The sequence below is a fragment of the Manacus vitellinus genome, unplaced genomic scaffold, assembly GCF_001715985.3.
Source record: "Manacus vitellinus isolate BGI_N305 unplaced genomic scaffold, ASM171598v3 scaffold_15_pilon, whole genome shotgun sequence".
NCBI classification, from domain to species: Eukaryota; Metazoa; Chordata; class Aves; order Passeriformes; family Pipridae; genus Manacus; species Manacus vitellinus.
This window is the reverse complement of record NW_021939122.1, coordinates 9,321,203-9,465,381: the sequence shown is the minus strand read 5'-3', so window position 1 is coordinate 9,465,381 and position 144,179 is coordinate 9,321,203. Positions and strand designations below refer to the sequence as shown.

General features: G+C 35.5%; 1 protein-coding gene across 1 annotated transcript; it reads right to left on the bottom strand.

The window, feature by feature from the left end:
- Positions 1-44,777: 44,777 nt before the first annotated feature.
- On the bottom strand, positions 44,778-131,328 carry DNTT (DNA nucleotidylexotransferase). Its single transcript, XM_018069200.1, has 11 exons — positions 131,126-131,328; positions 127,693-127,867; positions 120,933-121,055; positions 111,105-111,275; positions 109,752-109,823; positions 106,431-106,554; positions 104,984-105,116; positions 75,712-75,814; positions 67,703-67,966; positions 66,186-66,269; positions 44,778-45,925 (listed from the first exon to the last, which is right to left on the bottom strand). Exons 1-11 carry the CDS (start codon positions 131,326-131,328, stop codon positions 45,839-45,841), a joined length of 1,539 nt encoding a protein of 512 aa, XP_017924689.1. The 3' UTR covers positions 44,778-45,838.
- Positions 131,329-144,179: the final 12,851 nt, after the last annotated feature.

The following is a 144,179-nucleotide window of genomic DNA, read 5'->3' as shown; positions in this document are numbered from 1 at the left end:
CACCATCATGAAAACTGGTTTTCCCCCAAGCAGTCTGTCTCTGGGCCAAATAAAAGGGAAGACGGGAGTCCCTGCTAAAGAAGGAAGGCATTTCTAAAAAAATACACTGCACACCACAACAAACACTTTGACATTGTGGTGGAACAGGAAAGAAAACACTCGGTAACCTCAGCAATAACTAATGCAACCATGAATAGAACAACTGGAAAAAAACAGATGCCAACTTGTCAGCCAAGTTATAACTGTTTGTCTAGAGTAGTCAAGTAAGTATCTTTAAATAAATAAATAAAGCATCAGTAAAGCATCATTGACAGCATTGTCTGAACATTCTGAGTGAGTAAAGGAGTTTCTTCATTAAAAAGAAATAAATAGGAATTTGGCATGGTGCTGGGGAATTGTGAGTTATTCTGATCCTTTGAGATCCCAAGGAAACCTCTAGAAGTTTAGAATTCTCTGCATTAGAAGGAAGAAGTTGCAGAGTATCTCAGGTAAATGCAGTGCTTTAAAAAATATTTTTATTATTTAAATGTACACTACCTTCCCTTGCCCCTTCCCCCTGAATAATTTTCTGTTTTATAGGTTATTTCCGGTATAGATTGAAATTAGGCATATTTAAGGTTATTTTTCTTATTTCCTTCTCGGAGAACAAAAAGGACTTTGCAATATGTGAAGTTATTGTCAACAAAACTGACAAAGAAACCTTTATGAACATAGGCTCATGTTCTCAAAAAATATTGCATTATTAATTCCCAAATTATTAAGAATTAGGCACTTGGATATAAATTCATTAACTACATCTTCAAATATGCTTTTTGCTCCTGAATGTACTACTGAAAATACTACTGATTTAAGAGGCCTGTGAACTGAAATAACCTCACAGAAATTCAACCACTTCTGCAGGTGTTGGCTCCGAACTGGAAACCAATAATGTCAGGCTTTGCAGCAATGTAAAGTGGAAAATCACAAGAGAGAGGTATTATATTCTCTACCCTATAGACCTCAAGGTTGTTAGAGCTATATAGAAATCAGTTTTTCAGAAATAATAGGAGATTTTATGCTAACGTGAAGAGAAACTGTCCATTATTTTAGAAGACATAAAATAGCTTCAGAATATACTCCATACCTCTGCCAGATGAGAAATACATCATTTGCATTCCTAATAATACTGGTTTCTTTTAGTATGTTTCTATTGTGATTTTGTAACTTGTTAACTAATTTAAAGTAATTTCAGGGCAAATATTTTTAGCTTAGAATAATAATATTGTGCAAATATTCTTTAAATTCTTGGTACTAGACATGCAAATGATAATTATGCTATTTGATATGTATGATCTGGCACTTCATGTTTTAAGCAGCTGAATATGTCCTAGCCCCTAAACAGTACACACAGAAGAAATCAAATCAATGCAAATAACTGGGCAATGGGAAACACTATGTAAAGAATGATCCTCACAACCTCACTTTTCTGCCATTCTCTTACTGCTATTCAATATCAGTCAACTAACTGCAATGCTGTTTTATTAAAATCAACTGGGAGAAGATCAAAATAAATTTATAGTTAGATATTCTTGTCTTAGTTCAATCAATTTGAAATTTAATTCAAGTTTAGTCTTCTAGTATTTCTAATTGCCTCAGGAAGTACACTAGGAGAGAGTATAAAAGGCTGTGATTTTTTTTTCTGCTGGTGGTCTTATTTCTTGTAGTTTACCCCAAAAAAGGGGTTATTAGCTGTTCAAAAAAATTACTACATTACCTTCTAAAAGGTACATAGTGCATTATCCATTTTCATTTTAGCTTATTGACCATTCATCTGCTATTTAGTCATTATATTTGTCTTTTGTTGAACTGAATTTAAGTGTCATTTAGTCATTTTGATTTCCACTTGGCACTGGTAGAGAAAATGACAGGTTTCATTACATAAGTAGAACTGTTATCCATATAGTTATCTGAAAATTACTGCAGGAAAAGCTGCTATTTCCATTTGCCTACTTTTCACACATGCTTCAGGAAAAAAATAACCCTCCAAAGACAAAGATTTTTGATGTTGTTAAATTTACACATATTTAATTACATAATTTCTCTCTTGCTTTTTTAAAATAAATTCTAATCAGGAGAGGAGGAAAAATAAGTGGTATTAACTAAATCACACGATAGTGAGAAGGCAATTTATGGAACTGCACAAATCTACCTAAATCTGTTTGCTTCAGCTGGAGAGAACTTGCAAAAATTCCTGCTGAGTAGCAGAATAAATTTCACAAGATAGAAAGTTTGTTGTGTCTGAAAAAAATCATAATATTATTGTCATTTTATAAAAGAATTACCATAAAGTGCTAAAAAAGCAGAAGCAGGTTGTGAAACATTCTTTAGCTGTGGCATTCATTCACACCTTCTTCCAGTTCCTATACATTAATGACTAAAACTAGGGGCTGGGAAATGAGAAGCTATGTCTTTGTTTACAACTAAAAATGAACAGGACTGAGGATTAGAATTACCATCACACACAGTAGAAGAATACCTAAAAAGATACTGATAAGATTTTGTTTAGAAAACCTTAATTCTCCTATAATTCTTACCAGTGAAAAATCCCCCCTTCAAAACCCAGAACCACATCATAAAAGCCCTAAATATCCGAAAAATCAAATAACAACAAGTCAAACAAAACCACCCAAACCAAACAAAAACAAATAAATAAAAACCCAAAACAAAAAAACCCTGAACCCCTGAACTCACTGTGACTGAAACAACATGTTTGTTCAAAAGCAATACTGTAGAAAACTGACATCTTTCATTTTACGAAATCTGTTCAAATCCACTCAAAAAACCCTTACCAATTGTTAGCTCTATTATTTGCTAGATCTTTAACAGAGAATCCTGGCAGGACTTCTGAAGCACTGGCTTGTGGAAAGTCATCTCAGGAGCATAAGGAAACTTATGGAGAAATGGCTAAATTCATAAGAGTTTGAGAAATCTATTTATTTCTGAGAAAATGAAGATTCTCAAAGGAAGATCAAGATGTCTAAATAGAGCTTGCAGCTCACTAAAATGCACATTTTTTCTAGAAGAATATCTACACACATAAACAAAAAAACCACCAACCAGGTATTTGAGGTGGCATCTCTGTGTCTTGCAGACAACCTAAAGTTAAACATGCAAACAATGAAATCATCATGCTACTCATTGAAGAATGCTTATGTGCACAAGTCTGCTGTAAAATGTTATTTATTCATTATTTTTAACCAAAAGAAATGCTTTCGACCCATGAAAATAAACTGTGAAATGTCCTTTAATAATAGGAAAATGATTGCCAAAGCTTTGCATGGTAAGAAGCAGACCATGAAATTAAGAAAAGAGGAATTTTAAAGAGCTGGCTTTGAAGATACAATATCAAATAGTCTGTGGAAGACAGTCTTAGAAGAGAAAGCAGCATTGATCCAGTGAAAGTTCAGTTGTCAGAAGGCAGCATAGGCCTGAAGTTACAGCCCATGATGATGGTCCACTGATGTAGTAGCATGTACATCACACAGGGAGTCCTACAGAGTGGTATGACTAAGAATACAATTGAAAGATTTGAAAAAAAAATGTGCTTAGATTTGTTCAAAACCCATCTATGCATACTGTATAGTTTCTTCATGCACTCTAGTGAGCTTACATTATGAATTCCAAGTGTTCCACAGTGGACATCTAGACAACTTTCACAGCACAAACCTTTGCTAAGAGGCCAGGTTTGTCAGAGAAAGGGGGGCTCACTATTCTCTCAAGCACCATCTGTGTGGTTCAGCCTCACTGTACACACTGATCCACACTGATTCCAGGTATCCTGTGCTCTTCTGGGTACAGTGGATAGACAAGACTTCAGTTCCAGGTGAACACAGTGGTTGCTTGTCTACCGGAAAGACTTGAAATACTTTAAGCGAAACATGCAATGAATATAATTAGTAATATGGGACCTTCAGTCTCTGCCTGCTGTACATCTGCAGGGCATCAAAGGGGAAGCATGGGTGGAAAATGAACACAATTGTGAAGGCACCAAGGACCTCACAGCAATACTACACACAAATGGACAAAGAATCTGCTATACCTGATCTTCATCATTCATAAAAATTGTCAAGGCAAGGCATGGAAACAAAGTCAAGACTGATTTTTGAATATGCTCTGTTCTGATTAGCTCTAGGAGACAATTAAGATGTGGGTGCCTGAATATTTTGTAGGAGCTGTGCATAGGTCAACTTACAGTTTGAGCACTGAAATAAACAAAGTAACACACTAGCACTTGTTAGTAGAGTTCCCCTTGATAATGATAGGTTTCTTCTGATCTACTTTTTACTTTCTGGTTTTTCTTTAAGTTTCACTTTAGGTAAAACCAACTACAGAGTAACAAAGTAAGCACACACTGAGAAGATATTGAAGTATGAATGATGAAATCAGCTCAGAGGTAAATATTTCAAATCAGCATCACCATATGAGCTTACAGGTAACAGTAACCAGTGAAAAAGAACAAAATGTTTTGAATGGTTTATGAATTTTGAGGACAAGATATAAGTTATTCCAAGGATTTATTTTAGTGTTCTTGGCTAGTGTAATTTTACAAGATTAAGGATCACTGCAACATATGGAAAGCAGCAAATAAGCATGACAGGTCATATCAGACTAACATTGGTATGCACTAATAGGTGTAGTGACTAACTATAACTGGAATTTCAAGTTATCAGTTTCCAAGGGTTTACTATGGCAACCTGGCTCCTTTCTTTCCACAACATATTCCATCCTCCATTTCCAACCTTTCACCTCTAGTTGGAATTGTCCTTTCTAGAAAATTCACTTTTCCCATAAAACTCAAGTGTTTAAAAACAGACTTCCTCTTCTAGATCAAGAATAGGTCTTCCATTTCACCACATCCTTTCCATAATACTTGTCAAATGCTCAGCCACTTATGGCTCTGTATCTCTCATTTAGTGCAAGAGAGAGATGGTATGAAAATGAGAACACAGTAGACATGAACAGCCATACCAGCACCAGTTAGCCACAGCATAGCATAGAATGTAGTTGAATTTTAACATTTATTCCACTTCTAACCTGATCTAAACCTTTTTTCAGGAGATATAAATGAGCTGTGTCTTGTACATCATCTCCTGTGCAAGACATCAAGGTTGTTCTCTGTGGTCCTTGCTCTACCCTGGTAGAAAACAGACTCTCAATACTATTATAATTTCATTTGGTAGAAGGTAAATGACACAACAAAATTTCATCTATAAATGTACTTTACATAAGTACCTTTTTTTACCCTCTCCCCACAAAAACATTTATGCTTATTTTGTATATGTCACACTGTCCTTTGTTTTCTTCAAAAAGCAGAAACTTGCTGCTATGGCAACAGTACTTTTGGTAATAATCTGAGAAGAGCAAATTTGCAATCAGGAAAAAGGAAAAAAGGAAAAAGGGCTCTTAAATGTAAAATATTTCACCCAAATTACACTAACAGTTTGTCCATTAACATTAGATTGCCAGTTGTATTTTCTAAGCCTCAAGGTCTGCACAGGTGTACTAATCATGACAGAGTAATCATGCAGTTTTCCTTAGCTGTACATCAGTAACACATTCACAGTGAGCTGTATGAGAGGTAGGCATCTAGTTGAAGTTAACCACTGGACTCCCTCTATAGTCAGTGTCAGACACCTCTAGATGCATTTCATCTGAAAAACAGGTGGGATGAATCACTCTTTGGGATGCCTACCTTTTCCTCTGGGTAAAGAGGCATTCAGATAAAGTATGTGACTTGTAGAAAGAGATAGTTAAGTAATCTGAGAATCCCTCAGAGTCCATCTTCAATAATCACTGTCATTCACACAGGATTTTTGGTGCTGTCAGAAATAACAGATTTTTAAAGTTAAATATTTGTTCTGATCTCTCAGGATGCACAGTAGGTTTCCCTCTCATATTGCTAGTTAATTCTTCCTGAGCTATTGTTACCAAGTGTTCTTAAAACAGTTTTGTTTTTGCTTAGTGGAATGTCAACTAAAAATTTTTTCTATGTATGTCACAAATACAATTTGTGTTACTCCAAGGGAATTGAAGCCTATATTAAACTGCTTATCTTCATGCATTCTGCTGGTAAGAGATTAATATACATTTTAGATGTTATTAAGTTGGGCTCCATTATTAGTGGCAACACAGAAGTATGAATTTCATTGGAATATAATGTTTTCCCCCCAGCATTCACAATTTACAATCTTTCATGATTGTGGTATTTTGAATTTCAAAAAAAACAGACTGCAAGAAATTCCATAAATAAGAGTTAAAACGATGGTCCAACAGAAAACTTTTTGGTGAACAAGCTATAGCCTATACACAAGAATCTGAGGGTAAGTGAGGAAGACAGGGCAAGGTCATCTGAGTTAACATAAAGTAGAATTTTATTTAAAAGTACCCATCCTTTTAGAAGATAGGGAATACTTAGAATGTAGGGCACTTGCTGGGTACATGAAAAAATATATGCAATGACTAAAGAAAAAGTGTAAGTAGATACTTTAACTTAAAGGAGATAATATGACATACATATAATAATGAAAAATTAGTATCAAATTGCTGTCGACTTCAAAGTAAAAAAGAACTTTTAGTACTTAATAAATTTTCTGAGTAATACTGACATATGATATCCATGATGATGCCTTATGTCTTCATAGTTAGGAAACTTCCACTATGTGTCAGTCATGTCAATAGTACTATGAGGCTTTATAAAATGGGTACATCTGAGAAAGAACACCAGAAACTTGAAATGTAAAGCAAAAGTTTATAAGTCTCACACATTTTTCTGTAATCTTATATTGCTGTAATTTTGCAGAATAAGTTGAGTGAAAAACAAAAGGTAATCTAGGGTAATACAAAAAAGTCTGTTTAAGAGTACCTAAATATGTATTACTGGACAGTTAGATGATGACAATATAACTAAAAAAACCACAGTTTATTGCACATTTTTATTAAAATACTTGAATTACTAGAATAAGATTTTTTTGGTTTTTAGAAAACAATAAATCACATTTCATGGCTGTGACTATGCAGTTGTCAAGAATACATGTTAGATGGTATTTTATGCACTATAATGCAGTATTTTAAGATGCTTATAGATACAGAACTAATTAGTTGATCAGTAAACATGAGAAATATATGTGTCTGTTTTGGAGGGATTAGTTTGGTTGGTTTTTTTTTACAAAAAGAGGCACTGAAGGCAAAGTAACTTCCCTGATATCACATACTAGGAGAAAACATAAAACAACTCAGCCTGTAACACAAGCTCACTTCCTTTATTCTTTCAACTCTATTCAGAAAGGATCTGTCTTTCCTTTAAAGAGATCTACAATAATTTCTGACAAAAACTCTGCATCTTTAATATTAAAACTATATTTCGGAGGAACTGTAAACATTAGAGCAAAAATTGTATTAGCATTGAAAAAGTTAAAAGACAGTTCCAAATAATCCAGATTTTTCAACAATAGAAAAGTGTCATAGAGGGCAAAGTCTGGACCTCTAAATTTGTGTGAGGGATTTTAAAAAAATTATTTTAACACTCATAATATGCATTCCAGTAATATGAATTCTAATAAGCTGATTAAAAATGAAAACAGCAGACCCATATCCAAGGGCAGAAAAAAATGATTATTATATCACACAAATTAGGTGCTGAAAAAAAACCAAAGCATAAACAACCTGCAAAGCCTAGGTGAGCTTCTCTAAAAATTATCTGTGACATTCTACACTAACAACATAATATGTATAAAAAAAGCCATTAATGTAATCACTAATTCTTTTTTTTTAGTAGAGTTCCATGAAACAAAACACTGTTTCTTTCTAAATTTTATTCTTTGACAACATAATTTTTTTTAATGGAAAACTAAAAAGCAGATAACACAGACACCCTGTTTAAGCAAAAGTGTACACTGAAGTTTCTAACTTACCCTGAAGGAAAAAAAACCAACAATAAACCCCACAATTGCCTGAGGTATATAATACTACCACATTCATAAGACAAGTCTGATCCATGGATTAAACAAGTTGAGTTGGATTGCTCTTGGATCAGAATTCAGCAGTGCAATTCTCCTAATTCTAGGATAGTCCTGGAGAAAACACTCTGTGTGTATGTAAGAATAAGACACTGTGTGTCTGTGTGTACACTCATGTATGTATGGGAGAATAGGACAGCAAAACATTTTTTGCCTCTAAACTCATGTCTTAACAGCCTTAGAAATTTTAGAAATATTCACTTGTAGGATATTGTTTTCCTTCTACACTGTCTGTACTATGTACACTTAGCTATTACTGGATGACAGAGTGAAAAAAAAAAACATTTTAACCAGTACAAACACAAAGGTTCAAAACTGAAATTAAATTGGTCAAGTACTTTAGTTGAGTGCACAGGTAAAAGTGGAAGCTTGCATGAAAGAATAAGTCTGTAAACAGTGAAATCTTTGAGGCACAAGCCATTGCTTAGTGAAACCACAGTGAAATCAACATAAAGAACAAGAGAGGTCACATCCATCACTGAAATTAAAATCTGATACACGTGAAGCATCCCATCAGTCAAAAAGGGATTATTTTTCAGATTATACCAAGCAAAATGTATAGAAATGAAGAAAAACATTCAGAAAAATGTGAGAAGGAAAGCATCAAGGGAACATACGGTGCCTAATACAATGGTACCTAGGCCCTACGTAATTTTTAGATCCTATGAAAGTCAATGACACACAATTATCATAATTGTGTTCGAGTATAGACAGCACATAATTCAGAAGCTTCCTCAGGACAGAACTGGAGAACCCTGAAAAATAAGACTGAGTCAACAATAGAAAAAGAACTTTCTTAAGATTTGAAGAGCAGTTATGGGAAAGTCCCACAGTTACTCTCTTTTTCTTTTCAACAAATTATGCTCCTTTCTTTAAGGGCAGGAACACAGAGTACTTTGGCTACCCCACAACTAGTGGGGTAGAATATGAGAGGTTTGGAGCTTTGCAGTTCTGAAACTCTTCAGCCCAGTCTAGCTGCTCAATTTTTATGATAAATCCCTGTTGCAAAATCTAAAAAAAGAAAAAAAAAAAAGAAAAAAGAAAAATTTCCACAAGATGGCTAACTTGACATTAAAACTTGGCATTAAAATCTAGACTCATAGCTCATCTGTCAGAAAACTTCAGTCAGTAGTCAGAAGACTAGATTTTATCCCCAGGTAGGTCATGAGTCATTTTAGAGCTCTCTACCTCACATACACTCAAACTCAGAAAAAGATTACAGCAGAGTTGCATAACTATCATACTAGATCAAGCAAATACAGGCTGATTCTATTTCATTTTTCTGACTACACTTGACATAAGTGAATGGAAAGAAGGAATCAAAAGGACCTAGTGAGAAGAGCTCTGGAGAACTGGGGTTTTTTACTCTGAAGAAGAAAAGGCTAAAGAATATAGTTGTTGCCTTCCACTGTGTAAAGGAGAGTCGCAGGTAAGAGTGTAACAAGCTCCTCTAAGAGATGTACGGTAAAAGGACAGGAGGCAACAGCTATATATAATTATATATATTTAAGCACAGGAACAGTTTCCAAGAGAAGCCATAGAATTCCCAGTTCCTGGAGATACTCAAAACTCAACCAGAAAAATGGCTGTGCAATGTAACCTGACTTGTAATTCAGCCCTGCTTTGTTCTGTGGTGGGGCTAGATGACCTTCAGCATATATCAAAACCTAAGTTTTTGTATGATTCTAAGTTGCAGCAGACTTCAATAATTCTATAATCAGGTATGAAAATACCTTCTAGGGGCAGAAGAGGGGAGTGTATGAAAACATTCTCCTGACTGAAAAATATATTTTGAATATTTCTTCAACTTCATTTACACTTACAGCAAATACCTTACGGTGAACTGTGTAATCTGTGGAACAAATTATGTCTCTCTATTAGATGATAAACTCCATTTTAAAGACAATGTCATAACAAATACAGGGAGCATACTGTAGTTGTACTCTTTCCCAAGAGGGACAATGTGATTTCTGGAATCCTCCCAGTTGTGCTGTTTCTGAGAGAAGGTGTGGACTGCTTCTATTTGATATTTATATCAGTGCAGGCTTCAGATCACTGGGTGATAGCACCATTTCTACCTAAAAAACTCCAGTCAGCACTGATCAAATTATTTTTATGTTTTCTTCCCTACTATTTTTGACACAGGCAATGAAAGTACCATACAAGAGGGGAAAGGAAGAATTGTAAAGTGAAGGGGGATTATGAGCCTGCTCCTGTTACCACTAGCCCACAGAGTAGGAAAATAAATAAGCTGATCATAGCCCTGAGGAACGTGGAAAATGGGGTGAACACGTGGCCTCCATAAAATTCTGTAGTAAGTGCAAGACAACACCTACTGCCATAAGCTTGTAGGCCAAATTCAGCAGGTCAGCAGTCAGTAGAATTTTACTACACAACTCTTGGTAGTACCCTTAGATCATTGTACTATTAGTCATCAGGTGAACAGGTAGTAGTTTTAGCTAACTTCAGGAAGTAAGATACAACAAAAATCAACAGTAGATGAAAAAGAAGTAAGAAAGAACAATGGTGAAGATGTATCATGTGGATGAAGCCACTGTATAAAACAAGCTGACTGTAGCTCTTTGGTATTTTGGAGAGTTGGAATAAAGTGCAGATCTATGAAAGAGCTGAGACACAGTTAAACAGAAAATTTAGAGCTAAATACAAAATATTACAAAATCCCGTCTTCTTTTAAAAATAATAATAATAAAAATTAGGTCTGTCAGCTTTAAAAGGACATAGGAAGCTTCAAAGCCCTCATTCACAACAGTGGGAGGCAAGCCTATTTGTCATGGTCCAACCAGCCACTGCATCATATCAAGCAATAAAGGCAATTCTCAAAGACAAGTGAGCTCGTGCTGCTGAGTTAACACAGTATTGTTTAGAAAATGAGTTATCAACCCTGCCCAGTATACCTGCAAATCTCTGTGAAAAAGTTTACTAATATGCAGACAAGCCACATAAACACTTTTCTACAATTTTGGCAAATTAAAAAAAAAAAACAACTGAGTAATAATACTTCATAACTACTCAGGTTGTTTTTTTCTCATGTTATTGAGTACTACTGATGTAAATTTCTATTTGTACATGCCTCTTAAATTATAAATTTGTATACCAAGCAGTACAATCTAAACAGTTTTTAGTATATTATATTCTATTTCTGCTTACAAAGATTCCAACTTTAAAGAGATTAGTAACAGGTTTAAAGAAGTAATTTTTTTTCTCTATTTAAAATTATAGCCAATAATATTTAAATTCTCAATGCTGCAAATGGTTATTTGTGTATTTCAAAATAACTTGGAAGCAGTTCTCACATCTCTTCACAGCTCCTAATTACCTGCACAGAGAAGAAAGAAGTAAGAAAATTCACTCTCTTCACTTGCCAGTCCATGCTATAGGAGCTGCAGAGTGGGTAACATAACTAGAAGATGGAGGTCAAGCAATGACCTTGCAAAAAGTGCAATAGAACACGACTACTGAATGAACATGAATGGCAGATCTCATTACAGCTGAAGTGGAAGTGTCCTGCCATTATCTCAGACGATGGTCTCTGGCCTGTCATCATTGCCTTGATGGAGGTAGCAATAGCTGCTGTTTGAGGAGCACACAAAGCCAAAGAACCAAATGGCTCCAGCTGGTTCACAGATCAGAATTTTGAACAGAGGGGTCTTTCACCTCCTGTTCCTGAACAGTCAGTCACTCAGATGAAAGTGCTACTACATGCACCACACGATGACAGCTCTAAAAATGGTACTCAGCTTCCTTCAGAGAAGAGACTAGATCAGCCTATAGCCCACACTATACTGAGCAAAAGGCAACCAGCAGTGAAGATTCTAAGAGAAGATTTATTCTGCACTCTGGTTTTTGAGCCATCCACCACATTTCGGCATTTAGAGAGATCTGTAAAATTGAAATTAACGTTCTATTGCAGACAATGTGCTCAATGTCCTTCCTAGCCACAAATAAGTTTAAAGATAGCAGTCACACCACGGTCAGTGGGACTAGAAACTCTAGAACTACTGTATCGTAGACCTACTCTAATGATGGGGGCAAGTCATCTTCAGAAAGTTTTGGCTAAGTCTTTGCCCTTTCTGTTTTTTCTCTATTGAGGTAATATTCTCTGTTTTGGATTTCAAAAATAATCACATTTTTAAGGTTAGTAATTTGGTTTTCTTCTCAATTTCAATATCTGAAAATAAATATACTGTATTGTTCTTAGGTTTTGTTTCTCAAGGCTGAATGTGCATTTAGTGTTTTAGGCAAGGGGACAACACAGTTAAATAGGGATGCAAGTTCATTGTTTTCCCAACTATTATTTGAGGACATTCATTATAAAGGTATGTCACATTAATGAACAGTGTGGTTCACGCCACCCACATAGAAACGTTATCAGCAACAGCAGCCCTGCAGGTCTCAAAATTTCTTGTCACTATGGAATGTAGAATCAAATTAGCAAAGCTGTGCTCAAAGGTTGAGATTCTGTAAGTTTTTAAACATCTCAGACAGAAATTCGATTAAGATTAATTCAAGGCAAGCAAGCAATTTTAGAGGCGTTGGAAGCAATTTCCTTTCACATCATGGTTGTGTGCTGCTGACATGAATGCCTGGAGAAAAATGTGCTAAGTTACCAGAGACAAGATCTTACTATGGAGAGGGAACTATTTATGCCCTTGTAAGTTTAGCTTTAAAATAATAATACTAAGGTAACGAATCTTGTAAAGAAACACAGAATATTCTTCATGCATCATAAATAATTGACTGTAGTGACAGGGCATTTCAAATACCACAATCACATTTTCAAGCTGGTTTGTGTCATCAACTTCTAAAGGTGAGACTCTTCAAAAGAATTTGCTGGATGAATAAGATTTAATCTAATGCCATTTTAGAAAAATGATAGCTGTGCTCATCAAATTATTAGTGCACTGGTAAAGCATTTTGAATCTAAATCCTTCACCACTTCCATTTATTTTATGATGTTGAAAAGGTTATCCTTCAAAAATTGTCAACCAATTCATATAAAAGATTTAATGTTTTAACGATAGATAAGACGAAAACATGTCATTATATCTTTGAAAGAAGATTGACTCTAACAATGGGAAAATTATCATTTTCAGAAGATGGAAAAAGAATACATGGCTTTTCACTTCAGCTTCAATTCAACACAGGGAGCCTAAAGCTATATAATTACTTTCAAGACATAAAAAACTTCAAGGAAAAAGAGACATAATTTTTCCAACTGAAATAATCTTATGCATTTAAACCTAGAAATGCTTTTTAGCCACTTTCAATTAGTACTCCCTTCCCCATCTTTTTGGGTTTTACTTGCTTTTGTGTGCTTTTTTTTTTTTTTTCAGCAGAGATGCAGAGTCCCACATAGCTAATTTAAAGGTACTAACAAGTTGTTCCATTTCCTTAGTACCATTCAAAAACTTTTTAAAAGTAGTTGGTAGAACAAAATACAGAATGATGAATACAAAAACAACCTAACAGCCTGACAGTCACTCCCATACAGATATAAGAGACTGACTTCTAATGCAACAGGGAACCTGCTTTAAAGCAAAATAAGTAACCATAAAAAAGAATAACATTGTTAGGAAGTGAATATACAAAAGTGAAAGACTAGAATTAATAACATGTATGCACAAAATTCTGAGAAAATCTTGAAACACATACTAGTGCTATAGCCATACCAATTCGTTCGCATCTGTCCCTGCATAAGGATTAGCAAAGATATGAAACAGGAGTGTTCTCTTTTACCTTCATACTGAAATCATCCTAACAGTGTTTCCCAAGTGGCTAGACAAACAGATAACATAAGCTAAGCACATTCTTCAGGGACAAGGTGGGACTCGCAGATTAATTGCTCCAGTTTGCAATGGTTGAAAAATTATAAAACAATTTCTTATCAGACTCAGAAAACTTACCTTATTTGCCACAGGCAAAATTGAAGTGAGAGATTTCTTCAATCACAGTCTGTCAAACAGTGAGCAGTGGATTCTTTTTGTCCTCAATATTTTTAACTAGGAAAAATCTCTGTAGTGTTAAAATATAATTCAAACTGTTCTGATTTCTTAGGTCTTGCGCTAAGCTTTAGCCCTCACCACTCTTAGCATCAATCCACAAAGCACTTTATTAGAACTACAACAACAAAACCTCACAGTACAAGAACTGTAACTGGACAACATACCTTTTCAGACTTAAGATTCACAATTGTGGAAAAAATACACTGGTCACCGCCTTTCTAATTTACTCTTTTGTCCAATGAAAAGCAAGCTTTTGACACATGCTAAATCTGATAATTCTTATTGTCAGAAGGATGAGCATTCTAGTATGGTTTGATGGAAAAGATACACTGACCTCTGTCAAAGAAGAGTGTTGACCCCTTCATGCCACTAGTTCTGAGTAAGACGGTCATAAGAGTCCAAAACTGAGCTAGCTAGCTCCAAATATACAGAATCATAAAGGCACACAATCATTTTGGTTGGAAAAGACCTCTAAGATCATGTGTCCAACTGTTAACCTAGCAATGCCAACACTAACCATGTCCTAAGTGCCACATCTGCATGTATTTTAAATTTAATCCCTTCCAGGGATGGTGACTCAATCATTCCTTGTGCAGCCTGTTCCAATGTTTGACAACCCTTTTGGTGAAGAAATTTTTCCTCAGATCCAATCCAAACCTCCCCTTGAGGCCATTGAGGTACAACTTCATGCCATTTCCTCTTGTCCTGTTGCTGGTTACTTGGGATGAGGGACTGATTCCCACCTCAATACAACTTTCTTACAGATAGCTGTAGAGATCAATAAGGTCTCTCCTGAGCCTCCTTTTCACCAGGCTAAACACCCCCAGCTCCTTTAGCCACTCCTCATAAGACTTCTGTTCTGGACCCTTCAACATCTTTGTTGTCCCTGATGAACTATGATTAGACAATGGAGATGTATTAGATAATATGAATGACTAATAATGCTGTAATTATGATTTTCTAAAGATTGTCAGCGCTATCTAAAAATCAGCCCCATTCTTTACAACTTAATTTTAGTGATAAATTTTTCCAATTACTATATATGTCATCTATTTTCTACAATCCTTTGTCAGCATCTAGGAAATCAAATGGATTTTGAATTACTGGAATTAGCATACAAATGCTAAAATGGCAGTCTCATTCTTGGTGATGTGTAATTCAGATCCAATATCATTCCTGCAATTAATGCTTTTTTGAACCATGGACATAGAACAATTAAGTTTTCAAAATACAGAAATTGATTGGTTCAGATTATGAGGTTTAAAATAAGAATAAGTGGATAAAATTAAATGGGTTTGTGCTATATGGCACTAAATTATCGAATTAGTCCTTCTGGCTTCTATGGCATTATGACAAGATTGGAGATAAAATGACCCTAAGCAGAAAACAAACAACAGTGTTTAGGCAGAGGCTGGAACATCATAGATTTACACACACACACAAAATTGGACAGGTTCCTTCTATAAGAAGAGCAAGATCAAGAAGATGAGAGTAACAAGCTTTGGATGCAAACATAACTGAAACAAGAGAAGGACACGAGTTATTAATTCATTTAAAGGACAAGTTCAGGCACTGGCTAAGGTGGGCAGTGTTGATCATCATACTGATGATCAACAAATTTACAGGCACAAGGAACAGAAGCAGGAGGATTCAGTACTAGGGAAAATTCAGAACCAAAAAACAACTTGAAAGAGTCTGTTTATTGTTTGTATTCCCTTGAATTCTCCTCCATCTCGATTTGATAAATGCTATTTGCTTGAACCCAATTTTCCCCTAATTTATGGGAGTTCTGTACACTGATTCAACATCCTTCAGTTCTGAAATGTTATCTCTTCTTAAGCAGTGTTACGAGAGGTTGCCAACTCCAGCAGCCCCAGGCTCTCTTAGAAGAGTTTTTTTTCCTTTCATTTCTACAGAGCAAAGTAAGGCAATGAGGAAAACTATAAGCAGCAGAAACAGAGAATGAAAGTAAAACAATTAAGTATAAAGTCTTAACTAAATAAGAGCAAGAATTAATTATATTCTTCCTTAAACACTTAAAGGTTGTGCACACCTAACAACGAAATCCAACAGTGGGAGAAATAGTATTCCTGTGGAAATTCTGATAACCTCTTGTGATGCTACTGATCAACACCATAGGAAATACATTCAGTTTATACTGAGGAGAACAATCAAAGTGTAAGGGAGAGCAAGTAGAGGATTTCCTGGTTCCAAATTTCTAAGTGCACCCTTTTCTAAATTCTCTGCATTTCCTTGTATGGAAGTTATTGCAGCATTTTGATCGTTCTGCCTGTCTCTCTCAGAATCTTTTCCAGCTCTACTACATTGTTTTTGAAATCGGAGCAGAGCTATAGTCCCATAGTTACAGAGATAAAGCATGAATGTAGAGTCTAGTACTTCTATGTTCTTTGTTTCCTACTTCTCTCCATTTAATTCATAACACTTTATGGTCCATATTGGCTTGACATATTCATGGACCTACCATAATCCCAGTTCTCACTCCTGTGTAGTAATGGCCAGCTCAGAGCCCATTATTTTGAATATGATATTTGGACTTTTCACTCTCCTGCACGATTTTGCATTTATCTGGATTGGATTTTATCGTTTCACTCTTCAGTCTCGTGTCTTGCGTCTTGCTGTATCCTTCTGAAACTGCTTAATAATTCACCTTTTTCTTTAACATCCTGGATAATCAGTAAACCAATAAAGCCTTCAAAATATTTTCACCTCGTTGTTTATGCTTTTTCATAAAGCAATTTGTGAATACTTTTGAAGAGCACTGGTGCAAGCACAAACTTCTGAAGGATCCTGCTGGTGTTCTGCCTCTACTGTTAAAACATCTCAAGTGAAATAATGAGTAATTTCTACAATGCAAGTTGCAAGTGAATTTTCAGATGGATACTGATTGAAGCCCAAGCAAAAACTTGAGTGGAAAAAAATAAATTTCGGAGTCACCATGTTTCTGTAACTTGAGTCAGTTTTGTCATCAAATGATGATTCTCGCTAATGATTTCATTCTTATTTTCAACAGAAAACACAGACAAGCTCAGTAAAATGTATATGAATACACAGCTTATAGAACAGGGGAAAGGGCACAATCCTGTACTGACTTGGCATCTTCAGACTACAACAGAGAAAGTGATACTGACACAAGTCCTTGACTAAAATTCATTTACAGAACAGGCCTAGAAGTCTATAAATCTCATCTACTCTACATTATAATGTTTTAATCAAACGTGTTGAGAACTGCATAAAGTGGATTACAAACGGAAGCTGCAGAAAAAAAGAAAAAAAACAGGGAAAGTTTTTATTTATAGCATACCACATTAAACTTTATGAATTGTCTAGAAGTCATGACAGTGCTCTGTAAGAAAGACATCCAAAGATATAAAAATAGATGAACTGCACTGTCTCAACCTATTTCCTTTCAGTAAAAGTGTCTAAGACCAGAAGCAGTCCCATAACCTTAAATGCACTTGGACAATTTGGAAATGAAGGATTTGAAATTAGATAGTCATTCAGTTGGGTCAAATAAATATGTTTATTTCAATATGAAGGTCCTCTCTGAGTCTATGTTTGCATAAATATTAGACTTGATGTAATCCAGAAACTTAAAAACTAAATATTATGCTCTGGTTTCATTTTCCTAAGCTTTTCACATAGACTCAGTGATGTGACAAAGTTAACTAATACATGATTTTGACATGTCTTTGCCTGTCAAAACAACAGAACAGCTCCACTCATGGAGAAGCTGAAACTGTTGATTGAAACTCAGATCTAGAATCATCTATGAGATAAATGATATGTAATATGTGGCAGAAATCTGTTTCTATTTGGAAACATGATGAGAAATCAACATGAACATCACTTTTCTAATCATGCAAAATTGCCAGGTTGATTTTCAAGTCATTATCTCTGTAATCAGATAAAAAGTTTTCAAAATCAAATTGTCCCCATTTGTGGTCTCTTGATCATAGTCCGTCTGGACTATTCTAACAATACATTCTGTTTAGAATAAATGCTTGTACCATCTGCACTGTAAATGAAGGGGAAAAAAAATTATTTTAGACCAGCCTTCATAAGCCTTAACTGACTGGCAGTATTCCTCCAAGAACTCAGCTTCCCTACAAGCACAGGGAAGCATTCCTCAGATGTCAGTTTACTCACTCATTTGTATTTGAGGCACAGACTTTGCTCACCACTGAGATAAGCAGTTTCTACTTTTATACAGGGAAAATATGTTCTCCAGCATAAAATGATTCAAAGTGCACAAAGAGGATTGCTTCAAATATCTTGAACTTGAAAATAAAATCTCCCAATTGCTTGTGTTCCTGAATTCTTTTGTTAAACAATGACACACACCAGTAGATCCTGATCCCAGCTTGGGGGAACCAAATATTTCCTCAGTGGCCTGCATAAATTGTTTGCTTTTTTGTGAAAAATTTTAAATGAGACAGTAAGAATAATTCTTTGAAAGATCAGGTTTCTTTACAAATCCTAGTTGATATTGTCAGTGAATATATTATTAATTATTTGTAAAAAAAAAAAAATAAACCACAAGAAAAACCCCACAAAACTACCATAAAAAACCCCAACACCCATTTTACTATTATTTCAGAAGCAGCATAAATTTTTGTATCTATAGTGGATTTCATTGTAATAACTGCTCTCAGTGAATGATACAGAGAAAAGGGATCATTGAGTAAATGAACAAAAATATAAATTTATCTTACATTTAAATTATAAATATATGTGTTTAAAAGTAGTTTTAAGAAGTCAAATATATTTATATACATTACAGACTTATACTATTGACTGCTTACATCATTAGTTAAAAAAACAAACTAGAGATGGCAGTAGTAGTGGTAACTGGCGATCAAGAAGCAAAGACAGAGATTGTCCTAAGAAGCAAACAGTCTGAAAACTGTTTCAAATACTTTTTCCTGCCTTTGGTCAGCCAGAAGGAGATGGATTTTGGCTAACACTTCATTTTTGGCTCAGCCTCTTTATCTGGGTACAAAAATAGTCTATTTTCCCTGGCCTTTTGAATTTTCCAGGTCTATTTAGTGCTATGAACTTTTTCCTGTAGATATGTTATAGAAACCATACCTGTTAAGGCCTTCTACATACAATATTTCTAAATATCTCTAGTACCTGCTTATATAATTTTTGGGTGCTTTTACTTCTAGAGAAAAATTTCTGTTTTAAATTAAACATTATGGTTGAGTATTCAAAGGCACAGAAAAATACATTATAATATTTAGTACTGCCCAAGCATTTCAAAAGAATGCATGCATAAGTCATGTTGTACAACTTCTAAGAAGCAGTAAGTCTCTCCTAGATCCTCTTCAAAGGAAAAATAGTGTGTGTAAGCCATATTAAATATTCTTTTTACAACAACAATGGATTTCTCCTCCTCTATAAAACAGTACTTTTTACTAATACCAGGATATTCAAGTTGTAACAATGCACTTATTCACTAATTCATCCAACCTCTATAAAGTCCAAATTAATCTCCAAACATGAAAGACAGTTGGACTACAACATTTACAAGAAAGTGTTCAAACATTTCCAGAAGTTAACAAACTATCACTTAAATGAAAGTGTTTTGTGCAAAATTGCCTATCTCATTTTCTTCAAGCTGATAACCAACTTTATAATACTTCCAAATATAGTGGTCTAACACTCAATTTTAATTCTAGTAGTATTTTAATTCTAATATCACATTTACGGTGGTGAGAGAAAGTAACTAAACCAATTGATCGATCAGACCATAAAACTTTGTTGAAACCTTTGTTCAGTTTCTGTATAGACACCTGCAGAACTATTTCCTCAAATAGGTTTTTGATTGCTTAAAGATAGAACATTTTAGACAACTCCATAGAAGTGGCTGAGTGAGCTGATGAGAGGCTTCCTATATAGTAGAGGCACTGAACAAAATTCTCTCAGAGGTTTAATCGGAAAGTTCATCTCCTTATCCATCTGAAGTGATCACAGCTCTGTTATGACTGGAAGCTTCCAATGGAGTTACTCTTTTTTAGCCAAATAGCTGCAGTTTGCCACTGTTACCACTTGCCTTCCCCTCATCTTCAAGACCACCTTGCAGAGCGTCAGCTCTTTGGGAAGCACTCCGTGGTACATTGAACCTGTTTATCTCAGCACACTGGTAATCCCAGATAATGTTATTTTTCTTTCCCCTATTCTGGCCTTAGTAGAATTCCTTCAGCACTAATAGCTGTGGCCTCTCATGTTGTATTATTTTCAAGCATGAATACAAACATCATTGCCACACCAACATAAATCACTTTTGAAATTACTAGTGCTTACAAGCCTTCAACCCACCAGAATTGCATAAGGTTTGTGGTCTTTGTAAGAACATAATGCACTGCTATGTGGCCCAGTTGTACTCATTCGTAATTGTAAATTGCTTCGTTAAGTTGAAAACCTAAACACCCTACCACCTTCTGTTTGTTAAGCAAAATACAGATTAAATAATGAATTCTGCTATGAATAAAGAAAGTTGTATTCTAAAACAAACAGAAATTTCAAATTATCTCTCAGAAGGACTCATCAGCACCTAAAACAGAGAGATTCTGTAAATATTGCTAGTCTTAAATTGAGGAACAGATGAAAACAGAGCCTCCATATTTTTTAAGTTGCAAAAGCTAATCTGAAATGTATCTTAACACAGGTGTGTTTTTACAAAATGACCTTATTTGTGTTAAAGAATCGTAAAAAAAAAACACCACAGAAAAGAAGCAGTGGTCCTAATAACCCTGCATATCTAAAAAAAGCATAATACACAAAAATATAAAATTTCTATCTTAAAATAATCTAAGTCTAAATACAAACTAAGTCTAAAATACAAATTTTGTTAAAAGCTGATAAATCAAATGCAATGAAGAATATTATTATGTCCTCTGTTCTTCTTTATGACATTTTCATTGATGTTTTATTGAATCTGCATTTATAAATTAGTGTTAAAATTTTTTAAATGGTATTATTTGACTAATAGTTTTACATTGTCATGATAATAAATAGTTATTGTTCTTTGTTATAGAAGAATTACAATCATACAATGGAAATTAACCTGTGAAAATATAGAAAAGGAAAAGCTTCAGACTAAACATACACAAAGATTTCTCTAAGTCTAATTCTTTCTTTGAAAAAAAGCAATAATGACTTAATAATAGTAACTGTAAAAAACACAGAACAAAGTAGAATCTAAATGGGTGTACAAAAATCACCCTCTCCAAGCATCCTAATAACTCAAGCCAGAACATTCTAAAAATTTTAAAAGAAAACAGATCTTTCAGATTCATATTTCTGGTCTATTTGGAGTTTTGCGAGCTAAATGTGAAGAAAAGTGCTGAAAGCTTTAATATGCTAGCAATTTATCAAGAAAAAAATAAAAAAACCCTAAATGAAACAAGTATTCTTAATAACGTATTTGCAGATTTCCATAGACCTTTTTCTGCTCAAGTGTTTATCTGAACCTTCTTCCTTTATTTCAATTACAGACATTGCCAAAGTGTGTCTATTTACATGCCAAAAAAATCAAACCACTCATCACATAGTTTTTATTCTACCCTAAAGCTTAGTATTTTTCACACACCAAATTTCAAACAGTGGTACGTGAGCCAACGTAGTACTTCTTCAGTCAGACCTGTCTGCAGAAGACAAGAAAACAACTGTATGCCTGAAAGCATTTGCCAATAAAGGTCAAGTACTTGTGTTTGTGAAACCTGAACACTTCAACAGAAGGCTCTGTAAAAATCTGAATCCAGTCTCAAGTGTAAAAAGAAGGCAGCATCTATTTTGCTATTTGTCTCTTGCATACAACTTTATCTACAAAAGAACTGTAATCATAACTATTCACTGTAACAACTACTTAATTTGCTTTCTATTTACATGGGAACAAAACCAACCCTTTAAAAACTGTCTTCTTTACAGCGTGACTCCAGAGATCTCAACTGAAAAGACTCCAACCTTCATCTCCAGGAATGTGATAAGTATCATTTCCATAAGAAGAGAATATTTCCTAGTTTATTCTGCGAGTTCTAAATGTTCAATATTCATCTCTCCTACAATGATTATGCTTTCCTATATGGTCAGAAACATGTTTCAGAACCTCTAGTACTAAAACTTTCATTTATTGAACTCCATAAAGAAGAAAAAATGTCAGTAACCTACAGGTGTAAAACTTCTTTCAGGTTATGCTTGTATAGATTACAGCCAGATAATCAGACAGCCCATAATCCAGCCTAAAGGTTCTCTTCATTTGATTATCCAAAATCATCTTAATTCTTTTTTTCAAATGCAACTTTCTCCAGAAGATAATACCTTTGTTGCTTCAAACTGGTATGACATGATTCCTTGTTAAATTTTCAATAAATATAACTGGTTTTACAGCCTCTCTCTGCTGCCTCTAATCTAGCAATGATTCATTTTTCCTTTCCAATCATGGAAGAACTGTTTAAAATGTCAGTGTGACTTTTTTTTCCAAATAGAATGCATTGCTCTATACTTCATTCTGTTTATCTACACAGCAGTGATAACAACATCTACTCAACTGTTACTCACTTATTAAGACGTTTTAGAGGCAGTGGAAGCTCTGCTGGTCATTGGTGTTGCTGATTCTACTGCTGTTGGTAAGGGGAGGAGCTGCTGACCTATCCTACAAGGAAATGCCATGTCTGCCAATTTAGAGAACCTGCAGCAGCTGGAAATAGTAATTATGGAGAAAGCAAGAAGGGTTTTCCATTACAAACTGTTTCCTTCTCATGGTCAATCAGCATTAGTAAATAAGTAAATACATATAATCATGAAGTCTGGCCCATCTTTAACGCAAGGAGAGTTTTCTATATTGCCCCACTGAATTCATTGAAGTCGTCATTTCGCCCAGGACATGATAATACACTGATGACCAAGAAATCAAAGCAGTGTTAAATTATGCAAGATAAATGTAAAATGCACCTTAAAATCCACCCAAGGCCCAGGTTTTAACCTACCCAATCATTTCATCTATGCACAGTGAAATCATCAGAATAACTTTTACCACCAAAAGCATTTGTTTTTACTTCTACCTTATTTCCACCATCAGATTTCCCACATGATAACACCCAATTTCCAAAAGATTTTTTTTTTCTGGTCTTTATTATATATCACAGCTTTTTTTAACAGAATTTTTACAGAACAGTATGTGTAAGTATACACAAGAAACAAAACCACACAATTTCCTACAATTCTGGTTTGCAAAAACTTGCCTTTCTCCTCACCTGTGAACTCTTTACACATATAAGACTCATCAAAGCTAACTGATCTCATCTCTGCTTACACAATTAACTCTAGATGCCTGAACAGAGGAGGAAGTAAGTACAAGGCCAAACAGTAGCATGAGGGAGAAGAAAATATGTTACTTGAGCAGAACAAAAGTAACCTGGCTGAAGGATGAAGAAATAATTTCCTGACAAGATCACAGTTACCTCTCTAATTTGAAAAGGGTTTTTACACAATTTTTGAAATAATTTTCATTTTATTTTCAGAATTCTTCACCCATCCCCTCTGCAAATTAATTTCTTCATAAAGGAAGCCAGAAACAAAACAGAAACAAAAGAGACAACATATTATAAATATCTTAAAAATAAATGAAGATGATTCTATAAAGTCTGCATTACAAATCAGATCTAAGTTCTGAAAAACTACATCATTTTGTAGCATCACATGCAGTTCCTTTCGTCATTTGTTGGTTGCAGTTGGTAATTCACATCTCTTCTGGTAATTATATGCTGCATAAATATTTCATGCCAGAATAATTATGCAATCTCTATTTGTCTGATAGTGGTTGCCATGTATATAAGTACAATTTCCTGCTCTCTGTAGGCTAATTTGAACAACCCAGAGTGCCTTGACCAGCTTAGGAAATACATGTATTTTGTATGTATCCGTGATATAATTCCTCTCAAAACTTACAAATTTAAATTATCACATCTGTTGCTAGCCAGGCATCTGAACAAAGCAGAAATCCATGTACATTTTATATAAATGTACACTCTGTCAAACACTGCTCTTGAAAATATGTATTTGAATATTGTGCAAGTTTTGCTGTCAGTACATCACATTTGAAGTAGATGAATTCCCACCGAAAGACTTCATTATTTTCTTAATTTCTACTGGGAGTCACAGAGGTGCCCTTTTCTTTGTCTTTCACAAACAATTAACCTTTTGCCATGTATGCAATTGGCTGAGAGCACTCCTAAGTGGCTCAGAAAATAATTTACAGCAGAAACTGTACAAAGTTAATTAGTATTAGTCTAAGGAGGTTATTCATATATTATCAAACCAAGACAGTGGTCATCATGACCCTCATGGAAATTTAAGCTACAGCTGAGTTTTCTCATCATCAGCTGCAGAGTATAAATGCTAATCAGGCTCAAGTATAGACACAGGTCTTGTAACCATGGCCATTTTAAGTCTGAATGTTAAAACTTCTCAAAGTACAAGTACCTAAGTACAAGCATGTAAAGTAAATAACTCTATGTTATTACTTTCTTCTTACATAGAAAAAACCAAACCCAAAACAACTACCCAACCAAAACCAGAAGTACTTTTCTTTTAACTTTTTTCTTGTTCTCTTTTTTTAAGATCAGTCCATTCAGTTCTTACAGATTCTTTCTGCCTAAAAATAAATACCCTTTAGAATTAATTACAAGCATGATTATTTCCAAAGGCAGAATCAAGGCATGGAGAACACAGTCTCAATTTTAAGTTTGGTGAGCCAGAAAGGGAGCTCTCAGCGTGCTTATTACACCACCTGGAGTACACACTATTCCATCTCCAAATATCTGTACTGCTTGCCATGGAAAGCTAGCAATGTATCCACACTTCCTTTTGGTACCTATTGCAAGCATGACTATCAGCATTCACTGTATTATGTGGTATCCCTTTCTACCACTGCATGCCTTATGTACTCATTTAAATTCAACAGACAATCGCACTTACAAAATAGACTTATATTACCCTTTTGGGGACATACTTGTGTAAGTTAATGACTAATTAAAGGCCACTCAGAAATACAGCTACAATGGCCAACCACCTTCCTGGGCTCCATCCAGCCACAATGTCCCCAAGAGGGGGGGATCTCCCTGTTTAAAAGGGGATCTGTTTTGTTTGCTCCCACACATGGGTACAATTTTGCTGGGAGGATTGAGACAGCAGCTGGTCTCCAAAGAAGAGCCACAGCCGGGCCAGGTCCTGACAGGGATTCAGTCATGGCCATGTCACCTACACCCGTGCTGTGAATGCTGTAAAGGTGCCAGCTCTGCCCTGGCACTGTGGGGCAGACAGGACAATACTAAAATCCTTGTTTCTAAGGGCAGGAGGGGGAAAAAAGAAGAAAAGCATCTTCTGCATAGACTGCTCCTGTCCTGGCACATAGATGTGTGTGGCAGTAGACTGTGAGGCAGCCACTGGAGCACAGTGAGTCATTTCTTCATGGTGCCAAACACCAGAGGCCAGGGTCGGCCTCCCTCACCCTCAGCCAGCAGCACCTGCCATTGCCATTGGTCCTGGCACAGCCCATGGAGACTTGGCCACACCATCAGCCTCAGCAGTGGGAGGCCATGGGCCATTAAGCAGAGGTCTGTCCCAGAGCCTGTGAGCAGAATAAGCTCAGGAGCTGGTTTTAGGTGGTATAAAGCTTTAGGTAAGGAAGGCATTTGAACAGGGTAGCTAGGAGACACTGGGTCAATGGTACTCAAAGGTACAAGTCATCACCAGAGTTTTATAGAAATGGTGAAAAGACTTTTGTTCTTGGAATAGTGATTTATTCAGCAAAGGTCTCCAGCCCATGCTGGAGGTCAGCAGGAATGATCTGATAGCCACTTTTGGTTTTATGATCCATCAGTCTGCAAAGTTCAGTTAAACTTCAGCATGTGATGAAGTGAATTTGGGTAGCTGGTCAAAAAAGCTCTGCTCTGCAGATGATGTACAGTCATCTTGTGGAAAATTTCTCATTGCTGATTAGAGAGCCTCCTAGACTCTTTTTGCAACTCACTTCATATCTCAAAACCATTTATATTACAGCTTAAATAATGCCTACTATAAACATTGTCAAGCTGAGTCAGTATCTCTGTGGTTGTTCATTACTTGAAAATAAAAAAAGACTGATCCCCAGTTACAGGAAAACTCAAAAGATCTGCCATATTAAATCATTGCTTTAGAGAAAGAATTAATCTCTTTTTAAAAGTAGCAAACCCTTGGAGATTTCCTTTCTGACTCTCCTGAGTTTTTAAAGATTAAGTATAATAAGGATTTTTTTTGTACTTTTCCCAGTTTCAAACTTAAGAGGAAAATGTGATTTTGAAAGTTAAACTCTGATTCTAATATAAGAATTACATTCCACTAAAGTTCAAAAACCAAATTAACAAAAAGACAATATAAAGGAATGAAAATCTAATGTAAAATAAATCTTTTAAAAAATGGAGAGAAGCAGAGTAGATCAGTAGAGTACAGAACATGTGAAAGGAGAATAGTGGTTTGGAAAATTGGAAAAAGAAGATAAAATTAGGTCTTGCTTCAACCTAATACAGCTGTAGATTGGAGGTATTTGCATTTGGAATAATTTCTTTTCCTTTTTTTTTTTTTTCCTAGAAGACTTCTCACTTGTTGATGACTTCCAGAAGAATATGAACATTTTAAATGGTTCAACCATTTGATTTAGGTGGTATAATGGACCCCGAAACTAGTAACCTGCTCTGAACTCAGATTAGTTAGTTATTTTTCTGGTTTCAGACAGTAGTTTCCTTTGTAACACTGAATATGTGAAAATGTGCCATTATACTAATGGCAGAGGACCGGCTAGTTGCAAAAGTTACATTCATAAGCAACAGGTTGGATGAACTAAGGAATATCTATTCAGGTTTCAGAATAAACAATTCAGGGGATGGTTAACAGTCCATTGTAAATTAGCATAAGAAATCCCACTGATTAGGGTGGCTTTGGCTCTAGTCCTAAAGCTTTAATCCTACCATTTATGATCTGTGTTTGGACCTCCAATCTCCTTGTGTGTGTTCTAGCTCAGCCCTGTGAAAGAAATAAGACTTTGCATATGTCCATGCATTTTAAGATGAAGTATCACACCTAGTTTATGGGGTTTATTGATTTATATAGGTGTCAAGTTGGATACCTGTCTGTTTTGTCTGTCCTTCTGAGCAATACACCATTGTAGATTATAAGTAACAGTGTTATTACCCATCTAGAACTTCAGCAGGGGTTTAAAGCTTCCCTGATTTTTCATGGTTGTTTTTTAACACTCCATCAAACATTTATTTTGCCTCCAATTTATGTTAAGCGTACATTTCTATTTTATGTAGCAGTACAAGAGAAAAGCATTATTTATTTACTCTTAAGGAAATAACCGCATATTATTTCCTGGCAAAATCATGGTAAATGCTCTGGATTAACAATGCTGGACTACACTGTTAATACTTAGGAAATACTTGTGAAGTCAATACAAATATTTTAAAATGTTTGTTAAAATACTTACACATGCTACAGATCGTTTGGTTCCACTGCATTCCATCTTTCAATCCATTCACGTCCAGTTGAATCAGATGTAAGGAAGATGTGGCAGGCTTTCTAAGTTACCTGTCAGAATGAGGGAAGAAGGCATTAGAGAAAGAGCAGCAGACAGGACATGACTGAGGTGTGTACTATAGTCCTTGGAAGAAGACCGAGGGTAAACTACTGAAGTAATGACCTGGATTAAACATCCAGTATTGTCATGAAGAACTTGCTCTCCTTATTTGCTTAAATCAGGAGATGACGATAACAATAGATAAGAGCTATTTGGGAGGATGTCAGCTAAAACCTATTGGGAATCACAGAATCTACAGCATAAACAGAAAGAGTGCTAAATGGATTGTGGATTGAATGTTAAAAAATGTAAGAATTAAATGTTCTCATGTTTATTTTTAAGCATCTTGCAAAACAGATTTCATCATTAGTATTTTCTTTCATCCAGACAAATGCATTCTTGTGCTACCCATGGGTAGCAAAAGGTACATGAAGTATGTTACCGTAGAAAAGTTAGTGCAGAAACACTGAAAATGAAATGGAAGTGCAGATAGTACTAAGTACATCTTCAGATAGTGAAATCTGAAGGGAATCTATAGTTTTTCTAGTGTCTTTGTAGAAGGTACCTCAAATTTTTCCTTCATCTTGCCTAAGCAAACTTTTGTTAAAATAGACCTTAAGCTGGGATGTCAGTTCCCAACAGGAGTTTTCTGTGGATTCACTAAAATCTGCTAGTTTTAAGGATTTTAAAGTATTAAGTAAATTAAGTATTGTAAAGGCTACACTAATTTCTAGGCTTTACTACTACTTGAAATCCATGTACTCATAAATTTCCTATTTGTGGTAACAAATTACAAGTAATGTTTCTTTCCACTTGTGGCTCTTCCTTTTTTCCTAGCTGCTTTAATATACAGGCACTGTTTTACCCCCTAAAGCCCTAGACATGCCGAAGTTAAACTTAGCATGTAATAGAAACAGAATTCATTGTAGCATTTTTTAAAGTAATATAAGCACCTGAATGACTTAGCAAAACAAAGCTCCAAGATTTCCATTTATAACAACGCACCAATCTGGGAATGTCATGCAAAAGGTTATATGCAGAATGTCAGGAGCCATTTAAGCAAGCGATTTCTTGCCTGCATTTTATTTAATGTAAGACAGTTGCCAAGTAGGTCCTCATGTTCTGAAGTAGTGCGAGAGAGCAGGTTGGTCCAACTCCTTCAAAGCACTGGAGCATGCATACTTGATGTTTGACAGTATTTGTACCTCTCTGGTATTCTCTTTCCATCTTTCATTATCATCAGTTCATTGCCTCCCTTCAAATGTGAGAGAGCACATCTCTTGTCTGTTTGCCAAAAAAAAAGTCGCTATACAATGTATCCAGAGTGATTTATGAGGTACGAACAAAATAAAGGCACTGAATAACCAAACACAGACACATGCAGCAATATCATTTAATCAATTACATTATCCACTTTTATGATACATTTGTGAATTGTGTTCTTTTTGCATGTATAATTAGAAGGCAGAACAGATGGTGAAAGCTTAGTTTAAAGGCCTTAGATAAAGTTTTAAAATAACCATTGCTGCCAAGTGATGTAACAGGATACATTTTTTGTTAAGCTATGTCTTTGGCATGGTCTAATACACTAGATGGCAATGAGGCTGTAAAAACGTTGCTTTCTGGGGTCTTATTCTACCAGGGTTCATTGTAATGGAATGTGAACATGGAGGGGAAGATTAGGGGTGGTTCTAAGGTACATTGACATCTCTCTTTAAGTGTAAGTCTAAGGAATGATGACTGAACAATCAAGAGGATCATCTCTGAGAAGCCAGCACCACTTTCAGAGAATGGAAAATTATATCCTAATATGTAAATATATTAATGTTTTAGGCATGTTCCATGATCACATATGGATGTTTATCAGAATGGAGCAAAGGAAAATACCAAAAAAGGGAGAATTATGTCCAACTCATTAGAGACTAGAATAACTAAGGGTAGAGCACAGCGTCAGCTCATCTTACTATAACCCTGTGCATATTTTCTTCTCTCATCATCATGCAGCATAACCTGCATCTAGTTTGAAACATGAATCCCAAAATATAAAATACATTCTTAAAGCAAAACAATATCCGGGCACCTCTTTATGTGGATTTTTTTTCTGTTTTGTACATTTTCGGTTAAACAGAAGTATCAAATTGATTCATTTCATTTGTTTCCTCTTATCAGTTGTTCTTCACCAGTTTATATTGCATTTATGCTCCCTGAAGGCTTTAGTTTTCGTACTTGCTTGTATCAGAAAGCATTCCTAAAAGAGTTCTGGTGGCAGTTTAAAATATAACAGCCTCTTTCTCACTGGCTTCATTTGAAAGCAAACCTGTGCTTCTGTACGCTTGTCTTTTCATGTTTGTGTGTAGTTCACTTCCAAAGCAGGTTAAAGAAAGATAAATTCTTCCTAAGGAATAAGTAGGTCTAACAAAGAACCCATGTAAAATAGCTGTAAAATAGGTATTTCCTTATGTACAGAATGCCTAGGTCAACTCCTGACTGCTTTACACAGTCTAGCAGCATCACAGAAGAGGCATAGTCTCTGCACAGCTTTTCCATTCCCATAGCACTGCAACATTGATGGACACACATCTGGAGCAGGGAAAAAAAGTAGCAAATGGTGATTTAGTCATTGTGGTATGTGACCTTGGCAAAGATGCAACTGCATCTTGGAAGGTTCAGCCACCATTGCCGATGCTGAGTACTTGATCAATGTGCTGGTTCAACAGAAAGGTGGCTCTGGGTGGAGAAATGAAATGTGTTGATTTTCAGGAAGGATTATTAGCTACCAATCCAAAAAGTGTACAAAAGTTTTTGCATGCTTACTTAAATCCCTGTGATACATCTGCAAAATATGCTAATTTTCCTTTCAAATCTTTTTAAAAGTCTTACAAAACCATGAAAACAAACACAATACACTTGGGTGAATCCTCTTTTAAAATAAAGCCCATTATATCTTTGCACCGATTATAGAACTGTGAAAGCAGAACATTTGGAATTACACTTGCCAGTTTTCACAACTTACTGTACAAAAACTGCGAAGGTTATTTTAATAGTTATTTAAATATTTACAAAGACATGTTGCATATATTTATACAGTTGGCAGTGATTTACCTTTTGCTGTGTTTTGTATGCTAGCAAAGAAAAAACAAACAACAAAACAATCCAAGTAAAAACCAGCAGATGCTGATTCTCTCATTTTGTTATTTTTAGGATTATACTGATGACACATTCATTTAAATGGTCCTCAATATATGTAAGCACTGTTTAGGAAAAGACCAATAAATAAATAGTCCTACTGTTCATTAATTTCACTGAAAATACAGTGTAGTGGTTGTTCATTAACAGCCCAGAAGCTTCATAGCCTATAATAAACCAGGATCTTTCCAGTACATAGCTTTTCCTGTACCTCTTATACAATCTACCTAGTGAACAAAGACTAGCATATATCTTGATGCTATGCCTCCAATATGCTTTTGAGTCATATTTCTCATTTCATAGGATTGTTGAAATTACAGACATACCAGATATTCTTGAAAAATGATGTTATTTTCATAAAGGTTTTTAATACTAACAATTATTAAGTAAAGGAATTCTTATCACCAGTTATTGTCTAATTGAGCATGTTTTATTTCAATGCACTCATTCAGCTGTTCAATATTGTATTACCTAAATATCATGCTAAGAAAGCTGTACACGAATGGAAGAATTTTTAAGGGTGAAAAATAGAATATTTGTCTTACAAAAAACTCCAGTGTAGGTTTTAATTCATGGTAATTGAGATGTCTGGGTTATGAAACTCTGAGACCTGTCAGGCTTCTAGAATAATTTGTTAGCATTCTCCACATGCCATGGTCACAATAAATTCATGGTGGATTTCCATCCTGCCTTCTGTAAGTGGAGACTAGTTACATCTCTGGAGGTGTTTATACAAGCACAACACAGATATTGCAGGATTAAAAAAAGAAAAAAGGCAACTAGATGTCACATCTTTGATCTTTTAACCCAATTAAAATGTTAGGGAACAAATTGTTTAACCTTACAGTAAAAGGATCTTGGAATTTTTTACAAGCGCAATCCTTGGCTTTTTGTTCCTGCAACAGTTATAGAGCACTGTTAGAGAATTCCTTGAAAAAGCAAATATGATAGATTTTAAAATGTGCAACAGAGGTTCCTCTTGGGACAAAATTTTCTACCACTGACCTTAACAGAGTCTGCTTAACAGAAAAACTGGGTCTGTATTCTTTAAGTTTTAATTTATAGTTCTACTACCCATGACCAAGAGTTTCTTTTCCTAAGATGAAAGGCACACTAACAGAACAGCCACCAAAACTTACAGAGAAAATAGATGCTTTTTGCAGACCTTTTGTACCATTCTTTCTTCTTTTTAAGATCTCTCATTCCTCTTTCCAGACCTATGTTTCAGTTGTTTCCAGGTAGCCTCTTTCATCTCATTGGAACTGCCTTGGTTTACCATCACAGCTTCCAACTCTCCTCCTCACATTAGACCCACCCTAGGACCATTGGTGCATATGGAACTAGAAAATAGCAGATTTCTGAGGAAAATCTGGGATTTCCAAGGCAAAGCTGGAAACTATACCCAGCATCTAATCCATGAGCTGGTTTCCACTGAATTCTATTGAAACCAAACAAATGTTTCTTATTACACATTATAAATTCATATTGTATTCACACTTCCTGGTTTCTTTGAGAGTGATAATGTTTACAAAAATTAAATTAGAGTGACCTGAAAATGTCTATAATTGATAGAGCAGTAGAAAAATCAGAATACAAACAGAGACGAAACAAGAGCAGACATGTAAGTTAAAGAAAAGCTAAAACCATATCTTGTGGACACCAACTGAAAATAATAGTTTACTATAGTGCAAGATGTCTGTTAGAAATACAGTCCACTGTTAAAACCAGAAATCATGGTATTTCCTGTGACAACTAGGATGCCAAACAGCTTATAATAATTTAAATTTAACCGCTGGGTATAATAAACATACATTTTGAATACATATGTAATATTCTCACCACGGTATCACAGTTTCTTCAAAAGATCTTGGTAAATAGCAATTGATGTTCTTAGGTAACTGTTGTTCTGTTTCCTCGCCAGTTGAAAATTATATACTTTATTATTTATGTTACATATTGATATCTTGGGCTACATTTAAAAATTGTAAAAACAAAAAATAATCAACCTGTCATCTTTCACATTTTAAATATCCAACAGTTTATTAGAACCATGATGCTCTGAAAAAAAAATGTAAATTTTAAACATACAATTTTAAATTTTAAAAAATAAATTTTAAACATAGAAATCAAGGGAGGTAGCAGTACTCATGACTTTACTGTTTGCTGTTAGTGTGATACCAAGAAACAGAACTTGTTGCCACTTCTTAAATGGAGGGTTCTTGAGAGCCTTAGATCTACTTTGACATTGCAATTTGACATTTTTATCTTGAAACAGATTGAGAGAAGAGAAGGACTTTTGTGATCACAAAAACATGGCAATTTGCATCTCACCCTACACTGGAAGAGAATTCCTACACTGTCCTGCTTGTTGAAGCCTTGCAAAAAAGACAGGTTGACTGCTCAGTGAACTGAGATCTAGAAAGTCATAGCCATTGCTTTTAATTCCTTACAAGTCTAACTTCACACTTTTATTTATAGCAACTAGCTTTATAGCAACTTCCTCTCTTCAGGCCTTATTTACTAAAGCATTATTTAAGAAACTTTTATTTCTCCAGCTCTTCTATATCCACTTTCCACTGTTGTCAAACATATAGACAGCCCTTCAACTTGGCCTGTCAACTGCCAGCACCTCCAATCTCTCCTAGGAAAGAGCAGCTTCTTACAAATTCTATTATTGCCTCCCTCCTCACATCCCCTTTGCTTCTTGAAATTCACTCCCTCGTCTGTTTTCTCAGACTTTCCTCCTTCATTCTAAGGACTGTCAAACAAGATTTCTGACTTCTTCAGATTCCCAGTGATCAAGTTGTATTTTGCATCTCCACAGCAGTCACCAACACCTATGATTCAACATACACTTCTCTGTTTCCTGCCAAGTGTAAAAAACTGCCTAAAAAGGTCCCAGATTTATGGAATGCAACTTGCATTAAACAGTTTTAAAAAAACCTGATCATATAGCTACAGTTTTATTTTTGTTTCCTTGAGATGAAGTACTGCCTTAAAAATTTACAAACTTTATTGCTGATAATTTTATATATCTTTTAAATTTTTGTCAAATGTTTCTGACTGCCATTTTCAAACCAAATTGTTTTGGTTGGTTGCTGTTAAGACAATCGCTCCATAAAATTTCAATCTGTGTAAGATTTCAGCTCAATGTCTTTTGCCTCCAAAACTGTATTTCCTTTATATCTGCCTACAATTACTATTTCAGAATTATGTGACTGAGCAAATATAAACATTTCAAAATACTTCCAATACTTTATGCATTTCTTTGTGTTCTTTCAGTCATCACTGTACTATGGGACTCTAATGAGGAGATTTAAAGTAGTTTTTCTCCTACTGCCTATATTAGCCTTGTCTGTAATATGGAGATCAGTGGTCAGTTGCTGACCCTAAGCTGTTGTGGGATTTTAAATTTCCTACAGACCATAAGACCAGCTCTGATGTCTCTCAGAGCATTCCATTCTTGGCCTAGTACATGCTGGCACATAAAGGACAAAGTAGCTGGCAATGTTTATGTGCCCCTGCATGGATGCTGATACTCCACTTATCTTTCTTTAACACCTTCTTCCCTCAGGCATTTTTATTGTTCTTAGATAATTTGTCTGATCTCCACTATCAGATATGTTGTAACATTTTACATCTAAATTCAACCAAAAAAATAAAAGTAGATTATTCTTACTGGCAAAGGTTGGTAAGATGTTATTTTTCTCGTTAGTACATAACTAATCCTGTATTGAACATTCAGACCAAATACGAAAAAGAGATGAGAGCTGCTAGTCTGGTGATTGATATTTAAAGCTTATCTCCATTCTGTTAACTAATCTTTATTTCGGCCAAGAAAGATAGACTGCATTTTAATTATCTTGATATTGATATCTTGGGCTATGCTTTTATTTGTTACAGCATGATATCTGTGAACCTGTCCATATTTCCAAATCTGCTTTTTGACAAATCGGAGCTTATTAAAAAAAAATGTTGCCTGTGTCTTCTCTGGAACTTTTAAAACTATTCATATTCAACAGTATAGTTCATCTCTAGTTGTACAGAGGAAACCTGAAAAACATATCTGCAACACTATCTTTTAAAACAGAGCAGACCACAAGTTCCAGAAGAGAGTGACAGAAGGAAAACTTGAAACTAGGTCTACTAAGAGAAAACATATGGCTCACTTTTATCACATATGATGGGTTAAAATCAGGTACTCTTGCTAGAGCACTGGTTGTACAGCTGGGGAAACCATATGCAGCAAAGAGTTTAGTTCACACATTGATCCCTTTTAGTGTTTTGACTATAAATATATACGATATTTTTCTTGCAATGTAGCAATAAGAACTGCTACATCTACCCTTTTTAGTGCTTATTTTTGCAAAGATTTTTCATTAAGTGTTGGGTCAGTCGTTTCTGTTGCAGGTGACTAAATGTGCTACCTAACACTAATAAAAAGATTTGTGAGGCTCACTTCAGTTACCCTTCTTCAGGAGAAAAAGCTCTCTGATTATGAATACACGGAGTGAAGAGTACCACAGGTATTAGCAGTACCACAAAGACTGATGAGTTTGATCCAAACAAAGACTTAAAACATGTTTTGTCTACAGCATTCTTCCATTGCTATCTGTGGCCTGAAAATGAATGAGAGCGTGCTGGAAAACTGAAGAAAAGAAACAAAGAGATGCAAGGACAGCACTGGAGCAAAAAGCTAAACAGCTGTTTGAAAGCAATGTGGAGACCAGCAATCAATGTTCTTGCAGAAGAGAATTACAGAAGCCCAAGTCTTCTTGAGCAAGGGTTCCTATTCTTCTGGATTACTCCAAAATGGAGAAACACCAGCATTGTGAATACCACAGAAGAGCTTATATTCTGTTGTGAATAAACATAGCATTTTAAGATGCTTTAACAAACAGAATCTGCCAACTATCACTAGCACAAACACTAGTTTGACTTGTTTAACAACAGATGGTGATAAAATCCTTCTCACAATGTGGAGAGGAGGAAAAAAGGTTTAAACTGAAATAAAAATCCTGGCATTTTGGTAGGTTTTCTGCCTTTTTAGATATATGTTCAAATATGCATTTCTGCATACTTAACAGTTTGTTAAATACATGAAAAGCTCTTTGTGCTTTCCATGAGCTGACAAGAAACAAATAGAGAGTTGTCCAGGAAATTTCCGCAGTACTCTTGGTGCTATCCTTTTCTATGACAGCATATGGATGCAGAACAGTGCCATTCTCAGACTTTTACCTCTGCCTCAGCTATTGCATTCAGTTGTGAACAAAAAAAGAATTTCTTTGTCTAATTGCTTAAAATGTATTGAAAAAATTAATCAGGGAAAAAACCAAAATACATTAGCTTTTACACGGGCTAGATTTTATAAGATTAGATTAGATTTTATAAGGGCTAGCATGGCCCTTAGAATTATAAAAATACTGCCAATTTTCCATTTTTATATCAGTGCAGCACAATAAAAATTATAAATAGCATCAACACAAGAATGTAACTATATTTTCAAAGATACAACAATCTTTTTTATCATTCATACATGTGAATATACATTTTTCATGTTCATGATTTTCATCATAGAAGCCAGAAAATATAGCCAATTCCAACAATGTCACAAATTGCAGTGTCATCACCATCATGATAGTTCAAGCGCAGAAACTTCTACTGTAGAGAAGTATATTCATCTATGTCCATGCTGTTTTAAAGCATCTCATAACTGTTGATGATGATTGCAGCAGCCTGTCAGTGACTGGCTTCAGCAAAAGCCATCTGGATAGGACATGGCACAATAATTTCCTCCATTTCAAAACATACTTGCAGCTGAGCTCTTCCTCTTTTCAATACAAGAAAACAGTTGAATGCTCCTAACATAATATATTGTCAATGACTAATTTATTTATTCCAGACAGTATCTGAACATATTGCATACCACATAAGCTCCACAGTTTACATTTACCAACAGATGTTTTTCTTTCTGGAGCAGATGGTATATTGAGTGTACTGTGATATAATTCACATTTGCATTATCAGTGATGAATGCTAATGCATTCCATAAATTGAGTTTTGTGGTTTGATATTTTTAATAACCATACCATCTTTGTAAAAATCAGTTAGTTTGATAATACAATCAGGGAGGCAAATTTCTTCTCTCAGTTGCACAGAAAGGTAAGATTTTTCTTATATAAAGGTAAGATTTCTTAAAAAAACCCACAAATAAAAAGAAAGTTGCAAGAGAGATTAACAGTTTGTTATTATCCTTGTTTGGTCTGTGCACTCTTACTCTCGGTTTGGTGGCTAAATATTCAACTGCAAAGATGGAACTACTTTTGTAAGAATTCCTAATTTTCTAAGATATGAGCTAATTTTGAGTAATACATTCTCAGCAAGAAAACTAGATAAACTTACTTTATGAAGTCCTCACAGGTATTAATAAAGTGGAATAATTGCAAGTCGAACAATGTTGCCAGATAATATTAGTAACTTCACTATTCTTAGGTATGGTGAGTTTTTTTTAATTTAGTATTCTGCTAAATTTAAAAAAATCCAAATTGTTTTGGATTTTATTCTCAACATAAATTATTTTTCCCATTATTTTAGGATTCTGGAATCTAGAATGTCACTAAGAAGTATCTGGAATACCCTGTTAAGTAACTTCCTGAAAGGGATTGATCAAATAATATGTGCAGGTCCCAACAGTATTCTGTTTTTACAGTATCCAAGGTATCTCAGATTCACATAAATGAACTCCCTCTTTGGTTACTTTCTATGATTGCAGATTTTCCTTGAGTCAAACAAAATTCCTATTGTCAGACTACTTTTTCATCCCACATAGACATTGCAAGCATAAAGCAGTTCTTTTACTGGCATAAACGAGCCCAGTCTCCTTTAAAGGCAATAACTTTTCATCAGTTTAAAATCAGCACAATGTAAGCTGGTCTCCTGATCCAGAAGCCTAAAGTCTGGCTTGTGCTGGGTGAGAGCAAATATCTCTTAATAAATGTAAGTCAAATGTTGCCCAATATATGATGCTGTTAGGTATCTTATATTTGGGTTTACACGGTTTGCTTGGTTTTGTACAGAAATTACTAATATGTCATAAGGGACTAAGGCAGTGTTATACAAATTGTGAAAAAAACCCCACAGATTAAAGAAAGGACACAGCAGTGAAAAGACCACTGGTTGGATGTGGCATGGCAATTCCTAAAAATTACCTTTTTACAATCAGAAATCCATACAACAGCAGGAATATGAATCACACATACAAAAAGCTAAGAATTTTAGGCTTTAAATTCTGTTCCCTTACAGAACCCAGTGGCATACTATGATTGATATATCAGCATAATCATTTGAGATTGCTGTCTCTTTCTGCTTTTAGATAAATTATCTGCAGTGAAATTCAACTAGTACTCAACATCATATGGCTGTTTGTGTGATCTTTTTGAAGAGCTAAAAAGGGAAAATGAACAGTTGTCCTGTTGCAATAAAAATAACTGTCAATCCTATTTGTTGCTTTTAAAAAGAATTGCTGAGATTATAGATTCTGGAAGTTGGATACTTTTGAAGATATTATTCCCCTTTCCTAACAGCAAGAAATCGTTACTTGTAATAATGGGCTTTCACAACTAGCCCATATGATGTTTTTCATACTGCAAATCATTTGTTTTTTTTGAATACTATTCATTCACTGTAATATACTTCAGCACTCAGGTGAGCCTCCATTATTGTTTTACAAATATTACAACCTTATCTTAAAATTTGTAACTCATAAGAGCTCATTATTACTAATTTTTGTTATTCTTTCCCATTTGTCTGTGGTTAATTTGTCCTACCTTGAAGTTTGTTTTTTCAGGGATTTAGTCTGTACTCACCTTATTTGGCATGAAAAATGTTTGCTTCTAGGGGGATTTACTACACCTCATTGAGGTTCTTATTTTGATTTCTCAGGGACTGGAATAATTGTAATATTAAATTCATCATTGATGGCTCTGATAATCTTCATACCTGTTCATCTCTCCCTTGCATTAGAATAATGTTTATTCTCTGTTCAGCCTTTCTCCTTTTTAAAAACCTGCAATTCTTGATTTGCTAGTAATTTTGTATGATCATTAAACTTCAGTTCAAATGTTTCTTGGAGCCATTTTTTGTGTGGTTTGCAAGCTTTAATGAAAAGTCATTTGTCATCCAGTGCAGATTGTCTTAGAAGCCATCTGTCACTAAATTTCATAGTGGAGGGTCCCACTGATCCACAGTTTCTTTCTCACTTGGGTGCTTTTGAAAACCTTTCCCTGTATACACACAGGTACCAGTGAAGCTTGCAGCACATTTTCTAAAATATTTACTATTACTTTATTTGCATCTGACAGAAATTTGCTAAAAGATGTTCAATATCCCCACTTCTGGTCATATGTGGCCAAAGGGAACCACTGGTGAATAGGCAAAGAAAGGGGTTGTGAGTCCTTCAACAGGGAGGAGGAGAGCACTTGTTCTGTGATTTACAGTGGAGTTTTTCAGATATATGTCCTCTTCCCCTCATAAAGTCAGATCTAATGGGGGGCAAGAGGTGAGACCTAATGAGAGAAAAATATACATATTCCTTCTGTAATTATAATGTCTTGCCCAAAAAGATACTGATACTTGTGGTATTTGGCATCTTTTTTAGTGCTAGTATCATGAAGGATTCAAATTAAATCATCCATCATTTGTCAAGAGCCCTGCAACAGCTACAGCCCTGCAACTTGTCTGTAAGGGTTTCCAAAACAACCACTTCCCACTCACATAACGCCAACACAAAATATACTTTCTAGCAGACTTTAACACATTTAAAAGCATACTGTAAAAGGCCAAAAGGCAGAAAATTATGTCTCTGATACCTGAGTTTAGTTTAAAACATGGAACCCAAATTCATATATCATAAAATAATTTAAAGCAGAACCAAAGGACTTCAGGATCACTGGAAGCAGTAGATCCCAGCTATTCTCTCAACATTGTCTCTTTGATCTTTTGAGTGTCAGGGGAGTGCAAAAGCAAAATTTCTGAGCCACTGCATGTTGAAGTATGGGATTCATAGAGTACAGTTATGAAAGCCACAGGCCCAAATGGTCTTTCAGCCCTTCCTTAGGCTACTAAAAATTGAACACTTTCAGACTTGTATCATCAGCAATAGTTTCCAACTGCAGAAACACTCCCACATAGTCACACAGTCAAATAACCTCATCAAGCTCCATATTTGAACTTATATGTACCCAGCTATGAAGACAATTTCAAATCATCTCTCTTTTAATGTTTAGAAATATACAAAGATTACTATTTTATTTTCAAAGTGCTGGGACAAGGTTTTTATTATTTACTCTTTTTTTTTCCCCCAGTGTTGCAACCACCAACTTCTGGAATGTAAACTACACAACCCCAGCAGAAAAATCACTTATTCTTTAAAAATTGAGACCTTCCTTTCTATTTTCTATTATACCTTAATGGACAGCTTTCTGAGGAGAAAAAGACACTGAAGCTAACAGAAAACTTAGGATAATTTGGACATACTATGTTCATGTATATAAACAAATACATGAAACAATGCTAGAAAAGATTTCTTTATTTAATAAAAATGTTTCTGAGTTGGTTTCAATGTAAATGTTGCTACCTTATAATTTCAAATTGTGGCAAAGGATCTGGGAAGTTTTGTCATTTCCAAAAATCCCTGTGAATTAGCATTTTGATTTTGGAGAGAATGAAACACAAAAAGAAATATACCATGTAGCATTATTTTTTGCTGCACAGTCACAAAGGAACTAGAATCAAATGCCTTTAACAATAATAATTTTAAGAAAAAGTAACTTGTTTTTTAAAAAAGTGTGATTTCTTACGAAAACACAGCAAACTAGAAGCCTTGGTACTTACCCTCACATGATCTCTCACCCCATGGTCAGTCACCAGCTGCAGGTATGATTGATTCTCATCAGCCAAGTGATATAACATTTCCCCAAGGCACCTGGGCTTGTGGGATATGTGGTTTGGTATCCCCCACCAATGCAACTCATATGGATTGTCTGTATTATCAATAGTATTTGAGAATGCTATTTGTTTGGAGGCATTAGCTGAAAAATAGTGTTAGATTGTATGGGTTGCCTATAATACACATTTATTGAAGAAGTCATTAAATACATATTTTTAATTAAGTATTCTGAAGGGGTCTGAACAGCATTCATGGAGCCTTTTCCAGTTATCATTTGACATTGTGTGAAGCGATACTTCTGACTGGCTTTAGCAGAGGATCTTAGGTCAGGGTGGCACAACATACAATTCCACTGTATTCCACGTGACCTTCAAACAAGGAAACATGTTGTGGTTTAACCCCAGCCAGCAGCCAAGCCCCACACGGCCACTCACTCATCTCCCCACCAGCAGGAGCAGGGAGAGAATCGGAAGGGTAAAAGCTGGAAAACTCATGGTTTAAGATAAAGAGAGTTTAATAGGAAAGCAAAAGCCAAGCACACAGGCAAAGCAAAACAAGGGGTTAATTTCTCTGCTTCCCATGGGCAGAAAGGTGTTCAACCATCTCCAGGAGAGCAGGGCCTCACCATGAGTAATGGTGACTTGGGAACACAAACACCATCACTCCAAATGTCACCCTTCCTCATTCTTCCCCCCACATTATATACTGAGCATGATGCCATATAATCTAGAATATCCTTTTGGTCAGTTGGGGTCACCTGTCTCAACTATGTCTCCTCTCAACCTCCCATGCACCTCCAGCTTCCTCATCGATGTGGCAGCACGAAAAGGCCTCAGCTCTGTGTACACCCTGCTCAGCAATAGCAAAACTTCTATATTATCAATGCTGTGTTCAGCACAAATCCAAAACACAGCCCCATACCAGCCACTGTGAAGAAAATTTACTCCACCCCAGCCCAAACCAGCACATCGTGCAAACCAAAAAATGCAAAGACCAGAGAGATGAGGGTCAAACAGAAGTTGACAAATAGCTTGTGAGGTTCATATTTTTAATGTTTAACGTTTAGGCTGACATTCTAGCTGAAAATCTCTGTGATGACAAATACAGCAAAGAAGAGCTGAAATGGTGGAGTGAAATGGAAATGTGGAATAAATTATAGATGTAGACTGATTTGGGAATCTAAATATCAAGAGCAGGCACTTCTAGAGCAATCCCCTTGTAGACACCTAACCATGATGTGAGGCAAAACATGCACAATAAAATTATGGCAGAGATACAGCACACCTGAAGATACTTCATTTCCTCATTCAAAGATCCAAATTTTTAGTTAAAAATAAATGGACCAAATCCAAAGTTAGAATTTGACAGACCTAATACCACAAATCATACAAAAGAAGCTTTAAACAAACATCAGACTATTCATCCTAAATAAATTAATCACTAAAAAGGGAACTCCAACCAGGTCTGTCAACAGACCGTTTTTTCCTAAGGAGCCTCATCAGCTAAACGAAGTTACATCTGATGCATCCTGATTAAAATAAAAGACACTTAGTGCACCCACACAGCAGGGATAAGGACTGCTTGGTCCTCCTCTTAAGGAGGAAGGTTTTCAGAGCTCTGTGTCTTCATTTGTTTATGTGGCTTCAATTAACCTTTCAGACCCAGGACTTGATTATTTTAACTGCAGTTTCCAAAGAGAACTGTATAATAGAAAGAAATAGCTGTTCAAAAAGGGAAAGAATGCATTTCATATTAAGGAATAAAATGGTCTCACCTAAGAAAGCCAAACAATTCTGCCCATAAACTATAGAAAACACATTTCATTTAGAGATTATAAGGCATGCAGATCTTTGGGCTTGGTGAGTTTTTTTTAACATTCTGCAGCTTGTTTATATATAGTAGCAACAGTTCTCAGATTTCCAGTATTTTGCAGAAAGCCCATGTGGCTTCAGCTGTATTGAGTATTTAGGTTGCTTGGATCTGCAATTTTGTAAAGCTGTGTAGATAGAATTAGCTCTTCCTTCAGTATATTAGTCCTTTAGACATTAACTATATTACTACCCACCAATCTAAATATATCTCATTGCTTTTGCCTTAAGAGATTATTTGACAAATTATAAATTACCATAAACCATGAACAAAAAAAATAACGGTGGCTTTCTTTTTAACTTTTACATTTTTCCCAGAGATAGAGTTACTGAACATTTTTAGAGAATTAGTCTGTAGATGCCTATAAAACCAATGATCCTTCTCCACTCACTACTTGCCAAATTGCCTTGGCATAAGGCAGGGGAGGAGGGACAGACATTTAAAAAAAACAGCCTCCAGGGACTTTATAACTGAATTAGTTTGATATGATTTGTTTCTGATTAACAAGTTATCAATAACCTATCACTTTATTTTCCCCTAGGTGCTTTAAAAATATAGCCTATTAATCATCCCAGCAATTTAGGAAATATTAAGTGCACTGATCTAAAGTTCTCTCTTCCTTTCCTCCTATTACAAATACTAGTCTGTTTTTGTTACAAGTGTTTGCCCTTTTTCAGGCCCTGAGGCCTCACCTGTCCTTCATGAGTTCAGAAGTATTGTTACCATTGACTCCAACAGTTCCACTACACTGTAGGGAGTTTTCACTAGCTGATGGATTCAGACATGCTCAGCTGATAAAGGTTTTATTTCCTTTAACCTATTTCATCCCAGCTCTCCTATATGACTTTTATCTTCTTTAATTACAGTCTCAGCTGACTAGCACCATCAAGAACCACTGAAATGATTACAGGGCTGTTCAGAACTGCAGGACTAGATTTAATTGATGCAAGAAGCATCATGTTATGATTCAGAGTTAATTTACTAAAAATGGAGCTTCTGCTTTTCTGGTTCTGCCAGTCCATGCACGATGAGTTTGGCTGGTGCTATCAAGGATGATCCTGCATATGGTGCCTATAATACTGACTGGGGTACCAGCTTCCTCAGTGAAGGTATTCATAACAGAAACTATCTTCACGGTCAAACCAGGATGAAGATAGAAGAACTTTGTTCTTCTGCTTAACCCAACCCCTCATTTAACAGTTCCACAGTATTCTTTAATAGTTGATTCAGTGAGTAAGCTGTAAGATGTATTCTAACTAAAGCGCAGAAAAATTGAGGGAAATAAAAGAATAAAGGGATATGCTGTTTTCTTTCAATCTTGAAGGAGCCACCAGAAGTTGTGTTGGTATCTTCTCCCTTATAGGTGGCATAATTATAAGTCGTGTATAGGCAGACAAGATGGAAGTTATTTATTTATGTGGAATTCAGAATGTTTCATATTTCCTCTGTGGCTTGAAGTATGGAGAAACAGCACAACTGGAATGCATAATTTCTGATAAATGTTGGCCAAATCGAAAGAATATTCAGACAAGGCTTTTGTTCTTTTGCACTAGGACTAAAAAAGGCCACTGGCAAGTAAGTGTCAGCACCCTGATGCAAAACACAGAGAAGATACTTCACACTTCAGTACCATAATGCAGGAAGCAATGCCAGTGCTTTATAGTTAGAGCAATTTAGAAAGTAGCATTGTATTTTCAGCTCAGTTAGCAAATCTGCACTTAAATAGGATGCTTTGACACAGTCAAGAAGAAAATTTCTGCCATTATCACATTTTTCTACATCCCTGCCTGAGGTTTTAGAATAGTTTATGATGCAGTCTTCTAAAATGAGTAAACAAATTCAGTACATTTTTTCTAAGTATCAAATATTGTTTGAATATGGGAAGCCTTTACTGTAAGTAATAACTGTTGTGCATAACCCTGTCACTACCATTATTTCCCCATCATTTCAAGAGGTGTAGTCAGCCTCAACTGAGAAAAAAAACTTTCAGACTTTTAAGAAAGAAAATTATTTGGTGTTTTTAATCACCTTTATTCTACAAATGACAATGACTGGTCAGTGAACAGCTTCATGTCCTAAAGCAGTAAATGTCCTTGTTCATTAAAGGATAACTGTATTACAAATTCTTCATTATCATTACAGTGACAAAAGCTACCTGGACATTTTCTGAAACAAAATACCTTATAGGATTATTTTTATTTCACATCCCAGGTGAACTTCTGACTAAAAAGAGAGTACACTTTTCTAGAGTAGCCAATAGCTCAGGTAAACTTCCATTCCAATGTATATATATATACTAATAAATAAATTTCCTGCTATCTAAATTGAGCACAGACAATGAAAAGCTTTCATCTTCGAGGGTCACCAGTCTGACAGTTGAAACAGTTGTTTTCATGCAGGTTATAATTCAAATTCCTGATTGAGGACCATCACACCACATAATCTGAATCATCTTTAGTCCACATCAGAACTCCAAATTTATAGTATTTTTCTGCACAATTGAAGCTTAGTACTGAGTACTTTTCTTTTCAAAATCCCTTTCTGTGTAATGTTTTTTTAACTGTCACTGAATTATCAACTTCTTTACAGCCTTATGTAGAAAAATATTACAGCTGAAGCTTCAAGTTGCTGAGACTGCAAAGTAGGTCCTGCCTAGGTCATTAAGCCTTATATACAGTAGCAATCTTATATATGGATTCAGTAAAATACTTAAGAAATTCAGTTAACGATAAGCATACCTTTCAGTAATTTCTCGACTCAGCTCAAATGTTTTGAATTATTTAGGTATTGTCACAGCTGACTATTTAAAAAGCAAGTATTGTTCACAGGAATGTTAAATGCCTATTAGAAGCAAAAATCTCACCAGTTTCAAATTTCCCCCCAAAACAAGCTCTATCTTATCACTTCCACATTGTAACTTCAAAAACTAACACAGAAAAGACTGGAAAAGACTCTGAAAAGCTTGAGCTCGTCTAGGAACATTAGCACGTGCAAATGACTTCTAATATATTTAAATTTTTTAGTTGTCACAGAAATACATATTGTATTATATATCTAAATTACACTGAGATATGGGTAGAAAGACCATTGCTGTCAATCGACAAATGTACTGTGGCAAATCGTTTTAAGCATTCCTTTCCCATGGTTCAACATAATCCAAGCCAAGATGTGCAAAGATTTCTTCCTCACTTCCAGCTTTGAGAAAGATCCGCTGTGAAAAAAATTAAAAAGGAAGTCAATAAGGGTGTTTGTTAGACAGAAATTTCAATTGATGTTTTTTGCTGTTGAAAAGGAGTTAATTTTTGACAGCTCTACCCATTGTATTCTCTACAGAATACAGTCTTCATCAGTGTGCCAACCCTGAAATGTGAAAGCAAGTTAAAAAAGAATGTTAATGCTGCTTGATGTTTTCAGTTATAATGACTAGTTTAGAACTTTGTTTTGATTCAGTTTTTCAAGACTCCGTGCACAACTATCAGGACTAGAACTCAAATCCAACCTTCATTTCTCTTCCATGAGAGTAAATAGATTGACTTTCTTCATAAAATCATTAATTTTTTTTTAAATTAATACAGTAATGTTCTCTATAAGTGCATTCAAGCTGATTTGATGGTTACACTAAATACGTATAACCAAGCATTAAAAGCGTATTTATTTTTTTTTAACAAAAACACTCCTAATGAATGTTTTACAGGAAAATCTAGTTTTGTTTTTTTTGTATCTGTACTTCTGATAACACAGGATAGTATTTTTACAAGGGAACAATCACAAGCCTACCTTCCCTACAATGACTGGTATAGTAAATCACACAGTCTTATGCATTCCTTTCATCACTAAAGTAAAATAATAATAAAAACATCTGCTAAGATAGGTGAATATTAAAACACTGTAACCTCACAATTTAGAGGAGTTTGGAACTAAGAAAGAATTCATTTCTATTGAAACAGAATACTTAATATTAAGTCTCAATCAGTGTTCAGCCCTGAACAATCTCAAACTCCAGCATCATAAAAACTTCAGGGTTAAGCTTCATAATATTCTAGATTTGCTTTCTACTGTGAAAGAGGATATGCTGTCTAGAGAACCCACTGAAAAAAACTTTTGAGTCAGGAAAATCTCTGACTGCTGTGAAGTATAGGAACACATGTTCCAGCACCTCTGCTTTCTCTGCTGCCAAGCAGTGCCTCCAGGAGGGCTGTGCTGTCCAGCATACCCATGGGAATGGGGCAGGAAAAGGAGTCAATAACTAGATCAGAGCAGGCCCATGGTATGGTGGAACAACTTCTGGCACCAGAGATTCACAACTGTGAACTGACAGATCAATGTTGTGTCTGCAATAGCAAAGATTGCTTATAAATCATAGACAAATGATATTCATTTTTCCTAGGAAGTTTTTCATATGTCAGATTCTGGAATAAAAGGAACCTACAAATAGCACTGACCAGGGTAAAACTGATCCATTTTCCATATAGTAAAGAGCAGAAATAAAATAAAAGGAGAGAAGACATTGATAACTGCCAGTTGGATAACAGTACTGGGGATATTTTGTTCCTCAAATATCTCCTAGGGAGGACAAGATTTTAGGGATTTTTTTCTTTCTCTTTTGTTACTACTAAGAACAAGAGGACAATCATACAGCTACAGTACTTAAAAAAAAGTAAAACAACAAAAAAAATCTTACACTCATAGATAGATGATATAGACACTCTTTAATAAAAGCTCCTCATATCTGTGGGACCCCATTTCTTTTGTTCTGTCCCTTTATGTTTTCCTCCAAGCTAAACTCATTTCATTTGCTTGACAGGGAAAATTTTTAATACAAAGTATCTGATGCTCAATACCACTCTCAGTAGCTACAAGCCATGTTTCTAAGTAAATCTCTAGCTGGTATCTGCAAACTGCTTTAGTGATGTGTTATTAACGTTAATCAAAACCTATGATTTTCCTTCTATGTCAATCTATGCAGAGCTTATACAGTGTTTGCAAATGCGATTAGTGCGTTCACTACTGTTCTTTCTTGATTTTTCTTTTCTTTTTGCTCAAGAAAAGTAATGAACTGCTTGTCTAGTTGTGATTCTTTTTCATCTTCTTACTAATATTCTGCAGATCCAAAACAGGCCCCATCAACATCAATCAAATTTACAAAAAACAATGCTCTGGAGAAGCTGGTATCACTCTTCTCTTATCCCATTTAATCAATTCTGTTATTTCAATGGATGTAAATATTACATTTGTGGTTGCAAACATGACCATTAACTACACCTAATGTAGAACAGCTGCCATCTAAATGTTTTCTTATATTAATTTGCTACCTCTCATTTTTCATTTTGGCATTAATGATCAATAATACTTTCGATGAAAGGGAAGCAGAGAGTGAGACACAGAAGACACCACTTTATGATGTACTAACTCTCATGGCCAAAGTTCAAACAGCTATTATACTGCTATTGTCACTTGGTTTCACATCTCATTTTAATACGATGAAGCCAACAAAACTAAACCATTACTTAATAAAGTAGAATTCTAGTTTCAGTTATATAAATCAGCAATGGCCAACAGCACAGCCCTCTTGAAAAGCACACATTTAACTGGATTCCAAGTAGACTGATATCCTACTGTTTATTACCAAATGACTTGGTAATAACAGTATGTTGCAAATGCCAAACTAAGTAATCTATTTTACTTGAATAATACTATAAATATCTTCCAGCCTGTCACTGTAGCATTTCATTACTGTTTGTCCCACCTTCAGATGAACTTAAAAAATTTGTTTGAATACAAATACCTCAAAATAAAAGCTAGTACTGTACAGTATCCTTGATGAAATGGGATTTGATGGTTCTGAACCAGCAGAATCTGCTGAAGAGTGAAGTACTCCAGGTTGGCATGTACAATGTGTGCAGATGTGCAATCCATTGTTCTGAAGATGAGATATGTGGTGGAAATTTGACTAAGTTCTTTCTCTAAATCCTTATAATCCTTGGTATTAGCTGAGAAACAATAATTAAGTATGAAGTTTCCTAACTGATTACTGACAAAGTTCTGCTTTATACACTATTTGAACATTTGTTCTTGAATAAGTCCCAGCCAAATTGTGCCCTTTTAAAGACAAATAATTTCTTTTCATACCCCATTTTTCCTACTCTTTTCTTAGTTCTGATTTTTACTAGCTTTACAGCTGTAATTCAGAAAGAATGCAGTCATACTTTAGTGGATTTCATTATCCTTTGGAAAACTATGACATTGTGTAGGAGTTACACCCCCTCCTTTTGCAAAAGACCCTGAAGGGCCATAATCATTAAGGACTGTCTGGACTCCTTCTGACATACTATTACATCAAATAAATTGGGGGAGGGAGGCGGGGAGGGCACGAAGAATATTGCCAACAGTATCTTGTTAACAATTTACAAAACCCTTTGATACAACTTTGCTTCTAGACAAGCATCTGGGATGTCATTAACATACACATTTATTCTAACATTTTCTTTGTTTCCAGGATTATGTTGCATACTTTAAAATGGCAAATTCTCACACAGGGTGTTTAGGGATGTTATAATTTAATTTTTTTGCCTTCTTTTACTGATTTTCATGTTGTTTCACATGTGACGCCTATTCACATCAGTTTAATTACCTTAATATTTCCTCTTCTTTTTAAAATCATTAAAATGAAGATATAATGGCAATGTGATCATATTTAACTTTGTAGTTCTTCCAGTACACCGAATGACAAATGCCAAGCAGTCTAAACCCCCATTACTTTACACGTCTGAAATTATTACAGAGGCTGTAAGCACGACAATGATAAATGAGCAACAGAAAAGAAGAGGACAGACTGTCATTTGCAAGCTTGGAACTTAACTGTTCATTGTGCTTGGACAGAGTCCATTCTAAAAATAAGTTTTGTGGATAAAGTCAGTTGTAGATGAGTGATGATAATTACAGGACTTGCTTAATCAGCCATGGTAAAAAATACTACAATGCACCTTAAATTTCTTACATGTGTATTTGTCACTTTAGTGACATATTCACCAGTCATCACTTCTGCCAAGTCAATTGAAGATTTTTAATTAAAGGTAATTGGGACTAATGAAGAGATGCTGCTGCTTAGATTCCTTGCAATAGCTTACAAGATGCAAAAGCCCTTCTTTAGATATGAAAGGCCATGGCATTCAGTGAAGCAGTGCACCATAACACCAGACCCACAATTGATAGAATATACTGTGATGGCTTATTAGATTGAAAGTACCATGATGGTTTATTGGATTAATAGTACAAAGCTATTAAATTGCGCACACTCCCTTTTTCTCTAATCCCACTCGCCCAAATAGCATTTGTAACCTTGAAAAAATAGCTGTTAATTAAATTAATAAAATGAGCTTACAGCAAGAACTGTGAAGGCAGAAACATAAGTAATCCATGAAAAAACAAGTATTTTCCATATGATTAGCAATGGGAATGTTCCTCTATGTTTACCTGACCCGAGTGTTATCCTCTCTGGTCTCTGTCCCTGGGCCATTTTCGCTATAACAAGTGTTGATACACCACCACAGCACACAGGTCACATCAGTACTGCAGAAACTTTTAGGAAGCTGCTATGTTTACTAAATCAACCTTTTATAATGTATACCTTGCAATGTAGGTATATGTTTCATTATTTTGTGACTTTCAGTTTCTATTGACCTAAACTCCTGCATAACATGCCAAAAGTATTCAACTCTTGAGACTGTCTGATCATTGCATCAAAAATGTCTGCATAATCACACGTCCACAAAACAATACACTGAAGTCTTTTTGTTGTAACATTTCCTGCAACCCTTAAATTGACTGCAGCTATCTTCTGTACTCAATGGTCACATTTAATTGAGTCCAGTGCAAGACTGACAATAAATGGGTAGTGCATTAAATTAATTCTCATCTGTGAAAATGTTAGAAATAACCATATACAGAAATAAAACCAACGAGTTAGAATAGGTGCAAACAACCACCACTTTTCTGGGAGAATTTCTATGAATGCTATAACAACCATCGTTGAAATTTTTCTAAACAAGTAGTTGTAGTACATAAAATTGTTTCCTAATATATGGTTATTAAATGTAATATGTGACAATAGCCCTAAGCAACTTCTAACCCACAAAATACTGAGGGGAAACTAAATAAATAGACATTTGAAAGCTTAAAGTAGTCACATTTTCATTTATTGTATGATCAAATTTGCAAGGAAAATTGAAAATTTGGGGCTTGTACTACGAAATTCTTTAAAAACAGAAAAGTGAGCTGCCTGAAAGGTAAGAAAAGAAAGAAAGAACAAAGAGATCAGAAAGCAAAAAATATGTTGTTACATCAACTGTTCAAATTTTGAAAAGCTAAAAGTGTGTAGGCACCCACCAATGGTTTATACCTATACAATTTCATTTGCTTCCTATTTTTGAGTGTTAAAAGTTCCTGTGACTGACAGTACACAAATTCAGTGAGGAGAAAAGTAAGGTCTCAGTGCAAAATTAAAGATATCCCAATGCTACAGGTTTTTTCATTTGACTATTTTGAGCTGCATGAATTTCTGGTGAACCTTAGCAAACAAGCCTTATGATATCATGCAAATTCACTGCTGCTTTCCACCTGGGAAGCCTGTTCTGCTTCACTAGCCTGAATATCTCCATTAGCTCACAATCAAAAGAAAACTTGAAAACACTGAGGTCACAAAAAAAGTCAACCTCTGGCAAGGAAAGCATAGTTTTCAAACAAAAACTGGAGTTCCAAGGCCAACCACGGAATGTGCTGAATGCAGATGTCCAGGAATCCTTGGATGTGACAAGTACAAGGACCATTGTCAAAGCAACTGAGTCAGGAAAGCCCAAGAGAAGACAATACAGACAGGGGGAACATATGTTCTGTTTCAGAAATCTTACATCTTCTCTCAGAAAGGTCAATCATAAGAGAAGCAATCAGATTATGCAGACTGATGGATGAAAAATTACCCAAATTCACTCCATGGCACAACTAATTGAAGATTCTATTTATTGACAATTAAGTTATTACAAGCTCTAAAATAAACACTTTGAGTTGTATATATCCTTGATGCCCACCAAATTCAATTAGGTCTATCTTGGACTCATACATATGGATATGCTAGTAATGTTTGCTAAAAATAAGTAAAAAAAAAAAAAAAAAAAGGAGGAGAGAGGACAAAATGGAGAATGGCAGTAACAGCTAGAAAAAGACTAAAACCAAACCAGCATGGAGGAGTTACTGAATGATTAACTTGACATGACCTTCTAATGGTGCCTCCTATGCTAACACTTCTTACAATACTGAATATGCTGATGAGCTTCTGCAGTTCAGCACTTTCACATGGAGAATGAATGCAGCATATATGACAAGATAGGGAGGGAAAACTGAAGAAAATACAGTGAAGAGAAATTTTCAGTGGAATTTTAGTTCAGAGATTTCTGAATTGATTTTTTTTTTCAGGTAGATGTAAATTCAGACTCAAATCTCTAATATAATGGGTCAGAATATTTTAAAGAAAATTTACAGAACTACACAAATTTACTCCAACCACCAGCCAACCAAAAAGCAAAAAAGGAAGGGCACCTAGAATAGAAAGCAGTGAAAAGAGAAGGTGGGGGAAAAGCAATAGCCTAGACAAATTTATCTGGGTCTTAATAAAGACCTGCAGCAGATTGAGTGAAAAGCATTAAACTGTTTTTTAGCTTTTGTTTAGCCTGCAAAGTGATGCAGCAAAAAGAACAGCTACAAGGGAGGGTGAAGAAGAATGTTGCAAACTTAAAGTGTTTCAATTACTTCCTGTTCAAAAATTGTTTATTTGCAAAATATTCCCACCTTCCTCGTTATCAAATGAAATCACTTTCTGGAGTAATTTCTTGCAGAAAGATCTTATGGATTAACTGGTGCAGCTACTAGCTCTAAACAGTATAAGCCACAAGGTCTGAAGAAACCTATGAGAAAAACGCATAACTCCCCATAACAGTAGTGAGGAACTGGTTTCAAAGAAAAGTAGCATCTTTCCGAGATCATTTTTATGTCATTTTGTCTATATTTGAGTTTACTAACCTAAAGACAAGCATCATTACTTGGTTAGTATGATTCATAATAATACAAGAGGTGTGAGTGAAAGGCTAGCCTCTGCCACGCATATTTCTTTAAAATCTTCCCTAAACATCTAGCTCCATGCTATTTTCTATGCTTACCACGTAGAACTTCAGTCACTAAGCATCACCCTAAATAGGAGTGGGCTGTGATTTATATGCTGCATGTCAAAAAGGAATATGCACGGTAATACATAGAGATTTTTACTAAAATAACTAAGAGGAGCCCCGTGCTGCCGTCAAGACTTAAAAATTACTGACATTAGTAACAGAATTTGGTGACATCAATGTTAAGCCACAAGGACCATGTATCTCTTTCTTTTCAACAGATGGATTTGCACCACCTCCATCCATCTATAAATGGGTGCAGCCCATGCACCAGGATTTCCATCTGTCATTCAGGTCTGTCATACTGTGCCTTGCAGCCTATATTCAACATTGCAACCAGCTCCATTCCTTCTTTATTGACTTGTAATGACCAAGATTGAAAATATGTTTTGCAAACGCTGATCAGGAAGCCATCTACTTTCTCCTCCTCCTCCTCCTCTATGCTGCTGTTAACTTCACAAGAATGAATGTTGTACATCTTCGGTGGAAAACATAAATCTGCCTCTGAGCTTCAGTGTATCAAATAGCTTTGCAATTTTATACCCATTACAGAACCAGAATTTTGTAAAGCAGCTGTAGAGAAAGCCTTATGGAAGACCCATAAATTCCTGCAGTGCACTGAGTGATACGAGGTTGAGCGCCTTCAATCTCCAATGAAAGTGTGGGAATACAACATAACACCAATCCATAAAATAGTGGCTACTTCTCTGACATCTCTAGCTGAACTCATTAGGGTCGACAAAGTGATAACAAGAATCACTGTAATCAGTAACTTTCACAGTGAGTAAAAATTGTTTTATGGAGAAGGAGGGGAAGGAAGAGAGGTGATAAAAAGGGCTAATTAAAGCAATTTCCAGATAATTATATAAGAGCTTCCAAATAATTGTATTCAGTTATTTTCTTGGGTAGTATGAATGCTGCCAGAAAGTAACATGGAAAAACGAAACTTCTTGATGGTCCTCCATATTCATACTGCTATCCAGCCTGAGAGGGACAGCACCTCATTGTTATCACTAGTCAGTCAGATACATTCTCAGCACGAGACAATGCTTGATGAAAAAAAACATGATAGAAACAAGCCCTAAGGAACTGTGTAGTAATTACCCATCAGTATTTAATTTCATTATGGTCAATACACATTTTTTACATTTTGTGGATTGCTATAATAACTGAGCATCTGTCTTCTAGTACTTTCCTAAAACAATATCACTAACAACTTTCAGGTGTTCTTCCTTCCTTGTTTCTCCCAATCTTTTTCATTTGAGTTTTTTGGAGAGGTTTGGTTTTAAGACTGGCTGATGGTGATTTTTGTTTTGCTTGTAATTAGACATTTTACTAAATATTTATGATATGTTTATGAATGAGACTACTAACAGCACAAACAATTTTATTATAGGAATAATTATAGAACATGAATGCTGAAGTACTAATTGAGCTAGCAATGTGAAGTATGTCATCAAGTTCAATAATAATATTCCACAACACTATGTAGATGCTGTGCATTTTCCATTTGATAGTATCATAACAGTTTTCAGTAGCAAATAACCTGAAGTCCCTCTGACAATATATGATCTCCAAATTTTTCTCTTTAACTGGTGTTTTCTGTAGTAATATTCACATCACCATGACTGCTTTAAAATAAAAACTAATCTGTTCCTAATCCAGCTACAAATAAGATGATAAATAAATCAAGAGAGAAAAAATTACTCTTTGAAATGACATTATAACAAACCATGATTGAAAAAGCAGTATTACAAGCATTATCCATTGACTCGATACCCTCAGGCAAAATCATGTGTAATGGTACTGATGCAAAATAATGCAGTGGAATTTATTCTAATAATTCTGGGCATGAATAATTTTTGAAGGTAATAGAAGCCAGAATCATAAATTCTCATTTCATTTTACCACTGAACATGTCCTGTCCTTTTAATCACAAATACCAGACTGGAATGTTTCTCTTAAACTTGTCTCTAACTCTAGTTATAGGTTTATTGATATTAAATTTCTGAACAGTAAATAATAAATTAATAAAGTAAAAATAAAAAAATCAGGCTAATACTAGGATATTCTAGGCACTTATCCTATTAACTATTTCATAACATGGCATAAAAAAATATCTTCATGTTTTCTTCATGAAATCTACTTATTCCAAGTAGTTTTGATGAAGGAGAAAGAAAAAGACCAGTGCTGAAGCACTAGCACTTAAAAAAATTAAATATTAAAAGACATTATCTGTTGACTTAACATTACAAGCACTTCTTCTACTTGTTAAAATTTAGTTTGTAAACAAGACTGTGCTGTACATAAAAAGGAACCATTTCCTGTTTAAAATGACAGATATATGGTTACTTTTTTACAAAACACTACATTGTTATGCATCCAAGCTCCAATTACAATTTTAATAATTAAAAACATTCCACAGTAAATAAAGAGTATAATACATTCCCATCCAGACTACAATAATACGTTTTCAGTTTGGGGCACATAAAGTGAAAAGAAACTTGGAACTTCCTATCTGATAACCGAGGTAAAAATTTTAACATATTAAATAGCACACTGTTGTAAACAAAACCAGAACAAAAACTTATTGCCCCCTGCAGTTCTCTGACAATCTCTGCACTATCACAAAGTCCTAAAAAATATTTACAGGGATTATTTCCTTTTTCACTGTAGCTATACTCATGTTTTACTCTGTGTTATTTACAGTATCTTTAGCTCGTCAAATACTGTTAAGTTGGTTTGTTGTATTTTGCCTTATAAAGCTTCACATGACTGAAGGAAACAAGAAAAATGCAGAATCCTGTTTTTTATGAAACTCAGTTGAGAATAATTCATATAGGATTATTATAAACAAACCACTCCAGAAGAACATAATTGAGATTGCAAAATCAAAGACACGCAATTTAAGAAATCCCAGAATGTGGTTGATTGAATTTTAACCTTAATTCAATTTTCCTATGTATATGCATAGAGACTTCTTTTTGTTCAAAGAAATACTGCTTATTTCAAATCCTGTAATACTCTTAAGCTTTGTCCACTAGGCAGGAAATGTATTGTGCTACAGGGCTAACAAATATTTGCTGACAGCACTGACACAATCCTGAGTTGCCGGCCAATATGGGATCAATCGGTCTTAGGAAAATGAGCTTTTATAACCTCTATCTGTTCTAGCTCCCTGTCTTCACTACTTCCCTATACAAAGTTGTTGATCTCACCCCTCTGATTTCTAATGTTAACTCCAAGCTCTACTCATGCCATATTCAGAGTTAACTCAATTATTTGGGGCAATTGAAAGTTTCTTCTTGCCAGCTTAGAGCATTAGCCTGATGAATTTAATTTATTTTTCAGTCCATCAAACTTCCATTCATATCTCTTTCCTGTAATTTTTTTTCATGCCCCTTTTCAGTCTCTTCAACCAACCTAGATGCCTTTCCACAAAGCAGCTGCTAATTAAATATATACTTTCCATTCCTCATAGCTTTTCCCAGCCACTCTGCACTTCCTTATCAAATCTGTACATCCACCACAGACTTCCCATTCTGACTCCCACTCCATGTGCCTTTTTCCTCTCTGGCCCTTGGCTCTTTCCTTTTCCAGCTTCCTCTCAATTAACTTCGTTTTTCTTTTAACAGAAAATATGATAACTTACCCCGGCACACTCGTTGAATAATTGAATTAAAACAATTGAAAATCGTTGGCTCTGTACTGCTCTAGAAATTAAAATTAATAAAAAAGTATAGTCGAAATATCGAGGATCTGCATCTACTTATGCATTTTGAGAGAGCTCTTTTCATTAGAAATAAAGGTTTCATTGAACTGCTCAAAAAACACACCAAGCAGAGGAAACAACAATTAGGTATATTTATCTTTGTGTTAGATGTACAGCTTGCTATTACAAAGATATTAAAGGTAGCTAAATATATGTATATATATATGAACTACGTGCACATTTTGTAAAAGCAAAACAATCATATGCTGTATGTGAAACATCTAAAATGCTAAGAGAACACTGAGGAGAAGCACAGTTTTGAAGAAAATGCATAATAATTTTTTTATTTAATTTAATAATTTTATAATTTTTTAATTTAAGGAAGAAAGTAGATTATTTTGATTCTTAATTTTTAAAAAGAGACCAGGGGATAAAAAGAACAAATCACCCAAATCACAGATACAATTTCCACTTTCCTGAGAGAGAGAAGAATTGGGACATAAATGAAGGTATGTGCAACTGTTTACAATGACTCTGTTTAATTATAGTAATCACAGAACCAATTAGGTTGGAAAACACCTATGAGATCACTGAGTCCAAACTATGACCGAACATCACCATGTCGACTAGACCACGGCAGCAAGTGCCATGTTCAGTCTTTTCTTAAACACCTCCAGGGGCAGTAACTCCACCATCACCTTGGGTAGCCCAGTCCAATATCTAATCGCACTTTTGGGGAAGAATTTCTTCCTAATGTCCAACCTAAACTTCCCAGGAGCAGCTTAAGACTGTGTCTTCTCAATCTATTGCTATTTGCCTGGGAGAAGAGGCCAACCCTCACCTTGCTATAACACACTCTCAGGTAGTTGTAGAGAGCACATTGGAAATCAATATTATAAACTTTGGATCTTTCTGTTTACTGTACCTTTAATCCAGTCATTGTTGCAGACATCTAAAGCAAACTCTGCAGCTGCAGAATGTTTAATACATCAAGATGTTCCCAAGGCTGATTATATCACCATTATAACTTTATAATTTTAGAGCAGCATCTGACAAAATAAGACTATAACATCCAACTTTTAAAGAATCATAAAAAATGTTTCTTTAACTGTGCAAGTACTTTTGCAAGCATCTTTTTTCAATGAAAGATAGTGTGGAGTACATGTTCTTGGATGACAAACCAACTTAAAAAGAGTAACTATTGAATACACGGTTAAACACATGAATATTACACAACTTTATGTAATAAAATGAGGTTATAGAACAATAGACAGCTCTTCTTCCTGGTGATACATGTTTTTGAGAATTATAGTATTGGGTAGTGAAAGAAAAGAATCCCTGCTTGGAAAACAAAGCTGGCTTTTTATCTGGAAAGTCCAGATAACTGCCCAGCCATCTGCAATCAATTTGGCTTCCTCAGAGCTGTTTCCGTCCTCTAAGCCAAGCCACCACATGGACATATGAACTTAACTTTTTGCACCAACATGGTCACTGTCAGGTAAGCCATGTTTCACAATAAAAGCCACTGGCTTGTAACTGTAAAAGCCTCAACACAGACTTAGACTCAGCCAGAGAAAAAATTGAATATCATGAGGGATGCTAGAAGATCGAGTATGTTGCCAGGCATGACTGGACGGGCTACCTCCTGCAAACACTGTGGTTGTCTGTGAAGCAGCTACTCTGGCAAAAGATGGGCAGTAGCAGAACTCAGCATGCTTACAGACACTCTGAAGCCAGCTCATCAGAGCATTACAGTCATAAAATAGTAATTTACTGAGACTGTAATCACCACTGTAATTTGGCTTTAGAGATATATGCAAAGGCAGACAGGGTAAGCCCTGTCTGGAAAGTTAGTTAGGTTTTTCCTAAATAGGAATTCATTCTTCAGGCAAGTGGCAAAAACAGTGCAATAGTGATGATGACTATTGAATGCACGTGAGCTTCACAGTGTGGAAGAAAACCAAAGATAAATTACCCCTTTCATGCTTATAATGGTTTCAGGAAGAAAAGTAAATATTCTCAAGAAAAACATAAATATTCTCTTAAAAAAGTTGGGATCACAGAATCTTACTATATTCAGTGTAATTGCACAGCAGTTAATAGCTTGCAAAGCTGGGTCCCATTACAAAGTTTTTGATGCCCCTTGTGAGTTTGTTATTCAGAGCAGTTATATAAACCACCTCTCTTGTTATTCAACAACTAAATAACATTTAATGACATTCAAATTCACATGAAGTTTTTTAAATGCAAAATTGTCATCAATCATCAATCAGTCATCTGTATAATGTCATATTTTTGCAATATTTCTCTAGTAGAAAACATTAAGGGAGCTATTTTCCATCTTAAATTTACATAGGACATAAAATTAATAACTGCTTGCTGCTCCAATGACTCTTCAAAATAACACTGAGCTCATGACCCTTCTCTTACAAAAAAACATCAACCTACAATGTCAGTGCAAGAACATTCATATGCTAATAATTCAATTAGTCTATTATACTCTAGGAAACCCACCTATTCTTTTGCAAAAAAGCAATGTTAATTATTTACATCATTTCATTTTGCTGCCACGAACTGCATAAAATAATAATTGGACTTAAAAGTGATTTTCTGGAATATTGTGGAAATATATGGGTTTATATAAGATAAAAATCAGAATTTACAAGACAAACTCAATCCTCAGAATCCACAACAAGTTTGAGGATCTCCAAGGTGAGGGAGAAAGACACTTTCTACATAGCCATGATCTAGCCATGAAGGTGTCCCGTGTGCCAACCCTAGAAATCTCCTGCCACAAAACAGAAATTGAGAAAAGTACCTGAAGCAATTTAATGCATCCAGCCCACCCCCCACCCCCCATGGCTCATTCAGCTTAACTTGCATGCTCAAAAGATAACAATTTAAGGAAATATATCACTCAGAACTTCTGGAAAAATTTAAATAGTTCCTGATTTATGCAAAGCTGGCTCTCAGTAACTGCTGAAGAGTAAATGGTATCAAGAAAAATAAATATACTCTGGATGAAAGGAAAGAGCAATAGGGAATCCCACTGCACCTGAAACCCTATGAAGTGAGGAAGTTTTAAACCACTTCCTTTACTCTGAGGAATAGTTTCCGAATAGTTACCAAAATGTAAAAACAACAACAAAAAAAAGAAGTTTATTTCATAGAGGTTCTGAAGTATTTGGAAATGGTATTAATTTCTAATTAATTCAGATAGAGAGTTTAGTTAGGAAGCAACCTTTATCAACCTTTAGTAAAAAAGGTTGATAAATCCTACATTTTTAAAAGTCAGATTTATCCATAGAATAAGTGGTAGGGCTGGGCTTTGCATAGAACGGTAGATCTTTCAGAAGCATCTTCTGTAGTTAAGTTTGGAGCATCCTCACAGCAAGCTGTACTGAGAAGCACGATATATAGATTTTGCTAGAATGCAACTTCCCAGGATTCCCAGAGAAAAACGGTTGTAGGGAACAGTATTTCTACTTAACACATGTATAGTCACACAAGCATAATATCCCATTACCTTTTGAACAGATGTAATCAGGAAAACACTAATGAATTTCAGTTTGTTGGAATTTTCCTACTCACCTAAACCTGAGTGTGCCATAAAAATGATGTAATTATAAAACTATTGCCCTGAAAAAACCCCCACAAACCAATAGCATCTAGTTTACCAAACACTTGAAAAAATCTAAGCGTATTTGAACTGCTGCCAGCTTGCATATCTTCTCAATAAGTTACTTGACAGGCTACTGGGAGTCTGAGTTCAAATAAGTCATTTTAAATACTTCAGAGCCAGGATCCCCAGAGTTTATTGGCTCCATGAGCCTGGAGCAGCCAGACAAGTGAGCACCTCAGAGCTTGCAGCCCCGAGAGCTGTCTGATCTTTGGATGTTTGCAACAGTCTGATCTGTGGATTGTTTCCAAAGCTGAGATTCAGAAAGCAAATCCTTTTGCAAAAAGCATCAACATTTTGACTTTCCTTCTGATTAAGAGAACAAGCAAATTTTCATAATTGAAATTCTTCATTAAACATTTGTTCTTTCTCCAACTTATAGGGAAAGGTAAAATGTTGAGTGATCAAAATCTTTTATCAGACTGAACTAGTTTATGCTGCAATGGTCAACTACGTATTCTTACTGCCTCTTTCCATCATGGGAATTAGGTTTTACTGTCAGGAAATGAGATCAAGGAAGGCTAAATAATCTGCTTGAAACTACAGAGAAAACTTGGCTACACTGTGACAAAGTTGCAAGCTAGTAGTCAAACTTCTGGACCATCCTTCTTCCTTAGACGATATCACAGCAATATGTACGCTCTCTTAAGCTCACACAGTCATCACTTCATGCCAAATGTCAAAATCCTTTCTCGTGTTGCCTTCTGACAAGCCAAATTAGGATTAAAAGAGGGATCAGAAATCATTCAGAGAACAGAGAACATGAAAGCCTGAAAGTTGTTTGAATATGCCCTCTGATGTCACACATCTGAACTGGTACGTGATCCTTTGATTGACTGTAATCTTGTCAGTTTACCAGCCTGACACAGCACCCAGTTACAAAGTGGTTCAAGAAAAGACAAGTGTACCAGGCAAGGGGGGACCTACTGCAGAGTACAAAAAGGTGTGAGTGGGGTAGGTGGCCTCCAGACATTACTTCCAGGCTGCACATGATAACATGCCTTCCACACATATTAGCAGCTGTTCTTGATTGTTTTCTCTGTGGATCCAAAACACCAGCAGTATGTGCAAAATTTACACAGAAGTATCAGAGTGATTTTGCTGTGCCCTTGAGACATTTCCAGGTTCAGAGCCTGGACAGCGCACAACCCGGAAGAATCTGATGGATAAAACATCACATTGTTTCCAGCCTGCTCCTTCAACTGTATATATGCACACACACTGAAAACTGCAGTTCAGACAGGGTACTGATGGACACATTACATAAAAAAATGAGATCAGCACTTGCACTCTTATTAGCTCCTGATTAGGTCTAGACACAATGCATGTTGTAAAAAAAATTCTTTATAGTGTGTTAAGGGATAATTGACCCTCAAGCCAATACGGAGGATTGTCAAAACAACCAGTGATCCCACAGTTTCCAGGTTAAGGACCTTAATTTTTCTGAGGAAGAATCTACAGTTCAGCTGATGAATTATGGTTTGCATAGAAAAATTAAATTCTTTTTTCCAAAAGCACTTCTACTTGACTTAGAGAGCATATTGTTCATTCACGAACCAGGAAAGTTTTACAATGAGAATTTTATTGGCCTGTTCATAAGAGTGCCATGCCAATTGTAACAGCAATAATATTATAAGACATTGGGAACACACAATTTCTCTTTCTTCCTCATGACTGATCAACAAACTCCATTCTATAAGAGTGGGGATCATAGTAAGGTTTGACCCCCAGTTGACATAAATCACAGAAACTGCATACTTCAGGTTGGTATATACCAGTGCTGATTTCCACAGCTTTAGTACACACTTCTAAAGAGACACAGATTTGGACATCCACTATCTGTTTATGTAAGAGAGGCTGACAGATAATTGGTAGGAAATTTTCAATTTTTTTGCCATAATTTTCCTACCAAAGGAAGATCTACAAAATACCCTTTTTACTACAGAACTGAAAAAATCATTAGTTGGATAATTGCACACTGTCTTCCAAAACCAACAATTATATAAAAAGAGTCACACTGGAAAGAAAAAAATAAATCAAGGCTGAGGAATAATTTCACAGTGTAACTTTGTAATGAGTCCCAGGAGAAAATATCTGTTCCTTTTGTTCCCCTCTGCAAAGCTATGTAATTGATTCCTAACTGTTGTGTTAATGCTCCCTATTCCTGTCAGAATCCCTTTGGAAATACATTAAAGTAACCAGGACTCTCTCCTGATGCAAGTCCCTTTGAACGCTGGAATCTGGGATTCTCTGACACACATCACATTTCAGGCAGTGGGCCAGTGCAAGCTTCAGTGCCAAAGGGCTGATAAATATTAATATAGAAGCATAAAGTAAACTGAATTATATATTGGAATGTAGAACAAATCAGGAAACTGTTTTCTTTTATAACGAATGACATTCTCTTACAAGCACTGTTATATTCCATCCGAAAAAAACCCAACAAAGTGTATTTGCTATAGCATGGTTTATTATCTTCTTATACCAGCTTGAGAAATTTTAAACGATGACAGGCAAGTATTTTCAAGGAAAGGATTTGGTCTTCATCAGGATCAAGAATTAGTTTGACTTTCCCTGACCTTTCTATCCCTTTTGCTGTACACACACACAGACTAATAAAAGAAGAATGAAGCAGAAAGGATTTGGCCCAGCTCCCAAATTACATCCCAGTCAATAGCCCAGTGACAGTTAGAGAGTTGTGTGCGAAAGTTTGTCTGCCTGGACAGAGTAGGTGACATAAGGTAACCTCTCTTCAGCAAACAAGGAGAGAAATATGGAAAAGATGTGATTCAGTTTTTACCTATGGTGTCTAATTAACCTTAATTAAGATTGTGTTGAGGGATCTTGAGCAGCTTGCACAAGGGATATCTGCTTCCTGATTGTTTTTAGCTTCAAGAAAAGAAGATTTCCTGCCACAAGGAGAAATGTCCTTACAAAAGACATATGCTCATGTTCCAGTCAAATTTTAAAAGATGGTACAGATAAAACATCCACTTTTTTAGTATTTTAATTTTTAAAGAAAAGCACTAGAATTACCATAAAGTAGATTCTCTACTCTTCATGATTGAAAAAAACCCAAAACCAACCCTAAACATTTCATGATTTGGGCATATGTTCCCTTGTGTAAAATTGCTAATTATTTTTATCCCTTACTTTAAGCTTACTAACCTGTTGATGCTAAAAATGAATCAACCTTGGCAGCCACACAACTTACTGCAAACTTTTCCTCTTCCACTATGCATCATCATCTCAAATTTCACAGTTACAGACATCATAGCTGTATTCTGCACATTTCTGACTACATTACACACTGAATAGCAGTGGGGAAGGCTTTTTTATTAAAAATGTCATTTCTGGAAATAACGTAATACAAAATTGGAAAGTTTAAAATAATTTTTAAAATTATTTTAATTTAACACATTAGATTATAAATATTAGGATACTTGCTGGGAAATTGTCTCCCTGTTTCTTGTTAGAATGACACTACTTGATAAAAGATCCCATGTTAAGGAGATTATAACTTCAAGTCCTGCCTCGTCTGAAATTTTGCATACTGCATATGTGGACTTTCTTTGTGGAAAATTTCAGATAATGTGATTTAGCTATTTTTGAGACTGCAGCAGAAAAAAGAACAGCATTCTGCTGTGTCAACAGATTAACATGACTTCTTGTTTTGAAATCTGTAGTACATCTGTGGTTTACAGCAAAAAAAATAAAATGTGGAAGTAAACTGGCTGCGTATGGGATTAAATGAGATTATTAGATATTGTGTGTGTGTGTCCATGATGACAGATGGACATTCGAAAGCAGAGTCCCTCCCAGAAAGGGACAACTGAGCTATTCAAGTACTTCATTTGATATATGGAAATCCTAGATTAAGGGTTTTATGGTCAAGACACTTGAAATTTGCCCTGAAGGTTTGGTCTGCTTTTTGTGGGTTTGATTTAGTTTGAGTTTTGGGGTTTTGTTTGTGCTTTTTTTTCTTTGCCGTTGTCAAGAACTCCTGTGTTATAATAAGGAATAAGGAAAATCTTTTAAGTTGCAGTTCACTGAGGAATTGAAGAAGTGTAAGCTGAGACTCAAACATGTAGAAGGTGTGGAGACTGAGTTACAACTAGAGCTGATGGTTTTGGGAAACATGACATGGATACACATATTTCTTTGTATTTTTCAAAGTCACAAGACAGATACTACACAAGAGAAATTTCAAGTCAGGCACTGCAAACAGGGGGCCCTTGAAACCAGTGAATTTTTTGGGCCTTAAATCTTTCTGTGCCTCAGCTCTTTACAAGAAAATTTGGGAAGACAAGAGCATCTTTCTTCCCAGAGGACATTGTGAAGATAAATTCATCATTTATCTGTGAAACATCTTGGCTAGTCCAGTGAAATACATATGGAAATTCACATTTTCTTTCCCAGAAGGACTTGAATGGTACACAGACATAAAGCCTAAAGACAATAAAAAAACCCCAGTACTGACTGATGTTGTTAATGAATGAATAGTGTCCATTTTGCATCTATGAATGCCTCAGGGCTCCAGGTAAAAGCAGTAGATATGATACATACTCATACACCAAGCAGGAAAATTTTGCTGCACACAAAAAAATAACACTGGTATTTCTTAAATTCTCTGGTTTTCCCTAGTGCAGTTATCTGTTACACCCCAAAAGCTACTTAACAGAGCACATCGTAACTTGCAGATAATAAATCTGCCATAATGTCAAGACAGAGTTTATGTTTTGAATATTTTCAAAATATATAAGACAGGCAGAAATAAACTGACATCATTCTTGAGTTTGTGAAGTAACTTTCCCCTTGGACATTTGATAGCATATTTATCAATTATGCGATTTTATGTTTTCATCTTAAGCATCTAGTATTGACAATTGTTGGAGACAGGATACCTGACTAAATGGATAATTAGCCTGATAATTTCCCCAGATTTCTACATGAAATGAGGATGCTATAGCATTTGAACCTGAAGGCACATATGGAGACAACTGAAATGGAGTGATGGTTTAGATCACCACAGACAAGCAATGAGACAATACTGCTTGTAAGTAGGGATGCTAAAAGCAGTCTCCATTCTATAAGGAATATATAGGAAAGATTAATGTAAAATCTTGACATGGTACTTTTGCCTTCCCCTATAATGACATCAATAAACATCTTCAAGATTGATTTTTGCTTATTATTTAAATGGCCTGACACAGACACTAATACAAGTACAGACATTAAACCAGATAAAAGCCAGACCAGTATTACTGCAGCCAAGAGCATTAATACCAGAAATTATATCAAATACTACCCAGGCTGGCAAGCCTGACTAAACAGAATTCTACAGAGACTTCTGGATGCAGGGCTTTAAAGGCAGGATGATCCCTGATCTCTGCTTAGTGTTATACCCCGCAAAAACTTCCTCAAGACTTCCAGCTCAGCCTGTAGCCATCAATATCCCCTCTTCCTTCGAAATATTAGCACAATACTGGTTGAAATTGTTCCTGAGATACAGTAATGTTTTCTTCTGAAATGGGACAGTAAAGTATTTTTTAAAATACTTATAGATTAATTATCCTCCTTTTTGTGAAGGCTGCATAGTTCTTTCCAATCACCATTGTCTAATGTACGTTTCTTGTTGAATTTCAGAAATTACCTCATCAATGCCAAAAAAAAGGCTTCCAGACTTACTTGTTCAGATTTAATCAGGTTCTGTCAGTGCAACTAAATCTTGTGAAGGTGGGACTGTTTTACCACAAAATAGATAATCAAGCTAAAATATTCTATATACTTGAACATCAAAAATAAACAGGAAATGCCGGCTCAGAAATAAAAACACAAGAGCTTTACTTCTGAGAATAAACAGTACCTTTCTCCTGTCATATAACCCATGGTTATCCAATATCATCTTCCTTTCGTGACTAGCATATCTCCGCAAATCACGTCCAAATTCCTGGGAAAGATACAGCAACTATCAGTCATTCTGACAAACCAAAATCGTTATCCTTTGTATAAGAGTCCTAACACCAAACCATATAATAAATGAACATGTAAAAATTACCTCTATTAAAGGACTGCAGACTGATAAAACTAATCATCTGATAGGACAATATTTTGATAGGGTCCATCACTTCAGTTGGTTAGTTGGGCACACTATGAGAAAGTAAGCCTATGATGGGCTCCCACAGACTGTAGGTGAATTAGCTCAACAGGAAGTAGAAGTTCAGTGAGGCAGAGAAAGATGAAGTCATTGCCCACTCAACCAAAGGGCCTCACACTGTGCATTTTTAGTATAGACACCCAACTTGAGAGTTGAGAGAAGGGCTGTTAAGTAGCCAGACACTTCCAGGATAAGAAAGGACCCCAAAGTTTGCAGAACTTAATCCAAGGTCCAAATAAACACATTTTGTTATCTCAGAAAGAAACGTGACTGAAGTAACTCATAAGCCCAGCAGGAGAACACATCCATTTCAACATTTTGCCTGGTCTAAACCCTCCTGCTTCCAATTAACCTGGGTAGAACAGAGCGGCAATGCACCTGTACTGCTTCCAGCACATCAAAAAGATCATTCAGAGCAGGCTCACGAGCTCTCCACTGTACCATGTAATCACTCCCTAAGAAAATGAACATCAGAAGGCAAGCATGTAGAACAGATTAAAAAAATAATTCTGTGTGGAGAGAGATTAATCATTTGAGGTTTGAGTTTGCATTTAGATAGAATTTTTTATTTTGAAAATAGTGTACTATTCTATATTATGCCAACTGACTACAGTGCTTATTGTGGAAACAGCTGTCATTTCAAGTTTTCTTAACTTATTAAAACATAAATCAAAATATTCTAGTTCAAAACTAATGTGTAAATTTAAAATTTTTCCAGTGTTTACAATTTAAAACAGTCAATTAAAATGCAACTGAAACAAAACATTTTATCTAATCTGAAAAGAAGGATATCAAATTGCTTTCAATTTCCTACAAACCAAATTAAATTCCAACTCAGAACATCTATTCCTCAAATGTTTAATTTCCTGTAAAACTCTATGACACTTTCCAAATCATCTCTCTACTTGGTAACCATTTAAATTGCTTGTTAACAGAAGTATGATGCAAAAAGACAACACGACTGACTAAAAATTCAGCCCTCCAGTCCATGAACCTAAACACTAAGCTTCAAGGAAAATAGATGTTAACTCCCTTAGAGAGACATCCATAAATGTCAGTGATGAATTCATCAGCTCCCAACCTATGACCAGGAGTTGATGACAACATGAAATGTGATGTTTGGAGATCAGGAACATTTTTTAAAAATCCATGAACTCTGAATGGTCCTGCAACAACAAAAATAGATTATCAATGCTAGGACAACTTAAGCTGTTGTGGTTACTTACCCTGGAGCCTGTCCAACCTAACAGAGCATATGCATATTGCTCAAAGGGGGTTATGACCAGATCCACACGAATTGCTTTCCAGTCTTTGATTTCTGCCATATCCGATTTTTTTGACGTGTTGTAACTGCTGTTGTCTATTCCTGGTTGATATAATTTTAAAATTGTAAAACACTTCTGGAAATTATCCATGGCATCAACTTTTCTGCTTGGTAGTTGTTCTTCTACAAATGTTGATTCAATGATATCACAATACAGGAGTAAGCCCTAAAGAGAAGACATTGCTCACATTGAATTGCTGGACTGGTTTTACTGTCATTCCAGGGTTTCTAGACAGTTGCCTCAAAAATTCATGTAAAATGAAATTTCAGTAAACACAGAACTGTGCCATGCCAAATCTGGGCTGAGCAGAGGCATGGAATAGCAGTAGCTTCTGAAAAAATATTAGCAGATCATTTGAGGGAAATCTGCACTGAGAGACATCTGACAGTAGTGATACCCTACCCTGTACTAAGGAGACAGTATTTGCAATTCTTCCCCCCCACCCTTTTGTCCTATGCCTTTTGTAGTTATGTCAACAGAAATTTCTGAGTAAGGATCAATGTATTCCCACATGGCAGACATCTGGAAAGGCCAATTAGTCCAGAGCACAGTCTTTTTGACAGATTCCAAACTGAGCATTTGGACTGTATCTGTTGCATGAGGTTTCCTTGTGACAAGGTCTGGAGTCTCTAGAGAGATGCAAGGGCCCTGACCATGTCTGTTCCTTGAAGGGAGTGCACATCTCTTTGGGTCTGTAGATCAATTTTTTTGCGTCTGTTTTAAAATTCCTCAAATGTTTACACATTCTCCTTCCTCCAGACTGGAAATTCTTATATTAGTCTCACCATCAAAAAACATGGTCAAGAATGCCTCCTGACTGTTAATTAACACATCCCTTAATATGTAGTAAAGAATCATATTAGTTTTGTGTGGGTTTTTTTTTAATTGCAATATTGAACTGAGATTGTATAGAAGCGGTTGTATTTGATGGCTGTCGGTGGTTAATTACAATGGTCTCCAGATCAGACCTTTTATGATCACAAGTAACAATGAACTGATTTTTTTGAAAAATACCTCCATATTAAACACCAGATTTTGATCATTTCTTTTATATAGTGCAAGTGTGGTAACTTTACAGGATAATATGTTAAATGCCTTAGAGAATACTTTACAGCAATAAAATTACTTTCATTGCTCAGAGCTATAATTCTGACCAAAAAAAAAAGCATAACAAAAACACTTAACAAGATATGATTTCCATGAAAAGACACTGATAGGTATTATTACATTTTCAGCCTCCAGGTTTTTGTTGATGATAGTTTCAAATTAACAATCCCATTATTTTACTGGAAAACTTTTACAGGCTGTTTTGTGGGTCACTGGGCTACCTTTTTAATGATGACAATTTGATTTGAATTGACATTCTTTCACTTTGGGATTTTTCCTGATTATGAAGATTTATTATAAACCGATATGAGAAAACTCTTTATGTAGCTCCTTCTCTTGGATTACCAGTTTCCAAGTCTGCTGAGTTGAAAATGCTTAATTTTAGCAGGTGCTTGCTCACATCCATCTTTAAAACAGCAATTTTTTCTTAATTTTACCCCAATGTCACAAGGCACTGATGCTTGCAATTTCCGAATATAGGCTCAAAACAGCTGTTGAATGTTAATGTTTATTATCTCACTCTTTTTTTGATGAAACTATGCCTGCCTTCAGATTAATTTTGTTGCTTTTAATACTAACGAAAATTATTTCAATCTCATTGATCACCGGCCATTAATTGATGACTTCAAGCTTTGGTTAAGCACTGACATTCTTCCACTCTCTATAAAAATCTTTTAGCTACTTAATCAGTACTTTCTTGACTTTCGCTTCATTTTTCTTTTTGCTCTTTGAGATTTGGGGCATTACCTAATATATCCCAGAATGAATCTAAATAATTTTTTTCCCTAGACAGAAGCTTAACTAGATTGAGTTTTGGCAAAGTCTTATTTTGTAGCTCCAAATACCTACATTTCAAGCACCTGTATGGTGTTTGTAGACTGTGTGCTCAGATTTATACCAGTTTTATACACTTGCCACAGCCTGTATCAGTCTTTGTGCACTCTTTGTTTACATGAAGTTGAAATCTCCTCAGTTCTGGTGCAAGAAATTAGGAATTAAAGCTCATCTTTAGATGGACTACAAAAGGAATGGAATTCCTACTGTAGGTGGGAAGCCTTAGTAGGATTTTTGTTTCTGATCACTTGGAAAATCCACCGAGATATTACTGCGCGCAGTGGTATCTCTCTTCATGGACAAGCACGAAAGCACCTAGGGAGTTTTTTGTCTCAGTGAGATCTGGGGACAGTCACACATGGCCACCAGTACCCCATACTTGGACTTTTAGCCTGCAAGCTCTTGAGGAAATAGTATTGTGTATTACCTTGGCATAAAACAATCAGACTTTTTAAGACACTCAGGTTTAACTTTTACTTATATATTATATCCTCTGCTTCATCAGTATCTTAATTCTATCACTTAGCTGTATTATCATGTTACAGATGATGTCTTCTAAGTTTTTTCAGAGTAATTTTTTCCAGCTTTCTACTAATTACAGGAATATGTAGTTGTAAATGAAAACAGGGTAAATTTGACATGTTAGTCTTTGCCCACACCAAAAATGAAGGAATTCCCTTTACCTAAAGCCATCCTGGATAGCACACTCACTAAAGATCCTTCCTTTGAGATCTCTCACCTGCTTGAAGAGTATGAATTCTGCTTGTTAAACCAGTGTTTAAAGATGGGTGTCTTCTATATATCTTTTTTTTTGTTTCTCATCCTCTTTTCATATTTAGGAATTTCAAGGTAACGCTCCTTGTGGTCCATGAGATTTTACATCAAGCAGTCATGAAGAAATTACAACAATTCAGAATCAGAACCTTCTTACTGCTGTTTCCCCTTGCTGACCATGTTTTCTACTTGAACACATTTCAGGTATTTGCAGGTGGCCATGGTTGACATATGTGACTATAAAGATATTTCATGACTACCTCTCTCTGGATTATTCTGTACTGTTTTTTCATAGTTTGCTGTCTGGGCAATTTCTAAAGCTGATAGGAAGAGCAAGAGAGTAATATCTCTCTGTAAATATCTACCTCCACTTAAAACAAATGCTACGAGGCAACAATCACACAAGTGCTGAATTCAACAGGCAATTGAAACCTGATTCAAAGTCAGGGTATCACCTTTAAATAGGAGCCAAAGCCTAGATCATATCCATTGGGATACTGTTTCCAACTAACCTAATTTGATTAGGCTCCAAACATCACCATCACTCCAAATTATGCTGAAATGGCACTTCTGTACATTTTGAAAAAGCATTGCCCAAAGGGGCAGTCAGCTATGAAGACTGCATGAAGTTCTGGCCACTGCAAGCTGCAGAAAGGGAGCCTTCTCATTATTCTGTGTCTGGGAATCTGCAGTTCTTTGCAAATATTGTCTTGATCTATACACCATAAAGTTCTGTAGACCTTGTTTATACAATCTAGTTTTAAAATGTGGGCATCTTAATTTCTCAAATTTACAACACCATAAAAACCAAATTTTTTTTTCTTTTAGGACAATTATGTTAATACTCACAACAATTTTCCATTTTTAGAATGACTATGCACTTTTACTTAAATATGTTTAGTGCTGGCACATCAATAGCATTGATATTGGAGTAAATCCAAGATCAAGCTGAGGAAAAGTATGACTTTTTAGAGAAATATTAAATCAATTGCTGAAAAATCAATCCACATAAAGTCACTAGAATTCTCTGTAATTTTTAGTTAAATGAAATCCTCTTCCACTTTTAAAGTTACATGCTGTCATTGCTCATAATTGTTGGTAAGTGGGATCATTTTACATCATCTGAAAATGTAATCCAGTATGTTCTTCTGAAATGTATATATGTTCTTGCTCTAAATTTCTTTCTGAGACGGTTTAATAAAGTGAAACTGGGTTTCTTTTTTTTCAGTAAAATGCCTATATCTAATCCAAAATAGGATGTAGCATGTTAATTCAGAAAAATCTCTACCTAGGTGAGACAGATGGAATTCTATAAAGTGGAACAGCTCAAGAACTGATGCCTGGGAGCAATCTGGCCTGTTAGGGTAAGGATTCACTAGAAAATGCATGAAAGGCTTGATCAGCAATATAAAATTTTGCAGTTGCTGCATAACCACGCAGCTGCCTTGGTCCCTTTTCCATCTTGAAGTTCTCTGTGCATCAGAGTGGTCTATTTCTGAACATATCCAGAGCAGCCTGGTTATGAGAGCAATGGACAGATCAGCACTGGAGTCCATGAGTGAAGGTGTTCACCTCTCTATGCCATAAGCATTTGCACTGGTGAGCAGGAAAGAGACAGACAGACAGACGGAACTTATACATACTCACCCATATACAGCTATACAATACACCCTAGAAAGATCACATTTCTTAAGAACACCACTATTATCCAGATCTTCACTTAAAACACAGCAGGAAATGGAACGCTTCTGACTACTTCATGCAATAACCTCAAAAGCAGAATATTCAGATTCAGCCCTATACTCCACCTATAGCAATTTAAGCCAAGTTCTCTCATGTATAGGGCTCTAACCACCTTGCAATAGTCTATTTTAGGTGAGAATTTCCTCAGCTTCTACTGAAGCTGAGCCAGAACAAAATAAAAAAAATTCCTAATACATCAAGAAAGAAGGTGAGACAAAATGTGTTCACACAGAATCTCTGCATCCTTTTGCATCCTTTTATCTGAAACAAAAAGTTCTTTGCTCCATCTTCTTAACCATTTCTGTGTCTTGTCTTAGAAACAGGTTTTGCTGCTGCTCAAATCCAGTTGTCACTCAATAATGAATGTGCTGTTGTTCTGTGAAGACTGTTTTCAAAAATCTCTTTCCAGCAATAGAAAAAAATGAGACTCATTACTTGCTCCTCACCATCTTCTTTAAAGGGACATCAAGCCTTCCCCTTCCTGATCACATCTATTCTAGAGGTCAATTCTAGAGTTTAAATTAGACCACCAATATACTAAAATAAGTAAGCATAGGCAGGCATTTACATTCCTCATTTTCCTAAAAGCCAAAAGAAGAATGCAACATTATACTTACATGAATACAAGGGGGAAAACTGAGAGTAGGAATGCCTGTAGTAACAGTATCTCTTCCTTTGTTGAAAGTATGTATATAACAGGAGGAACAGTGCTAAATATAGCTATATATTTTCAGCAAAAAATTAAAATATTTTTTCACAGTATGTGAATGAAGCTACATCGACACAGATGGCTCAGCCTGTTTGCCCACAGACTTTCAAGCTCTAACCCTCAGAGGCAACTTCCTACTTTCTTTATGACACTTTTTGGAACCATTAAAACCGTAGCCTGTGTACTGCATCACAGCTTTTCCATTTTGCCACTCTGCTTTGAAGACTTTGTCCTCTCTGTTCGTCAGCCCATTTATTCGTGGTGATGCTGCATCAAAGAGCATGATGGTGTTGATTTAGCCACTTTGTTTTCAGCAGCTTTCAATGGAAGGATCCTGTTACATTAAATTTTTCAGCTAAGAAAAAGGCCCTTTAAACTATTTAAATAGGTTGAGGTCCATAATTTAGAAGTTAAACATTGTGGAATCCTTCACTAAGAGCTGCCAAAAGCAAGTCAACATCGTGACCTCGGTGATGTACTTTGATGAATTTGGGCTTTGAAGCAGTAGTACAAAAGTAGAAAGCTGTAAAGCAGACAACTGCAAAAAGTATAAAAGTACTTTAGTTTTGGGGTTTTTTTGTGTCTTCCTCTCCCCCTTAGAAATCAAAGGTAATAAAAAAGGCAAGAGGTGTATAATTCCCTTTTCTTTTTTTGCATTTTGATTTTGCTGGAAGGTTATTTTTTAGTAGAGGCAGTAAAAGCCTGTATATTACAAGTGCCACAGTGCAGAGGCAGTAGAGCTAGCAGTATAAACCATAAAAAGTCTGGAGGACAAACAGAACACAGGAAGTATTTGTCCACAGCTTTAAACTACTCCCAGCTTGTTTGGGTTTTGTTTCTATGGCCATTGTGCATCTCTGCTTCTGACATGTTCTTCATCCTGGGATTTCTAGAGGAATCCTCATATTTTTAACAAACTCTTGGCCACCCTTGACATCCCATAATCTGCCTGCCCTCCCTTCTGCCAAATTGTATCCTTAACAAGAAAATCAGAAAGAACGATTCATTTTCTATTTTTTTCCTTTCAATTCCATTTAATGAAAGCAGCTCAGTGGTCAGACTTCTCAGATCAGCCATTTTTCTCAGTAATGTAGGTGGAGAAGAAAGTATGAAAGACTACACTCAGGGCAGGCCTTGGTCTGTCATCACGTTCCTGTCTGCTGTATTATAATAAACATGATTTCCGAAGGATGCACATATGGTTTCCTAGAGATTCAAGTGTGCTTAAGAAGGTAAAAAGACCCCTTCCAAGAAGAAAGGCAACTTTTCTCAGAGTAAAGAGAGTAGAATGACTGCAAAAGAACTTGTACATAAATACAAAAATGATAAAAATAGAGTATCACCTCAGCACTCGTTAATTGCTGTAGCTTCTTTGTTTTTATTTGGAGTACTCTACACTGTACCTGCTAGCAATCTACTCCAACACAAACACTTTCCATACAGACTTAGGATAGAAATGAGAGAAATATAAAAAATCAATAATAGTCTGTTAACATTTCAAAGACCAAAAATCAACTGAAGGAATAGGAATTCAGATAATGTATTTTATTAGGAAAAACAAGTTTGAAGCCCTTCCATTAAAGCCAGCTGAAAGATTTTGACCACCTTGAAACAGAAAACTTTATAAAGTCAGATAAGCTTTTGTCTAGTCAGATGTTTTTAATGTCTTTCATGTGTTAACCTATTATACATTAATTAAAGTACACAGCTCAAAATCAATTCAAAAGAATTCTCTCCAGGCTATCTGCACTGAAAACTGACTTGACTTAACAGTGAGGCATTTGATGATTCACCTCAAAGTGGTGGCCTTTTACTTGTTGCAGTGTACTCCATTCCTTTGAAAAGGACCAGCAGCTAATGTTGAACAATATCTTAGCTGGCTAGAAAGGTAGAAGAAAAAACAAAAATTTATTATTCCCAACATAATATATTTTTCTGACCTGGGAATATTTTTAGCTACCTTCACCTATTATAATTCAGACACTTCCAACTTTAAAGTTGCTTGAAACTGAAGAAAGCTGAATAGAAAAAATAAATAAATAAAACCAACAACAATCAACTAACCAACCAACAACAACAAAACAAAAAAGTCCCACAGCCTTAGATGAACAATTCCTCTATGAAATCATAGAATCACAAAATCGTTTGGGTTGGAAGGGACCTTGAAGATATGTGCACTCTTCCAAACACAGACATCAAGGGAAACTATGTCAATTTTCCAATATTTCCATGGAGGCCAGGAAAATTGCTAATTTATGGTTTGAAAGGAAGCCAGAATTCCAGGGCTTGGTACCCAAGCTTTCAGACTTACTCACTTCACACCACTAGGTCACACAAATCCATTACACTTAAAGCTGGATCTCCCCGAAGTAGCTTCTCTTGGGAGAGCCTGCTCCCATCACAAGGAGAAATTAAACAAATACAGTTTTGTTTAAAAGTATAAGAACAGTTTTTCTATGTCACTCAAAATTCTACCTAGCTTGACTTCTCACCTCTGACTAATTGCTTATTCTTAGGGTAAGATATAGTAAAATGTGTGTAGGGCTCTTCTGACATAACCTTCAACTCTAGCATACAGAGCTGGAGGATGCACCTAGATCACCATGATTAATAGAACAATAACTAATTTCAAAACATTGCAGTCAGCTGTAAAAAGGACTATAACATTCTTTAAGCAGTGTGTAGGCTTAATTCAGTGGAGTTTAAAACGTCTCTCTATGGTCAAATATTCTTTAGTTCATACCTGCTTTTTCCATAAGTCAACAACTTTATGCAGAAGTTCATCATCTTCTCTTGGTCCTGGATTGGTGATCAAAAAATCAATGTCATGTCCCATCTTCTTACCCCTAGAAGCAACAAATAACAAGAGACTAAAAGAGTTAAGTTCCTGTTGAATTTCACACTGCTTTCAAAGAGAATATTTTTGCTGTATTATAAAAAAAGTTTGCAGAAAAAAAGTGATAGCAGTGCTACTTGAAACATAATCAAAATGGAAACTTCTATTTCTATTATGGGGTCCATCAGTGTTCTTTTTTAAATAAAAATTTAAGCTTTTTGATGTATTTCCTCTCTTTTTTGACTAGATACTACAGATCTATTTGCAGATGTTAAATCTCTCTCCATCTTCCCCTTAAGTCCCAGAAAAGAAGGTTTTAGTCATCTCTGGATGAAAAAAAAAGCATAATCAAAATACCATGTTACATATTATGAATCCAGTGCAGTAACAGCAGATAAACTTGCCAGTCTGACTACCACAGGCTTAAACATTCTTCTTTGCTTTTGATGGACACTTTAATGTACAAAACCGTGATTATGAATAATTTTATTGTTTCTTTTAACAGCAGATATAAATCCTTTGAGTATTTTGCATTTTTTCTCTTTTAAAACATAACAATGCTTTTTGCAGAGATTGAGACTCGTGGGGGGTTTTTTGAGGAAAGTTCATCCTTAATATGAGTAAAGCTTGTTTATTACACAATTAAATCCATGTGCACAAAGTTTAATTGCAAATGTCTTAATGAAAAATTATGTCATGACCTTTTGTTTTTCTCCACTGAAGTCTAAGAATTCAGATTGCCTTTCATCCACTTACCAAATGTTTTAAACTAAATTAGGTTAAGATGTAGCTACCATTTGAAAACAGGCAAAAAGCATATTATTGGAGTGTTACCCTTCAGAATTATAAAATGATTAAGAACACATGAAAATTTATCTTACAGTGCAGTTCGTCTGAGGATTGTAGAAGGTTTTCATTTTGGTCTAAATAGTACAACAAGAACTGCATACACATAGATTTATTGACTGTAATCAGGCCAGCCTCATGGGAAAGGAGCAAAGGAAGTATTTCTGCAGCTAGGTGCATTATGGAGGTGGTGGAGTAAGCACACAAAATCTGGAGTAGTAGCACCTAAGTGTAGCACATTTCCAAATGTTTTTCATGTGTTTATAGGAAAATATGCTCTTGCTGATGTTCACAAGGGTATGTGATGTTATAGCTCAGGTGTGTTTCAGTCAACACCGTGTCAAGTATTCAGAGAATTTGTGAACTGCTATACAAGCAATGAAAACAAAAACTCTGCAAAATAAAAGATTTGCTTTTCTTTTTTTCATGAAATAACTTATTCTCTTAAAAGAGTGCCTGAAACTAAACCTGATTTCCTAAACTCGGAAATTTGTAGGAACAGAACTATAGGCAAACTTGTCAACTGCCATTTGTGTGACAGGAAATCTTCCAACTGATGGACAGTTGAACGGCATTAGCAGAAAGATGTAAGGAGATGAAAATCTAGGTTTTGCATTTGACAAGCAGTCTAACTCACTATAATGCAACTATTGTGCCATGTTTGCAGCAAAGTCAAAATTGTTTAAACAGGTGAAAATTATTTCAAAAGAAGTTTCAAACAAAACATCAGTCTAGGCTTAGAAACTGAACAGCAATTCAAAGTCAAGGAATCAGAAAACATTTAGCATTCCATGTAACACCTTCTAACTTGTTTTGTAGGATGCCATTCATTATCTCTCAAATTACAATAATAATGCAAAGCTCTTACAAAGCACTTTTTACTTAGATGTCTCAAAATGTTTGTTTTTTTTTTCAAAAGGAAGGAATTTCCTGTTCTTATCTTAGAGATGCAGAGTGGCATAGGAAAATTTGCCTAAAATTATTAAAAAGAAAAACAACAAAAAAACCCAAAGAAATTAGAAGATGGTAGAATTGAGAGCTGATTCCCAATGCTTCCTCAACATATACAAATTTTAGGTTAACCACATCTAAAAAATCCCGCATCAATCCAGCCATAAAATCTCAGGAAACCCAAGGTATTTCACTGGCCATCTATTTTCCAAGACAGAGAGCATTTATTTAAATTGTTGTTTTTTGTGAAGAGAGTTTAAATCTCATATAAAAGCATACAATATAAACTATTTGTCTTTGTCAGATTTATATTTCAGGTTCTTGTTGAACTAATACACATTGGATTAATTTCTGACTGAATCTGTAAGGCTGTTACTGGAACATTTAGTCTAATTTCCACTATTACTCTTTAACAAATAAGTTATTTCATCCTAGAAGAAAGTATTACTTTCCCTAAAATAGAAAAAATAATGTAGTAAATGAAAAACCTGTATAATATATGTTGCTCACAGTTTGTAAATCATGCAAAAAGGTGCAGTAAAGTGTACATACATTCAGACCACCCTTCTATTGAAGTTGAAGGGAAGGTGGCCATAAATTTCAGCAGAGTAGGGTTTTTCACACACACACACATATATGTATGTATGCATTTGTGTGTGTCCACATACAACCATACAAACATGAGTATTTATAAAAATACATAAAGGGCACATAGAAAGGGATAGTACCAAGGTGCTCTGTCCCCAGCTCAGAAAGTATATAAACACATGTATTCCTAGCTAACTACGTACCTAAAGATTAGATATGACACAGGACTTGATCATATACAAGTTAAACACCATGGTCCCAGATATATGGTCTTCAAATGGGTTATGAAATCCCAGAATGGATCTAATGGAGTGTCTCAGAGATGAAACCTCAATCTTTTGTTCCTTCCTGAAGCTCACCAAGAGCACTCTGCAGGCTGCAGTCTTTTTCAAATCCCCCCCACATTCAAAAGAGCAAGTTCCTTGCACAGGGCTACAGACAGGCTCTACCATGATCTAGCGACTGAAGAGACTTAAGTAAGCATCATTTATTTAAAACAAAAACAAACACTTTCTTTGAAAAACAAACACCAAATTGATGCTATCACTGCCTGGTTTTGTCTTGCATTTGGTAGTCCAGTATTTAGTGCAGAGATTCCTCATCTTTTTATTGCCTTATTTTTCTCAGTTAGGAATATTGGCATTGGTCCTACTTCACAGGAGGCATCTCCCACAGTCTCCTCTCCTTCTGCCTTCTTCTGGGGTACAGTTCCAGGACCAGAGTTCAGAGATAGCCTTTGGGTCCATGCCAGTGCCCACAGGTTATTTACTTGTTATTAGCTATTGAATTAAACTCACTCAGCCAGGAAGGAGAACACCATTTGATGTTTACACAGCCAAGTTATTTGTCATTCACAGGTTGTTAAACACAAAACACAGAGCCAGTGCTTGGTACAGGAAGCAGAGTCTTAAGAGTTTTCCTCTCTAAATAGGCATCCCAGTCAGTACACAACGTTGCACACTCTCTTTCCAGATCTACAAAGCTCCCATTTTTCACTTCAGGGTGGCATAAATCCATTAATGAATTGTGGGAGATGCAGGAATTTGATTCCAGCACACCACTTTTTACATACTCTAATCACAAGGATTTTATATAAAATTTGAGTAGTATTTTAAAAATAAAAAAAGCTGCAATGGCATTTTAGTAAAAATAATACTAACCCTCTTAATATGCATGAGAATTGCTCAGACCATGTCTACTTTCTAGGCCTCCTATGAGATGACAGTGATAATCTGTTCAGTTGCTACACTCTACCTGGTTATAAGCAGGATCTGAGAAATTACTTGCTTATTCCTGGAAATGCTGGGGTTCTGGTGAAACAGGAGCGTAGAGGCCCCCAGGAGCCGAGCAATTAGGGACAGGACTGGGGATTTCAGGTTTCTTAGGCTCTGAACCAGAAAAGACACAATCAAGTTTTGGATTTTCTATTCAGATTCAATTACATCATCTTTTTCTTTTCTTTAAATCCAAACCTAAAGCCTTGCTAGAGCTATAAGAAAACCAGCCCCTTGCAGAACTGAAATTGCAGATTAGCTTTTGTCCTAATCATTTATTCAAGCTTGAAGACTATAAAAGACACTGCACTGTTAATTAACTGTGTTCAAGTCTTGGCTGACTAGACTTGCATAAAGCTGGTATATGCTTCTCAGTAGTCAATTAATTATCTTTAGGGTTGTCAGAATTTTCTTTTTTTTGTTGTTGTTATTAGATTCCAAGTCATCAAACATTACAATTAAAACCTAAACATATGAATGTGTGGCAAAGAATAATCATTTTGTCTGAATCTACAATGGCAACATCTGCATGATTTGAGATTTAAGACATTTGCAGCCCAGTGACTGGTGCAGTGATTCCTCATCTTTTTATTGCCTATAAACATTTAAGAGTAGTATGTGTGCAGAGTATTTTGAAATACCAAGATAGTACATAATGATTAAGCCATACCAATGACAATTCTCATAAACTGACTTTAGCTAAGGAAAGATGGACTGACATTTCTCAACTACTCACGAAACTTCACTAATGGAGGAGGTTAAACCAATTTTTGCAGCAATGAGTTATGTGTCAAAACCCTGAAAAACCACTTACTAATCTTTTTGCTTACACAGAGTTCAAGTGGATACAGAAGATGATATTGTATTTCCACATGTGTTTGCATCAGGTAAAACTGTAAGCTGTTCTTAACCTTACAAATCCTTGAAGTGTGTAAAATACAAAGTAAACATCAACGGCTTATAAGAGTAACTGCATCTCCTGCTCAGGCATATTTCTAGGAAATATAGTCATCAAAGTAAAGTCACAGACAGTACAATAGCTTTGGATGGTTCTGTCAAAAATTATTTGTTATTACCTTTACTATTGACATTGTATTGTACATAGAAATATTACCCACTTCTCAGTGTTGCCAAAACATGCTGGACTTTGCCTGCTAACCAATGAAAGGTGTTTCTCCTTTGAAAGGTTGCAAAGTCCTAGATTTGTTCAGCACCATCTTCCCTACTAGCTCCCTTCAATTGTGAGGGCCTGTCTCCAGGAGCAGCCCCTTTCTGCAGCTATAGCCAGATGTATCCAAGTCTGCCACTCTTCGCAGTACATACACTCAGTCCTGAGGGTTTTCCAGCTAAGTTTGCTGTACTGTAGTTTTCCTTCACTGGCTTCCTCTATTTCCAGTTTTCTTCTAGGTCTTTATAATTTTGCCCTACAGCATGATCCCTCCCTTTCTTCACAATATGGATAACTTATTTTTTAAAATATTTTATGCTCTACTGCAGTGACATTGTCAGTCTTGTCTGCTTAGCATTCAGAGACCATGGGAATAGTAAGAAGGAAAGCACAGATTTCAATATTTTTTTTGTTTCCCTGGCATTCTTTCCTAGCTTGATTTTACAGGCTCTGTATTAGACACTTTTTTCTTCTTGTGCACACCTCACTTATTCTTTTTCATTGACAGCTCTTTAAAATGTACCTGCTAGTTTTCAAGTTCTAGAATTATGTTCCAATGCACATAAAAGCCTTCTCTTATTAGACAATCCAACTGTTACCCTGCTGCAGAATAAACCAGAATGAATAGGATATTTCCTGGATAAAATTCTTCGGTGAAGTCCCTCAAACCATTGAAGTGATTAACTGAAGGACCTACCTGCAGTACTAGATGATCAGAAAAATGACTTTTGACTTTAAAACCTTAAACACTGTACTAGATTTGTCTTTAGTTTACTTAGGCTATTTGGTAATGGGTCACTGTGATGTTTTGCTTTACAGATTGTATTTTCCTGTTTTCAGAGGTTCACACTTCCTTCAAAGTGAGATTATAATAGTTTTTACAAATTCACTTCTGCGTGAAAACAGTTTTCAGGTGATATGATTTATCTCAGATCCCTCCTTGTTGGCTAAATAACAAATGATTTGTCTGACTTCTGATTAAAAATGTAAAGGGAACTTTGCTGTTGGCTAGAAATTTTGGACCAGGGATCCAATTTAGTACCACACTTTCCAGGGCAGTCTAAAATAATGTTTCTTCACAGCTGCCATACTGTGCAGTTCAATTGATTCTCAAAATCACCTTAGGAAGAGCAGTTGAACATTCTTTTTGTGGAAGATGGCACTTAATATTCAGAAGAAGAAAAATATTTTTAATAGCTGCTCTGAAAGATCATCAGAGATGACAGTGGCCCACTGGTCCTGCAGTCTCAGAGTCTGGACTGGACAAGCTGGACAACCTGTATTTCTGTCTCTCAAAAAACACAGATAGAAAATTTCCAAATAATTTGGGGAGGGGGAGGTTGTTTGGGTTTGGGGTATTTGTGTTGTAACCATTGCAGCATAGCCATGACTACATTTATTCAGCAAATACTATTCCGTATTCAGAGAAAATTCTTGTTGGCATAAAAGCATTAAAAGTATTGAATGAGGTTCCATGTGTGTTAAACCCTTCAGTGTTTACACATGCATTCTGAACTTTACACATGAGAACACTGCCACTGACATCAGAGCCATTAATCACTTGCATGAAGTCAAGCATATATATTTAAGAACCTGGAAGAATGACAACTAACAGGTGCTCATTTCCAATGTATGATCAACCATAATAAATAATAAAGAAACATAAATTTATGTGGGGTTCCTGGAATTAAGCAAATTATTGCATATAATTAATTACATAATAAATCTTTAAATCATTCATTTGACTACATAGAATAAAGCACAGTGAAGCAGGGGCAAATAATAGTTAACAGAAACAGATCTGGCATAGATATTCCAAGCTTCTTTTATGTGACTGAACCTTTTATTCCTGTTAAAATTGTGGAAAAATATTAATTGTGGAGGAAGGCATATGAATTCTCAAGCATTAAACACTGGTTAATGTTCTGAATTAGTCTGTTTGATGAAACTGGATTGTATTTGCTGAAACAGTACATTTATGATAATATTCAGATGTTAATCAATGTCTTACCCATAACATTTGCAGCCTTTACACTGAATAACAAAAACCGTAACTCAAATAGCTTCCTGAGAATGATTGCTATGAGGAATGACAGCGAAAAAAATCAGTCCATCAGGAATTGCAATGCAACCAATATTTCCATAAAACTGGAAAGATTTTTTAACTATCACTTCCCTGACAATTTTATTGTATATTTGCATTTTGATACAGAAAGTTAGGAAAATCAGTAAAAGTAATCTCACACCAGTACTACATGGAGTTGGCCTTAGCATGTGGAGAGTCTGCACGAAATATCAGAGGATATAACTCCCTTCCTTCCAAAGAGTTCAGATTAAAAGCATTGCAGCTGAAATTCATTTGTATAGCAAGCTGGATACTAGCTAAGATGCTGGAACCTGACATAAAAAAAAAAAGTCCTTTATTTGTTGAAAGAAATATGGGAATTCATTATATATTAAATTAAGCATCATCATCTCTGCATTCTTCTTTTGGGAATTGCAGGGAGGACAGCTTCTAGACAGACATCCCCAAGTGATCTGAAAATATGTGAGGCTATTTGAATATTCCTTGAATATAGATGAGCAATATGCATAAACATCTAAGAAGAACAAATGCAATTGCTGAAGTGACGATTGTGTGGCTATGGAAAAGGAATTAAATGTTGCAGAAGATTACACATAGCTGAAGAAATGGAAAAATTGTGATATAGCATAAAGATCTTTTGTTTCAGCAGCAAAGAGAAAGCTTGGATAAGTAGCAGAATCACTCCTTTCAGACACAGCAAACAAATAATTTATAAGTATCATAAATGCATGTTCCTGAGGGAAAACCATAGTGGCCTCAGTGTGCATTCATAGTCAAACATGCAATTACAGCTCTAATGGAACATGCACACACATGCATATACAGTGCAAACACTTCTGTCTGTTCTGATGTCAATGCCACATTTTTACTCTAGGGAGGTATACCCTGTGCTGGGTCTGATTTAACTCCCACTGTACCAGCAATGTAGAACTATTATTTGACATCAGTTCAGCATGGTAATTCTGTCTCTAATAACTGCAGTCCTGATTAAGTTGCTTCTACTACCTGCCCCCAATCAGCATGTGTTTTCTGAGAGGAAGAGGAACATAAACTTTTATTCCAAATTCCAGGTATTCTTCATGCTTGTGGATTTCCTTACTAAGCAGTCTTTGCTGAGACCTCAAACAAGGGATAGACCATTTCTTGCAGCCAGATTTTAAAGTAATTCTGAGTTAATGTCACTCAAACTATGAAGAACTACACTTTTTTTTTTTTAAATTATTAACCCCAGATGAAGAGAAAAAAAATCTTTAAGCTTAAAGTACTGGAGTGTGACAGCGCTACAACTATCACACTGAAGGTAAAATCCAGGACTGTTTTAACAGACTAAGAAGAAAAAGTCTACGAATTGCAAAGTAGTCACAGATGTCATTCAGCCAAGAATAATTCTTGGCTGTGATACTATAGACTTTCAAAACATTAGAATCATAGAATCAGCTGGGTTGGAAGGGACCTTCGAGATCATCAAGTGATCCTTGGTCCACTACCACTGTGGTTACTAGACCATGGCACTAAGTGCTACATCCAGTCTCTTTTTAAAAATCTCCAGAGACAGAGAATCCACTACTTCCCTGGGCAGCCCATTCCAATGTCTGACCACCCTCTCTGTAAAGAAATTCTTTCTAATATCTAACCTAAACCTCCCCTGGCACAACTTGAGACCATGCCCTCTTGTCTTGCTGATAGTTGCCTGGGAAAAGAGACCAAAAAATAAAAACTTGCTTCTCCAGGAGCATCATGGATACTAAAATACAAAAAATCCAGCATGGATCAGTTCCCCAGGGTGAGTTCCATAATATTCCATCTTCGGGTATAAATTATTAGTGGTTTAATAAAATAGAAATGTAAAATAGACTAATAAGTACAATTCTCAGAATAATTTGCCTAAAGAGAATTTACTGAATTCAGAATTTCGTCAGAAATTAATTATTCCAGCACATTTTTTTTCCTGACCTTTTCTCAGGTCTGAAATCTGGACCTAGAGTAAGTGGCTTTATTGACTCTGAAGGACATTGACCTTTGTTAGTTATATAATTAGTACACTGACAGGAAATGAGCAGAGTCATATCTGTGCTAGAGTTCCTGCAACAGTTATTTCATGTTGAAGGACTTCGTGGAATGAAAGAATTTATAATGTTTGCAACATGGTTGTTTCATTTGCAATAGGAACGGAGTAATAGCTAAAAAAAAGTTAGAAAACTATATTGTGACAGAAAGTGTCTTCCAAATTACAATAAAATGTTATAACATTTATTTTATTTCCTCAGAAACTCTCAATTACATATTGTGACAAATACTGTAAAGAGTATTAACAGCATAAGTAGTAGCATAATACTGTACCAACCCACTGCTATCATAAATGACCAGCTAAACCCTGTGCATCACACATAAGCTGGTCTTCAAATCACTTCAAATCACTTTTAGCTTAAGCTAAAAGTTTTTCTTAATATTCAAGTCAGCTCCACATTTTCAAAACAACATTTAGATTCAACAATGTCAGTGCAATGGTGGTTCACATACATATAGAGGAGGTAGCAAAAAATAAATGCTCACTGAAGTGCAAAAGCAGCTCAACCAAAGTTAACAATCCAAAAACACTGACACGGAGAAAGCAGAGACAGTAGAATGCAAAATGCAATTGTTCACAAGCCTGACTTGCACTGTGCAGCAACTACTTTGTCAGCAAAGGGAGAGGGGAATAGGGAACATTCAGTCAGAATAAACTAGAGGCTCTCAAGCTTGCCAAACTCTATCATCAGCTTCATTTGTTCTCTCTGTACGTGATCTTTATACCTCCACCTTAAACATGACAAAGACATAAGATTGATGAGGATGCCAGAGGCAAGTTGCCATTTTATACTTCATCAAATTAGATAGAAGGCTTATCTATACAATTTGTCACAAGACATACTAAGCTTCCCAAAGATCACGCTGATTCCAGAACTGAAACTCAGGAAAGCCTTCAACTGCAGGACTGGGGTGGTAAATAGGAAGACAGAGCTGTAGAGATTATCAGTCCTTACGCAAGGACTAATTACAAGTCCTAGATGATAATTTTGACCACAGTTATTAAAAAATAACAACCAAGAAGGATCCTCCCATCTTAACATTGCAAATATCTGTGACAGTTGTTATTTGTGGTATTGCCCAGAATGAGTGAATGCCAACAGTCAGTCCCCATGTTTCAAGGTAAAGTAACACGTCTGAAGTCATAAGGAAAACAATAAACTCAGATCTGATCAGCGGTCTGTAGAAGATAGATACAGGTATGAGAATAGCTGGTTTCTTGGGATAATTTCTGCTCTCCTGATTGTTACTTGGATTAGATCATAATTGCCTTTGAAGGCAGTTTGACACTACTAGTTTCCAGTCAGTGTCAAAATTAATTCTCCTTTCTTTCTAATGCCACATAACTGGTAATGTATGATAAAATCCCTTCCAAGATGAAAATGTCAGTGTGGGAAGATATTTATACAAATATTTTGTAACTGGACTCTTATTAAGTCACCCTACTGCATTTGGTTTGCACCACCTGATAAAAATTGAGAGTTGAATATTTCTGGAAATCTAAACCCAGACTGACTAAGAGCCTGCATTCCATACCAAAGGAAATTCTGGAATTCCTGTCCCTTGAAGACTAATGCTTCCCTGATAGTACATTACAGTGCTCTTCTTTAATATCTGTGAGATGGTTTAATAGGATGCTGATTAATGTCTGAAATAGCAATAATCTAATTAAATTAACTGAAATAAATTCTGCCACCAGCAAAGACAATTAAAATTAAAACTGAAATAACGATATATTTAACAGACCAGATACCATTCAGTTATGAGAGATATTCTGACTTATTTCGAGGCAATTTCTGGGTAAAAAAATTGCCGTTGTAGATTTGTCTGCAGAATTTAAGAATAAAATAATTTAGGTTACAGTCTCTGAAATGAAAACATAGTGAAAACTAAGCCAGTGTTCCCCTGGGCAGCTATAAATCAGGCTTCTACAAAGGTCTGAATTGCCTAAGATAGCATAGAGCAGCTTCTTCACCCAACCAAGTAATTCAACATAAACCCAGCTTAACTATGTAAGTATTTGGCAAAGATTCACTGGTGTCTTCTCTGGAAAAGGTGATTAAGGGTGGATACTTCATTAAAATGCTATTTTTCTTGCCCAGTGTAACAGTAATTTTAATTCACTGGAGGCAGAACCCATTTTCCATGGCTGTGGAAACTATTTATTTTATTTTTGAAGTTAATCCAAGTCTGCAATGAAGCAGCATTGGGAAAAATCCCTTTCCCTTTAGGAGCAGAAACTTTGTTTAGACGGCATAAGGGAATGTAACTTTAATACTAGGTACACAAAACAAGCACTTTTGGTTTTTCATTTATTCAGCAGGACACCACTGCTATTGCACATCAGCAGCTGCTGTTCAAGGAGACTTTGAGGGAAACACCTAACAATGCAGAGAATGAATTACTTAAAAGATCTTGTATCAAGTCAGGATAAAGAAGCAGAAGGGACCACATGTCTGGTTATTTCTACAAGTTTTGTTGTGAGGGTGAAAATCACTGAAGTGAAGAGAACCAGTGCAAAACCTGTGCAATACCACTTACATTTACTTGAAACGTAATTTCACCCTCAGTGACTACATTGCCTCAAAAAAGTATAGTAATGCATGGTACTCATCTAGTCTCATTAAATGCACCTTCAAAGACCAAGTATGTCATGTTACGCTTGACTGTGTGTCTTTTATGACTCAAAAGGAACCCAGACAGTTTCTCAGAGTACAAGACACCTGAGCACTCCCCTTCTTGTCATGACAATGGGGTATCTTTAAGTTTTGCTTTAACAGATGTTGAATTTAATGCAATAAGAAGAAGACATAAATGAGAAAACAGTTATTTAACTGAAGAACTTAAAACTACCAGCAGTATAGCTAAACTTACACTTATTCACTGATCTTAGAAAGCTCTATTAGATTATCTGCATTAAAATTATTTAATGGGTTAAAAATACTATAATGGAAAACCTTGAAAATATTTTCCTGCCTTGTAAAAGCAATGAACGGTGAATGCTGTGTTTATATATTGGCTTCTGTGTACCTTCAGCCAAATGGTTATTTCAAAGCATATTTGGTTTAAAATAGATCTATGTGAGGATTCGTTTATACACAGACATGTAAGAAAACATTATATTGTGGAACTTTATGGTAATTTTAAGAGAAGTCAAAATTTGAAGAACACATGGAAAAAAATTGATCACAAACAAAAACATTAAAAACAAACTGGTTCACTACTTTTGTACATATTATCTTGAGGAGGACCACTTTTATATTGGAGCTGACATCATATGGTATGGAATATCGCTTTGGTCCAGTTTGGGTCAGCCAGTCCACTTGGGTCCCCTCCCAGGACCTTGCCCTTGACTGAGGAAGGAATGTTACAGTACTGATGCTGTGCTCAAACAAAACACCGGTGTGTTATCAACACCCTTTTAGCTGCCAAGGCAAAGCACAGCACTGTGAGGGCTACTAGGGGGAAATGAACTCCAGCTCAGCCAGACTCAACATACCCGCACAGTAAATAAGTTATTTCACTATGAGAAGAACATATTTGTCTTCTTTCCATGACATAGATGCCTGAATGTGGCTGTCACCAATTATACACTGATGTTGATAATTTATCCCTTTTTGACTTGCACAGAAGATGACTTTTTGCTGTTAATAGTTCTAGCCTCTCTGAATCCTCCAGCTGAAGTAAATTCACTATTCACCAACCAAAACAAAACTATGCTTAAGCTCTGAATCACTGCAAGTGCTGTCTCAATTTCATATAAATAACGCAACTGTACCTGGAAGCTCTCCATATAATTTCAAGCCTTTAAAGCTTATGAAATGTACCACACCAATCTGTCGCAGTTTTATTTAAAGTCATGAAGTACATTGCTGAAGTTTTGCTTTTGCTGTCTTGGCAAATCCTTTAAATTACACTTCATTTCAATCAAACATTTCAAATGACATCATATAAACTTCCTGCATACACAAATTTTGCAGAGTGCCAATCAATGACAAAACAAAACCTCTTTCAACACTGTTTGAAAAGATATACACTACAATAAGTATTGATACGGATTTGGGATCTCATATATTCAGCTGAAATTTGAGGTATGCAGATTAATTTAGTCTTAAAACATCTATCTAGTTTTGCATACGCAAACTCCACTGTCAGCATATTCTATGATAGCATGGAACAAGCTTTCTCACTCTCAAAAAACAGCCTGTAAGACAGTAGTACAGCATTTTTGGTTACTAGAAATTGTAAAATTTTAATTATTCTGAAACCTGCAGGAAAAAAGAACATATTCCAATGTGTAGAAAGTACTGAAAAATCAGGCTTGACTGGATAGAAGGTACATTTTTATTATTTATAAAAGCAGGCATCTCAGACTAGACCTGCTCAGACATCCCAAAATACCTAATCTCTTTTGGCCTATTTAAAAGCCTTAATGAAGATTTTAGAACTATGCAAACTGTGAGACAAGGAAAATCAACTACCTCTAATTATGAGAGACTAAGAGATCAGTGTACTCAAAGATGCCGGATGTTTTAGTGAACATTCGGAGAGTATTATGTATTTTGGAAGAACAAATAAAGAAACCCAAACAACCAAACAAAACCACAAAGAAATTAAGGCAAGGAAAACTACCTCTCCCTCTATCAAACAATCAATATGAAACAATGAAAGAGAAGATTAAGATTTTTAGGACTGCTATCTGACTTCTTTGGAGATAATTGGTGACTGGCACTTTTCAGGACAGACTACCACAAACTGGGAAAGAGCTGGACCCTTCTAGGTCTGGATTATTCATTATATATAGATATTGCTTTGTTTCAAGACCAGTTCAGGTGCAGTGTCCACATTCTGCTGGTGTTCTGCCAGGTAAGGAAGTTGGCCACAGTTGGCTGTAGATTAAACATGTATTCCAAATGCCTAAAGGTACAACAGAATGGTTGAAATGCATTGACATTCTGGGATTTATAAGTCAGAAAGCTTTCCAGTTTTTTGTTTCCATCTCAGCTGGTGCATAATCTGCTCAGGTGCCACATTTCAAACAGCAATAGTTGCAAATCAAAACCTCAGCTAAGCGAGATAAATATTGCTAGAACAATAACTTAGTGAACTCTTCAACATCATTAATAATGCAGCAGAGAAAACAGAAAGGTCAGCTGCATTCAAATTATTTACTGAAATAAGGAGACGAAAGTCTGCATTTCTAATCTTGAAAGATGTATATTAAAAATATGCTACTAGTAATACTTTTTTTTTTAACTAGAAAAAAAAAAAGATTTTGTCACTAAGGTAGTTTCCATTTACTAGTTTAGATTTCTTTTTTTCCCAAGAGAAAATTGCTTGGTTCAGAATCACATTTCTATTTTACTTACTCAGAATCTTATAAATATATATAAGCTAATATATAAGATATTTTAAAGAATAAGGCGAAAAGTATTTTTCTATACAGATACTATAAAAAATTAACAAATAGATTTATAGGAACCAATTTTGATGTATTGAACCTTTCTGGCAGTAGATTGAAAATGTGCATTGAATCCCAGTTCATTTTAATTTGCTCTTGCTAATTCTCTTGAGAGTTTCGAAAGGATTATTCCCTTTGTCAGAGAAACTTCTATCAAAAAGTTCTTTTTCATGCATGCCTACTTCGGCATTTCCAAAAATCAAAACATTCACTTTAAACAATTCAAAACAAGATATTGATGTTCATGTGAGGAAGGAAACATGCCTTTTCAAAATGTCTGCACAATATTAAATGTTCAGCCTGGGTTTCACTTACTTGGCAGTGATGGGACAATCTGTAGAATCAACCTACCATAAAAATAAAGGTTTCTATTTGCTTCCTGCTCAGCTGTACTGGAAGTTATATAAACATGACAGTTTTTCTATTAAAATTCCTTGAAGTGAGAAATAGATTGCTTGCATCCACTGGAAAAAAAAAAAAAAGAAAGACAACCGAAAAAAGACATCCCCCAGAAATTCTAACATAAAATAGGATAAACACATCTGTTTGAGCTGGTGGTGTGATGGTTGAAGAGTGTAGGTAATTGTTCACACATTTCAGTTAGTGAAAAACATATGAGAAGCCAATTTATGAAGCTGAACTTCCTGGCATTTTGTGGCAATAGATGTAATTCTACTAGAATTGTGATTACTTTAAGCTATTTTATCAATCTATTCTATCTAATGGTATATAATACACTAATTTCAATTTAAACATTTGCGTGGTTGCTAGCATACAGTTGTAGGATGGTAAGTTTGAGTCTAGCCTTTCTACTGAGATGTAACAGTTTTACTCAAGTACTTCTGAAAAAAATATGCACAGTTTAAACTTCAAGCATGTGTACAATCTGTTTAGTTATAAGAACATTGCCCTCTCACTTGAATTTTTAGAGTGAACTGCTAAATCTTTCCAGGACTGGGCTGGCATACAGATTTTCCATACACTTGAATACCCCTACAGTAAGTAAGGTAGGCGAGAATTTTACGAAAGTATAATCCAGAGAAAGTGGGATTCCTATCCTTTGATACCTCATTTGGATTTTGTAATATACTAATTTTGTCTAAGGGAAGAGGACTTTACTTTTAATCTATGGGATACACTGGGAAAACTAGACTTTTACAGAGAAAATAACATTTACTAATAAAATGAACGGATTTTACACCATAATTATGGTATAGAACAACTATGATCAGTTTTCAAACACAAACTGAAATTCTAAACTTGGCTACTTGGTCTACATCAGTGGTTTGCCAAGATAGCTGTATTGTGTGAACACACACGCTGTTAGCCAGCAATTCCCTGAAGCTGAAATAGTTACATCCTTTGGTCTAAAAACAAGAAAACAATTTAAACTATGCTATCAAAGGAACACTGCATCTCCACAGAGAAAGGCTTCCAAAATATTCTACAAGTATAAGAATACTTTCCTCTACGAGGAAAGCCTTTTAAAGTGTGGACAAGCCTGTCATTAAATCTAACTTCTAACTTAAGTAAATCTCTCCATTGTGAAATCTTGTTACCCTCCTTTACAAAATTCCCTTGCTCAGCTTCAAGATATGATCCTCCATCAGCCTAAGGAGCTCATGAAGTTGATTTAGTTTATTTAATTCTAAATTGAAAACTTCTCTGATTATTGCCAAACCATGGCAAGGAAATACTGTTTGAGATTGCAACTTCTTAGAGTTCTCTCTGTGCTCTTTTTCCTATATATATAAAATATTTAGCCATATATTTTCAAAGAGTCTCTCAAAGAACCAGTCATGTTATGTTTCTCTTAACTCTTGTTCTGACTTCTTTCTGATTATAATCCTGACTTTTTCAACCTGTACTGTTTTGTGACCTCAAGTAATGGGATGTTTGAAGGGCATCTTCAATATGGGTACACACTTAATTTTTTCAGGTGAAACCGTGAAGATACATTCCCTGGGTCACCATTTCTTGCCAGTTCAATTTCTCAAATAATCAGTTGAAATTATCCTCCTATTTTGTCATGATTCAGCTGAAATAATTGTCAAAGCTCTCACTAACCTTTTAGTTAGAATGTACCAATACGCTGTTCACTTTTCATTTATGATATTAGAATGGTGGAGGTATGATCTGCATTGACTAAGTCTGGATGTAGTACTATTTATAGTAGTGATACAAATGAGTACTCTAACAACATCAAGATATTTCATAAGCAACAATGAAATGAGGATATTATATTCAATGAAGATATTATTACTAATGCAAACAAATTAGGTGCAACTGGATACAGAAACCACTGCAACAGGATCAAATAATCAGGAATGTCTGCTGTGTTTACCTACTAGAACTGTGTCTAGGTGTAAGATATTCCAAGATAAAAGGAAAATATTCTGCCTTCACTGATCATTAGCATAACATACGGAGTGTAAGGTTATTAGTTTGTGATTTAGCATGAGTTTATAAAGAAAAAGCAATCCATCCATAAGACTTTAAAGGGTTTGGGGTTTTTTTGTTGTCCAAGATAGCCCCTAGTAGTATCACAGAACAGCTATCATACCTGATGGTTATAACCAAGTCTATCTTATCAGGTTTTGCTATTTAATGCTGAATTTCCATTCTTCAAAAAGATTGCTCAAAACATTTCTATCCAACTCTCCCACAGTATAGCAACAACTCATAATATATTCCACCATTCTCAAACTTAAAGAAACTACAAATACTATTTCTAACTATATCTTTTAATTCAGACATTTTATGTATGATTTATTGTAAACGTTTTTAGTCTTTTCCTTGTTATCCAACGTGTAGAAAATTTCCTGTCTGACTCATAACAAAAAAAAAAATCAACCATCAGTTACCTCCTGGTTATCAAGTCCCCACACCACTAGCATGATCATGTCACACTTAATTAAAATGTTATGGCTACACTTGCTCACAGGGATCTGCAAAATGTATCCCCTGGTTGCCAGGTCACTGATGTTTGCAGCTTTTCTCATTATTATCTGCCAGGAAAACATCATTCTTAGCTTGCACTGTCAACCATCCTTACAGCAACTAACTAGTCTATAATAAACTTTGACTTCTCCTAAAGAATATATCGAAATAAGTAAACTGTGCTATAAATGTCCTGCTTTCAAGCCAGGTTTCCAGAAATAAAGCCATGGAAAAAATTATGCAGTAAATTACATAGTATAATTAGAACTGATTTTTGATCTCTTGACTCTAAACAACAGGCATTTGATCTTGCAAACCCTGAACTACCTGGTGTCTGAGCCTGCAAAACGTTTTTGGAACCACAGAATATTATCATTCATCTTAGTAATTGTTGAGTAGAGTGCAAAATAGATGCCCTGACACACTTATGAGTAAAACATACGAAAAAACAAAATTACAGTAAGAAATATAATCAAAAACACAGATACATCAGAAACCTCTCAGAGGAAACAACATATATTCAAGAAACACTGCACACAAGACAAAATGTATTATTTCTATTTCACTTAGGCACAGGCATCAGAGTTCATAGGTAAAGAGATGCTTAAGTACCATTGTCTGAAACAAAAAAGAAAGAGACTCTTGTTTTCTGGTGCACTTAGAAGTGTCTGGTGGAAAGCTGGCTAAGCATCATTAGCACTACTCTGTCTTAACACATTAATTAAGCCTCTTAAGCACAGCCAGGCCCTATCCTTGGCCTATTAATGGTACCTTTCATCTGACTCTACTGCTTGGAACTCAGTGTAAAACTGCTGCCAGATTTTTGTTTCAGTTACCCTTTAAGCAGAGTTTTGATTCGATTTTCCTTTAAAAGGAATGCCGCTTTCTTCTGCATGTTTCTCAGTGTTACAGACAGTGTTACTATCTGTCTCTTCATTCCATTCCCACCTTGACTGGCCTGGATTTTGTAAAGCATCCTGTTTTTAGCGGGTGAACTGCAATGAAATTATTTTATAGATAAAACGTAAGGAAAAGAACTACCTATCGAACTAGGCATCTCCATCTCATCAAGGCCATGTACGTCTGATTTGACCTCTTGTTCTTTATGTCTCTTTTTTATCTTATTATTTTATCTCAAGTCTCCCATCTCTTTTTTTTTTAATCTTGCTTCTTCATCATTCCCTGAATATATTCCACTATCTTAATAGTCTTCTCTGTACCTAATGCTCTATAACTTGTAGAAGATTTTTTACTTACCCGTTTTATGTAGTATCATGAATATATTTTCCTCTATAGCTATTTATTTGTGAGAGAGCTTGTAAGACTCTTAGTGCTCATCCATATACAGCAAATACTTTTCAAGTCATATATTTTAAATATTACACTTGAACATACTTCCCGGCCTAAGTATTAAAATTGATCCATTTAAATTCACTGGCTGAGGATTTCATAAATCAATGAATGATTAGCTGTATTCATGTCAAATGTTTACGAGAGACACTCCAATTATTGTGACTCTTCAGAGCAGCAATTCAAAATATGATGCCTTCCCACAATATCTGTGTAAAAGGCAAAAAACCCCAAACATTAAAATATCACTAATGACTGGAAAATATTTGCTAGTGCTTGATTTTGCTACAAATTCTGAGTGATAATTACAGCTGATAGTTTTATTCTCCCTCTCTCTCTACTCACTCAAACTATTATTTACACTGAGGGTTTAATAGAGTTTGTCAAAAAAATGAGAGAAAGGAGAAAGATTTATGTGGACAGTTAAATATAAAGGAGACACAAATGTTTTAATTCAAGTTGTCATTTCAATTTGTTGGCTAAAACCTGTATCAAAATATTTCAGTGATCTTGAAAAGGTATTGTGACACTTCACAGAGGTTTTTGTGCCTCTGACTACCTCTTCCATGATGCACATACCCTTGTCTTTAGGTGAAGTGACACAATATAAGTATGAAATTTCTATAGCTGAGGCTAATCACAAAAGAGAAGTTCTGACTAAAAAAACTTATTTTGCTAAGAAAATAAAAATCATTGAATTATAGCCCCTACCAGACAAGAGAATTACATTTCTGAACAGTTCTTCACTGAGAATTGAAAATTTTCACTGAAAACAAAGAATACTTATAAATATTTTGATATATATATTCCAGATAACCCTAAATATAAATGCATGATCTACCTCATTCAATATGTTTCTGTGTATAGAGCTACTCTATAACACCACTGATAAGTTCTGGCCTGCAATATTCCAATTGGCAGCATCCACTTCCATCAAACCTCTTTCCCAAACAGCAATATACAAATTCTCTTATCGCCTACTATTAAAAAAAAAAAGACAAACCCACAAAAAACCAAACATTGCTTAAAAGCCACTAAAAAAAAATTCCGAAGAGAAATAATCAAATATTCACTGAATTTAGACTCTTATGCCTAGTGAAGCATGTTAAAATTCAAAATTTACTGAAAATTAGTTATTCATATTCTCCCCTTGTCATATTCCTAATATGACTAATATCAGTAACACGAAAGAGTCTGCAAATTGCATGAGCCACCCTTCAAATTAATTGCAGCACATATAACACGACTCCACTACAGAATAGTTCTAAGGTTGCCATCACTGATCTTGCCTGAGTTTTCCATGTAAAGAATTACTTGTCATTCTCTCTAGAGTTTGAAAATGAAGCTCTTTCAGTCTATGAATACATCTCTTTATATGTTAATGTTAGGTACCAATTATTTGCACAGCTTCCTTTTTAATCAGAATAGCTTTTATTCTCCCATGACATATCATACTAATCTACTCCCAAATTACCAAAACATTCAAAGAGCAACAGTTCAACTTTACTGTAGGAAGCAGGTTTTCCAGCTTATTAAATTATACTGATAAATCAATTTTAGTACATGCTATGTAACATACAAGCTGCCTCCCTGCCTCAGCCCCAGGTTATATGTTATAATAATATCTGGAGCAGTTGGATTTTTTTTTATTTTTGGTGAAATGGTATCCTATTCAAACTGTCCCAGCACCACTGCCTATGTCCTGTGCAAGAGACCTTTTGTGAACTTATTTATGTTTTATGCTCACTGAAAAATTATGTACTTGTATATTGGAAGAATTGTGTTCAAGGAAAGGCAAAGCATTTCCCCTTCCAAAGCACCAGAGGAATATTTTCAATATAAGGTCATACCAGAACATAGTAATGAACGTGTTTAATTTTCATAATGCAAATAGTATCCAGTACTGCGTATGCTGGTTGTTCTAAAATGCCAAATGAATACTTTTCAGTTAGCCTAGCATTACAAAAATCACAAAAATTTTTATTGCAAACCTTTTAAAATGGGAACAGTCAGTAGAATATAGGTTATTAAGTATATTTCATTGATATAGTTGTTATAGATACATAGATACATTTATATTTATATAATTATAAATAGTTGCATGATAACCCCCTTTTATAACTTTTCAAGACATTCGCTTTGGCAAACTTGTCTAGAAAATCATGTAAATAATGCAAGATCTGTTTTCACATTTTGGAATTCTAATGGTATATTATCTTAAAGAGTGGCACTGCAGAAACCACTGGAGTTTGGAGCTGGGAGTACTGTAATTCATACTGACAGCTGTCACTGCTTCTTTCCACTTAGGTGAGTCTAATGAGCCAGTCGTCATGAGAGATTGGTATTTGTTTCAGGGCTAAGACTTCACATCAGGAGAAAGCAAGTTAGTTGTTAGCTATAATCTGGCACTCATACAAGCAACTAACGTAGCAAAACTGAAGTCAGTGCTGAAATCCACCCTAGCTAATGACAACACCATTCTCTTGCATTTTGATGACCAAAGCCACTGGAAAAGATACATCTACAGTCCAAAGCACTCTCAGCCCAGCTCTTCTACATATCAGACACCCCAGGTGGCTTTTGTTGTCTCCCATGCTGAGCAGTAAACCCAGAAGCTTCTTTCCCCATGCCTGCCCCGATACATGGTGAAGGTTTTATCACAGTAGGTCATCTCTGTTATATAGTGAAGGTTTTGAGAATCTGTCATCCAAAAATGAGAACAAACATCAAACAGAATTATGGAAACATCAAAGATGTTTTTGAACAAACTATGGTAGATTTCTAACAATTTCTATTACTGTATAAGGCAGTTGTAAACTCTAAAATAATCCATGAAAAAATTAAATTACAACAATTTTACATTAATATAGAATGAATCAATTTACAAAACATTGGACATCTACTATTCGAGGATTAGATTATCTGTCAGAATAAGTTTATTAGGGGATTCTGCATTGTTAGCTCACTATTTGTCACAGCATTTCATAAAATGTTTTCAGTGTGTGACATCCTGTCAAATAATTTTCATCATTTCTCAGTCATACATCTTTCCTAAAGTCTTAAATAGATTTTTTGAGTTCCTCTACCTTAATTGCCATTCACTGACAAAACAAAGATGCTGTGATATTTTTTTGTCTCATCTGTGCACATTATCACTAGCATTGTCCAAAAAGTGTTGTTCTTTTGACATTGCATCTCTATAAATGGATTAAATGAGCTGTGAATATCATCATTTAACCAATAAAAAGAGATCTTTATTTATTTAGAATATATCAGATCTGCTTCATCTAAAAGGCTAATTGAAAAGGCTATTCAGGTCAGTTGTGATATTAGAAGACAACTGAATCACATTTAATGCTACTTAAAGGATATGAACGGGCTAAAGGAAAAATTAAACCATGGCCATTAAAATTTAATTTGACTTAGTGAAGCCATTAACATTTTGATTTTATGCAGTGGCAAGCATTCTAAAAAGTTTTCCATATAATTCCAAAACCTAGAACTGTCAAACAGTTGACCCTTATGAACCAAAAATGATTGAAAGTGACCTTAAAGGGCAAACCAGAAAAAAAAGCAAAACAAGAAAACTTTTAATACCATTATTAGCTGTCATTCTGTTCTTTCTTCATATATACAGCATCTTCTATTAATTGCACACTTTGTTTTTCGTTTTAACATTGAATATCAGATTTGGATATCAAATGAACAAGATGAGAACTGTAAAGAAATAACCCATTTTAAAGACAATACCCTATCTTACTTCTAGTAATGTACTTGCAATATGCTGCTTTGCCACTAAAAGTTTGCCTTTGCAATTTGAAAATGTTCATGCCAGTACCCCTTAAAATTTGTATAATGACAAATATTGTTAATAGCACAAAGTAGTCATCAGTGTAGTAATTTTAAAATTTTTCATCAGTTTCAAACAAAAGCTAGAATTAAAATGGTAACAAATCTGATCATGTACATAACTAAAATTTTGGATTGAGTGCCTGACAAGGAAATAGAAACCCCTACTTTCTGTTTTCATTCTTGTTTTTTCCAATTCAGTTAGGGGAAAAAAAAAAAAAAAGAAAAAAGCTAATACAGGAGACTTTACCAGTCCCGAAATAATACAATCTGAGATTTCATATCTTGCTTTATAACATCACTTGTATTGCTCTGGCTTACTTCCTAGTAGTCATCATCAGTCTTGATATGAAACAGAAAATACTAAACACCGTAGAGATTCTCACAAATACCTTCCAGGAGATGCAGGGGGTTCATGTAGGTTATCATGAAAAGTACAAGGCTAAGTCAGGGAGTTTTCTGGCTCTACATACACAGTGGAAAACTTCTGGCTTCAGAGAAATCATCAGCATTGCCACCTCCACTCTGGACCCATCACTTGAACTAGTTTTAGAGATAAGAGAGGTATATAGCTAAACAGCATCCTTCAAACGAGCTGAAAAACCTGTGGAAGTGGTAAAGGTAGAGTAGAGTACTTCTACTCTACTACTTTGAGCAGAGTAGGGCACGTAAAAAAATCTTACATCAGCAAGTTTTCTAAAGGTTTTGAAAGAAAGTACTCAATTATTTCATGGATTCTTACAAAGTTCTTTTTGTCCACAGCTCCCAGATACCTTATTCATCAGCTTCTACTTCATGATTCATCAGGGCTAATAATAGATGAAATGAGTGGAAAAATAATCAAAGCTCTAATGACAAAAGGAAGTATCTGAATTACTCCAATAGATTATCTTCTAAATTGACTTGCCTAGCTATTAATTTGATTTTCTCCTTTCCCAACCTAATTTTTAATGGGTTACAGAAAATTAAAAACAGAAACTAATGATGATCTCTGTTCTTTGCCAGTTGCAGTGCTTCTAACTCCAGTCACAGAATATTTTTACTCACAGCATCCCAATACCTCAAGGTCAAACATTTTTAAATTTAGGGAGTTTAGTAAGGCAAAGCTGTTTTACTAAGCTTTAAAACCAACCAGATCAGATTAAAAGCCTCATCCAAAATGGACTACAGTTTGTCAGAGGAAAAGCCACGCTCACGAATGAGAGCCAAGAAGTCTCTTCAGTCTGTTGCTGGAATAATTGCTAGATTATTCCAGGATCTGTTTAAATTAGTGTGTGTGCAAACTACCATATCAGCTCCAACAGTGAGCAGCCTGCCTATGCAGATATCTGTTATAGCAGATTTCTCCATGACAAAATGAAATAGCAGCAGAGAAAAAAATTTACTTCTCACAACAGCAGCGAAAGAAAGTGAGCAGAAATTACAGTATTTGGACTCGATAGCTGGGTACAGCTTATATCTTCCCTTACTACTGTTTGCTTGTTGGAGTAAAAAAACCCCATAGAAATAACTATATCTAAGAACAGCATAAATGCAAAGGTACACTGTAAAAACAAAGTGTAAGCAGAGTAAGCAACCTCTGATTAGGAGTTTGCCTAAAAACTTAATGAAGGAATCTTTTGTTCAAGTGTTCTATGATTTATCCAGAGGTTCAGTCAGAGACCACATGATGAGCTCGGTTAAATAAACCACAAAGTCTTGAGTATATACCAAAAGGTTGGGAAGTATAATACTCTTCATACACTCAATCTTACATTCTCTCATTTATGAGCATGTACCAACAGTTGGATAAATTTGATTCCAGGTGCCATATAGAAGTCGCATCTCTGAAACAAAGGTGCCACAATAACACTGGTTATTTACCAGTGCGTGAACCTGTAAAATAACCTCTCAAAGTGTTTCTTTATCCCAGCTATTTCATTTTACTTTATCTCCAAGACAGAAAGGAGGGATATGTTTAAATTATTATCTTGGTACAGAACAGGAAAGAGCAGAGTTCTGTCCCATGTCATTCCTTTATGCATTCCTTTGCCTTGTAGGAAATGTCACTGCACACAGGCAAGAAGCTTTTGCACCATAATATACAAAAGCATGGCAGTGGTGCCTGACAAACACACTGACCCTGTCCTTTGCTCTCTTCACTGCTTTTTTATTAACAATTCTTATCTACAAATGTTACAGAGTGTCAAATCCTGATTCTAAAAGATAATATAAAACTCAAGCAAGGAGATAGTGATCTATCAATCAATTAGGCTCATGTTAGAACAGAATTAATAATGAGAGTCTGAGACAAAACATTCCCTGAAGACTGATGCTGCATGGAGGAATTAGCCTCCCACCAAGACAAATAATAGACAAGAGGCACTAGTTATTCTGCATGATGCATTGCCCAACATACTTGGACAACTCCTTAGGAACTGCAATAACAAAAACTACCTAAAACAAAGTGTCTCCTTAGTCTACTTCACTCTATCTTAAGGCAAAGATAGGAGAAGCCAACAAAAGTGTGTCTAGGTAAATATAATTTGAGAAACTCAGAAGTGAAATCATAATACCAAGAGGACAGCTAGGTAATTTTCTAAAAAATAAGTGCCTGTTGATGATACAGTAACTATGTCCTCACATCATAGCAATACACTGCTGCTGCTGCAGAGCTAACCACAACTATTTCAGTGTGCTACACGCAACACAAGAAAATTGAAACATAATTTGTAAATAATTTGGGAATCATATGAACAGGCTATCAGAAAACTATTCTGAAAATGCAGTTTTTCTTTATATTATATATATATATACATAAATACTCTCATAACTGTATGTAATTCTTATTCCAGATCCTTTTCTGAATTTCTCCAGTGAAATTTGGATTTTGTGGGTGAATGTATTGACATATGAATAATCAGTAAAGAGATTGAAGTCATAAACTACATATAGTATATAATCCTCCAAGCGTTTTTGCTCTTAGGAAGCCCTCAGCCTAGATCACCTCTTGTGGTAAACCCAAATATCAGAAGCTAAATCAAGTTAGCTAAAACTCAGGGTCTTAGAAAACATGGTGATAATGCTTCAGTGCATAAAAACTTTTTCTTGAAGTTATTCTGAAGCCATATATTAATAGGGAACTACAGGAAAAATGGGAAAATTCCTCTTGTTTCACTGTCATGAAACCTACTGTGAAGTTTTCTGTCTACTTGTCATTACTAACAATCTTACAACAATGCTAATATTATTAATAGCATTAACACATTGCTAACAGGAATCAAATTTTTGGTAACATGCAGTGATATACAGAAGATGAGATAATGATATTACTATGGAAAAGTCCTTAATTCTCTTCATAGTATAAAATTACCTTTTTAATAACCAGGAAAAAAAATTGTCAGGTCCACAGTTTAACTCACTGAAAAGTGATAACACACTTTAGCCTAAATTACACTCCTGCCTTGGATATAGCCAAGACAAACACAGTAATCAGGGATGTTGCATGCAAGAACAAAGTTTCTTTTCTCCCCATCCCTGGGCTTCTGTTTAACTCAATGTTGGAAGGGAAACTTCACCCTTAGTGGCTTTTGCAACTTGTAATATGAGGTGCTATTCCCCATCTTGGAATTTGTTTTATTAACTTAAATCTCAAAATAAGAAAGGCTGAGCACTGAAAATAATGCCATGCCAATTCAAACAGACTCCATGGTAAATTCAGTTTTTCTGATAACATTGTCCATGGTATGATTTATATTGCATTATCAGCATATGCAGTACTTCCTTCTCTGCAGTCAAGCTGACACCCTCCCTAGATAGACAATGAAACACATTCCACACCATGTGGGTGTGATTTATCTATTTCATAACTACAATTGCTCTATTTCTGTATTTCCATGCATTTCAGTGTTAAAATTTCTGTTTCAAAATGACCCAGATAAGTGTTGAAAAAGGATGGAAAAACAAGAAAAAGAAAACATTCTCACAACCACTCATATGAAAATATGCTAACTGAAACTCAAGGAGTCTGTTTTACAGGCAGTTAGCTAAGGGTTCCTGTAGGAAAGCAACAAGGGATAAACTCATGCAGACTTCAATAATTTATTAATTCCTGCTCCTGAATGATTTCAAATTAGGAAGATATGGAATGGCTGCCATCGTGACCCTTTTATTTTTTACAAGACTAATAAAAGAAGCCATACCGAAGACTAAAGGTGAAAACTAAATCAAACAAAAGAAAAGTCTATGAACAAGTTTGCTCAACTTAAAAAAACCCCACAACTATTATTTACTTGAATTTTATACTATTCTTTCTAATTTTGATTAAAAGAATTTCTACATCATCTGATTTCATGACATTTCAGGAATTTAAAGGAAAAGGTCTAGTTTCATCAAATATATCCAGCCACATGTGTGCTTAATAGGTTTGGGAAAAAGAACGTAACTTCCCTGTTCTCTACCCTATTGAATATCCATGGCTGCAGATCACCATGGAAGTTCTGCTCCTTGCAATTCATCCAGTTCTCCTACATAGTAAAGTAAGGTTTATGAGACACCTGACTTTCAACTCTGTGGTCAGATATGGAGGAAAACAATCAACTGCCAAACTTTCTCCAAGTTATGAAACAGGTATACAAAGCAAGACAAGACTAGATCCTGGGGAATTAATATATTATTCAGAGCAATCAGGAGCTATTTTTTCCTCTTATGTTAGTAGTGTACAAGGTGTATTAGGAGGGAATCAAGTTGTTTGATTTAGCAAATTGGCCTATTTCTTTTACTAAAATATTTATATAATCATGAATGAACCAAAAAAATAATTTGTTAATTGAAAACTGTGAGCTACTTAGCTTACCATACTTCTTGTTGAAGAATACTGCCACTATAAGACAAAATGAACAGATGTAATCAACTCTGTTGCAGCTCAGCAATTAAAATATAGGTGCCTATATAGTTTTCTACAAATCCTACACCATAGCATTTATATTCCATGGGCTAAAAAAATATCATTTAGGACTGAGATATTGAAACCTAGTTTACCATATTCCTGTATATTTAAAGGCATGCAATTAGTACACAGAATTACTTACTAGGCATAATTAGATGCTTAAATAATGAAGAAACGGGGAGTTTTCAGTATAATAACCTGCAAGTCTCTGACCCATCTAGACATGTGTTAATCAGTTACATGCAAGTTACGAACAACACAAGGTCCCTGAATCCCTCTTTGCTTTGGTGTGAAGAGATTGTCATCACATGCCTCTTAAAAGCTCACAGAATGATGATACTTGAGGTTTTGAATACAGAATCTAATCTTGTTCTTATAACTCTGGTCAGGGTTCATACTTAAGCCTAATGCTTCTGATTGACCACACTGTTATACAGTAATTACGTAGCTGGAGGCTGCAAATGTTCTTACAATAAATATGGGATATACAAGGAATAATTATAAATATCATAAGATAGTACAAAGATTATAAAAACATTCAGCACAATCTTTGTGCATGTATATAGAAATTACAAATTACATAAGGTCTTAATTTAGATTGGTCTGAGTCTATGCAAACCTATCTGGGTTCATGATATTAAATCACACAGGTGATACATTAATTATTAGCATTCTTCTCTTTTGTACTCATACCAGTTTTAGTTGCATAAGAGTTACAGAACTGTGTATTTTGAGTTCTAAGAGAATACTTTAAGTATTTTTGAAAGATTTTTTTATTTTTAAAATATAGTCAAAGTTTTACAAAGTAACAAACTAAGCAGCAAGAGATCTAAGGGGCTGAGTAGGGTTTTCTGCTTTATGAGCATGACATGTACTACAAGAAGGACATAATGGGGGCCTGAACATAGAGCAAGGAAACCAGAATTTCTGAAGACTATTCCCAGTCTCATTACTTTGCTGTGTGGCTTTAAGAGAGCTCTCAAGTAAGTGATGAAAGAACGAATTATAGATGTTCTGAGTAACAGCTTCAGGTTTGGTTTTACCAAAAGCTTTAGGAACAAAAATCAGCCAGGAAAGAAATTCTGAGATCATTCCATCTATACAGAAGTTAGTGTATATTTGGTTTAGTCATTGCTTTATGGTCATTTTAGTAAGTGTTTACTGTAAAGTATACCTCTAACACTAAAAACTGCCTCAGCACATTTCAGCTCATGTGACTTAAGATCTCTTTGAAAAGAAACCCAAAACCGACCCTCTCCTCCCTCAAAAAAACACAACCAAAACAAAAAATCCAAGACTGCCTTAAGCCTATTGTATCTTTCCTTGAAGTATGGCATTACAATAGTCTCAGCCTCGGGAATTCAGATCCAGTGAAAGAGAAAAAAAGATGCCCAAGTACAGTACATGATCTAAACATCATTTTTCCATCAAGCTATTCTCAGATTTTGCTCTAACAAACCAACTATTCACAGTAACAAAACACAGCAATCTGGGAATGTCATAGAATTGCCCTCTGGTTTGAAAAAACAAACAAGCAAACAACAAACCCAGGAAAAAAAAAAGTTGAAAACAAACTCTTCCCACCAAGCTTCTTTGATTTTTCCAATACACAACATCTCTTTTTCATGTACCTGAATAAAACAGCCAAGGGATTCCATTTGTTTTCACTCACCTCCTGAAACCACCCGTTATGGTAACTAAAGCATCTGGTAGAAAGGTGGATACAGTATTCTTGACAATCAAGGTTACTGCATCTGCTTCTGCCTTAGATACACAGCTAACAAGGTCCTCATAGTAAAGAAACCCTGGAAATCAAAGGCAAAAAGTGCTGATCACTCCATGGAATTATCAAAATCTACACTGCATTATGCAAAGCCCATGTGAATAGCCACCTCTCATCAGGAAGTTAAAGAACATAACTCATACCATGGGCAAGGGAACCCTATCTAATGGCAAGAACTAAGAAATGCTGCATCATGAACCTGAAATTATAGGTTTGTTTTAGAACATGTTGTGGGAAGAAACAAATTTTGATCCAGCATCTTCAGGTTTTCCTTCCTCCCCACCATTCCTGAAATCAGTCTCTGTGATCTCTCTTGGGTGTGAGGGATCACAGGCCAGAGACAGCCTCTTCCTTTCCTCATCTTTCCCTTAGAGTTTATATATATTTTTGTCATTATTTGTCAGGTCATTTGTCAATATAGCAGTCGCAATAATTGCTCCACTTTCTGAGAACCTGAATATTTATAAGTTATTCTGGATTTCCCTACCAGCTCCCATCAATGGGATTTTTGGATGTACTGCTTTAAAAGGCAGCCTTCCCAAAATTAAGGTGTTCTACCCAAGTACAGGGCTCAGAAGTATGTGAAATATCCCACCTATCTTATTTTTGATCACAGAGCTTGTGTTGAAATAGCCCAGCCCTGCTGCTTGTTTCACGTTTGGATATGACACATAAAAGAAAAAAGGACAAAGGAACATCAATGTAGGAAAGTTGATCCAAGGGATTCTGAGGTGATGTAAACCACATGAATGTAATGCAAAAATAAAGTTATGTTATTATAATTTCATGTTATATAATATTTTTTTCTTAGTTTAACTGATTTCTTTGTTTAAATGAGTTCCTTTATTTAGGGAAACAGCACACAAACAAAAAATCTGTGGGGAAGTAACACTGCATGTGATCATGTTTAGCATTTTAAAGCTCAGGTGTGCTAGGATTATGGGAAGAATTTTATAAGTACTTTATTACAAATCTTGATTTATCACTAAGGTAGAGCTGCCTTGACGGAGACAGGTCTCCTCTGAAAAGTAGTTCTGGGCTTTCTCAATTTTGCACAACCTGTGCAATAATGAACCATTAATAGTTTTGTGTATGAGAGATTTCATTTGGTATCTATGCAAGCAATTTAAAAGTATGCATATTCCTATGTTTTGAGTGACACCATTTTTATTAGCAGCTCTATTAATCCAAATATTATTTCTACCTAATAATTCAGTACTCACAAGACCCTGCAGCAAGCAAACAGATATATAAATGACTTTTGTCTCCTCCTGTGATTCTGTTATAAAGTTCTTAGAGCACTGACACAGAAATTTTTGTGACACTTTCACCTTACCTGCTTTCTGCATTTTTGACAGCTTGAGGGTCTTGTCAGCTTTTAACTCTTCCACCGTTCGCAAACCCATTCTGTACCATTTCTCAGATGTCTTCACTCCCACTCCAAAGACTGAAGTAAATTGCTAAGGTCAGTAGAAAAACACACATTTCAGTGTTGTTTTCTAAAGGGGCAGTGAATTAATAATAAGTAGGTAACAATAAGGTTTCACAAGGAAAATAATGGGCAGAGTTAATCCTACATTGAAGATATATAATAGTGTAATGCAAACATACAGATTCAGCTTCCCTTCTTTGCATAGCTACATCGAACGGAGAACTGGTTTTACACATGGGCAATTCTCATTAAAGTGAAATCTAAACAAGAATATAGTAGTAGTCCCACACCTTTATGTAATTTACCTAGATGTACACTTTTAACTAAGGTTTGAAATAAGATTAGTATTTATTTCTACTCCATTTCTTAACAGAAATGCAAACAGTAACATTAAGTAGCTGTATTCCCCTACAGTCCCTTCATAGAATAAGAGGCGTCACAAGACCATTCATAATTTGACTGACATTATGATTTTGTTTTATATACACTACCAGCTCTCAGTTGTACAGATGATGTTGGTGTTGTAGCACTACTGAGAGATGGGGTCAGTGGGAAGGAACCCTGGCGATCCTGAAATTCTGCACTGAGGACTATTGGGTCTCAGTGCTACATGGAGAAAGATCATAAGAACATAAAGACAACTAATCTATTCTTGCCCCATCCTTGGAAGTGTTCAAGGCCAGGTTCAGTGGGGCTCTGAGCTACCTGGCCTAGTAAAAGGTGTCCCCGTCCGTGGTAGGGGGGTTGGAATGAGATGATCTTTCAGGTCCCTTCCAGCCCAAACCATTCTATAATTCTTATACTCCATTCTATAAGACATATGTTGAAGGTCACTAACAATATTGTTTTCCAAAATGGGATTCCATCTCAAGTAAAAACTGTAACTTTTGTTTTCTTGCATATTGCAAACAGCCTTATGATTTTCAGTCTTCACATGAGTCAAGCGAAATTCCTATACATCTCATAATCTTATTTGGAGTACATATTTTACTATTTTGCCTATTGGGAAAAAGAAAAAAAAAAAAAAACCAAAACAAAAATGCCCAAATCTACCATTCTCTGAAGTTTCTGTGTGGTTGTATTCCATTTATTCCAAAGTAATTTTGTACACTAAATTATTCCCCACAAAAGGATGTAAAGCAAAAATGTCACAGTTGTAAGCATTATTCAGTGGATCAATATCGCGGATGAACAATAAATAGCGATATAAAAGCAAGAGGGAAAACTTTCATGCTTGCCTGAAAGCACATTTTTTATGTTCAGTTTGTCAATACTGAAGCTCTCCATAGTTTCTTTGTACATTTATGGAATTCAATGATTTGCTGTGTAAGACACAAATAACTGCTGTTTTCCATTGAATCTATAACCTCTGAATTTCAACCATGCTAGCTTTATTTTGTGTTTTTCTAAAGAAATTAATTCATTGGAAATAATTAAGATAAAGCAAAGAGAAAAATTAAAATCATGGATAATATTAAATAGGAATAACTCTACAATTGATATATAATGGATGAAACTACCTCTTCTTTGTCTGAATCATGGGTGTTTATGAAAGAATGTGCTTTTTTTAAATACTTACATTGCTATCTTTTAATGTTTTTGCTGGTGCTAAAAGATTTTCAAAAGGGTCTATTACTGGGTTTTAAATGATTCTAAGAGACTTAATTAATGTTGGGACAGAGAACTAAAGAAAATGGATTCTGCGCCACTGTTCAAATTTTTAGGAAAAAAAACAACACTGCATTTTTTTCTTTCCATACAAAGATCCATTATTATTTGGTATATTTATAGATGTCAATTGAGAGATGCTGCCAGCAGTGCAGCACAAGTAGCCAGTTGCCTGTTTTTTGATTGTGTTTACAGCCAGTGGTTTTTTTCAGCTCGTGAAATAAATTACATGAACTCATTTTCTGGAGCATCCACTTCTATAAGGAGCCAAACTGACCATGTCAATTCAAGGATCATATATCTAAAACATAGACTATAATTTAATTCAGTCATTTGATAACTATGGTCCTGGGGCCAGCAGTGACCTTTTAAGTCCTGATGAGTGATGCAGCAGTCACCACGACCATGCTAAACAGTAAAATCTAGGAATTCACTAATATGGGATTCTTCTTGGCTTTCTTAGAAACTCATAAAAATTGATGGAAACAACCAGTTACAACCAATTTAACCAAAATGTCAAGACATGTGTTTGGCCAATAAGTTTGTTGCAATTTTGCATATGAAACAACACATAGAGAGTATTTGAGACAATTTTTCCCCTGATAGGTTTTATTCTAATCTCCAAGATACTTTCTTAAACCCCCAAAATATCAGATTTAATGGCTGATCCTCAATCATGCAATAGTGCAATCATGAATTAATAAGCAAGTCTGGTTTGTGAATCCTGCCATGTGAATCTACACCTCTTTTCTGAATATTGCTAGGGATACATTAGCAACTTTCACTGGACATCAGTTCATATGTGTATCACAGGTCAGAGAGAATGGAAGAGCCTTTTGATAGCTGAAGTAAAAGTGAGTAATGCAAGGGAGAATGAAACAGTCACACTTGATTTACTCTGTTTTAATTTTTTCTGAAGACAGAAACAGTATATTTATAGAGACTAAAACTGCAGATAAAATTGAAAAATATATTTGTTCATATATATATACATATAGTTTATATATTTCCAATGGAGAATTCAATGAACATTTCAGAAATGGGAACTGCAATATTTACGTGGTTTAGATTCCCTGCAGCTGTGAAGTAGCGTGACTATGACTCTACAACCTGCCTAACAAAGAAATATCTCCAGTCCTCTTCCTTCTGCCTCACACCAAAGAGAATTATAATGGATTTGAATCATCTTTTTCACCTGCTTTTTTTCTTAATGCGAGAATAAGATGGTGTAGCATCAAAATGATAATCAACTGAGGCAGAAATAAACCCAACATTCAATTAAACTTACAGCAAAGAGTATGCATTACATTAGTTCTCAGGAAAAAGGGATTGTTTAGTTCAAGCTTAAGAGCAACTACATATGCATCACATTAATTAAAAATAGAAAATGATTCACCATCATTCTTTATCAGTTCCTCAATCTCCTTTTTATTTAAGACCATTCTTTCTTTGCACTTGATATCAGTTGTTCCTTTATAATAAAATCAATGGTTATGTCTAAGTTCTACTACAGGGAGGGAAATTTTAAACTACAGCAGCAAAACTCAAAGGATTTACCTTAAATGCCTTGTATCGCTCATCATTTAACACTTCTTTAACTCTAGAACTCTCTCCTTCTTCAATAATCTCCTAAACAAGAAAAATGTTACTTATAAAAATAAATTTAAAAAACAATTGTAAAATCTCACCCCAGTGATAAGATTTAGACAAATAATCTAAAATAAAATTTTATCAATCTGTACAAACATGAAAAGAATCCTTAGCAAACGTATTGTTTTACTGCATCAGGATCAAATTCTGGAATCTTTTTAAAGACAGAAAATTACTGAAGAATAAAGGAGAAACTGGAACCACAGAATAAATTTCACAGTACTTATTTACTCATAAATTTACTCAAGAATGAAGTAGAAATTGAGACCATGGAATACATTTCACAGTACTTATTTACTCATAAATTCACAGCCAGAAAGTAGTTATTTATCATAAACTACCAATGACTTGTCCTGAAAATTAGATTTCATTATTTGGTTTAGTTTACTTCTCCTAAAAGTAAAAGCATTGTAAGAACAAATATATTTTTTCTTGAGTGTACAGTTCTTCTAGTCTTTCTAATAAAAACTAAAACCAAAACAAACATAAAACCCCATCAATATAACCCAAATAAATCACTCTATTTTCTGTGGGATCATAACTGAATTCCCAGCTCCCAGGTAGTAGGTACAAAAAGCACTTCAGAGGCTACATTCTTAACTGATGGAATGAGGCAAACAAGGAGCATAACACTCAGCAATGACCCCTCCAGACAGCTGAGACCCTCTCATCAGCTGCCTGCTGGAATAACAGCACCTAAGATGTAGGGTCCTGAAAAGGCTAGGAAGTAGAGAAAAATGTAGGGAATACTCAAAGTTCCAAGAAGAATGCAAAGTTCATCCATCACTTGGGTAAAAGGCTCTGCTACAACTATATATAACTGGCTATAGCAAGGTAGGATTTAACATTGAAGTACTAAAATATTTAGCAGTTTTGCAAAAATAGTATTTCTAATAAAGCATTCAGGTGAGCAAAGGGGAGTAGTCACATGAGCAAAACTATTAACAGTTAACCTGTTGCATCCAAATCAGTGTAAGCCTTTAAAAATTACATGCAAAGTTGATACTGCACTATTTAACACTTTGTATTTACTCACTAGTTACCATTATTCCTAAGGGTGGGGATTCCATGGCAGAACGTCATGTTACTACAAAGGATTTCCAGAAATCATTCCATTCTTACTAACAAGGAAAATATATCCTTATTACAGGAAATACAGAAGGCTGTGTACATGCACACAGATACCAATGCTGATCTCTGTGACCTCTAAATGTAGATCTGTAAAAGAATCAACTGACAGATAATTCAGAAGTACATTACCTCAATGACATCTCTGACTTGGTCTCCTATGCAGGGCAATCCTTGTATATCTTTCATTCTGGTTACTGGAAATGGAAGATATTTCAGCAAAGAAGCTGCTCTCAGAAATTCCAGGCAGAATATTTCATTTTCTTTGAACTCATAATTTTCAGCCATTATCTCAAAGGCATCCTGGGGTGGGGGGAGGTATAGAAAGAAAAATTAAAGTTTAATAAAAGCTTAAAATATTCAGTATACTCCTTAGAAATGTTACTTTGTATTCTAATTCAAGAATTACTTCTTTACTCTAACATGAAAAGAGAAAGTTCATCTAAAAAATAAAAAAACAGCCTAATTTTCTAACCACTTGAAGTTTTCCAGGAATCATAAAATTTCATTTTAGAAACAAATGTATGAAAATATTTTGATCCGTAACAAATTTGAAAATCTTTTGTGAGATGTGCTTTCTTTATTTTGTGCAGATCTTATTAAATCAAGGTGAAATAGAGCCATAATTTTTAGAATTATGCTCAACCATTAATAATCCAGCAGGCCAGTATGTGACATCTGCACTTTCAGACACAACCAAATAGGAGTCTGTGGCAACACTGGAAACCACCACCTTCTTTTTGAACATGTAGCCATGCTTCTATTTAGTAATTTAGGAAACAAACAGACGTTTTCCTCATGTATAACCCATGAAACACATTTTCTTTATGGTTCTTCAGCTGTCCAAGGTTTGGTTTATTTGACATTGCACTCAAAAATACCTAGAGAATGTCCATATAAATTTTTTATTTTAAACTATCCATATGCAATTTATGCAGCTTTGAGGTCTATCTCCCTCCTTATATATATAAACATATCTCCATCTATCTAACTTGATAGCAGCAATTTTTAGAAATGAAATGCAGGGAACAGACTGCACAGTGGTGTAGAGGCATTTTTTTGTTGTTGTTTCCCCTTATAGGATACAAGGTTTTGAGAGAGAACAAATGCTGCAAAATAAGTTTGTGAATAACCTAAGAACTTACAAAGGTTTGTAGCTGATTAGCAGCCAGAAATCCAAGTTCTTAGTGAAACCTTTCACAAACATCAAAAATTTTCAAGACTGCAAAATTAAGCAGTTTCTTCAGAAACGTTTAAAAATGTATAGTTTCCAGAGGAGACTTTCACTGTTCAGAATCTTTACCTAAAATGTATCCCACACTTGGCCATTCAGGATGCTCCTGTGCATGATTCAAATGGCCCAGGGCAGGCTAAGAACAGCCCAGGAACCAGCCTTGCAAAGCGCCCGCACTGCACTGTGTCCTGCCCTCCTGCCAGAGACCCCACTTCCTACTCTTCAGGCAGGTTCTCAAGAGCAGCTGGCAAATCCCAGCCTTGTGTTCCACTGCATCAGTTGGCTGCATATCCTTCCTGTTTTCCACCTTACTCTTGTTTGCTCTTTGACCCACAAGGCATTACAAAAAAAAAAACCCAAAGAAGTGGCTGTCAGTTTGTATCTGCCTGCAATTACCACTTCACGGAGTTAGAGCCCAAGTGCCTGTTCAGAAATGTTTTGGAATGAGTAACACCCTGTGATACAGATAGTGAGAGACAGTAAATGGCTTTCCAGAGCAATGACTACAGTGGATAGTAGGAAAGAGTAAGATTAAAATTCTTTTTCCTGCCCTCAGTGTTTATGGGATCACTGTTCACGTTTAGCCTCAAATTTCATTTAATTTGTATAAAGCAAAATGATTCTAGATTTTGCTTTGATTTTTATCTTAGCATTACTGTGCTTTACATTCAAAGATAAAGCCAAGTAAAAACCAGCAAGCCTTGTACATCCTAAATGCTACATGTGTAATATCTCCAGGTGAGTCTGTCTCCAGCCCACTAACTGATGTGACAGCAAATCCAGTGAAGTCAACTCTTTATTACATATGTAGAATAGAGAATGGCATCTGTCACCGTGCATTGAAGGAATACTGCCTGATTTAAACCACAACAAGATTTTACTTTAGCTACCATCATTTACATTGTTAAAACAGAACAACTTCAAATTAAATGTACCTTTCACATATTACATTTCATTGTTTGGTCAGTTCTAGAAAAAACAGACCATCTGACATGATGGGTTGTTTAGATTACAAACATTATAGTCTCATTGAAGCAAAATGAAAGTTTTGCTCAAAATCTTCAAGAAAACATTGTCTTTACTGACCCTAGGATTTGCAAAACTTCCCTCTCAACAAAAAAAAAATATGAGATCTTAATGGGTTTGACAGTATCTCTCTAGAAGAAATAGGTACCTTAGCTGAACAAAACCACTTTCCTTGTATTTATCTGCACTAATGTGTTAAAGTGTATAAAAATAATCAGGGCTTGCTGCAGATAATTTGCTTTATTCTACATCACCAGCATAACTTCGCTTCTTGATCTAAGAATCAGAAACCTGTTGTCTGTTGCACTGGAATAATCCTCCCTTTAGCTGCATATTTATTTATCAGCTACTCTGATCAGTAAGGGCTGTGCAATTCTGTTTTCATAACATTTCATGAAAGACTTCATGAGAAAGACAGTTGTTTAGCAACATGCTTGATCTGGAGGTTTTGACTACCATTTACAGTCAACTAGCCCTTGGGTACAGGGTATCAAAGGGAAAGGAGAGAGTCCTCCTTTGGGGGGGGGGGGAACCACAAAACCCAAAAAAACCCAACAAACCAAAAAATCACCAAACCAATCTATTAGAAAAATAATGCACAAACCTTAGCTTCTTAACAGCTGTGTTTAAGCTCTTACAGTGGCTAATTGTTGGATTTATTCAACTGCTATTCTTTTTTACACATTTAAGATCTTTATTTATGTTGTATGCAACTACATACTTTTTGGTAAAAGACAGGTGCACATTATAGTTTCCATTTAGAAAGAGAACTAATGCAGGAAAAGGTGAAACTACCAATTTGAGGTCATGAGCAATAAGGATTCATCCTAGTTTGTACATGGAAGAAAAAACACAGCATTGAGAGTACTGCAAAGGAAATGGGAAAATATATTTTATAAGTGGGGTGACAGGAGTCAGATGTTTCCTCTGCTATGGGGTTTTTTGGATCTTCTCCCAAGTTGTTACTATTTTTATTCTTTATCAGCTTCAAAAATTCTTTCCTACTATGGCGTAGAAGATGCTAATTCTTGCTTCAAGTGAGATTTACTGTTCCACTCACAAAATTACGATTACTTTTGCTTTCTTTTTCTCTCTTTATAATCTGTGCACATAAATACTCAAGAAAGCAGTGTTTGGCAAGAGATTTCCTACTCCTGTTAGCACTAACAGCATTAATCAGAGGCAGAACTAAAAAGACAGATTTGCTACCTTCTTGTTAAAATAGTCTATACTGATAAACATTGTCAGAAAATAGTTCTCAAAAGTAGCTGCTCAGCAGTATGTATTAATGACAGAGACTGGCAAAGTCTGCTCTTGATTAGGATGCTCAAAAAGTCTGGGGATGTTTTTTTCTCACTCCCTGCAGGCAGCCTCTCACATGCACATCTAAATAGTTGTATTCTACACTGAATAATCAGCCATCGTGATAAATGTGCCTGCATATACCAGCACCACTACTGCTTTAGAGAGTGATAGTCCCTTTCTACTAGCAGGAGGGCAGTTTTCAGAAAAGCTGTGTCACCATCACTACTGAAAAAGACAATCTCGTGTAGCATTTTACTCAGAGGCTGTTGACAGTCAATGAGAAAATACAATCAAAGCATTTTTTATGATTCTAGTTTGCATTTTTCAGTGTTTTCCTGCCTTTGTGAAGCTCATTAAGCTCCTTAAAATAAACAATTAAAGATTATTGAATATTCATTATTCCCTGTACAAAAAAAACCCATTGCCTGCAAATGCTGCAACTAATTACAGATCTGTCTTTTTACATAAAACTGCTTCTGACATTCTTTTTGACCAAGTTTTATTTTATTTTTTTTAAGAATGATATAGTTCACAATGAACAATATTCCAGAGGGAAAAGCCTATAAAACTCTTATATTAGCTGAGAAAAATCTTTGCAATCTAGTAGATCTCTGGTGAAGTCTACGTATGGTGACATAAAAAGGAAAGATTACTGACCCCTCCTTTATTCTAAACCTACATATTTCTTACATTAAGCACCTTGCCATTGCTTTATCAATCAGATTAACATTCAGATTTCCTGTTTAAAAGTACCAGTTAAAAGGAAACTAAATTTCTAGACATTTCCAGGACACGGGATTTTCATAATCTTCAGGGTATTCTGCAGGGTCTGCTCTAATTAAATGTGATAGTTGGGCTATATTTTAGTTCTTCAGTTATTGCAAATTTTACTTCTGTGTCTGAAATTGTGGAATGTATGTTTGTGAGACTTGGACTATGGAAAAATCTGGGGGTTAAAAGGACCTCCAGATTCTGGTGGGTCAGATCCAAAAGTACACAAAGATTTTGTTGAGTAGTGTTAAAAATAAGGAAGGTGATAGATGTAGAAACTTTGGAAAGCTGCTTCACACCTCCCTGCCATTGCTTCTGTTATCTTTCATTCACTGCCTATTAGAACTGTGAACACTCCAGGGCTTGAACTGTCTTTTACAAAGTGCTTGTACAGCATCTCTTAGAAAAAAAGCTCCTATTTCACTTGAGCCTGTAAACACTACTGCAGCACAAATTAAAAAATATGAACATCCCATTGTACAGGTAAATTTAATTCACCAAAGAGCTAAATGGCAAAGTGGGATTAAAAAAATTAAAAATCCTACATGACACTTGTTTGAAAAACTATTATTCTCTGAAAGCAATTTGAGTTAAATTGCTTTCCCTCTCACTAATGGTTTTCTACTTGAAGTTTATTTAGTAAATTATAAATCCAAAGGATGGGTCCTAGTTCTCATAACATCAGTGTCACCAGTGTTTGATGCCCATTCAAAACTGATCAAAGTTTTAGAATGCCTCTTTCATTCAAATAATTTTCTTCTCTCTTTCCCCAGTGTAAATCCTTACTTGTGTTTCAGTGGGAAGATATAAATGCCACGTGAACACTTTTTGGATAGACCAAGAGAGAAAATAAATACTTTCAGGTGCTTATTTCAAGAAGAATTAAACAATTTGAGCCAACCTGTAGCATTGACTTAAGTGACCTCCAACCAAATGAAATTATTCATTTTTTGTTCAGTCTGATTTTTTTTTATCTGAACTGAAAAGCCCAATACTTGCGCAGATGCAAAGATTTTAACATGTTATCTTACACAGCCGGAGAAACAAAGAAGTTGAGAGAATAATGTAATAGCATAATGTGCATGATCTCGGGGTCCTTGCATTATCAGAAATAATTATGTTAGCTTCAGCTGCTCCTCCTATTAACCAATAATATAAGGTTCATTCCTTAAAACAGAGTGGAACTCATGAGAAGTTTCCATATTTTTCCACATAATGTAAAAGAAAGCAATACAATTGTGAAAAAAGGTCTGCTGACACAGCACAAAAATGCAGTTAGTTAATCACATAACTGCCCTAGATGAAAAACAGTGTGATAAGAAATATAAAATACAAAATGTCTATTACACATATACACAAATCCAAGAAAGCAGCATAGACTTGACACATACATAAAAATTTGGGTTGCTGAAAGGTACAGCTGTATTTATACTCTGTATTTTAGGGAGCACACTCCCACTTACCTCAAAAATCAGAAGAGAAATTTACTCCTAAAACCAAACCATCAGTTAATTTTGAATAGGTATATACTTTGTATACATTTACAAAATTTGCAGTTTTGAGGTGCAGTCTGGAGAATTTTTACTGAAGTAAACTACGTCAGTAAGACACTATATGTTATTAAAAGTATCCAGTTAGTGGTTTTCTACTGTACAGCTCCCAAGTTCATTATAAAACTAACGTTGAGGTTCTTCTGAGGTCTATTTTAAAATGGAATAATAATAATTGCTTGAGCCACTGGCATAACTGATACATGTTTCTGTAGATAGGAAAGAAAAAAAACTGTAAAGGAATATTTTTTGTCTGACAGAGTAGAAAAGAAGCCAGGCGTCTTTCCCATGCTAAACATCCACATTCTCATTACCGTGAGTAACAGCCAAAGCAAAGTAACATTCAGCAGCATTAGCAATAAGCCTCAGAATCACAGAACCATTTGCCTCTGACTTAATTAGTTTCTTCTGTAAGAATTAAATTGTATTTTCCTCACAAAGAATGTCTTTCTGAATTTTATTGCAGTCTGGTATTAATATTCAAATCCAGCAACCCCTCTCAGGCACAGTAGAATGACTCCTTTCATTTTAGCACAAGAAAACACAATGCAGCCCCCAAGTGCAAATTTTCAGTGGGAGAGGGAGGCTAGCTCCAAATGAGCCAGAGAATAATATTGTAATATTATATTCCATAATAACATTAATGTTTAAGACAAACATAAAGGAAACATGCTAAGGTACAGACTCCACTGAAAGGATTTGCTCTTTTGTTTTGCAGCTTTACCCATCTGAACAGCTACATTCACCTATGGAGCCAGGTTTATGCATTCAGGTGCACTCCTGGAACACCCAAATCAATAAAGCCTGTGGCAGTGGTTCTCATCCTACACACCATGAGGCCACAGTACATGATGCACAGTGACCCAAAGACGGCACAAAGCCCAAGTCTGAAGCAGCTGACACACAATGCCACTGTCTCCTCCTTGGCACACAGTTTGACATACTTACTCTGTTCCTCACACAACAAGCCTTATCACTCAACAGCTCATAAAAAATAATCTGGCTAGAATTTGCCCCATACTGAACATAAAAACGAAATCTTGACACCTCCACAGTTTTTGCCACCCCTTCTGTAACTTCTGCCATGGTATAAAACTAGTTTGTTGCAACTTTCTGCAAGTTATTTTCTGGCTATTACAACAGAAAGGAAACATGAGACAGTTGAACACAGACATTGCATCTAGAGTATTAATCCACCACATTTTCCTCACGAGCTCTCACCAAATCTCTGCTATTTTGTTTTAATAAGTGGTCTTTCATGGGGAAATATATGCAGGACTCCAGACTAAAATTATCACAAATTATCAATTTCTACAGAAATCAAGTCCCCAGAAGTGCCTCTTCCAAGAAATAAGCCCATCCAAATCCTTGTATGCATGTCATTGCCTATTAGTGACTGTTCCAATGTAACAACTCAAACTCAATGTAACTTTCTCAAACACAACTACTACTTATTAGAGAGAGGAATTTGATACAGCATATCAGGGCAAAGCCTAGCAAAAGGAAGAATCTAAGAGCTCATCCAAGAATGCATAAGCAAATAATAGCTTTGTACCTCAAGATCAGAAAGCAATTTTGTCAAGCTAACAAAAGAAAACAGAAAATCCGTAAGAAAAGGGAACAACCCTGGCTCATGAAATAAAGTTGTTATAATAAAATACTACCATCAACGCATAACTCAAGATAGTTTGGACCTAATTTTCAGGATGTATGGTATCGAGCCAGGGAAAATCTGTCATTTAATGGTTGGCTGCCCACAGCATGCACAAGTGAATTATGCCAATGCTTCAGTGCATTTGCTAAGTGCTTGCACTGAAAATCTGTTGGAACACTTTTATTTGAGAACGTGAATTACAAGTTTAATAGAAGACCAACAAAACAACAGCAAATCTAAAAGTCAGGCTCCTGTGACATTAGGCAGACTAACTGGCAGGCCTGCAGGGAATGGGCCAGCACTGGTAGTCCATAAACACCCAAGTCCTTTAGCTGTCATTGCAAGCTTTGATTGTGAGGGACAAGAGCAACAGCCCTAAGGATTTCCATTACAACTCTCAAGATGCAGATGTTAGGCAGACTCACAGGCATTATCAAGTTGCACCTCTAGAAATAAAATACAGCATGAACTCAGCATGCTGTCAAAGTACGAAGATGAAAAACTGACACCTTTATTGCTACAAAACCTAATTTCTACCCAGAAATGTTTGATATATAGGACAACAGAAGGGAGTCTCAGTGCTCCAATCATCAAACAGCCCTGCTTCTAATGTGTTCACCTAAATTAATTTATCAAATCCAAGTTGTACTCTGACATTAAGACTGCTGCAATGATAAACCTAGAAGTAATTTAGGGATTGCCTCTGTGAAACACACGTATAACAGAAACCACTCAAAATGCATGTGCTCAAAATGTTAATGATAATTAAAAATCAACAACAACTTTGTGAGTTCTAGGGCAATCATTTTACTTTGCCATTATCCATCCTAATTACTTTTAATTTTTTTACCTTCAGAATGTCTGACAAAATGTTATAATACAGAAAATTCAATAAAGAGCCAGACTCCCACATTCCACCATTTTCAGGAACTGTAGAACTAAGACACTTAATTCCTTTTTCTCCAAGAAGGCTAGTACTTTACATCATCTTTCAGTCATACAATGTTTGCTCTGACATTTTCCCCCACAGAAGCTTGTATTTGATCTTTGTAAACAGTGAAAAAGAATGACTGCTTTGAAGAGGTTAAATGGTAACATTCACAACCTTGTTTTTCTAACAGGAGGTGGGGCACAATCGCTGTTCAAAAGAAGGAGTTTGGGGAATGCTAGAATCACTGGGGTTGGAAGGGACCTCAAGAGGTCTCTAGTCCAACCTCAGGCTCAAAAACTCGATCATGTTGCTCAAAAAGGGACTTTTATTAAATAATTAAATAGTTTAACATATTTGAGTACCATAAACAGTACTATAGAATTGATATAATTGATGATTATTTCAAAGCATCGCTACAAGGCAAATTTTAAGTTGTTTAATTTTTAACTGTGCATTCTCAGGTAATTTTGGAGTTGCTTGTAGGTTTATCTTTAGTTCTGAATTCTCAGAGGTTTTAGTATTTACCTTGTAAATGTTTTTTATTCACGAATAACTGGTATCCATTGCTATTCTTTTCATATGGATCTTACAAATAATATTTACTTGAAAGATTTGTGTGTACTTATAGTCAGATACAAGGCAGAATCATAACAATTATAAATAATAACAAAATAAATAATAAAGCTTTAGAAAAAATGAGGAAGTATTTATTGTTATAATCAAAACACATGCATACAAATATGCCAGATATATTCAGACTACACTACATTAGAGACTCTGACAAATGTTTTCTATTGCATAGTGGTCACTGAGTACCTGGAGCCAGCCAAGAGGAGACATTAGGCACAATAAAACTTAAGTGGAATTTACACCAGAGGACTCAGGCTCTTCGTACCCGCTGAAATGTGTAATGTTATGAGCATTAACCAGGATATAAGGCAGTCTCCAAGATTTTTATTTAACTAGACAATTCAAGGGGGGGGGGGGCTGTCATGTTAAAGTAATTAATATGCAATCTGTTTTCATAACTACAGAACTGAAAATCTAAAATTTAGAATCATACTTTGAAGCAAACACCTGAGCAAACTGGAAGACAGCATAGCAATTGTGAAGTACCCTGGACTGACCTAAACCAAGCTTTTGCTTATCGTCACTTTTAACTTGTCAAATAAGACTGTGATGAAAGGTTAAAAGACAGACATTTTCAGATTATTGTTCTATCATTTATTTTAAAAATTCATGTGTTTACAAGCTATTAGTGTATTTAAAGATCCACTGTGTTAAGCTTTCAGAAATACTTAGAGGATGCAATTAAGCTTGCACTCAATTTTAATTTAAGAATGGCAGATTTATAACTTTTTTTAATTGTTATTGTGCTGCCTGTTTACTAACAAATTTGCTGAGGGCATCATAGAAAATACTGATGCAAGTGCTATATTAATTATTTTACTTATACTAGTTTTTATTTCATGGATGGAATTAGTATTACCGTGAATTTCTTGTTGTAGTTATTTAAAGTCGTCTTCCTCTGGCATGAATACTGAGATACTTTCCTTGCAATACATGATGGCACTTCTGATTCAGGAGTATTCAAAGGAGATTGACATTGCTCCTAAAAAGAAAAAAAAAAAAAAGAAGGATTGGTGGCACACCTGTCAAATAGCTTAAAAATACAAAAAATACATTTCATGGGCCCAAAATATGTACTTTTAAAGAGAAGGCAAGAGAATAGTAATGATCCTACTATCCTCCTAGGAAAAACATTTGATTTTACATTGCCTGCACTGACAGTACCAGTTTATCTGGTGGTTATTAGGATTTTTGATTTTCTGCAGTAAGTTCTTACAGAGAGTTTTCAATCACACTGCCGTTTAAAAAAAAAGTCCATCTAAATGGTGCATGTCTCTACTACTCCTACTGTTGCAGTAGGATTGAAAAACTACAAAGTTTTAGGAGCAGATAAGCTCAAAAGAACAGAATATTTTCCTAGAAAACATTAGGTTATTCAATATAAGATTAGGAATATTAGATCAAAGAGAAAAAAAATTAAAAAAAGATAAATTCTCAAATAACTGACTTTTTCAATCTGTAGCTAAATTCAGTGGTGGAGGAAAAATGTTTGTATGACTTGAAAATAGGGTTTTCTCCCCTCTTGCAGGTAAAACGATAGAAAACCTTTTTATTTGGATTTAATTCGCTAAGATAAGTGTTCTATTTTGGGGTCATTTTAGAGTGAAGGAAACATTTACAAACAGCTACAGAAGAGTAATGTCCATCCTTTTCTCATTCAACAGACAGTGTTCACTTTGCAATGTGGTTTTTCACTCAGTCAATTCCCATACATGCTGATCCAATTCAGACATCATTTTCAGATGTTCACTGAATCAAGGAAAAGGAGCCAGATGCCAAATCTCTAATGGGCATTACCTAATCACCAGGCAATCCACCTCTGAAGGATGGAAAGGGAATTCTCCTGAAAGACAGGATACAGAGACACATTCCCACTGGCAAAAGAGTCCTGAGCATGAGTCCTCAATATGTGAGTGTCCTGACCAGTGAGGACCAGGAAAAAGACAATTTTGCACTGATTCTTCTGCTGCTTTATATACCCAACTCCTTTGCTTTCATTAAATGTGCCAAATCTGAAATACTTCAGAAACACATGGTGTCCTCAGCATTTCTGTACATTTTTTGCTATTTGTCATTTTGTCTGAAAACTTTGGGCAGATCTGTCAAAAAGATATTGCAGTGCATTATCCAAAGCCACAGGGAAAACAACAACAATAAAAAAAAAATCACAAAGACACATAGAAGAAATTTTTGCCCCAACAATGGTATGATGAGCCCTTTCTCCCCTGTATTCAAAGACAGACAAAAGGCTAGCAAACCTATAAACATGTGCCTTCACAACCACACCCCCCCTCCACATAATTTCATGCTAAATTGCCTTTGTATTTGATACAGAGTAGTTAAATATCAGCATTCACACACACACAAAATGCATTGCACAACTGAAGGAGCAGTGAATTATATGGTAGTTTTTGTAATATACAATGAAAGGAAGAAAGCCATTTTAGGTGTAAGACCACTCTTGGGAATAACCAAAATGGGTTTCAGTCAGGATCAACAACACAACTCATCCACTTTTGCACGCTTTCATGAATTATATTTTTCAATTGATTTTAAATCACATAAACTATGATTGATGAGTGCTAATATACTGCTTGAAAATATAGTGTCAGCTGCAAAGACAGTGAACAAACAGAATGTTACTGAATAGAATATATAACAAGCTGTTGTCTTCATTAGGACACAGACACACAAAGCACAGAGCCCTACATGCAGCATTACCTGACATTGTGGATGAAAGCAAAATTAATGCAGAAAATTTATGCATTTAAGAGGGTGATAGACTGAGCATAAACATCCTCCTCCTGCCTTGGCAAAGTTATTTTAGCATTTTTTTTAATCAGTAAGAGTTTTGTGTTTAACTAGAGGGACTCGATTATATATAACAACAGAAGAAACTTTGGAGAGAAAACAGCAAAAACATCTATCAAACAGTAAGTACTATAGTCTGATTTTTAGGGAATATTATGATGCCTGCATGAGAACTATAGAGATGATCTATCAGCAGTAGAACATGAGCAGGATTGATATTGCTTATTGGTGGGAAAACCAGATGGGAAAAAATTGTTTGTACAGATTATGGGACAAACCTAAAGTTCCATCAATAGCAGTTACAGTGTAGAACAGTGTGGGGAATCCTGGAAACTCACTACATCAAAAACAATTTCTAGTACTGAGAAGAAACAACTACAGCAATGAGAAAAATATAAGCATTAAAATTCCTTCTTCTTTTTATTTTTTTTTCAGATTACTACATGAAAATGAAATTATGGTACACTGCACAGGGGCAACCACTGAAAAATTTCCAAATGTGGGCTACTTAATCACTAGAGCTAGTCCAAGTTTGTACCCCATATCCAGGCTGCAGTAATGGTGAATGTCACTTGCTACTCCTTCACAGTGACATTTTACACATGGTATAAGCAGAAAAATCAGTCTGTACCACTAACATCAGTTTGTACAGCAGAGAGGCTTCATTACAGAATTAATCTTGTGGAGGACTACTTTGCCCTTTGTCAAATTATTTTTTTAACACACAAAGAAGTATAATGACACAGGGAAATAACAGAGAGAAAATGAAGCAGCAGTGAATAAGGTGCACAGATACAACCAGCTAGCAGCTTTGTAAAGTCCAGACAGCATTAATCAAATAATAAAGTCCACTGATACCCAGCATTTTACAAAGAGGTGGCAGCCAGTTTATAAGTTTCATTTTATTTTCTGGGAAACTCCGACTGACAGTATGAAGAATCTCTTCAATTAGTTGCAGCCTCTCTCTTTCAGAAGAAAACAGAGTGAAAGGCCTCAGAAAATGTTAAATATGGGTTGCCTGACACACGATAAGGCAAGGGATCAAAAGATGGCACTTCCTTTTCCTAATGTGGAGGAAAATCCTTTGTTCAAAGAAATAAGTCTCTTTTGCTTTCTAGGAGAAAAAAAAACCAAAACAAAAAACCAAACCAAACAAACAAAAAAAACAACCAAAACAACAACAACAAAAGAAAAACAACAAACAAAAAAACCCAACCAAAACCACAAACAAACTAAATAACTACGAACTTTTGGGTTCTAACTGAGGAAAAGGCAGAAAAGATGGAGTCACAGCACAGTTCTTAGGGCTGCTGAATATGCCAAGCCCATTATGGTTCTCTTCCTTTCTTTTTGTCCCTCTGAAAGCTTCCCCTTTGCCTCTTTCTTTTCCATTACCCAGGAAACAGCCGTATTTCTAGCACGTGGGGATGCCCTTGCATACATGTCAGTGTCCACGTCCTGCTATTGTCAAGAAGACCCATCTGCTTGTGGTGCTAAAGGTGCCTCTGGACAAAGACGTACATTTGCCAGAGAAATATTTTGAATTCCCTTTAAAGTGGATGTTCAGCTACTGCATTTCCAAAAAGTATTAAATTAAATGATGGCTATTAAATATAAAAGTCAGCTGTTACCAAATGAATCAATAATAATTCAGACCATCTTAGATCTGGTCAACCAGTCTTTCATACTCTATAAATCATTAACATCAGAGCATCTCTCGGATCATTCGCAACCACAGAAAGATGTACTTTAATGACAATTGTAATTAGTATGTTAGCTAATGGTCTGTAACTCTGACTTTATTCCCCTTGTTTTGCATGGAAAAGGGCATTTCTTTCCAGTAATGCATTAAAACAAATGTCCTGAATGAAGAATGACCTTCCAAATAGGCTTCTTTAAGATCTGAAAGATGAAATCTTACTGCTATTGATATTAATGGGAATTTTACTGCTAACTACATATGGATGAGATTTCACCCAAAACATCCCCCCACTGCAATCCATTCCTTTTACCTCAAAACCTTCATGATGTAGCCCAAGTTCAAGGTTTGTTAATTCACTTTCATTTCACATTTTATAAGTCTGACATAATGGACCAAATTTGTCTTCAGTGAAACTCCAATTAAATTGCATTATGTATGAGTTCAGTCTAGTACTTAAAAAGAAAATTAACCTTTAGTTCACACCTTCCTTGTTTCTCAAGGAAGAAAAAAAAAATTAGCATGGTGACACTGCAACAATAAAATTATTTTTAAATTTGCTGCACTTCCAGAATCTTTCTGGTTTTTTTCCTTGTTTGCTTTACAAAAATGTCTGTTACTTTAAAGCAAATATATAATTAAGATTGGTCTTAACTATAAGCTTTAAAGTTAACGGTATAGCTGTCACTGGCTTCTGTATTGTACTCTACATTTATTAGCATGAAATTTTTATGTTGCAATAAAAACAGAAGCTCTTACTTGCAGAGCCAGTCTCAAAGTATAATAATCATCTCCTGACAGTTCTGGTACCTTTTGCAGAAGTTTATGCTTCAGGAGTACTCCAAAAGGACTTTTATATAAAAAGAAAACTAAGGCAGCGAGCTTCTCATTGACTAAACCAACCAAACAAAAAAAAAACATATGGAGGAATTTTAGAGAAAGACAAAGACATTTCTTGCTTTGAAAAGAAAAAAAATTATGAAAAGACATTTCCTGAGATATCTGAATTTAGAGATCTTCATGCAGTGCTGAAATTAAGAATGTACATAAAAAGTAATTCAATTTATTTTTAATGCTGATGTGAAACTCTCAGCAAAGTTCACAGGATTTTGCTCATGTTTCTGATTTATTTCTTGTTTACAGAACTTCTTTGCATTCCCTGAATTTATATTTTTATGGCCTGTGAGATAACATAATGCAGTAGTTACAAGGATTCCTTTTTTTTTTTCTTTTTATATTAATTTCTTTGGTCTATTCTCCCTACAGCACATTCACTGAAAATATTATAAATATACTGCAAAAATATTTCATTGGAAGGATTTCAAATATAAACACATATTCTGTCATGGAATCATGCTGAGTCTGAGAGCGACAGCTGCACCTGGTGTATTCACTCCCCCCCCACACACACTCCAACCCACAGCGTTATTAAACAGTAATTCTTTTATGTAAAAACCTGGAAAATCATTTCTGGCAATAAAAATGAAAGATGACTGAAAAAGATAATCAGGAGCTACAGTTTTTCTTGGGGAACGGTGGCATTTAGGAATCATCCTTCCTAATCTAAACATCAGGATGAAGAAGCAGCCAACAGTGCAATATTGCTGTTGAATATTCAGGCATTCTCTGCCTCACAGGAAGCACACGCTGCAGATCCTGCCACGGTTCCAGCATTTGCAGTTACCACTTTGCAGTGGGGTCACTGTTCACAAAGAGCCTAATCCAGACCCTCAGACATCAGCGGGAATCCCTCATTTTACTTCACAGAGTTTTAGACCAGACTTGTAGCTCTCTCGCCACATGAATTAATTTCTTCACCACTGCAAGTCCATCACTGTGAGGCTCAAGTGCTTGCAGAACAAGGGCACAGGTTCATCCTGCTGCCACACACAGCCTATTCCCTGGCCCAGTGGCACGTGCTGTCACCATGTTGGGCACAGCATGCCCAGGTATCCTTACCAAACCCTCATCATTTACTGTTTGTACTGGGGGTATTGAATACCACTGTTTCTCACTGTGCTCCAATCCAAGAAATTAGAGATGATTTTTTTCAGATATAGATCAGAGGAAAACTTAATCATCCATTGCTCCAAGGTCAAACACCATTCATCAAATCATCAATATAATAAAACTTCCTTTCTCTTAGTACAATTTTATTTGATGGTGCCAAGTTTGTAAATGCATGTCCACAGACTACAGCAGCCTTCATTTCACAGGTCCTTCAAGGACCCAGCTGTTAGCTGATCACCTCACAACAGCAAAAGTTTTAGTACTTTTGCATTGTTTTGAGGAGGTAAAGTATTCCATCAAAAGCCCATTAAAATACACTTCTCTCAGTGGGATATGTACCATGATATTGAAGTATTTGAACAAATACCACAAGTACCAAAACCGCAACAAGAGACTCATTGATGGATATTTTGCCTTTAATAGCACTCTTTTTTTTTTTTTTTTTTAATACAAGAATGTTTTATGATAAACTTTTACAGGCTGAGAAAGTTGGGGTTGTTCAGCCTCTTCAGGCTCTGGAAAGACCAAACAGCAGCCTTCCAGTACCTAAAAGGTGTTACAAGAGAGCTGGACAGAGAACTTTGACAAGGGCATGTAGTGACAGGACAAGGGGTAATGGCTTTAAACTGACAGAGGAGAGATTTCAATTAGATATAAAGAAGGAATTCTTTACGCGACAGCGGCGAGACAGTTCTCCAGAGAAGTTGTATATGCCCCATCCCTGGAAGTGTTCAAGGCCAGGTTGGGTGGGACTTTAAGTGACCTGGTCTAGTGGAAGATGACCCTGCCCATGGCAAGACAGTGGGAGTTAGATGATCTTTCAGCCCAAACCACTCTGTGATTGTGTATTACCAGTTTCTAACACATGCTGACATAGTAACTTCACATTACCAGACACTGATAGAGAAGGTATGGAAGATGTTTTCAATCTCTTAAAACTGTGTGAATTGCTCATGTAAACTTCAGGAGAAAAAAGTTCAAATTCACAAAAATTCAGAAATTATATCACAAGGATATATGGTTTAGGTTAAATTAAAAAAGAAAATTGCAGCAGCTCATTTTGAATGTTACTGTATTCACACCGCAGGATCTCTCTTACCCTGAGACGATACTTCATTTCTGAATCAACTGGTCTTCCTGCTTCCATGCAGGCTGTAAACCAGGAGATATCCAGTAGTTCAAACCTGGAGCTGTCACCCACAGCCTGTCCTTTCAGCCACTCCAGCACCTCCAAGTAAGAGTTGTTCTCAGCCACAATATGAGTGACAGAGTCACTGTCAGGAAGCACACAAAAATATTTCTTTTTTTTCCTGAATCCAACGGTACACAGATACAGAGCTGTTATTTCCATATTTACTTACCATCTACTTCCTGAAAATTGTAGTATATATTGTATGTTAGGATGTGGGAAGCAGTTATGTTTTCATATCACCATAAATCTATTCCAGTCACTGACTCTGTTTTGAGGAAAGACTATAGTCTGACAGCTTCTGTAAGTGCAACATTTTCTTTCTTTCAGCATCATTTACCTTCCATAAGGCACTATCCTAATGCACATTCTTTGCAACTCTGAAAATATTTAGCTTGCACAAGCAGTACCATAATGAAAAGGCTGCTTGATGATACCTGACAGCCCCTTCCCAATATTTCTCATCAGTGAGTGAAAGCTTTGCAATATTAAGTTTGTTAATGATAATTATTTAAAGCTTTAAAGCAAGTAATATATTTCTGAATATTTAAGTTTTCTGTACTTACATGAAGCTCTTTACATATGGCACTGTCAAATGTTCATTAATTAAATCTTATGAATAACATGCTCCACCTAAACACCACTTCCTTGCTGCCAAGCCTCTTACAAAACTGATAGTTTAGTAAATACAACATTTGCAACTTCAGTTGTTGTTCAATAGACTATATGGTGTACATTGCCTAAAAGTATGGTAGCACAAAGGTTATTGAAGTAAATATGGGTTGGTGTACTAGAATAACACTGGAAAGGATCACATGATTAAAAAGACACACTTCTGTACCTGTCACAGGAAAATAATGGACAGGGACAAAGTTATGTTTCAGAAAAAGATTACATACATACTTGGCATGATCTGTAATCTTTTATCTGGCCTACTGATATTTCTCAGCAATTTTAGAAAACTACTAACTTGACAGGAAATTTTGAATGATTCTGAATGTTCCCTCTCCCCACACATCCCATGAGGGTGCTGTCACACAGAAAGCCAGCAGAGATAATGTAGAAAATTCTTTATTTTCAAGGAATTTGTAGGACCTCAGTATCTCTGAAGTATATGTCAACATTAACTTCTATCATTCAACAGATTCCTAAACTTCTTGGGGGAAAGGCACAGACAGATAGTGCCACTATTTGACACTATTTTTATAGAAGTAAAGTTAGAATTGTAACATAAATTATTTTGATGGCAGCCACCTCCATTTGCAAGCCTCTGTGACCTCCTGCTAGCCCATGTTGGTGACAGCCTTGTGCATATACAGTAAATTTCAAACAGAGCTGACAAATTGCTTTGCAACCCCTCTGTAACACCTGGAGAAGTTAAGCCATCAACCCGTCCAAGCAGACAGGGCACCACTGGTAGAGACAGCTGGTTAGCAAGAGTTCAAAAATTATGTGTGCTGTTAAAGGCAGACTGCACAACCTTTCAAAGCAAAGTACTTTCCAGAAGACCAATAATAAAAAAAAACCCAACCCTGTGACCCTTGTTCAAGCAAATAATCACTGAATTCATCAAGTCATGAAAGCAAAATGAAAAGTACTGGAATCATTCCACAGAAAACTGTTATCAAATAACTCTTTGATGCAATAAACATACTATTTTTTGGAAATATAAGAAAGGTACTGAACGTACTATACTTCAGAAACATGAAAATTGTCATGATATAGCACAGTTTTTTTCTGTCCACATAGTGGAATGCGAAGAGCAGAGTTCATTGAAAAAGAATAAATCCCAATTTATTTTATTCTAAAAGATTCCAAATGTAAATAAAGTGAATCTCCATTAAATACTGCTTGGTTTATTATTATTTAACCCTGCTAAGTCCTACTTTAATTAAACTGTCACATCTTTACTTGAGTAAAAAAAAAACCCAACACAAAAAACAGTTAGAGACATAGAACTTCTGCTTCCTGTGGTTTATTTCACTTCATATAAAATATTCATATGTAATGTATTTGTAGCAAGCTGCAGATCTGGGAACTTTGCCATCACTATCCTCACAGCAGCAGTTTAGCTTCTGTGCACCAGTTTCCTCTGGTACCTGTACAGCTGTGCTTTTTTCTTGGCACAGAGCATAACAAATTTAACATTTCCTCTGGCATTTTCAAAGCCAAAAATCAACAGTTAAATACTTCTGTTTTATCCAGTAGCAGCTAAGATGAAATTAAATATAACACCTGCTCATGCAACTTACAGAAGTCTGAAATATTGACAATAAATATCTGTGTGTCAAAGCAGCCCAGATAAAGCCTCTGTTCAGTCCTCAAGAGATTGTTAATGTGGGATTCAGAACAGCACACTTTATTTTTTTTCCCCAAGAATCCAATTAGTTTTGTATCAGATGCTAATTGCCTTCTTCTGTTCAATACCTACTTGAATCTTGCTTTACAAATTATTTTATCCTCCCTTCTTTCTCAGGCTTTCAAAGTTGGTGAGATTGAAAAAAATCAGTGGAAATGAGCTTTTATAGGGAGGATCCAGTTGTATACTATCTTGATACAGATACACGATCAATATTTGGTTTTCCTTCAGCTACACAGAAATGTAGATTTGGAAAACTGTATAATGATATAACTAGCACTCATGTAAACCTCTGTTTGGATGAAGGCTTCCTTCAGAATGAGTTGGATTATTGAAACACCACCAGACAAATCTGCAGGTGGAGTATATTTTCACTCTAAAATGCTCCATCTGTCATATTTTACTCCTAAGCTTTTTTTCTCCAGTGCTCTTCCAAATTGTACCACAGTGTAAGCCAGTAACATTGAGATTCACATCAGGGTACTGCAAAAAGATTAAATACTATAATATCAGTCAATGACGTAAAGAAATACCCACCTCAACCCATCACATTGTCCATTCCTGTATATTCAGGGTTTTTTTTGTTTTAGAAATTGACCACGAAGTTTAGATTAATTTTAACCTGAATTCAAGGGGGACATAAACAATGGCTGATTTACACGAGCTTAAGATGTGGTTCATATGCAGAAGCATTAAAATTGACAGACTTAAGAGAAATTAGAACCACAGATTTTAAAAGCAAAAATCAGAAATTTTGCTGAGGTTTGTGCTCTCCCTGCTCTCTGCTCAGAAGACAGCAGAAATGAACCACACACTAGGAACAGCCATTGAAATCCTAAAGCATCTTTATAGTGGGAAGAGTAAAGTATATCCACCAAACACATAGGCAAATACTTCAATTACAGTCACGTGTATGACTGCATTTATTAAATTAGAATGCTCCAAACAGCATTGTTATTTCAAAACACACAAACATTTTCCTACCTTAGCTCATTTTCTACTCTGAAACCTTTTCTTCTTGCCAGCTCTGTCAAAAACATCCTTCTGGTTATCCCCATCTTCCTCTGCATAATAAAAATTACAAACTTAGTAAATTTTATTTCATAACTGCAGGAAAGTTTTGGGGAATGTAACCCCTTCTGTCTCTTCCTGTGGGAGATTACACCTGAAGCTTTGATTTTATCCATGATGCAAAGGTAGAAGTGCTTTCACTTGGGTTAAATGGAGATAACATGCTTTCTGCCAGGCAGCAGCTGTATTTAATGTCACCACCCATTGAAGTAATTTTCTTGTTTTCCTTCTGAAATCAAAAACAGGTGCTACACAAGCAGAAACATCACTTGATCTCTACCAGCTGGGACTTCTTGCACAGGAATACTCCAGACAGGTGCAAAAAATGCTTTCATTCCTTTAAACAGCCATTGCCTATAAAGACTTTATCCAAATAATATTGATAATAGTAAAATTATTTCAAAACATCAACCAGGTCTTCAGCTGTTTTAATGGTCCAGTTCCATCAATTTCTACTTTCAAATCTTTTCCAAATCTCCCTTTTCCATATCACAGAGCACATTAATTCACTAAATTACATTCCATTTACTAGGAAAAAAATTTGCCTATTTTTAGCCAGGAACTATATTTTAGAATACAACCAAATAACAGTATACAAATATGTTGTAGAATAGCCCACACACTAGCTACTTCTGTGTAATTAACTGGATTAAAAAGGAATCTTATTTTACGAGAGCAAAGGAAAAATAGCTTTTGAAATTAAATTTACAATAAACCAAGTCCTTTTCTGTTTTGTTATTAAAGCAACAAAAGAAAAATCATTAGAGATGTGTTTAAATGCACTTTTACCACACATTGCCAATATTGCTCTCTACTTTTACCCTGCAATGCACTGCTATCTGTGGCAGTTACAGAAGTGAAACATAACTACCTTTTTGCTTTTAAGCACCCAGTGACCTAAAAACAGCTACAGAGGAGATGATGGAGGCTATGTACCATCCTGGCCTAGGTTATGGGGTATTGCTCACCACAGAACTACACTAAAGTTTGTTGCCAACGTTGTGTTGGATCCAGTTAGGTATGTCCCCGAATTTCTGTTAGAGCAAGGTGAGCACAAACAACCAGGTTTACAGCATGTGCATCTATTTCAGCACAAATCTACTTCAGTGGTAAATATCCCCCTTCCCATGTCAAGATTGATTTTTATTTTTAGTGCAGCAGAGAATTTGGATTTTATCAGTCCTTCAGAACACGTCAGAAATGTTATATCTTACAATTCTCATTGCTCATGTCCAGGAAGCAAGGTGGAAAAATCCCTGCCTAAGTCAGATCTATCAATTTTATTTTCAGTCATTTTATCACAGATGGATATAGAACCTGAGTTTCAGGAAAATGAGTCAAAACCTGTTTCCTGCAATTATGGCCATGAGTTTAAAATTAAATTATAAAAGTATTACTGACATTTTCCAAGCCCTATAGCTCTTACTGCTTCAACTGTATTATTGCAGATATAAAGAAACCTGTTTCATCAAAATAGAAACTAACCATCAAAAATTAATATAGAGCTTTCAGTTCTGGGGTCTTCCTGAGGGCATGAAGAAAATATATACACAGTGCAGTATATAGATTAGACTCCATTCATTTCTTCCCTTGCCTAAGGATAACCCAGAAGCCAATATATCTATTCCTCTTTCGAATTCATAACATTAAAATTGTCAAAATAAATCATTTCAAGGTTATTTTGAAATTATATGAGATATTTTCATAGGAACTGGAAAATGGACAAGCAGACTTTAAGAGGCTTAAGCAAAAAAATAGCAGTAAGGAAGAAAAAAATTAATAGTGATGGATCTAGCATTAAGGCTGAGCAATCTGTTTTGGTTGTTCCACGTCTTTTTTCCAGACTTCTTATCAACTACTGAATACTGGTCACTTCCCTGTTTAGAGCTTTCCTAGTCTTGGTGAAACACTTTTATCTCAAGCCCTACGAGGAATAATGCATTTGAGAGCAGATTCTTTACATATGTTAAACAAAGTTTTATTTTATGTTATGATTAATTCAGTGCTCTAAAACATGTAAATATAATTTTCCCCCGTGTAACATCAATATGCTCAGTGCCAGTAAAATCCTTCTGGCATGAATAACAAGTTATTATTCCTCTGTGTTACTGTTATAAGTCTTAAATCAGATTTTCAAGAGTATTTAGGTGCCAAAAAGCTGCAAACAGAGACCTAGTGGGATTTTCAAAATATCTAAGCAACCTAGGCACTCGGCTCCTTTGGAAATCAATTTCTGGCTTTGAACCTACTGCAAAGAGATTTTCTCTAATAAACACAGTATAATATCATGGAAAAGTCTCTTCCAATGATGCAATTTTATTAAGTGTACCTTCTAAAATTAACAGGATTTCCACATCCCAGGTGAGTGAATATCCTACTCTCCTGCATTACATTATAATATTTTTGACATACCAAAGAAAGCAGAATATGCATCAGGGAGAGAGCAAATACAGCAGAGAAAAAGCATCTCTCTTATTTATGACAAAGGAAAAGTATCCTCTTGTCTGAGTCATGACACCACATATGATTAGTGGCCTAAAACCACAGAAACTTGCAGAAATGTTTCCATCTCGTTACAATCTCCTGGAGTTCAGAGTATTTCACATCCCTCAAGAGGAATACAGAACAGTTTCATGTTCTTGCTGCAGATCAGTTTTGCACACTATCAAAGGCAAAGATTAAGAATGAGATGTACACAAATATTGATGGCCATTTAAGTAGACACCTTCCATCGCTTGTGATGTTGATGCCAACAACAGCATCCCCAACCATCCTCAAACAGTGTCTTGTACCTCAGCCTGAAGCCAGAGTACTGATCCAGCTTCAAAGGGGGTTCTTTGGGAAGAAAAGTGCAGGAACACACAATTTCTGGAAAGCACAGTTCGGATCGTCTGAATTTCAGCATTCACATATGCTTTCACTGCACCTTCTTGATTACTGTCAGACAGTCTTTTAGTGCCCTGCTTTCAAGTGAACTGCATTGTAAATATTTTATAAAATGTTACTTGACAATTTCACGTAGCTTTCATGTGAGGAATGGTGAAAGGTGCTTTTAATACACAGCTGCAGTCTGCTAACCTTCAGAGAAAGCATCTCTCAGGTACCACCAATAAAAATCAGAGAAGTGATTGCTGGAATACTTTTTTATTTCACATAAATAACAGCCTCTCACACAGTATTGTTTCACAATGATTACTCTTTCTTCACCTTTTTATTTTAAAAATGTACTATTTTAGCACTTTCCAATTAACAATTTCATGGAAATTTTTTTATCCTTCTGACAATTGTTTTTGTCCAGATATTTCCATGACTTTACTTTTGTTTAAATTCTGGATTTCTTGGATGCTAAGCATTCCCTTTGCTGTTTATACCTGTCCTAACAATCTCTGAATGCATAAAACTCCTATGGGAAATGTTTTTCCTGATTTAAAAAATTAATTCTCTCACATCTCCTTTTATAGTTTCAAGCTGTGGTAGGGGAGGTTCATTTTGGACATTAGGAGGAATTTCATCTCAGAAAGGGTGATTAAACATTGGAAAGGACTGCCCAGGGAGGTGGTGGAGTCGCTGTCCCTGGAGATGTTTAAAAAAGACTGGACATGACACTTAGTACCATGGACCAGTTGACCAGGTGGTGTTCAGTCAAAGATTGGGCTCAATCTCTGAGGTCTTTTCCAGTCTAATTGATTCTGTAGTATTTATATTCTTTGAACTACTAGAACATTTTCAGGGGACAACTCTGAGGTATGCGTACTTGAATTATTCACATCAAAGATGATAAAATCCATAAGATGGCCAGATGACCAAGAATTTTGAAAAGCTGATTAAATGATAATATGCTTTGAATGTACTTACTTGGCTTTATGATGGTAGCTGGCATGTAAGATACAGCAGACTTAGAGAGGACACAAAACTTTTTATTTGCTGTCATCGATGTACAATATTTCTCATGTATATGGTCAGAATAGCTGCTTATTATCTTTTCTGGTTTTTTAATCCCTAATTGGAGATGAAAACCTGAATAAAAAGAATTTATTTAGCAACATCTCTCAAATCAGACCAAGAGCTGACAGCTTGTTTAATTTACTGCATACACAGATATTCTAGAAAGAGTTTGTTCTTCTAAGCCCTTTCTGAGGAAACTTGGGAAGAGCAATGTCACAATGCTGAATAATCAAGTAGAGCAAAAGGGTTCTTCCATACAGCATGGGGAAAACTAATTGGTAACAAATCCTGGCAGGAGCTACTTCCTCACATCAATATGCCTATATTCCCTAGAAACTATTATTTTCACTCTTCCTCCAGTCTCTCTGTTCATTAACAAGGTTTACAATTGCTCTCTTTAGTTACTCTGCTTATGGTAGCTGCTGCTCCTTGTTGTGATTGTTATTGGAATATTCTTTGATTTTTTTTTGTGCTGGTACATCAATGGTTTTCTTTATACTGTAGTCTCATGAGAGCCCCATGAACCTTTCAGCAACAAGCAGAGACATATCTGCATAATCCCATCAATATACATGGTCCAGCAGGTCATTTGACAGTTATGCATCTCTCCCAAACATAATTTACAAAGATAAATCTGTCTCCATATTGAGCACCATTTATTTAGACAGTCACATTTATCTCATTGCTAGTATTAAAGACATTTCCATGAATTAAGAAATACCAAACAACCTTCCAGAGAGAAGCTACACAAATGGGGTCGTATGATCCATATTCAGGCACCTGTAAAGATTATTTACCTCAACAATGACCCAGTAAAGTTTCTGTGAGCATTTCAGAAACTTCTTATATAACCATATAATACTAGAAATTAATACAGTTATAATAAAAATTCTTATCTTTCATTATCTTATAAAGAAGCCTTATGTCCTCCCCTGCTCCTCTAGTAGGACACATATAAATTGTTTGTGTCTTTTTTAATTAGTTATGATAGTTACTAGGTGGTAGAATTGATGCACCTTGCAGTAACACTGCAGCATTTCTAGACCTATTTACACCACAGAATATACAAACGGGAGAATGTGAGAATGCATTTAATAAAGGTAGATGTAATTAAACCAAAATATTGGAAACTGGGAAAAGGCTATTGCTGTCATTCACAATAAGGCTACTGCCATGATTCACAAAAAGCTTTTGACTATACATTCAATTTTAAGCGGTAAGGAAAGCTTCTTTAGCTTGCAGTTCCCATATCATCAAGCTGAGGAGATAATTAGACCAGGTAATATAAAAGAGAGAAGTAAATAAGAGTAAGTACCATAGATAGTGTTGTTGCAGAGGGAAGAAAAACTTATGAATAATATTATGCGATATGTTGCCTTCTCAAAAATTTTTGCAAATCACACCAAGGTAAGAGAGTTTGAGCAAAATCAACAGGTAACAACTAACAGCACACTGAGTCCTGACAGAGCTCTTCCTGCACACTCCACTGAAGTAAGCTGTAGAAAAAAGTCAGAGCCAGCATCAGAGAAGCTGAAGGAATTGCTGATGAGGATTAGACGTTTCTTTGTGTTATCTACAGAGAGAAAACAAAACAGATGTTCATCCGAGTGATGTGTTGAGAATTTTGCAGGTGAAGGAAAAATCAATTAGAAGCCTTTTTTTATCCTAGAAATGTGAACTGAAGGAAGCTGAAAAGCAGAGTGGAATGAAGCAGAATTCTCACCTTTTTGATTTATTGAGGTTCACAGTTCCACTAATGTGGAACTAATTACAGCAGAAGTAACATAACTGGGTAATTAATTCATAGCAGAAAACTTAACATTATCCAGCAGAAGATTTTTAACCCAAAACACTCTTGACAGAGTTTACAAAAAAGCATTCTTTCCATTTCTTATTGACTTCACCTAATAATTTGGCAGTTCCCTGGAATATCACAAAATATTTGCACATTTTTTATTTTTTTATTATTCATGGCTCTACCTTTAGCTACAATGAAGGGGTTTTCTTCAGCTTCATAGAAATTTATTTCTCCAAGCCACCAGCAATGCTTTTTCCAGGTTATCTCATGATTTGCTTCCCTTGTTTTATCTTGCAGAAAGTTCAATATTACTAAATCAATTCAAAGTTGCAATAGCCCCTAGAAACCCTGTCCCAGTGTAGCATTGCATGTTTACTTAGCTGTGAACATATGTTGATCTGTCTTTATTAAAAAAAATACACTGTAGCTAGACATTTTTGAGAAAACAGCCTTCAGAGTCAGACTCTTTAAATGACAGATGCAAGTCTCATGCCATAATTTTATGATGCACACCTATTTATTAGAAAATTCCATCCTAAGTTTTGATGCATTTTTTACTATTCCAAGAGATAGGACAATTCCTTCTAATTGAACTAGTTGTATTATGAACTTTACTCCTCTTTCCTGTGTTTACTGCTGCAGAGAGGATTCAGTTTTAAGAAATGAAAGTTAATTTCTGTCTGTGTGAAAAGTCAGACTCAGCATAGTATCACAAAACTATTTATCAAGCTGGTAATACAGTATTTAAGTGACAAATCACAAGACCACATCATACTGAAGAACTTTACTAGAAAGCTTCAATGTCTTTCCTTCCCATAAGGCTTCCTATATCCTTCTGGTTTTCTGTTCCTATGCTAAACTAATTACTAGCATATATTATGAAGCATGACAGCAGGAAGGATATAAAGCAGGTAAATATATTTGTAAATGCTGATCTGTTACAACAATTTACTCAAAATTTTATTAAAAATACATGCTATTTTTAGACACTGCATTTCTTGATGTTATTAAGAACACAATTCAATAGTTTTCCTTTGCTGCTGGCAAATCATTATGAGGTTTACAATGCATTAGATGTCATCAATACAAGCATAATAAACAAAATAGAGGCTAAATTTGTCTGTGAAACTGTGTTATATGTGGGATTACAGAGCTGTAAAATCAGGTCACATCGGAGGAGAGAAAGGCCTAAATGCTGAGACTGTGCTAATGGTTATGAAAAGCAAGTACCAGTAGGTGCCAAAATTACCATATAGCCTAGAAAAAATATTTTGACAACATTACTATGTACGTGTTTTCAAAATCTAGTCAGCTCATTCCCTGATACTCTGGGCTGCTCTTCTACAAGCTTGAGTCAAGCACCAGAGAAGTGACAACCTATCACTCAAGCTTTCACTGTCCAAAGCAAATAAGAGAATTTGGAGAAAATCCCTGTATACGCTTAGGCCAGACCACTGATTTACTTACATGAGGTGCTGGGGAAAATACTGCTTTTTCTCTCTTACAGCTTTACCCATCAGTCTGTGCTCCACAGACTCATCACACAGAGCACCTGAATATCTCAACATAACACACACAGCAACTGCACAGTAACCTTCAAAGAATGAGGAAGGTATGGGTATAACAACAAATAGAGACTACAGCTTTGACAGCTGTAAATGAACGTGTATCAAAACCTTGTCAAGAAGTAAAGGTATGTGGAGGAAGATAGTCCAGTACTAGTGAACTACATAGATTAAAATAACGATATAAGATGTAGTCATGCTTTTTAAAGTATGGAAAAATAACACAAGATGTCTCTTGTAAGCATAATAAAATCTTATGTTAGCAAAATGGGACATGATATAGAAACTGTATACATGGGGGGGGTGTATATAAGAGTCATAATAACTGAACCATGCATTTAACATTGATAAAATTATATTTTGCTAGCAATATGGGTCTACAAAAAATACGGTGATTCCATCATCACGTGTAGGCATCTAATAAGGTACAAAATGTGTCATATTGCACAACCCACAGAGGGAAAAGTCCATGTATATTTTCATACATCAGTAAATCCAGAAAATTCTCTGCCACAAGTAATTATTTCTACAGGATATCTTTCTTTTTACACAGATGCAATGGCTTCCTGGTTCCTTACTTCACTTGTATATAGGTTGTGTGAGCTAAAATGTTTTCTTTATCCTTTTCTGCACATTCTACAGGTGTTGAAAACAAGGAAAGAGGTTGGGATGGGGACACACAGACGCAACGGGGGACAGAAGGGGGACAGAACTGCGGGCAATTATGCTCAGCTTAGAGGGCTGAAAGAAAAGGGTCAAACCAACTTTTCAAGAGCCCTTACTGTTCTGGTTGTAAACAACATAGTGAAAGGAAAATGAACATAAATATTTCTTGATGAATACTGACAGGGGGAGGTTAAAGAAACTACCTAAATAAAACTGTAAGAGTAGATGTTTCTGAGAGGGAATTAAAAAAAAAAAACACATTTAAGGGAGAAAATATTAGAGGAAGTAATATTCTTCATTTTGATGCAGAGAGTGGAAAAAGATGGCTCTGTCCAGGAGAACAGTTTCTGAGTAGAAAGGATTTGATGATGATACAGGACATTAACAAACACCCTAGAGAGCTATTCCCTGGTAGACCTTGTCAAATAAAAGTTGAAAGGTATCAAAAATATCTTCACAGCATTTGCATTTAATTGTAAATTGCGTATGTACATACTATATACTTACACAATTTTGTCTCTTTAGTTCCATATAAAATGATTTTGACCAAGTATTAAAGATACAGTTCCAACAGTTACATTTAGTAATTGTTGGGGGAAACACTCTTTAGTAACCATTTATACATATTCTCTTCACTATTCACTGGTCAAACCCAACAGACAACAAAACACAAACCCACCGACCTTTGTGGTGAGATGCACATGCTCCTTCCTGCTTCACAGCAAACCACAACAGGATCACCTCATGCTACCTCCACAGCTGCACTACCCACAAGCATGTTACAGCACAAATACAGTGCAAACAAGCAGCAGTACAATGGAGAAAGGTAAAGGTGAGGGGCAGAAACCTGGTCACTCACAACCCAGTACTGTATATTCAACATCAAAGCTTACAACTCAGCCTCTCTCTAAAATGTCTGAGCCAGAAGAAGTCAACTGCTGCACCTGACTCTGTGACCACCAAGGAAAACTTGAAAAACCTTGCTCTTGCAAAGCCTGAGCAAACTGGGGTTAGAAGAATTAGCCGAGAAGGCATTTCACGGGATAGTAGAGCCAGCTGCTTCATGACTTACTTTTTAGAAAGGCTGTAGAGCCTCCTCAATCATCTTCAGAGCAAGCAAGAAAGATATTAGCAATACATCAAAACAGTGATTGCTTAGGTTTTCTTTTCTTGCTCAGTTTGAGACTATTCTCTCATTACAGCAGTGACTGAAGGTCTGTCCTGTTGCTGTCTTTCCCAAGAAGCCACATTTAATAGACATCTATTTAAATTAATACATTAAAAACACTCAATCTTATTAAGATTGCTCCAGTACTACAAATAAACTGGATACACCTGAATAGTGATACATCACTTTTAACACTAATTCATGCTGAATATGCCTGAAAAGCAGTCCTTACTCTTCCCATTCCTCACATTTTAGAACAGGTACATATGTAAATTTAAGCAGCATACTTGGTGCTCTTCAGGCTTTTATTTTCACAAGTGACTAGAAGCTCCAAATTTATTCACCTTCTATTTAAATCACTGCTTTTCAATCTTTTTCAGCTGTGAGAACACACAACAGTTTTCCAGTGAAGTCCTAAGACTCAAATACAGTAAGCTTAAACCCTACATATTTCAGAAAGCCTATGTTGCAAATTATTAAGCAGCAATCCTGTTGTATGTATCTGGTCCTACAATCTTTTGAGATACTGCCTTAGCTCTGTGCCTGAAACATAAACATCAGCCCATCTGTACACAAACCTTGAGCTGAGGAACCACTTTTATTCCCACTCTTAATATGACAAAATGACCAAAGGACTGTTGACCTGAAATCAAGGGCAATGGCTTCTGTAGGATCTGATAAGGTAAGGTTAGGACTACACTTGGGCCAAATTTAGTGTTCTTAACATAATTTTACCTGCTTGTCCATGATGTTTCGGATAATAAATACTGCTTTACACATTAATAACATAGGATATCTTGGATAAAGATTACAGCTATAGGTGAAAGACACAAGAGGGAAACAAAAGGGACTAAGGTAGGTTCAGAAATATATATTAGGATTTAAGTTTGGTTTGTGCTTACCCAGAAAAGGTGTTAAGTATGGATACAAACAAGAGCAGTAAAAATAACCTTGGACTTAGAGTAGCTAAGATAAGAAAGCCTAAATATGGGATAAGGGTCAGATAAGGGTCCAGATCAACAAAGTCAAATAATGCATACTTAGCTATCAGTATCAAAGGGGCCAGCAGCCTCCAGTTATTATAAATGATGCAATATATCCATATCAACAATCAGGTTAGGATAACCATTAGGTTTGGGGAAAACAGAGCTCATTTGTCTGTCTTTTCAACTAAGTCTAGAAACAAGAAAATTGAGCACCAGGCTTGTTTTTGTTGTCATACAAACAATAATTTCCCTCTGCAGAACTATCAGCAGAGCTTTTCACCTCTTCTCTACTTAATCTACTCTAACTCTTTTCATCATCCTGTAAAGAGATCATATTAGGCCCCAAATTAAATACGGTTATTGAACAAATTAGTGCATTGATGTGGGCAGGTGTTTTTTACTGAGTGGAGAGAAGCACTCATGGTACAGTAGTGCAAGTGGGTAAAGAAAGTGGGTTTGGTTCATTTGCTGAACAATTGTTGAAAGAAATATTTGTTTGATTGGAAAAGGCAAAACATTGTCCACAAAACGAAACCAAAATGTTTCTCTGTGAGTAAAAGTGTTCATTCAACCAAAAAAATGAAAGTCCTTGTATCAATTGTCCAAAACCAACCCACATTCAGTTTAGGTTGAACAATGTGTTTCACTTGACATGAAGCCAGGCAATACTGCATAAAGCAATTTCAAAATACTTACTCTTTTAATTCCCTATTTCATTTTTAAATTTAGGGCTATTTTTATTAGAAAACATCATTTTTGAATGAAAAGTAAAAAAAAAAAAATCACCTTATTCTGCTGATTGCATTTACTGGTTTATCTAAGTTCTAGAAATACTAAGTCTTAAATAAACATGAATCCCAGAACAACCAGTTCCATATATTATGTGTTGGATCTCTGGTTTTTGTAAGATTTTGGTAACAGCACTGAACAGTGTTTGAGGTGGAGGTTGTTTATCGTTGGGTTTTTTTCCAACACATGCAATTGTTTAAACAAGTTGCAAGCATTCCTTTAACTATGATCTTGTTTTTTAATAGTCGTATTTTGACATATGAGGACTAGCCCTAATGGGATATACTCAGGTATAGACTGATATGAAGCAATATGTAGTTATCTTGATAAATTCAAGTTCTCACCAGAAATACACGGCAAATGTGATCTATTCACCTTCATCAACTTCTGTGCAGGTGGATTGGTGGCAAATTCTCAAACACTAGAAACTCTTTATCAAAGCTGGATATTTTTATGAAGTATATGCTTTAGTTCAATCACAGTCATAAGATATGAAACAGGATTTTTTTTTTTACATAAATCAATTTCTGTGATGCAAAACTCCATATATCACTCTACACTCTATAACGACTGTTAGTCATTTGCAACCTTAACACCTACGAATTTACGTATCTATTTGAAGGCTTCATGTCAAAGAACAAGATGAGTGCTGTGATTTCTACATGAAGTATTTTCCATTTTCATTCCATTTTCATTTTAAGGCCAGTTTCTGGATTATTTCTGCCTCAGCTAGTATAACTGAAACCTGAATAGACGGGAAGAAAAAGCTTGTGTTTCAGTAAGAGATTCATCTAAGGTTTTCAGCAGCCTAAATAAGTAAACAAGAGTTCAGTAAGAGCTAAGGAAGAATGGTGCCCTTTACTCTACAACTGGTGCAGAAAAAATGTGCTTTTAACTTTTGGTGCGTACACACATGTATACACATCTCACTTCTATGAATGCTAAAAACATTTTGTCTGTATTGGGTAGTTCAATGCTCAAAGTTGGAAACATTTATCATTCCGTTGGTACTACTTTAGTGGAGACAGCAGTCATATATCAGCAAAGATTCAGGACAGTGTTTTTTTCCCAAGAGATTGAGAGACTGAGGGAGTACATTAACCAGGAGCACATTTTCTTTCCATCCAACTATTTATTACTACACCATGGAAGAAAGAATATTATATCATAATATTTTGCATAATGGCTGAACATGTTACATGCTTTTTTAACACATGAAAAGTAATGTCCAGTCTGATTATGCTTATGACTCATCATAGAAAAGATGTTTCTTCATGGGATTTGTTGTACATATAAATTCTTCTGGACCTAATGTCATAATTTTAATTGAAAATTGTAAGCCATCAATACTATCCATAAAATGGAAACAAATTACTTTTGTTTTTAAAGCCAGAATCCAGTGTTAGATATAGCAATATTTTATCTAGCAAATATTTGACTGAAATGGAGAAAGAATTGTTCAGTGAAAAGTTTAGATCAATTACTTCAATACAAAAGGATGATATCCCTACATGAAGACAATTCTGTGCTAAGAACAGCTCAGCTAAAATCCCAAGTTCTTCTGATCACTGGTTTTGGTGGGAAAGGGAAGGAACGTCTCAAATAGTCTCAAATACTCAAACAGCTCACCTGAGAAAGGAGGAAGAACTACAGCTCTGGTCTGAGAACACACTCCCTCTTTCCTCTAAAATCAAACTTATTTCAATAAAATATTCCTTTCAAAAATGCAACAATTGTCTTTGGTTCATTGTTAAGACAGAAATTTCAAAAATTCTCAGAGATAGCTTGATAAAGGTATTGTTTCCAATATACTGCTGACAGACTTCATGAATTTGACTTACTGAAGCATAAAAACATACACGGAACGTCTGTGTTCAATATCACTTATTCACAAATGTCTAACTCAGAAATCACTGCTTAATCAATCCAAAAGTAGAGAGAAAAATCCATTAGGCTTAAAATCAATGGCTGTAGATCATCTTCAAATAAAGCCTTCACTAAAGACCTCATTTCAAACTGAACAAACATTAAATCCTGAAATTATATAATC

Coding starts and splice junctions, on each gene's coding strand:
- DNTT (XM_018069200.1), bottom strand. CDS start 131,328: ATGGATAAAATCAAAGCTTCAGGTGTAATCTCCCACAGGAAGAGACAG. Junction 105,117..106,430: donor GTCAAAAATGCAGAAAGCAG/GTAAGGTGAAAG, acceptor TTTGATTTCCAG/GGTTTCTTTACTATGAGGAC. Junction 75,815..104,983: donor ATAACGGGTGGTTTCAGGAG/GTGAGTGAAAAC, acceptor TGTTGCTTCTAG/GGGTAAGAAGATGGGACATG.